Source organism: Malus domestica, chromosome 05 (assembly GCF_042453785.1).
Source record: "Malus domestica chromosome 05, GDT2T_hap1".
NCBI classification, from domain to species: domain Eukaryota; kingdom Viridiplantae; phylum Streptophyta; class Magnoliopsida; order Rosales; family Rosaceae; genus Malus; species Malus domestica.
The window spans coordinates 46,131,463-46,263,513 of NC_091665.1; the positions used below are offsets into that span (position 1 = coordinate 46,131,463).

Here is a 132,051-nt window from a genome sequence, read left to right on the forward strand (position 1 = left end):
GCCAAAGAAGAAGATTTTGCAATAGAAAGAAGGATTAAATCATGCATGGCAAAAGGAAATAAATATTCACTTGCGAACTGTGACACCTTTCTTTTTTCCCTGAGTCTTCTCTCATATCTTTCTTACTGTCTCGATCTCCGGAGTCACATTTTCTCTCTCGTCTCTCTCTCTGAATCTCTGAATCCCTCTGGAGTGTTTTAGTTAATGATATATTTACGAAATTATTTCCCCAGCTATTATATACAGCAGAGTCCAAGTCGGTTATTTCGGTTGTATTTTTCAAAACCGGTTTAGCGCGGGATGGGTTATGGGGGACCTAAATAACATTGTAAATAAGGATTAGGATTCTCCCATCTATTTTCCATCCCCTTCCAATAGGCAAGACGAATTTTGCAAATTTAATAATGAAGGGGCATCGAACCTAAATGACCTTCCTCATAAACCAAAAAAAGTAGGGAGTTTTAATGAAAAACTCACGGTACTGTTCACTTTAACGAAAAACCACATTTTTACACTAAAAAGTCAAACCTGCTACTATTCACCGTACCCTTTATTTTGTCCTTATCGTTAAAACTCAAAGTTTTCAAGCTATTTTCATTAGTTTTCCTAAAAAAGTATGAGTTTGGATGTGGTCCCTATTTATCAACTTTCTTTGACTTAAATCTTGTTGATTAAATCATGCATGGCAAAAGGAAATAAATATTCACCTGCAAACTGTGACACCTTTCCTTCTTTCTTTTATGAGTCTTCACTCCTCTTTTTCTTTCTTTCTCGATCTCCGGGAGTCACCTTTCTCTCTCCTCTCTTTCTCTTTCTCTGAATTTCTGAATCTATGTGATATGAGTGTTTTAGTTAATGATATGTTTACGAACTGGAAAAATTAGTTTTCAGTCCATAGTTTGAGCAGTACTATTTATTTCATCTGGAAGTCGCACTTTTTTCATGTCAATAATTTTTTCAAACTTCCATTCTTTTTCAACAAATGTGTACGCACGGATCATGAGGGGCTTGCAGCCGTGGGGCACTAAGCAAAAATGTGCAAAAGCTATAGCAACTGCAAGTCCATCCAGCAATTTCAATCTCACATCGGGAAAAGGAGGATCGTTCGTCTCAACGACCATTTTTCGGCCTCTTAGAGGTTCATCTCCATCATCACCAAATCTATTTGGAACTGAGTATTCATCCAGCTTTCGCTTGTCACGTTTTTGCTTCTGTTTGTTGAACTGATCAGTAATCACGGCTTTTGGAACATGATCATGATGAGATGCGCGTTGATGCGCTTGTGGCTTAGCTTCCCGCACTTTCAACCTTGAACATTTTTAAGTGCAAACTACACAATCGGGCGCTGTTGAGGACCAAAGGTTTCTACAAGTATTTCTCTCCTCTAGTGAGAGGCTTTCTCACCAACGGTGTGAGTGACTTCGTTTTTGATTTTCTGCGTAACCGCCAGCTCTTGCCATGGCAAGGCTGGTGGCAAACTTCCCTTTGTCTTCTTCTTTTTCTTTCTTCAACTATTTTTTGTATTAACCTCAGCCTTGTTTCTTTCTAGATCTTCCCACAATCTCATATTCCTGGTAACTGTTTTGCCTCTGTTTTCATCATCTCGAGCTTCAAATCTCGTTCACTTGTTTCATCCATCTCATTTGGTCATTTTCTCAAGAGAGATTATATTCACACACCTCAAATTACTTCTCTCATACCCTTTTAAATTTTTAATATTTTCTATCTCCTTTTCCCCAATACCTTCATCATCACTCGCCTCCATTTTCTTTCCACCAATCCTAATTTCGATTCCGCCAGTTTTCACCGTGATTCGTGGCTGTTCCATGGGAAGGTGTGTAGAGCTTTGGCTCGGGTGCTCGCACCACCACCTTTGTTGGCCCTTGTAGGTTCTTCCAATTGTTCGCCCTTGTTGGCGCTGTCGTTCATGGATCTCTCTTCCCGTAAGCTTCCTTTGTTCTAGCGATTGTTTGGATGGTTCGTGGAGGATGGAGCAGCTTTCTTCTTCCTCAACTCTGGGACTCGAGATGGTGTGATGGCAGGTCCTTGTGGCGGAGACGGCTTTGACTCGTTGGGGAGTTTCGGCGGCAGGAGTAAGTGCTACAATAGCTGGTGTGATTTAGGGTTTCTTCGTTTGTGTGGTGTGTTTGTGTTGGGTCCCAAAGCTTTCTTTGAGCTTTGTTTTGCGTGTTTTAAGTGTTCATGTTTTCTTTTGTTCATAGTGTGTATTTGGGCCCTTCTTGTGTAATGTTTCTTTATTAGTAATATATTTTCCTTTCTCATTAAAAGTAGAGGAAGGGAACATTGACCAAAAAAAAAAAAATCTAAAAGTTTTGTATCACATTAAATGAAATATACAGTAGTCCATGCATATATATATATATGTATATGTATGTGTGTGTATGCGCTCGTGATATATATATCACACACCCTTTATTAATTTATGTGATTTGATCTTCTTTAACTTATTTGATCTGACGATCGAAAATTAAGAAAATATGTTAGAAGTAAAAAGGAATGTGCGGATCCACACGCTTAAAAATTTCATTCGAGAACTATACCTGTAAACGGGTCTGGTTTATTGGGTTTGGATTGGGTTCAATCCGACCCGTTAAGCTAACGGGTCACCCTGTTAACATATTTTTTTATTTTTTATTTTTGCATTCCAATACAATTACACATAGTAACTACAAGAATGTATAAAAGGGTGCTGACTTGTATATCTAGTTTAGTTTTTGTTGCACATGAGCCTTCCGCAAGCGTTGCAAAGATGGCAAGAGAAACATGGGCTCGACCTCATATTTGACGATATGTCCTCTCAAACTCTATCAAGCATCCCTTCAAAACCTTCCGGATTTGCTAACTCATTTGATTCAATGGATTGTCGATGATAAAAAAGGAAATAGACTATAACATTTTGGAATCAAGAAAAAGAAACTCGAATGAGTTGGGATGAGGAAGATATGATCAAGTAAAGCAGCAGGTATCACAAGAAAAAGAAACTCAAACATCATCAACTAACGGGTCTAACGGATTGATCCAAAGTGATCCGTTATTTAACGGGTTCACCCATTAACGACACACCTCGTTAAGCATCCACCTAAATATTAATATTAACGGGTCGGGTCTAAAATGTTAGGTCTACCGAGAACGCTTTTACTATTTGCTATTGGGAAATGTAGATAGAAGAATTAAAGTACCAAAATGCCCTTCCAATTCATACTGTCTACTAAAAACACCCATTGTCTTTGTCATCCTCTACCCATCACAGCAAAAACCAGAGGTTGGAGGAGCCTCAGGCAACATAACAATTTGTTTTTGGAAGACAATTATATCATTCATTCAAGGCAACCACTAAGCAGTAAGCTTTCCCTCTTTCATTCCCTCTTGCATTTCTCTTTGTTGAAGATCGAATTCGATTTTAAGTACACGTTAAAATCGAATTGGGTTCTGATCTGTAACAAGTTTTATAGAGAAAAAGATTGCTTTTTGCAGATCAACTGTTTACGGATGTGATTTCCGGAAGAATAAGTGTTGGAATCGGATAAAATCGAAATGGGTTTTGTGGTTACAACTCTAATCTTTGCAATGGTGGGCGTAATTGCTTCCCTCATGGTCAGAATTTGCTGCGGCAGAGGCGCATCAGCAAATTTGTATGTCACGCAACTCTTCTAGTTTTTTTTTTTACTTTGTGAATCCAAAGATTTTAGCTATTAAACTTATTTTCGAATTGTTGATTCGATAATTTGAAGTAATTTCGAATGTTAATTTGGAAACTATTGATGTTTTGAATTTGGGGATTATCAGATTGGAACTGTTAGAGTCTGTATGCTGATTAATCTATTAAAACTGATTTTCTGTGATCAAATTTGGATCTTTCAAGGGCTAGAAACTTGGGATAGTAATTAACTAATGGATAAACTACATTTTAGTTGCGTTTTAGTGAATGGTGGATTTTGGGAAAATCTACCAAAGTACCACATAGATTGTTGGGAAATTACTAAGAAGAGAAGAAGATTTTGGCCAGATGCTTTAGCATGGGAAACATGAAACATGGTGCTAATCATGTTGTTTTAAATGTTTCTTGGTGTTTATGTAATGAATGTTGTCGATGAATTACTGTGAAACTTCTGTCTATCGTCGCCTGAAGGAGGTAATCGGTGGAATGTGTGTGAAAGGAAGACTGTGATAATAGTGTTCTTCATCTCATTCTATACGTCCAAGGAGATTAGTGAGAGTTTTAGTTATACATATCAAGGAGATCCCGTTGAATTTACATGTTAAATTCGTGAAATATGTATAGATTTTTTATCCTTGACATTTGCGTCTGCATCAAATGAGATAGGGCATTGTTGCTTTGATGTTTACTCAACATCGACATCTAGACTTACTGCTCAGTGTTGCATACACGATTGAGATTCAAACACTTCTGGACCTTCCTGCTGTTGGGGGCATCTTTCAAATCCTCTCACAGCTAAACGTATTGTTTTGTTCTTGTGCAGGCTCCACCTTACACTTGTTATCACTGCGGTAGTGTGCTGTTGGATGATGTATGTCTTTGACCCTTCCCCTTGATTTTTTCGGTGATTTTTTTGGAAAATTTAATCAATTTGGATTTGCTTCAGTTGGTGGACTTTTAATGTTACTCCTTTTCAAACTTTTGCTCCCGGATATTAACTTAGCATGCTCCTTTCATACTTGGTAGGTGGGCGATCGTATACCTTGCACAGATGAAACCACTCATTTTTCCAATCCTAACCGAAGGTGAGTGATATAGAAGAATTTGTTCTTGCTGAATTGAGCCACGCATAATTGTCAGACTTTCCATTCGGGATTTGGATGTATAATTTTCGAAGAGAGTGGGTTGGGTACATAGGTTTACTGGCTGATGTACTACCTTGAACCGGTATATTTGTTTGCTTCATCCTCCGAAAACCGGAGTACTCCGGTCTGTTTTCTTTATAAGTTGGCCGTAGATAATGCGGTTCGTATGTACCTTGTTTTATTGATGTGAAATAAAAAAGTTAATTCCTGGGCATATTCTATGTGCATGAAACTCGAATTGCCTTCGAGTTGGGTTGTTTTTGTTTTTCCGGTTTTGTCTTGTTGGTACCATATTATATTGGGCCTCGTTACTTGGGTTTCCAGACATTGAGCCCATGATTTATGTAAAAGAGGAGGTGTCCTTAGTCTATAAAAGGGACTCCTCACCCTCACAATCCAGAGGCCTCACATCCCCAAACAGAGGCCTCACATCCAGCAACCCTCTCACAAACAGAGAAACTCTCTCAAACTCTCTCTTTCTCTAAGGGACTCCCCCTCACACTTGTAATCCATACATACAATTACCGAGAAATACGATCAACATCAGTGTGGACGTAGTCCAAACATTGGGATGAACCACGATACATCTTGTGTTTTTTACTTTCTTGCAGATTCACGGTCGGATCTATGTTGTTCCAAGATCCTTCTGGTTTTGTGCATCAACATTTGGCGCCGTTTGTGGGAAACGACACAAAAAATCATGTCGGTTCTCTTTCATTTTTTTTATCTTACCACCGTGAATATGCAGAAACCCAAGAACCAAACACCAACAGAATCAACATAAACGATGGCTCTTACTTCTGAGTTGCAAACTCTCACCAAGGTTTTCTCAAGACTTGGAGTTGATGAGAAGGCACTAGTAGCAACACAGGGAAAATCGCATCCTGATGAAATGCAATCCTTCAGGAAAGCAACTCCCCACTCTTTCAAGGTAGATGAACGTTCCTTTAAGCGCTGGGAAGATCACCATGTCAAGCTTCTCAAGCATGAGTTCCTGCGTTTTAAGAAACCCAAAAATCCAAAACTTTGGAGAACCCCAAGAAAACCAAAAGCAGGCACAGGCAAAACGTCGAACAGCTAAGCTACACCACTATCTTTTTCTACATTCAACAGCGAGTGAGATCAGCTGCAGCGGCGACAATGTTCAGAGCTTAATCTTCGTCGTCCCTTTTTGGGACGCCGTCGTCAACCCCAGCGTTCGGCACGCTGTCGTCGACCCCAACCTTTGGGATGCCGTCGTCAACCCCGACATTCAGGATGCCATCTTCGACCCCATCGTTCTTTACTCATTCGACCCTGGCCTTTGGAACTCCGTTGACGTCTGCATTTCCTCCGATGGCTTCGGCGGCTCCTTATTCAACACTCCGTTCTATTCTTAAACTCAGCAGCAGCAACAACAACAGCAAACGTCGTCGTTTCAGCAGCCTCAGTCTGCTGGCGGCTTTGGGTTTCAGGCTTCGTTCTCTATGATGCAACAGCCGACGCCCTTTCCTAATTCTCAATTGACGACTTAGATAGCTCATGTCGCTCATCTCACTTTCTCTCTCGCCGATCGCAATATTCAAGCAATTGTTTATGCTTACAAGGACGAGCCTGGAAACCCTAAATATGCTTTTAAACATTTGTTGTTTAGTGTAACTGATCCGCAGTTCAGGGTGAAACCTGCTGGTGTATCCGGAGTTGGCTGATGTCATCCCCGTCGTGAAAACCTCCATTGGCGGCACTCGCATCATAGGTCGCCTCTGTGCTGGAAACAAAAATGAGCTTATTTTGCCTCACACTACCACCGACCAAGAACTTCAGCACTTGAGGAACAGCTTACCTGATAACGTTGTTGTTCAGCGTATTGAAGAGAGACTATCGGCTCTTGGTAATTGTATCGCGTGAAGTGATCATGTTGTTCTTACACACACTGATCTTGACAGACAGATGTGAAATTGGGCGGTGATGCCATCGGAAATGGTGAGTCTGAAGGGTTTAATCAACCACCCACATGGATGGCTTTTGTCGACCACCCACATGGAAAAGCTAGGGATGTGTTTGCTGTAAAGCAGGCATGCAAATCTGCAAAAGAGCATGCTCTAAAAAATGGACCCATTATTCTTGAAATAGACATTTACAGACGTGCAGGAAGCTTTATCAAAAGCTTACAGACGTGAAATGGACCCATTTTCCTTTGTGATAATGGCATGCAACGTGCAAGAAGCTTTATCAAAAGCTACAGACCACCAAATCCAAAAGAAAGATAGGTTTTTATTTCATCTGCCATCTGCCATCATTATATAATTACTGTCGGCCATGCTTGAAAGAAACACATCATTATGTTTTCTCAATATCATTGTTTATTTAATATCTTATTATTTTATTTGTGTCATGATGACTAATTATAAAATAATAATTTTATTATTTTTATGTCATGATGACTTATGATTAAATAATATAATTATTATTTCTTATATCACATGATTACCACCACGTTATTGATTTATACAATATGTCATTTATCAAACAACTGAATAAATCATTTATTCATGATTATATATATACACACACATTTAGGCAATACCTAATATATTGTTGATTTATGCAACATGTCATTTATCACATAACAAAATAAATCATTTATTCAAAAAAGGCACATAATACAATATTTTGCCTTGACAAACTTTGTCAATTTGATTTATTCATTATACGGTCGTACTGATACTGTCATTTATTGTCAGGAATTATTGAGCAACTAGATCCACTGATCAACATTGTTGCTGATTAAATAAGTCTACCAATTTATAGACTGATGAGCCACGTGCTCATGGTGATCTCTTGTCTGACCGGACACCCACTTGCTTATTACCAACCAGGTGATCAAAAGTACATCCAGTACTCCAAAATTATTCAGCAGCCTGCCACTATTATCACCCACTAGGTGATTAAAAGTACATCCAGTACTATAAAATTATTCAGCAGCCTACCGCTATTATCACACACTAGGTGATCAAAAGTACGTCAAGTACTCCAAAATTATTCGGCAGCCTGCCGCTATTATCACCAACAAGGTGATCAAAATTACGTCTAATATTCCAAAATTATTCGGCAGCCTGCCGCTATTATCACCAATCAGGTGATCAAAAGTACGTCCAGTACTCCAAAATTATTCGGCAGCCTGCCTCTATTATCACCAACCAGGTGATCAAAAATACGTCAAGTACTCTAAAATTATTCGGCAGCCTGCCTCTATTATCACCAACCAGGTGATCAAAAGTACGTCCAGTATTCCAAAATCATACATAAACATTCATGAACATCACTCATGTCAATCATACATAAACATTCATGAACATCACTCATGTCAATCAACATAAACATTCATGAGCATCACTCATGTCAATCAGCTTCGAAAGCTTCATTTACAAAGCTCCGACTTCAAAGCTTCACTTTCAAAGCCTCACCTATAAAACTTCACCTTCAAAGCTTGACCTACAAAGTTTCAGTGCATGGTATACAAAGACCGTCTCCGAACAACTGCCACTTCGGCCCATACATGGATTAAATCTAAAGTCTCCAGCCAATAGACTCTATTGACTGAAGACTTGGGGGATTACACTATGTACCATATATTGGGCTTCCGCAACTGGGCCTCATGAAAAATACTTGGGGGACTTAGCCCATTATTTATGTACTGAGGAGCGAACCCTTATTCTATAAAAGGGACCCCCTCACTTTCATTAGAGAGCGCCCATTATTCATGTATTGATGAGCGAACCCTTATTTTATAAAAGGGACTCCCTCACCTTCATTAGAGAGAGACTCTTAGCCCATCACTTATGTATTGAGGAGCGAACCCTTATTCTATAAAAGGGACTCCCTCACCTTCATTAGAGAGAGACTCTTAGGCCATCACTTATGTATTGAGGAGCGAACCCTTATTATATAAAAGGGACTCCCTCACCTTCATTAGAGAGCATCGCCGCCAACTGAGCAACTGCCTCGCCGCGAGCATCACTCATAACCCATCACTTATGTATTGAGGAGCGAGCCCTTATTCTATAAAAGGGACTCCCTCACCATCATTAGAGAGTATTGCCGCCTGTTGAGCAACCGCTTCGCCGCAAATATCAACTCTAGCCCATCATTCATGTGTTGAGGAGCGAACCCTTATTCTATAAAAAGGACTCCCTCACCTTCAATGCCACAAGCCGAGCCAACCAAGGCAGCATAAGCCACAAGCCGAGCAGCCTCGCAACATGTGCTACTTCTAGTTAAGCATCACTTCACATTGAGCATCGTCTCATATCGAGTATCAGTTCTAGATGACATCTAGTTACTTCGGCCCACACATGGACTGAATTTCAAGTTTCCAGCCAAAAAACTCTCTTGACTGAAGACTTAGAGGACTAATGTTGGTACCATATTATATTGGGCCTCGTTACTTGGGCTTCCAAACATTGAGCCCATGATTTATGTAAAAGGGGAGGAGCCCTTAGTCTATAAAAGGGACTCCTCACCCTCACAATCCTGAGGCCTCACATCCCCAAACAGAGGCCTCACATCCAGCAACTCTCTCACAAACAGAGAAACTCTCTCAAACTCCCTCTTTCTTTGGGGGACTCCCCCTCACACTTGTAATCCATACATACAGTTACAGAGAAATACGATCAATATCAGTATAGATGTAGCCTAAACATTGGGGTGAACCACGATACATCTTGTGTTATTTACTTTCTTACAGATTCACGGTTGGATCTATGTTGTTCCAAGACCCCTCCGGTTTTGTGCATCAACACGTCTCATTGTCTTTCATATTTCAAACTAAGTACAGTTGTGCCATTGGTCTTAATTTGCCATGCATTTTCGGTTGGGCCTTTCTTCATAGTAAATTAATGTATTTGGGCTGCATTTTTTGGGCCGAGTGTGGGTAGTGAAATGACCCTAACATTATTTGAGTTGAGATCCTTTATGTGTATATGTGTCCGTAGTTCAAGTACTGTTTGGTACGCAGACGGGACGGGACAGAACGAAGGTTCTGTGTATGTTTGGTAGGCGCAGGACGGAACATGATGATTGTTCAATTTTGCGTTTGGTACGCGTTAGACAGAACATAACCAAAATATTGAATGACTGCGAAGCCACAGCTAGAGGTGCAGAGACTGTGACGCTTCCAGAAGCTGAGCTACTGCTGCAGCATACAGAATTGTATCCCTCAAACTCATCCTCATGGCCCCAAGAGCCCATGGCCCCGAGACCAAGCACGACCAGTCTGACTCGCTACGGCTTCACCCCGAGCTCCCTCCTAAACTCAGTCGTCGATTACGTTATCGGAATCGCCGCCGACTTCGACTTCTCATCCCTCCGATCACAGCCCTTGATCGACCACTACTTCTCTGGAGACGGTCACAACGACTCTTCCTCCCTTACTAGCTCTGAGTCAACTTATCCAACGACAGCTATAGGGACGCAGCACTACCAAGCTATTGCTTCGATCATATGGACTGAATGAGATTGGATCTTCTAATTCTTCTTCTTGTTCGTCGTCGTCGACAACTCTGGTTCGCCATCGAAGCTCTCTAGCTGGCCTTCCTAGCCATCTCACAAATTCTCAGATTTCTTGCCTTTGGATAGCTTCCCCATTTTCTAGATGCCATGAAAAACTAAGGCTCAGATGGAAACGAGGAAGAAGAAGAAGGAGACAGAGAGGTAGAGATTTGAGGAAAAAGACAATGGGAGAAGGGCATTTTTGTTATAAAATATTATAATTTTGTGTTCCACGGATGTGGAACGAGTTGTTCCAGGAGGTGAGGTGGAACGAAAATTCACCCAAAACTCGTCCCATGAAACAACGCATTCCACCCGTTTTAGGCGCACCAAACGTGGGACGGAACGCCTCGTCCCACTCCGTTCCGTCCTGTCCCCCGTACCAAACGGTACCTCAAGGATCAGAGGATTCTAGGCTTCTAGCTGTTGAAGAGAGAGAAAGAGAGATTGTGGCCGTTAAAGAGAGAGAGAGATCCGGTCCCTTAGGTTGAGTGAGATGGGTCAGTTAATCTTTAGACTCCGGAAGAACAAGAAAGCCGGATGTTTCTCTTTGACATTAAATTAAGTATGTTTCTCTTTGACGTATGAAGTTTCTCATGTTCATTTCAATATCAGTATCTCAGATAAGTTGATATTGTAAATTATTCCAATCTAATGTTCCGAGATGTATTAGCGTACTGCCCTAACGAACTACAGGCTTGATATACGTCTGCCTAAGCCACAACTTTTAGTTTTTCTAATTTAAAAGATAATTTTCTATATTTTCCTCATCTAATAAATTGCTTTATTTCCCAATACATCAAGATGAGGAAGGCAAAAAATTAGAGTTATTTGGCCGAGTGAAACTCGGCTTCACTCGGCTAAATTAGAATCCTACAGGGAATTGGTCGAGGATTTATTTATTTTGTAGGCATCAGCGAATAAGGATTTATTCAAACGAATGTTACCAAATTAGAATCCTACAGGGAAACTGAAAGATTTAATGGATAACCCAAAAGTAATCCAAAACCTACGAGAAAACTATGATTCATACTTAATATGGGACTTGGATTATATAGGTAATCAAGCATATGTCTCTCTATAAATGTAGATGTTTAGACACAGAGCTATCTTGTATTACCATCCTCACCCCTCTCGTCCTCGTAGGGCAAACTTTTTACCGACTTAACTGATGGCTCTCGTTTGTCCAATAAAACGTATGCCTCCCTGGTCGGTGCTTCCTCACGATCTTATAGCTTCTATCGCCAAGCGCTTGTTTGCCTTCGAAGATTTTATTGCTTTTGGTGCCGTTTGTACATCATGGAAATCAGCTGCGACCAAAGAAAACTTTACTACAAGACGTCAAATTCCATTACTCATGCTTCCGGAGAAGGAGAAGGAGAAGGAGAGCACCACCACCACCACCACCGCTACCTCTACAGTGCGTGAGTTCTACAACTTGAAAAACGGTAAGGTATTCCAACTTAATATGCCAGACTTAGTTAGGGGAAAGTTGTGTTATTCTTCTCTAGGATGGCTAATGACTCAATCTGATAAAGACTCGAAACTCGATCTCTTGCATCCTTTAAACCATTCTCGTATCGAGCTTCCAGACGCTGAAACATTTAAGAAACATCACTCGGACTTGGACCTGTCTAATTTGAAAACGCTGTTTGGTGATTTCCTCGTAAGGAAATTTGTCTTGTCGTCGAGCCCTTCTTGTTCGTCCGACTACACAGTCATGATACATAGTTGGGAAAGACTGGCATTTTGTAGACCGGGAATTGGCGACCAACAATGGAACGTCCTTATGAAGTCAGAAAAAGAAGATCACTTGTATTTTGATATAACGTACTATAAGGGAAAGTTTTATGCCGTGGACGCTTATGGTACAATCTTGGTATGTGAAATTGAAGATCCCATGCAAGCAAGGACGAGGATTATTGTTCCAAAGTTGCCGGAAGAACTTGGATTCCCTTTCCTCTGCGAGAAAGAGTACCTTGTGGAATCAGCAGGGGCCTTATTGCTCGTCACGCGTTCTTTTATACCTACCTTTGAGTTTAGGGTTTTCGAGGTGCCATTGAGCAACGGAGATTGGTCCGACGACGCTAGGGTTAAAAGCCTGGGAAATAGAACTCTATTCCTAGGTTATAATTCTTCATTTTCTGTCGAGTCCTCAAACTACGGATGTAAAGCTAATTGCATATATTACACGAATCATCCGCCAGCACTTGTTCGTCAAGAGGAAGAGATAGACATGGGTATTTTTTATATGGAGGACGGAAAGGCCGAGGCTGACCTAAGAGAACCCATCAATTCCCTAACTCCACATTTGTGGGTTGAGCCGAGCTTTTAAATGGAATGTCTTGGCATTTTTCCACCTGCAAACTTGATTATATATGCTTCAGTTATGTCCCTTGGACGCGTAGTACAGTTGCTCATAGATTAGCTCTATTTGGTAATAATGTCCATTGATTTTTATAACATAAATTGTCATGAGTATATCATGTAATTAGTTATATTTAGTTATATTTTAGTCGTCTATAAATTTTAAAATACGTGAAATCAAACTTAATTAATAATGTGGAATCTAATCGGTAGATTTTATTAAGACAAAAAACTATGTTGAGTTTTAAGTAAAGAAAATTCATTTTTAAGAGACAATCATCAAATGACAAAAAACTATGTTGGGTTTTAAGTAAAGAAAATGAGTTGGGTTTTAAGTAAAGAAAATTCATTTTTCTGGAATGTGGGAGACCAAATAGAAAAGAGTGTAAAGTGGAATATGACCTCACGGTCCGTTGGCAAACGGTAGAACCTCTCCTCGCGCTCGCATAGTCACATCCACCTTTTGGCTTGGTGCCCACGGCTGCAGGTCCCTCGTGATCCGTGCGTACACATTTGTTGAAAAAATTCTTGACATGAAAAAAAGTGTGAATTCCAGAGAAAATAAATATTACTGCTTAATTTAAACAAGACTGGTATTGTGCTGGTCTCCAGTTAGAAATTGAAGCAATTAGGCTGGGCTGGACTGGGTCCACAAAACAATATAGACCATTAGTCTTTGATCGGACCAGCAGAGTCAAGCTCCGGATTACACAAACAGAGACAAAGCGAAGCTTCGACGTTAACGTTCTGGTCGCCGGCCACAAAAAGTATCTACGCGAAACACATTGCTATGCAAGCATGCATAGAAGTTGAAGAAACAACCATGTTAATGTTCTGGTTCGAGCTATAGTTCTATACTAAATTAATCTAAATAACGTAAAAGATAATTTAAATTTAAGTACAAAATGTATTTATAGAAACGCACATGCCACAAATAAGAGACGTAATCATCTTGCATCATCTTTAATTAAAATATTCACGAACTATATTGTTATTTCTAACATGTCTAAGTTAAAATCGACTGACTCCAGCCACAAACTTCAACTAACCAGGCAAAATTGGCACTTATTTTTATCAAAATGGAAGTGCTATTCGAGCAGTTAATAAAATAAATAAAAGCAGTAAATAACTTTTTCTATACATGTCAACAAAATTACAAAGTTTCCAACTTCGATAATTTATTAAATTCTGGGATTCCTCAGTTGCACTAACTAATTAATCATACAATATGAAAGTGCTTCTTCTATTTTCCAGCTACGATCAAGAAAGAAGAATTAACTTTAACAAAGTTACTAACACCTTTCATAAACTCAGTGAATGCAGTATATTCTCTGTACGCCATGACGTCCGCTTCACACCGCACCATAAGAGACGGCAAAAACAGCCATACCCCTGTCGCCACCACAAATGCCATCGCCAATGGCCCCGAAACAGCGGCAGGCAACCGCCACTTACCGTCAAAAGCCTTCTTGATCACAATCTCAACGGCCACACATATTCCGTGGAGGAGGAAGAAGCACGTCAGCTCCCACGTGGGCCACGTCCGTCCAATGTAATAGAAGATGAGCTCATGCATCACCGCCGATACGAAAAACGACGCGATTACTGCCGGTAGTGGGGCCAGCTTTTTCCCTAGGGCACGGGTGGAGATTTTCCGGACGGGTTCGTATACCGTCGGGTGGAGGATCTTGCTCACCATGATGTTCCATCTGCGTCCCCAGAAGTCCTGGAGTGAGGTGGCGAGGTAGGGCTCGTCGAACTGCGGCTCGAAATCAACGCCAAGGAAGACTCGGGCCAGGGATGCGACCAAGGCGAGGATAAGTTCAAGGCCGGTGTACATGTAAATGGAGTAGAGGAAGAGTAAGATTTTAGGGTGAATAAACTGTTTTTTGTGGTACACTTGTACTGACGTTGCAAAAATCAAAGCCTTGATCACGTAGTTGAGAGTCGACTTCTTGCCTTTTGGGAGAGGTTTTGAATTAGAAATTCTTTGCGCTGGACGTTCCGTCTTCTTTTCAGGGTTTTTGGGGTCGTTTCGGAATTTGATTGGAAGGCAAGCTAAGGGGATGAAATGATAGATGGAAGTGGGAGGGGTGGTGGCGAGGGGGCCTTTGTTAAAGGCAAAGAGGAGGAGCTTGAAGTTGGCAAGCCAAGCGAGGAAGAAAGACGATGGGCCGCCGAGAAAAATGGTGGTGAGATTGAGAGGGAGGTAGAAGAAGAAGAATACGACGGGGAGGATGGCGAGGAGTCTGGTGGTGCCGGGAGAAGTGAGGTTGCCGACGGTGTGACAGTAGGATAGTGATGCCACAACCAAAATCCAAACCATGATAAAGTTTGGGATTTCTCCTTCCAATTTCATCATTTCTGTGAACATTTCTTGTGAGACTCTGAGAGAGTATTAATTTTTGAGATGGAGGAAGATTGTGATATTGTATTATATATTCTGTGGATCGTTGATTTGATGGTTTTTCATTAGACAGTCGCCTACCATGACTCTTGGTCAGAAAAAGTTGGAATTCCAAGTCCAAAAACATGTAGGCATGTGCTATAAAGCCTATATTTTAGTTTCATATTAATTATATTAAAGAGAGAAAAATGATTTAAACAGGATGAAAAGGGCACCAGATCTCCTCCGGACCTAAATAAATTGAGCCTAAGGATCAAAAATCTGAATCGTTGAAATTTAATTTAATGGTTACAATTATTATAACTTTTAGAAGACCTCATGTTTGTAACTATTGGATCAAATTTTAACAGCCTGAATCCCTTACTCAGGAGACTCAATTTATTTGGATCCGAAGAGGATCCAGTTCTGATGATGAGAAAGCTTTAACTATTACTTATACATAAATAGATGGAAAAAGATTGCATGCCCTCCCTTTTTCCATGCCCTCTTGTTTTGTGTGATCATGGTTAAGCCACTTTAATATTTTATATTATTTTTTTATAAAAATAATAAGATAAAAATAAATAGTAATATAAAATGTTGACATGATTTAACCATGATCACACAAATAGAAGAGCATTGAAAAAAAAAAAGGCAAATAATCCTTGTCCTAAATAGATACCTTTAAGAATCAGAATAATAATTCAAGACATCAAATAACTTGCTTCTTCTTTTTAAGTCAGCTGTGGGGAACTATGTCTTCAGAAAAACAAACTTTACGACAAATATCATCACAATTTTAGGAGGTGAAATGCTCCCTCGCCAAGTTAGAAATATTATTTAACTCTATGAATCTCGAGTGTTTCTGACACGTCTCTTTGAATTAAGGTTACTTGTTTCTCGAAAAAATAAAAATAAAAGACTTCACCAAACCAAAGTGTGGGTGGGGGAACGTAGAATGAGTGGTGTTGTTTGATATTGGGTATTACCTTTAATTTCGGAACACTTGTTTATTGGCGTTGGAAGGTAACAAGAAAAAACAGATATTAATATTGAGCAGCCCGCCTTTGGTACACATGCAAATTTGCTTTTACTTGACTCAAGGATGGAACCGGATCTCTTTCGGATCCAAATATTCTGAGCTTAAGGATCAAAAGATTCGGATCGTTGAAATTTAATCTAACTACTACATTTATTATCTTTTATAGAGACTTCTTGTTTGTAACCGTTGAATCAAAATTTAACGGTCCGAATCCTTTGCTCAGAAGGTTCAGTTTATTTGAATCCGGAAGGAATCCGATTCCCTCAAGAATGACCTCTTCTAACTCTTTAGGTCGAATTTTCAGAGTGAATTTTGAGCGGCCCATGTTATTCTCCCTTAAAAGTCTCCGGCCATTTTCAAATGACGTAATCTGAGTTGCCAAACAAGTCATTTGCGTGATAAAGAAGTTGTATTGCAATCATTTTTCAAAAAAAGTATGGTCTGATTTGTGGCATGTGCAGAAGCTTCCCGACTTGACCTGGTGCGGTTAATTAGCCCCAGTCTATCAGGGTGCCGGTCCGACTCTTTGAAGGCGCTTCTCCTACGTCACTGATTTAAGTGTCAAAACTAATTAAGTATGTCCAAATCAGTTTTAATCAGGTCGCCATACCAAGTCGTGACTTTCTACATATTTATGATTCTATTACCGTGTGCTGATTTTTGTATGGTTGTGTCTTTTCTATATTATCTTTTTCATTTTTTTCGAATCGTTGGTTGAAAGTATATACAAATGACATTTGTATAAAGTAGATTCATCATTGCTCGGTACCTTAATTCATTGATGCAATATTAGAAAGTGAAAATTTTATATGATATTGTATTATTAAATTGAATAATTACAGTGACGGTAAACTCTTTCTATGTAAATCGTTCTTCATTCAACAATTATTTGCACAATATATCACGTTTACAATGTGGAGCAGCTACCGTTTAAACACTTATATTTGTGATTCAATTACCGTGTGCTCATTTTTGTATGTCGTGTCTTTTTTATGTTATCTTTTTCATCTTTCTCAAGCAGCTGGTTGAAAGCATGTACAAATGACATTCAAATTTATATAAAATGAATTCTTCATCCCTGGGTGCCTATTAACGCAATATTATAAAGTGAAAAATTTATATGATATTGTATTCTTAAATTGAATAGTTACAGTGACGGTGAACTCATTCTATGTAAATCGTTCTTCATTCAACAGTTATTTGCACACTATATCATGTTTACAATGTGGAGCAACGCTAATTTAGACAAAACAGACAACACAATTAAAACTTCCGCTCAAGCAAATAAGAGAGAAGTTCTAATAGAAATACTCATATTATTACTTAGTACTCCCAAAATTTTAACCTACGAACCAAAACCCATATTGAAAGTTCAAAAACACGAAGCACCTAATTTATTAATTTATTTTTTTGAAACAAAAGGCTGGGAATATTCCGAAACTTTCACCCGTGAACGCCTTCCGACTTTGAATCACTGGCAGATACTGCGGCCATTTCCAGTGGCGTTTCAAGCAAGGGTCAACCCTGGCGTTTCCAATTTAAAACTTGTGACAACATCAACACCCACCAGCAATTTTCAAAACCTACTCCCCACTACTAGCAGCAAATATTCTCAAATGTCCACAAAATTCTGGTAAAATTCTGGAAAGTATAGAACGAACGAATGTCAGCCCTCCGCCTGACGGCAAATATTCTCAAGACAATTTCAGACGCAAAGCTGTATAAAATCGGTTGCTTTAATGTCAAAATTAGATCAAAACTACAAAATGTCAAATCCACAGAACCATACCATACCGAATGTTTCTGAATTTCATGCAAATTCGATCTGCCACCTCAGTCCTCAAATCGTCTCGTGTTACTGGTGCTGCTCGTATATCTGCATGTATGTCTCAGACAGTGCAACCATTTGGGGAAGGGTTTCGGAGACGTGAAGGTCCTGCATCTCATACCTGAAAACAATGCCACAAGTTAGCCCTTACATTTTTCATTTTCTTTTGGTTTATATTAGGCCAACAAAATACGGAATAGATTTTACCATTGTTCTTCGGACTTCCTTTGTACAAACACCCTGTAGGAACCTTCACCAGGTTTACCATCATGTACAATGTTGGCAATGAGATCATACTTTGAGCGCAACCTCTCATTCTCATTGGTGGTTGACAATGGGATGTAGTCTTTCAATTCGAGATTCTTCACAGGGAAGTTCACTGAAAATTAATTCAGATACAAAATATGAGCATTATTGATTAGTCCAATGCAAAATATTTCGATAAACATATAATCTCACCTAAAGTCGGATTCTTCTCCACAAAGAAATTGTTCTTTGTAAAACGTTGGATGTGGAGAATAAGATACTGAGGTAATCGGGCGACTCGATACCTCATCCTTGATATGCGAGGTCGGACCACTTCAGTGATAGTCTCTCCATCAAATTTCTTCAGAATGTTGAAAAGTGGGACCTAAACCAAACCAGACGGAACTGAGAAATGCAAAATACATTTTGAAAAGAAAACTCAAAATAACAGTGCTATAAAACATTTAAACAGAGAATGACCTAAAACTGATGAGGCATGCCTGAAGGGCATGCTTTGGCTTCTTCCGAGGCTGGGTTTAATATTCAAGGAAAACAGAAAACCATTGCGATCAAATCAAGTAACGATATGGAATTAAATTAACCCCTTAGTTCAAAGAAACAACTATCCTCCATTCTGACCAACAAAAATGAGGAATTGCCCAACTACCCACCTTAGGCCTACACATTTATAACTACCCAAGATATATTATTACAGACTCCGACTGAAATGGCACCATTTAAAGTCAATGTATGTATTATGTAACTCAAGCAAATTCCAACTTATTTTATTTAGCCCTGAGAATCCCCTCCACACGCTAGGAAAAAGTTACTCAAGTTGTCATACGCATGAAATAGTGTTCAAGTACCTGGGGTATTATATTTTTCTCCATCACATCTTTGAAAAGCGGTGGTGGGGGCAAATCCAATCCAAGCATCAAGAAAGGCATTTTGTAAGTTTCCTTCACGATACCGTTATTTGCAGTAGCAGCACCTGTATTCTGGTCATCAACATTTTCTATTTTCTCAATACCTTTATTAGGAATCTCCTTCACAACCTCCAGTTCCCCCTATTCACAGAATATTACATATTATAATCTCAAAAACAAGTGCAGGTTAAGTTGAAGCAACAACAATACAGCAAACAAAGGAAAATAAGTAATAGAAAGAAACCTGAAAGCACTCAAATATGATGCTGCTATTTTTCTTCGAAGTTCTAAGATCTGCATGCAGCGTATTAAGCAGCCATGACATGAATTCAACTGGGTCAGACTGTGCTCCAATTCGAAACCTTTTCTTACTGGCTTTCATAACTGCCTGTAGGAACTCGTGCGGGCTGACCTGTAGACATTACCAATTTAGAACATATGAGCTTTTGTGTTTAATAACAATACCTAGTGACATAAATATGGAATCTACAAGAATCAAGATCAAACCTGTCCTTTGAAGTTTCGTGCATGCCATATCTTTCTTGTTAGCTCCCCAAATCGATGAACAAGCGGAGACTTGCAGTGTTGATAATTCTTAGGGATAAGGAAAAAATTTCTTAGAGGAGTGACTCTCATTAAAGATTGTATAGTGACATTCACGAAATCAGTCTCCTTAATGTTATTGAGCCCCACCTGTTTTTGGCAAAATCATGAAAACATAGGTACCAACAATTAGGAGCCAGAACTAAAACCTCACTTGCTGTATCTTGCTAAAATACAAGTTGTACTAAAGTGCACCCATCATACAAATCAATTCCTAATAGATGCTGCAAGCATGAAAATACAATACTTATGTGGTTCAGCACAATCTAGTCTAACCTTATGGATGAGAGAGAAAATCTATATAATCTAACCACTGGAATCATGCTGACTGGTGCTTCCTTTGCTCATATAAAAGTCTATCAAGACTGTCAAGCAACTCTATGATAGCTCTATTTGTTGGCTAGCCACGTAATAGATTTATCATAGCTAAATACTTATTTGGCAAGGAATAAAGGTCCTTCCCCGAGTAAGTAAATACAAAGGAAACGAAACTCTATAGTATTCACCACATATGGAATTGAGAAAAGCAGCAAGAGAACGCATATGGAATCTTGTGCAAGTAAGAACAAAAAGCAATACCATTCCAGGAAGGTAATCGGAACCATCAAGTGTCCTGGACCATTGCTTGTTTTTGTCAATCTGCTCCACTTGTTCCTCAGTAAACCTATAAAGAACCAAATGAATTAAAAATTATTTTAATTTAACCATGCAATCATGCATACATAAAAAGATACTCAAGGAAGACCAGAAAAATAAGAAAATATAATCAGACCTTGGGTTTAGGACATGCCGAATATCATCCAATGATGGATCACTTATTTCATATCCATCGGGAAGGCAATAAACTTTCTCCGTTTGAAGATTGATATAAACATGGTGTCCGGCTTCAAGGCTATGAGTATATGCATGGGACTTCCTCCCTCTGCCTTGATAATATTTCCCACAAACCAAACATGCATACACATTCAAATTTGACAGGGACAGAGAACAGAACTTCTCAAAATCAAAATCTAAAACCTGGACAAAGATAAGCAAGCAATCAGTATCAATACACCAGATACTTTTGTCTGAATAATACACATACAAGCTGGAATACCATATTGTAACAGATTAGAATAGTAATATACCTGACGATTGACGGCATCAAGATATGGGCAATCCCTCCTGACCTCGATTTCACGCCCCCGCCTTTGGTAAAGTCCTTGTTCAAGGTCATCATCATCATCATCCTCTACTTCTTCAACTTGACCCCCAATTTGTACACCCTTTTGATTAGCGCCACCTACCCCATTAGAGCCATTCACAGGTGGCCTTCTGTGGTTGTCCTCGTCTTCCACATCGCCGTAATTAAAACCCGGAAGTAAAGTGCCTTCAGTGGCAGGTGGCTGCAACGAATGCTCATTTAGTTTTTGCCTCTTTCGGTCCGATTCAAACCCTTCCATGTTCACACTAGCATTACCTTCATGTTCCCTCTTAGAGCTCATTCTCCTAACCCAATTTAAATCCCACAATTTCAACAATAATAGAAACAAATTAGGGAAAAAATCAAAATTTGAATTTCTGAAACCCTAGGTGCATATCACGACGCGGCCAGCAACAGAAAGATAGAAAACAGTTCTAATGTAAACCTATAAAAAGTTAATAAACGATAAAAAAAAAGTCGACTGGAAACTTAATTGCAACATTCCGAGTTTTAACAGCAAAAAATAAAGCATAATGCTCTGTTTGGTAGCCAAGAAAACGCGGGAAAGTGAGAGAATCACAGTGTTACCGTTACGTGCGTTAGGATCTTTCATTGCTTGATCGACCGAATTAAATTGAAAATTTCTTGAAAATTACATGTGCTTGAGAGAATCCAGACGAAATTAGCTTGGCGAAGATTGCAGAATTAGTACCTGGACCAGTTTGGTGTTCGCAGTCGGAGGAGAGAGAGCTTTCGATTTTGTTTCGAAGGAAAACTGGAAGGGAAGGCTCGGTCGAGACTCGAGAGGGAGTTAGAGGAGTAACGGATTGGGCTTTCCGGAACCCTTCAGGGTAAATATGGGCCTAATACTTAATAGGTCCAAATAGACCTCCCGGGCCATTATTTTAATGTTATAGTAAGTCCGCTATGTGATGTTAAGAATAAACGTATTATCTCATGACAATTGTTATTAACGTTTTAAAAATCTTATTTTGCACTCTAAATTTTCTATAATTAGAAAGAAAAATACACTTGTAAAGAGTGTAGAATGAGATTTTTGGTATAACCATTTCCTATATCATTAATCAATAAATATGTGTTAAGTTAAAGTTGGAATTATTTCATGTATTATAGGAATGTAGTTTCTAAATGTAATTAGTGTTCGTATAACCCTAATGTAATATTTTACAGAAATCAATACACGAGCCATATTTCTACCTAGTACTCCGTAATTATTTGGCTTTAATTTAGAGAAGTGTTATCAGCACTCTAAAAATATCATTCTACACTCTTCACAAGTGTATTTTTCTTTCCTAATATATGAAGTTTGGAGTGTAGAATGAGATTTTTGGAATGCTAATAATAATTTCCTTAATTTAACAAGTCATATTACTACAATATGTGTTATAATAAGTGACCTGGTAACACCAACATGTATCGACATAACATTTACATCAAAGAAATACTCAAATAATATCTTTGATCATAACACATGACGGTCTGATTTTCACGTTTCAAAAATCAGCCACTCAAAACCTAATACTATCATGAGATCAATCGAATCCGGAATTGGAAGAGGGCTAGTGCTCACGCATTGTTGTGGCACTCCTTTTTCCCCACTCGCTCATAACCCTACCTAAATGGAAAAAGGAAAGAAAACAAAAACAGGAAAGAAGAAGTGCAACAACCTACAAGGAATCTAATAGAGCGTATATAAATATAGTTCTAGATTGTAGACATAGGGCAGAGCCACAATTTACAAACCTCTTGTATTAGTCTCAACCATCTCGATCGTTATTTCTTCTTAAACTGTTTCTTTGAGTTACAGACTTGATGGCTCAGTGGTCCGATCTTCCTCATGATCTCGTCGTCTCCATCGCCAAGAGATTGCTTCTCTTGGAGGATTTTATTGTTTTTGGTGCGGTTTGTAGATCATGGAAATCCGCAGCGACCAAGGAGAACTTTACTAGAACACATCAAGTTCCATTACTTTTGCTTCCGGAGAAGAAGGGCACTACCCTCCGTGAGTTTTACAGCTTGAAACATGGCAAGGTTTTCAAACAAAATATGCCAGAATTAGTTACGGGAAAGTTGTTTTATTCTTCCCTAGGATGGTTGATGACTCAGTCTGATAAAGATTCGGAAGTTAATTTGTTGCATCCTTTAAATCATATGTGCATTGAGCTTCCAGACGTTGAAACATTTAAGAATCTTCACTCGAAAGATGAACATCGAAAACTGTTTGGTGATTTCATCGTGGGGAAATTTGTCTTGTCATCAAGCCCTTCATGGACATCGGATTATACTGTCATGATTCACAGTTGTAAAAGACTGGCAATTTGCAGACCGGGCTTGGGAGACCAACAATGGAACATCATAGATTCGTCGAAAACAAATGATCGATTGTATTTCGATATAACTTATTATGAGGGAAAATTTTATGCAGTGGACTACTTCGGCGAAATCTATGTATGTGAAACTGAAGATCCTAAGGCGCCAGCAAAAACAAGGATTATTGTCCCAAGGTTGCCGTACGAACTTAAAAGCCCTTACATCATTGAGAAACTATACCTTGTGGAATCGGCGGGGGCCTTGTTGCTCGTCATGTGTCCTTTAGAAACCATTGAGTGCTTCAGGGTTTTTGAGGTGCCAATGAGTGATGGAAATTGGTCGAACTCAGAGGTAAAAAACTTGGGAAACAGAAGTCTATTCCTAGGTTGTAATTCTTCATTTTCTGTTGAGGCGTCAAACTACGGATGTAAAGCAAATTGCATATATTACACGAATCGTCCACTTCAACGTCAACAAGGAGAGGACATGGGTATTTTTAACATGGAAGATGGAAAGGTCGAGTCGTACATAAAAGAATCACTCAATTTCCTAACTCCGCATTTGTGGGTTGAGCCTTGCTTATAAATGGTACAGATGTGCAAAACCCTAAACCGACGTTCAGGCATGCACGCCATGCAGATCACCAGCTCCAGAAAGCCAACCGATAGATGAGTCTATGAAATCCCATCGTCCGTTACACCCCTTGTATATATGCATGTAGGTAGCAGTTAATGAAATCATTCCGTTTTTTAATTTTAGTTTTTATTATTTTGGCGCTATAGATAAATGAAAACTATGTGGGTAAAAGGACTATGAAAAGTGTGAAGAAATTAGTGTATATTGAATGTCAAATCGGACGTCCCCGAAGGGACTTTCTTCCATGTCTTTTCACTCTATCTTTAATACAAAATATCAAAACTAAACGAAATGGTTATGTTGTCTCTAACACAAAAACATGTACACTAGGAAACGAACTAGGAAGAAGAAAGAAGAAGAGAAAGATTTGGAACAATAGAGAAATGTACACTCTTTGCTTATATATATATAATGTCAGGTCGCTGAACAGAGAGTTCGTTATTTTGGTTAGTCCCTTTAAACGCGTGAAAGAGAAATACAAGGGTTTGATTGTTTGAAAATGCTTTTAGAGGAGTACTTTTCAGGACCCACTTGTCTTTTAACTAAAAATTAGTTTCAAAAATATTTTCACTAAATGTGCTTTCAGCTATTTTAAAAGCACTTCTAAATGAACTCGTAGTTTATGAGGTTATTACTTAGTGGAAGAATGAGCGGGAGAAACTTCACTACTAATTCACAACTAATCTGGGAATGTCGGGTAAGAAAGGCCCACTTTCCCTGCTGAAATTTTTTTCACTGCATTTCTTTCAACTTTTAATTCAGCACGGAAGCAGTCAATTAACACGAGAAAATTAAGTTAATCATACAAACAATTGTAATCCCAGAGAATAAGGAGAGTTGTGCCAAAGCAAGCAAAGCTCAATTTGTTAACCAACATACACCTAGTAAGCAGTGGAATAATTCTCACATGATTACAATGAAATGCAGATCATCTCAGCATGGGAAAACAATGGACAACAAATCGATAAAACAGATAGACTTTTACGCCGATTGCCAGTCTTTTCGGATATCAAAGGTGTAATTGATTTCCAAGTAGCACTTGTTGTCATCGTCAACAAACTGCACCACAAAAGCAAAAGGGAAAAATGTGAGATAGTGAGTGGAGTTCATGTCCAAGAGGGCTTTTTGCATAATCCTAATGTATTTCATTCTTGTTCATTCTTTCCGCATAAGGGTACGGTTTTCTGAATCTGCTTTGAAAGATCTGAGGTTATGGAAACATCAAGCGCCGGTTTAACTTACCTTGCTTCGAGCTGAATAAGATCCCCTAGCAAATATGCCAGATGGGGTTGTGTCCTCAGGCAACACATGTGTGTAAGGTTCTGACTGTGGACTAAATGTTCCAAGCATCTCTCTTGTGCTATCAACTGCGAAGAAAATAATCCATGAGAACAAAAACATCGAAACTCCTTAAGGCTTATCTATGCTGTTACATAATATGAATGTGTGTGTGTGTGTGTGAGAGAGAGAGAGAGTACCTTTCACAGCAGTTTTCCAGACTGTGTTTGTGTATTTGAGACCTGAAACAATGTTATTGCTGACCTGAATAGTGAATTCGAGGCTGTAACGGCTACCTTCTTTTAAAGTAAACCACAACCCTTTGGGATTTCCGTTCTCAGGAATCGGAAGAATTATATCAGATCTGCCAGGGGATTTAATTGCAAGGCTCATGATCTTAACATCTGGTTCTAGAGTTTCTGCACAAACACACAGAAACACAAAGTAATTCAATCAGAAAACATAAAGACCGCTACTGCTAGCCAAAATCAGTGTCATATTCATACAACGAAAACATTCGGAGAGAAATTAATCAAACATTACAAACATCTCTTTTACTGAACGTTGAAGATGCATCGATAAACAGATGAAGATAAAAAGAAAAAGCTTGCAAACAACTTATATACCTTCTAAAACATGAAGCGGATTTTAACTAACCTAATCAAAAGATTAGTTTAGACCAAAATTTACTCGCATTGCACTAATCAAGCGCACAATGTACGAATCAAGCCAGAAATATAAAAAAAAATTACTGTTTTTCGCAGCATAGAACATGTTTGACCTCTGATGTATACAAGAAAGATAGGATTCTAGTTGACGAAAAGTTCGTTTTCAGTTCCAAAATCTAAAAACTGAAATGGTTATCAAGCGGAGTCATAAAGTTATGAACTTTAGCTGTAAATTAAAAGGGAAAATTCAAAATTTAGTAATTTACACACTTTGATGCTCCATTATCCATTTGACAAAAAAAGGAACTCGAAAGTAAAAGAATTTGGCTAGTTATGAAGATTACCTCCAACAGAATTAACATCTACACTCCCAAGAAGCTGTTCCTTCCACCTCCTCAAGCTCTCATCGTCCTAAAACCCCAAAATTATCACCACAAACAAACAAACAACAACATTAGACAGAAACAAAACCACAACACCATATTCTTCAAACACAGACAAGAAAATTAATTAAAACACAAACCGCGTCCTTCTCAATTTGTTCTTTGAGAGTGCACTGAGGCCCCAACTCAATCTTCTTTACTTCGTCATCGTCGTCCTCGTCCTCGGTCTGATAGAGGGAACCCTCGCTGGGTTCTCTAACCAACCCTGTGGACGGTTGATCCACATTTGCCCCACCAGTTTTCGCCGTCTTGTTGGAGACCTCGGCGGTGTTTTCATCATCCAGCCCCATGTTTTTGGAACTCGAAACAACTCCAACGGCCAGAGACATCAACAGGCCATCAACCCCCAACAAAAAGATAATGGGTTACAGAGAATGTAGACCCAATGACCAAAGTATTATAAGTAGAAAGTGAAAAAAACAGAACAAAACAAACAAAAAAAACAAGACAAAACACCCACTTGGAAGAATCTCTGTGGGAAAACAACAATCAATGTGGGAGATAAAAACCCAATAAAATATGAAGGAATTTTAGTAAAACCCAGAAAAGTGACAGAAAATTAAGAAAAACCCAACAAGGATAAACCTTGCAGCAGGAAAAAAAAAGAAGGCGGAGGTGGGAGAGAAGGGGTTGTTGAGGAGGAGTGTTCAAGGAGAGAGGAATGGTCGTATGGTGATCCGAAATTTAGAGAGAGAGAAGGGTGGAGAAAGAGAGGAGAGAGAGGAGGGTGGAGAGATCGTGAGGGTCGCTTATTTCTTGCAGCACTAGCTTCCACGAAGACCAGGATTCGAGGAGGGCTTTTCAATTTTTGAAACACAGAAACAAAGACATCGGATGAGACAGGCTAAAGCCGAAGATAGGTGGACCAAAGATAGCAACTTTGACCCCTTCTTCTTATGCGATTTTTATCTTTCGTAGTTTCACACTTTCACCATGCGTTTTCGGACGTAACATGTACATAATCATATTAGTTAGAACAGATAACGTAATTACATTCGCTTAAGCACTTGACCTCGAGTCTTTTTTGCATTTAAATGGTCGCGGTGCAATGTTCACTCGCTCGCTATTACTTTTCAAAATTGTAACTTTCAGTTAAACGTGAAAATAAAAGAGATTGATCAAATAAATATCCTGATCAAATAACATATTCATAATGATTGATATGTGAGTCGAGACTAATAATGTGGCACTATATAGCCCCACAATGCTTTATAAAATTCATGGCCAGATCATTTTCCGTGCATGAGCAGCATGACAGTATTTTCAAATAATTTGGGAGGTTAGCCTCTGATGATGGATTTAAATTTCTTGGCAGGGGATTATTTGATTTTTTATAAAATTCATGGCCAGATCATTTTCCGTGCATGAGCAGCATGACAGTATTTTCAAATAATTTGGGACGTTAGCCTCTGATGATGGATTTAAATTTCTTGGCAGGGGATTATTTTTTATTTTTTATTTTTAAAAGGGGACACTGATATTATCCACCCCTTAGCATCTCCTTAACCACAAATTTGGCTTCCACACCAGCAGTGGGAGTGCCTCTCCTTAAACACAAATTTGGCTTTTAAACCAGCAACAGGTTTCGAACTACTAAAAAAAAATTTGAGGATCCAACGCGGAGGAATCTAAGCAATGATTGGATTATGATTGCACCTAATTATTGGAATCTGGTCAACCTTTATATTAGGCCATTTCTCAGAAAAACTTGAGGTAGGAAAATGCATTTCCGGTGATAAAAAGCTAATCACACGGTGGGACTCACGTAACACAGTACATAATTGATTGAGACTGCTGCTACAGTTGTATCCCCCCAATGGACGGTCCGTCGTGCTCAAGACTGGCTATAAATTGCCATAACAAAGGTGGCCGTCTGCTGACAAACAATAAAGCGTATGGTAGGTGTTCATAGAAGGAAATACAGCTCGGATGATTGTGAAATAAGCCAATGAACTCAAAGACTTTATGGGAAGACCGCGACGCGTTTGGAATATTTCGTGATTTCAAATTTGAATTCACAAAGCTGGTCATTCAAATTACCCGAGAGCAGAAGTTTCGTGAATTCCTTGATTATCCAAACTTTTGTGCCTAAATCTGGACAGTCCTTCAAAATTTGATGGCAGAAAATGCAACCATGCTCATTTTCTTTTTTCCTTTTTGGATGAACTGCACTTTATACAACGACTACAAAACTTTATCCCACTAAATGGTGTCAGCGGTAATTTACTCATAGTCCCCATAATTTACTCAGAAATTTACTTTCATCCTTGTGTAGTTCTTTCTTTTCATTTTTGTCCTCGTAGTTTTATTCTGTTAGCATAGTTTGTCGAATTCCTCAAATAAAGCAAAATTCTTCCAACTTGGGTTTGGGTAAATATATATAAGGAGTTTTAACGAAACACTCCCGGTACTGTTCACTTTTAATGAAAAATCACATTTTTACCTTTCGGTACTATTCACTACACCTTTATTTGTCATTTTTCATTAAAACTAAAGTTTTTTTGGACTTTTCATTAATTTTCCTATATATATATATGCACTACATAGTCTATATTGGATGGGAAAAAATCAACTCTAGTTAACAAATTGGACTAAAGTGAAAACAAAACAAAACTACACGAAATGGAGCAGAAATGCTATAGGAATAAAAGTGAAAATTCGAGTAAACTACAAGGACTACCAGTGCAATATCACAGTGGGTTGGAAATTCTGTTAAGTGCCCATAACGAATACCAACCTATCCATCCAAATATCATAGAAAAGAACATGGACTGATTCATTCTGCATACAAGGTCGAACAAAATAACATTTTATGTTGTGTTCAGTCATGTGTTCTATTTCAGAATGCCAGGGCCTGTAAAGCTAGCATACAAAAATCCTAGGTTGATCACAGGTTCGGCATTGCGGTGAATTAAACACATTTTGGACTTGAGATACAAAATATAGCGGTCACATTCTCAATGCATGTTGGGAGTGATCTCAAACCTGAAACAAAATCATCACTTACTAGTCACTTCCCCACTTTCTCAGAACACTCTCTTTAGCGGAGACAGTGCCGTAGGCTTCCTTCATCGAGATATTATGGCCATCTGGTGCTGTCTTCCTAAAGATTCTAGACGTTATTAAAGCAAACCCATTTCTAGTCCCTCGCAAGGCATATAGCAACGGATTGAAGATGACAGCAAGCATCAGTTCTCCCTTTGCTATTATGAGATACTGAAAATCAAGAATAGTCATATGAGAGAGAAATAGAGAGGCCTATATATTTATTCACCACACAATGGCATTGAGTTGAACCTAAAAATGGGACAAGAAAATTTCTTACCATCACAATGATACCCATCACAGCAAGACTTGCTTGTTGTGCTTCTTGCCAGAAATTGCCATCATTCGACCATCCAAACCATCTACCCCACCCAAACCATCCCCCACCACCAGCGCTACCTCCTCCACCCACCTCCTCTCTTCTCTTAATTTCTTTGTCCCATTTCTTGAATTCATCTTTCTTTCCACCAAGTGCACCTTCTAATGCTTTCCTAGCTTGGTCCTGGAACCGTACAATGGTTAAGTTAAATTCATACACAAAAGAGAAACCTGCATTTAAATTGGTGATAGGGACAACTATACTGATCATGACCATAACCCTTGATTAATCCTAAGAACATTATAGGCAAAATAAGCTTTTCTGCAAGCTGAGTAGAACAACCTTTTGTGTGCATCATTAACTCAAAGAAAAGAAGGACTCGGCGAATGATAAAAAGGAGAAAGAGAATATAACAATAAATCATATAATATTATGTATTCTACATGAAGGATCAAATGCCTAATTTTCATCTGTATTGGTTTTTGTAAAGCAAATCATCCACATATTTATAATTGTACGAAATAATGTTCTTGCTCACAACACTTGATTCTATATTACAATTCTCCAACAAATTGAATGCTCAAACTACCAAAGACTCGGTTTTTATTCAGAACTCAAATCAATGCATAAATTGCTCCTAAACTCACTAATCTCACTTCCCTCGGGCACTAAAAGAACGCGGCACATTCCGGATATAATTGACCGTTCAAATGGAACACTAACTGAGTATGCAGTTCCTCAAACCGCACAGGGCAAATGGCAAAGCAGAGACAGACACCACGAGAAGGAAAAAAACATAATCACTGAGTAACTAACATTAAGGAACGCATAATTGCCAAACAAAATACAAACCCAACTGAATCTGATTTCTCAATTTGTCCAAAGTTGTTCACAATTCACATTGTCAGCTATCAAAATTTTGAAAATTGGGTAATTTTATCGTCTCTTCTGACAAATTAGAAACATAGGTTCTTCATTTCCCAGTAAAAAAGATTCAAAACCATCCAATGAATGCAGTATAACATATCATAGAGGGATATTAGAAAACAAAAGGGGGAAATTGAATTGAAATTTGGTAACTTTGGGACCTGTTTGCGATTGTCTGAGAAAAGGCAAGAGAACCTGCCGCGGCACTTGAGCTTGAACAGCAGAGAATTCCAGTCCTGGGTTGCTTCATTTGGGCGGGAAATGACAGTCGGCAGTGGGCGAGTGGAGGAGGAGGACGACGACAACGACTGAAGGAGTAGGGTTTGCGCTTGGGATGGCGGGATTAGGTTAAGAACCAGCACCATCTTAGCATTTCGCACCAAGTTTTTCTCCTGTATTAAACGTTAGGAGAACCTGACATTGAAACGCTGCGTTTCATATTTTTTTTCTTTTTTTCTTTTTGTGTTGATTCTTTTTCCTCTTTGGGTACAAGGACTCATCATTTCTATCTTAATTGGTAGTATAATGTCGAAATTAATAGGCATACGTAGGTTAAGTCGGTTGGTTCGAGAATGTGTTTATTATATCGCACGCAAGTTAGAATCTATTTATGATACATTACATTAGGTAAAAATAAATATAAGGATATCGAAAATAATAGTGGAGTCTTTTCCTTGCTCATACAAAGTTACAAACTAAACAATAGAATAGTAAGCGTACATTATCAATTGATTTAACGGTTTTCAATCTTCATTTGAGTAAAGAGAGTATGTTCAACTCGTACGAGTACAAGAGAGAGATGTTTCTATGATATTGAATTGTGATTAACTGTTACTTATTGCGAGTGAATTGTACTCGTTGCAACAAAATATATTTGCAAATATCAAATCATTTGTTTAAAAACAAAAACAATAGAAGATTAAGTTATTTTGATTACTAAAGGGAGAATAAACAATTGTTTTTTCAATAAAAATTGAGTTCAAAATATAATGAATTAAAGTAGGGCTGGGCAAACGGGTCCAAGATCCGCGGGTAGGGGCGGGTAATGCGGGTACAGGGCGGGTACATAAATTGTAAATTCAAAATGGGGCGGGGCGGGTACAATTTTCAAATAAAGCGGGCCCCCGGTCCGAACCTTTTCCACCGTTCAATTATAGGGATTGAATCCCCACCGTTTATTTTTAACACAGCCACATTTCGAGTCCCCGACTCCTCTCGACCTCAATCTCCAGATCCAGATCCAGACCATAGTCCTCTCGAGTCCTCCACTCATTTCGAGTCCCCGACTCCTCTCGACCTCAATCTCGACCTTGACCTCGATCTCAACCTCGACCTCGACCTCGACCTTGACCTTGAATTCTTCGTTTTAGCAACCATTTACAACCTCCAGAATCCAGATCTCAACGCCTCTAGTCGTCGGGGGTCTGTCGGTCGCCACATTCCTTTCCTATTTCAGCCATGCCCGAGAAGGACGACGCTCATTCGAGAAGGAAAAGAACCTCAAGCTCTTCCTCGAAGTCAAATTGGACGAGCGCGCGGCCAAAAACACCATTGCCAACATCGCCAGCCTCATCGTCGTCATTCACGAGGTACTCAATCGTTGATTTTCTTCTTCTTTTGCTGCTTAATTTTTGGGGTTTTCAGATTTAAATGCATGCAATTCACAATCCCGCGGATGTATACTTTTAATTTACTTATTTTGTTGTTCTTGAATAATTCCAAGCCGTGCTTACTAATGGATCCAGTTTTCTGATTTGTCTCTGGCAGCTCTTCAACTGGGAGTCTGGTGGGATACTGAAAATTAAAGAGAGAGAGAGAAAGAAAAAAAAAAAAAAAAAGAGTACCCGTAGGAACCGGCCCATTTTATACGGGCCGGGTTAAGTCCGATTCTCATTTTCAAAATAGTAAAACCTGTCCCGCCCCGGCCCGTTGTATTTTCAAGCGGGTCCGGTCTGGTCCCTCCAATTTTGGGCCCGGCCCGGCCCGGCCCGTGCCCAGCCCTAAATTAAAGAGAAAATATCTGACCACTATAATAATTCACCCCTTATAAATGAATGTTAGTACAAATACTCATGAAAGCCATAAAACGTTCATAGGTCCACAACATTACAAACCTTTTTAGTCAACATAACACTTTGGGTTGGGCCGTAAATGAAAGCGCATTGCTATTTTACGTTCAAGTTGGATCGGTATCCATGTTGGGTCAACATTTTCTCGAATTCCCTTATTCAATTTCATGGGTTAGGACTTAGGAATTGTGTGGCACTGGCAAAGCACTACTACAAAATTAACTTAATCGTGTGGCATTGAAAAGTCCTTTATTCGATATGATTGCTCTTATTTTAATTTAACGCGTTTTCCATTTTATTGGGTAATTAAGGGCTGGTTTGGTATTGCTGTATTTTGAAAAAAAGTTGCTGTGAGAATAAGCGGATGTGCTGTGAGAATAAGTGGCTGTGAAATAAATCAGCAGAGTGTTTAGTAAACTTTTTTGTAAAAGTGCTTTTGAAAAAAAAAACAGTCTGATAGTGGGTCTTTTCATTAAAGAAGCACTGTAGCTCCGTGTGCTTTGAAAAAAAAACCAGTTTTCCAAAGCTGCAAATAGCAGTTTCAGCTTTTTCCTTTGATTTCAGCTTATTCTCACAGCAGCTTCCAAAATAAGCCATTTTTTTTTCAGTATACCAAACACCTAAAACCCTCACAGCTTTTTTTCATGGGTACTTTTTTTTTTAAGCATCTCACTCCCAAACCATCCCTAAGACTACTCTCTGACATAAAAAGCCTTTTTGTGACAACGCATTGTTGTCGCTTTTCTTATCTGACATAGCAACGAGTTCCTATCGTTTTTTACATAATATCCAACATGAATTTGTTTTTATTGTCATTTTTTGAACGCCAAGTAGGGGGCCTAAAAATCGGAAAACCGAATTGAACCGTGACAAAAAAAAAACCCGTAAAAAACCGTATTAATCATAAAAGTTAAAACCGGATAAAAAACCGAACCGAACCGTTTCAAACGGTTTCGATTCCGGTTTGGAAATATAAAAAATCGAAGGAACCGGATTGAACCGTTTTTAATATAAATTATTGTTTTATTATTATTTTTATATAAATAAGACATTTTCCAATAAGACCATGTGCATCAGCCCAATATTTTTCTTCACTTCTCTCCCCCTCCTTTGTTGTTTTATCACTTTTCTTCTCCCTACATTATTTTTCTCCATCTTGTTCCAATATATTATGCATTATGTACATTTTAGTTTTAGTTTGAGATCTACACTTTGGTTTTGATATGAGTTTTTCTATCTTTTGATTTATATTTATATGCACACTTTATATTTTCCGGTCACAAATCTTGTAGATCTAGTAGTGGAAACTCAAATTTACTTGAATTTGTGGTTGAAATATGTGTATGATATTAGAAGTAGAAAATTAGAAAAGATATATATATAATTTTGATTAGAACCGTAAAACGGCATGAACCGAATCGGAACCGTCATAAACCAAACCATATAATTTTAGTAATAAATTTAAACGAAACCGTACCAAACCGAACTATTAAAATTTTTCGATTTCAATTCTATTTTGAGAGTAAAATCGAATCGAACTGGACCATGCCCACTCCTAACATCAAGAATGAGTTGTTACGTAGTAGTGAAGCATATATCTCTCAGGCTCTCAAGCATGATTAAGACTTGAGACTTGCTGCTGTAGTACATTCCAAGTGATCCCACACGGAAAGAGAGGTATGTGGTGGGTAAAGATCTGAACATGGTCTGTCTGCTGATAGATAACTCCAACTACTTTCTCCACCTTCGGATCAAGCGACAACTTCCAACAGTGGTTGACCAAACCACACCAATCCCTATCAAACGGTCCATAGTCAAAACCATAAATCTTGTTTTCCTGACTAAATCTGTCCTTTTAGAGAGGATCTCTATGTGAAAATCTTCTTCGGATTTTTTTTATGAGGATTTCGGAAATCTTTTAATTTCATTCGTTTATCGTGTATCGTACGATTAGTTTTTGTCAGATACTGTTTATATTCAATTTAAATAAAAAAAATTACAATAATTTCTGACAGTATGATGGACAATGAATTGATATACGATCTTCGAGATCCTCAATCTTGTCCTTCTTCTTATCCACGATGCGAATGAGAGGTTTTTCAATGTGTCCGAAATGCGAAATACTATGTGCATGTCATTATATAAATAGAAAGATATTTGAAAAATAATTTTTTTCTCGATTTATTTTATAATGTATGGTATACCACGTTGGGTTTCAAACACATAAAAGTTTTTCCGATGAAGGAAAACATCCGCCGATTCTGGTTAGGGTATTGCACTAAGGGCTGGTTTGGTATTACTGTGCTTTGAAAAAAAGCTGCTGTGAGAATAAGTGGTTGTGCTGTGAGAATAAGCGGCTGTGAAATAAATCAACAGAGTGTTTGGTAAACTTTTTTGTAAAAGTGCTTTTGGAAAAAAAAGCAGTCTAATAGTGGGTATTTTCAGTAAAGAAGCACTGTAGCTCCGTGTGCTTTGAAAAAAAGCCAGTTTTCCAAAGCTGCAAATAGCAGCTTCAGCTTTTTCCTTTGATTTCAGCTTATTCTCACAGCAGCTTCCAAAATAAGCCTTTTTTTTTCAGTTTACCAAACACCTAAAACCATCACAACTTTTTTTCATGAGTGCTTTTTTTTTAAGTACCTCTCTCCCAAAGTAGGTCTAATTCAATCATCAACTTTGGTTTCTGTATCCATAGACAAGACAAGTTTTATTCTCTACGTCGTTATCTCTTTATCTTGAATTTGAAAAGTGAAAACAAAAGAGATGGAAAAAGAAAGAAAGTCAGCTTTTAACTTTATCAGATGACATATTTGCCCCAAATCTTTTACCCACAACAAGGGTACTTTATTATTTTCAAAAATTAAATTAGGAGAGAAAGAAGGAGATGAATTTTCATGTACAAGAAGAGAGATGCAATAGTGACAATGTCAAGACAATTTATGCATTGTCGTGGAAGAAAGTTTAAATATGTAATAAGATATGATTAATTTTGAATATCGTTATAATAATATATTGATATAAATAAGTAGTTTTTGTAAAAGTCTATAGGTGAAAAAGAATATTTTTTTTCTATTTATTTTACAGTAAGTTATTCTTGTAAGTTTATTTTTTACATTCATACGATGCATGATTAATTTTGAATACCGTTACAGTAGTTTTATAGTATAAGTTTTGTAAAGATGTAAAGGTGATAAAGATTTTTTTCTATTTATTCTAAAAAATTTGATTCTCGCACACTTATTTCTTGAATATACACACTCTTAATTATTTCTGACCTTTTGAGTTTATAAAGTAATAAAAAGAAAAATTAAACAAAATGTGCACAAAGAAAAAAATGCGCCTAAATATCATTTCCCCTTTCCAATAATTTCTATCTCAAAGAATGGGCAGTACCGACTTTTTGCCGACAAAACAAACACAAAGGGATATTTTCGTGATTGCAGAATTATAAGAGGGAGGTTGAGAGTAGAGAGAGACAGAGAGAGGAGGAGAGAGACAGGGAGAGGGAGGGCAGACATTGAAGAGCGTTTGATTTTCCGTTTATTCAGTTTACTATATGTAGCGCCATGGCGTCGGACCAAGAAATTGCGGAAGGTGTGGAGACTGTGCTCCGTCAATCAGGCCCTAACGACGTCGCCTCCGTAAACGGCGTCGTTCAGCAGCTCGAGGCCAAGCTAGGGTTGGACCTCTCCCACAAGGCCGGCTTCATTCGCGACCAGATCAACTTCCTCCTCCGCCCCTACGCCCAACCCCCAAAAGCCCATTTTGCCTTCCATTACAACCCCAACCCCCACAGCCACCACCCCCACAACCAGCACCCTCAATTCCTCCCCCAACAATTCCCTCCCCATTTTGCCCTCCAACCGCACCACCTCGCCACCGAACCCCACAGCTTCCACCCACCGCCACCGCCGCATCAGCAACTACGCCCTCAGCCTCAGCCTCAGTCGCAGCCGCAGCCTCTGCCTGTGAAGACCGAGGCTTTCCCCCAAAATGCTCCCACATCCGCCCCGGAAACCCCCAAAGAGAGGTTCGGATTTCATTTTAAAAAATTTTGAAATCAGAAAGTGTGGATTTTAGGGTTTTGCTTTCCTTTACATTTCAACGGTTGCATGTTTAAGAAAATCATTGGTGCCCATGTTCCTAGATGTTTAAGTTCGTATTTTTCGAAATTTCTACTTTTTTTCTTTTCCTGTTTGCTTCCACCAAATTTTGCTAATTTGCATATCTTAATTGCTATTTCTCACTAAACGTTTTCTCTTTCGGGTAAATTGAGACTAATGTGAAAATCGATTGCAACAAATGAGGGAACAAAAATATTGAAATTGGCCTTTAAACCCTTCTTAGTACCAGTTTGGTACTGCTGAAATTTTTTGAAAAAAAAAGCTCCCAGATTTTTTGTGTTTAGTAAACATTCAAAATCAGCTTTTTTTTTCCACAGTTTTGGACGAAAAAAACCAATAATTTAAAGCAGTTAGGGATGGTTTGGGAGTGAGGTGCTTAAAAAAAAAAAAAAAAGTACCCATGAAAAAAAAAAAGCTGTGACGGTTTTAGGTGTTTGGTAAACGGAAAAAAAATGACTTATTTTAGAAGATGCTCTGAGAATAAGTTGAAATCAAAGGAAAAAGCTGAAGCTGCTATTTGCAGTTTTGGAAAACTGGTTTTTTTTCAAAGCACACAGAGCTATACAATGCTCCTTTAATGAAATGAAAAAACCTACTATCAAACTGTTTTTTTTTTTCCGAAAGCACATTTACAAAAAAGTTGAAAGCATATTTACAAAAAAGTTTACCAAACACTGTGTTGATTTATTTCATTCTCACAGCACAACCGTTTATTCTCAGCAGCTTTTTTTTAAAGCACAACAATACCAAACCAGCTCGTATAATTGTGATCGGAAACATTTAACCTTTTTCGCTGACGAATTGTCTTTCGGATAAAGGTCAAAGACTCAAAATGCTGTTATTTGTCCCTTTGCCAAAAACGTGAAATACGAACTAGTAGGACCGTAGGGGGTCAATTAGTAAGAGTTTCACTCTAATTATATATAAATGTGAGCTTACATAACATAATCTTTGCTTTAAGACTCTCAATTATTGAAGAGCTAGCTTAACCGTGTGACTAATTAAACTAGTTCGGTTGGGCGTTAATATTGCATAAGTTTGGTGGTTTAGTGGGTTAAAGTTTCATCCTGTTAATAGGCTTTGGGAATTAACTATTTGGAAAAGCAGCATCATCCTTTTATTCACCTATAGCTCAAATATTATCTTGTTGTTTTGTAGTTGCAAGTAATCTATTGTTCTTCGTTTTATTTCATGCTGCAATGGATGAACTGACATGCTTTAGTTCCGAAATGTTACTGCAGTGCTCCGTCTTCTGGAACCAAGAGAAGAGGGGGGCCAGGGGGTCTTAACAAAGTCTGTGGTGTCTCACCTGAGCTTGAGGCTGTTGTTGGTGAACCGGCCTTGCCGAGGACTGAGGTTACTACTCCCAAATAAACCTGTATTGTCTTTTTATGCTAACTTATTATGTTCAATGACGTGCCTCAGATTTTGGTCGGTAAATCTTAAAGTAGGTTTGTGGGTGTGTATTAAGATTTGATTTTTGCTTATTTCAGATTGTGAAGCAGCTCTGGGCATACATAAGGAAAAACAACCTCCAAGATCCAACTAATAAGAGAAAGATAATTTGTGATGATGCCTTGCGTGTGGTATTCGAGACAGACTGTACTGACATGTTCAAAATGAATAAGCTGCTATCTAAACATATTATACCCCTTGAACCTAACAGTACGTAAACACTAAGTATTGGTACAGATACTGTTTTATGATGGCTAGATTAATTTTATATCCTTCTCCTCTGTATATGCAGAAGAGCCAAGTCAAGCTAAACGATTGAAGGTAGAGGCCAAGTCTACAACTGAGAGTACTCAACCTCAACCTCAACCTCAACCACAAGCGCAAGCGCAACCGGGGTCCCCCACTGTAGGAATATCTGAAGCACTAGCTAACTTTTTGGGCTTTGGAGGAAGGGAGATGCTCCTATCTGAGGCAAGAAGACTTCTTTGGGAGTATGTAAAGGTTAACCGTTTGGAGGTAAGTATCCAGGTGCTGAATTTTGTACATCCTCTCCCTCGTAGATCTAAGATGATTATTTTATTGGGTACATTGTATTTATCTCCATTATTCCATAAATGGGAGTAAGGCTAGCCGACATTCACCTCTTCCAGACCCTGCGTAAAGCGGGAGCCTTGTGCACTGGGTACGACTTTTTTTTTTATTCCATTATCAACCACCAGCTGTAATTGTCCTTACCTTTCTACTTGCTTAACTGCCGCCTTGCTCAGTTTGAACCTTTCTTCCCCATCACAGTGCATTTGGAAATAAGACTTACAATGGTGCTTTGCTTGTATTTCCATAGGATCCTTCAAATTCTACAGTGATATTATGTGACGCAAAGCTCCACAAACTTCTTGGCTGCGAAAGCATTTCTGCTTTGGGGATACACGAGATGTTAGATCGCTATCATTTATTCAAGCAATCATGATTTCTGGTAGTGTTGACTGGTTAGTATAAGCTCCATTTGTTTAATTCGTCTCATTTATTTCTTAATGAAATTGTGTGAATATAAACTGTCTAGCTTAGTTTACTGCCTATCAATGTCGATGTGTTTTCGACAATCAATGAAATGGTCTGTGTTTATTCTTTTGCAGGTGCATAGGACCTTTGCGACCTGTTCTCTTCTGATTCATAGAAAAGATAGGAAAGAACACTTCTTTATATCCGTTTTTTCTTCTTTTTCGTCTTCTCTTTTCGTGCATTGATGTGGTTAGGTGCTACGCCGTCTTACATGTCGTGGTTATGTGTATCTAGGAATGCTATATGCTGTTGGTTAATGGCAACAAGATTCTTAGATCATGCCATTGCCTAGGTTACTTCTTTTTAGTCGTCTTCTCCTAACCATAACCGTGACAGAATGATAAGAAGAAGCTCTGTACAGCGTGGAAGGACCCTTGTAGTTCCATAGATGGCAGTAAATGTTAGTTTTAACGGCAACTTGTGTATCTTCTTACCTCGCAGTAAATTCCTATTTTAACTTTGATTTATTTGCTTTCTGGCTTTCTTGATGGTAAATGAATTTTAGACGATTCAAATTGAATAATCTTTAAACATTTAAAGAATCAAGTTGAAAAAAGTTGGTTAAAACTCACAAATTTTGTGAAGAAAAATTGAACTTTGTAGTTTTAGAAAATATTTTGTGTGGGCGCTAAGAAAATATTGCAAGACTTTTGGATGTGATCCTATGAAATTATTTTTTATTGATTTTTGAAGCTGAAACATAGAAAAAAAATAATATAAACTAAGAGTGGGCCCCAAATATTTTTCCATGTGTCGAAAATTCTCTGAACGTCCTAAATAAATTTTTGGAAACATGTAGTGACAAGAATAACTCGAATTTTCTATTATAGTAAATCTAAAAATTTATCAAAATTGATTTGAAAACGTGAGTTATACAGTTTTTGTAAAAAAATTGAAATTTTTGGTTTCAAAATATATTTTGCGTGGGAGCTAAGGAAAATGTTGCGAGACGTTTAGATATGATCCTCATCCTACCATTTATTAGGTCCATAAACTATTTTTTAATGATTTTTAAAGTTGAAAACTAGAAAAAATAATATAACATAATGGTGGGGCCCTTGATATTTTTATGTGTCGAAAATCATCGTAATGTCCTAAATTAATATTAGGAAACATGTGGTGCGACGAGAATAATAAATCTTGTAAAAATTCTCAAAATTGATTTTGAAAACGTGGGTTATAACTCACAGTTTTTGTGAAAAAAATGAAATTTTTAGTTTTAAAAAATAATTTGCATGAGAGCTAAGAAAAATGTTGCAAGATCTTTGAATATTATTATGCAATTTATTAGATTCCAAAACTATCTTTTATTGATTTTTAAAGTTTAAAAATAGATAAAATAATATAAAGTAATAGTGAGCCCCAAATATATTTTTTTAGATATGTGTTGCATTGGTGCCCATCTTATCCATTATGCCAATCATGATTCCCATTATTTTCTGCAATGAATCATGAAATTAAGAAGTCATTATAACCTAACTTACCAATGCTTAAATACCAAAATACCCTTGGGTTTTGGGTTTGAGTATGATTGGGCTGGGCCTGTTACTCTCTCTTCATTGGGTCATTCAATCAATGGATCCAACCAATGCTTAAATACCAAAATACCCTTGACTTTCCAAGAAGGACACCAATTTCCCGCTCCGCCTTTGGTCTTTTCACTTTGGCATTCCTGGACTGAGTGAAAGACAAACACCGTGGAGCGAAATACAATCGATCGAGAGGCAGAGAGAGAGAGAGAGAGAGAGACCGCACCCAAAGACTCTCGTTTTGCTCTGATTGCTCTGACTGCCGGCGAAGGTCCAATGGCGGCAGATCTGGTGCTCGACACAGCCATCAGAGACTGGGTTCTGATCCCTCTCTCGGTGGTCATGGTTCTCATCGGCGTCCTCCGATACTTCGTCTCCAAGCTCATGCGCTCCAACCAAGTCCCCGATGCCAAAATCGTCAAGGAAGGGTATTACACTTGCTTACTATACTACATCTATACTACATGGATCTGTATGTGTGTAAGTGTATATATATGTGTATGTATTTGGGATATATCAATATGTCTGACTTTACGAAATTGCTTTTGGTTGCGAATTCAGGCAATTGATTATTAGGGCTCGGAATTTACGTGCTGCTGCTAATTTCATACCTCCAAAGTCGTTTCGTGCTCGCCGATTGTATTACAACAACGAGGTTTGCTAATAATTCTTCTTGTTTGCTAATTAGGCATTTTTAAAAAAAAAAAATTAAGAGCACTCAAATTGACATGCTTTTGTTCATCAAGAAGTCGTAAGCTGAAAAGGAATTTTATTTGTTGATGAGTTAGAGTTTAGCATTGGGCTTATGTAATCTGGATTGGAAATTGGAAGTTGACGGACAACGAGAATTCTTCGTCTCATTTTGTTGTCGAAAACTTACAGCATAGTTTATTGTAATGAGCAGATGAATATGAGAATTTTCATGGGATTTTCACATGGAAAGAAACCCATGAGTATGTCAATTAGAGCATTACACTTTAGAGGAAAACACTTCAAACCCAATACTTCAAAACTAAGCTAGCTGAATTTGTAATGGGAGAAGGGTAGCTTTCCGAAATCTCACAACTACGAATCAATTAGAGCTGGACATGTGGATAGATGAGTTTTTTTTTCCTTTCTCCAATTGAGCTCTTGAAGTGTTTTTGTATTAAATTTCAATGCTACCTAATTTACTAAAATTCCATTGCCTTCTGTGTGATTTGGTGTCAAAACTTCAATTTATATTAACTTTTCAAGGGTTCATTTACAGAAGATTCGCTGAAACTAGCTTGTAGTATGCTATTTCTTGTTGTCATTCTGTTGATACTTGTGTCAAACATGTTTCACCTGGCAGGAAAATGGGCTGTTAATTGTTCCTAAGGGTCAGGCACAGAATCCACAAGCGCAAATGTTCTCTGATCCCAACATGGCCATGGATATGATGAAGAAAAATCTGTCCATGATAATACCCCAGGTATTTCAAATTGCTTGAGATTGTACTGTAATTTGACTTCTTTTTGTCAGATATGGGAAGTATTTTTTTATGACTACCTTTCTGTGGGCCAGACTCTTACTTTTGCATGGGTCAATTTTTTCTTCTCTGGATTTGTTGCAGGTATGTTACAATTCCTCTGAAACCGATTTTTCGGTTATATGCTTGCATAAATTTATCATCGATCTTTTTCCTTTCCTTTATGCTCAGCCTGTATAATAGCTTGTCATTGAATATATAATAATCACTTTCAGCAATATATAACTTCATATCATAGGCTCAAGATATCATGTTATGATCAATGTTTCCTTGTCTTCTCCGCAGCCAAAATTCCCTTTCCTCTTACTCAAAGGTTCAGGTCTATGCTGCAGAATGGGATTGACTTGAGCACTGTTGATGTTAGCTACGTCAGTAGCCGCTCATGGTACTTGTTTATATTTTGATATATCTAGTTATGTAAAGTTCATTTTCCTCCCCTTGGTTTTTTTTTTTTTTTAACTGATTGTCTCTGATTATTCAAAATCATTCTCTCAGGTACTTTCTTAATCTGTTTGGATTAAGAGGTTTGTTCAGTCTCATTCTGGGAGAAGAAAATGGTCAGTTCCTCCTTGTATGATTATTACATCATGATATTTTTCATCCTCCGAGATGGATGTTTTTTCTCTTTTCACACATGCGGCACCGCAGCTATGAGATAGAGTTTGTATGGTCTAGGAGGTTGATAAACTATTAACTTTTGCTATGCAGCCATGGATGATACTCAAAAAATGATGCAAATGAGTGGCTTTGGCTTTGATCCATCAAAGGTATCAACTTAAGTAGTTTTTTGTACTCCTTAAGGTTTCAGAGTCGTTAATATTTGAAGATTTCAGATTCTATTATTTTTTTTCTTTAATATTTGTTTGACAAATCTATTTATGCACTGTTGGCCTGCTCATTTGATGATTGAAAAACGCTAGTATCCAACTAAGTTTCTTGAAAGTATCCGTCTTAGACCTTAGAGTCCATGCATTGCCATTGCTCTTTAAGTATCCGTCTTAGACCTTAGAGTCCATGCATTGCCATTTTTCCTTGTGGGACAAATATGTTGGGGCTTATATGCTCGTCCAGTCGACTTACTCACTTGACAATGGATGCCCTCTCCTTATTAAACTTTTCATAGAATGTGAAGCACCCATCAATTTGAATGGTCAAATTTGTAACAGAATGACTTATCTTTTATCTGTAGCTTTAATAGACTTGTGCTTTTGTAGTTTGATATACCTGTTTGTGAAGTTCTAACAATTGCTATTCTGGATATTCGTGTGCATCGTGTTCACATTTAAATATTTTGGATGAAAACATTTGGAAAGATGATTAATTAAATGCAAATCTGAATTAAAAGTATTGGAGCATTACCATATTATTTGTTAAATATATGGCTTTAACGTTTCTAGAAAGAAATTTGAAGGCTTTTGCTGTTCTTTTTGAATTGATCAGAGTTTGGGAGCTGAGAAGGACAGCCTCGATATAGTCCAGCATGACTGGGCCTTACCAAAATTTGAGCATCGCGCTGAAGCCGTATTGAGAAAACTTGCCAGATGAAGGCTGAGATTATGCAGTTGGCTGCTCGACTGAAGCATCGTTTCTGCTCAGTGCTCCACTCCTGGGTTTCGTCCACCCAGCAGTAAAGTCAGTTAGACCTATGAAAAAATCTAGGTAGTTTATAGCAGCTTAAGCTTAAATTTGTTCTGATCATTAAACAAGACACTCTTTTTCGCTGAACAAACACATTGCTGCTTGTAACTTGTAATTCGTTTTCTTTTTGTTCGAAAAGTAACTCTTGAAATGATTTTTTTTTTCTTTCAAATTTGCCGGAAAAAGAGAGTGCAAATAAGTGGGTGAAGGACAGAAGTGTTGGCCGTAATTTAATTAACATGATTAGCTTTGAATATGGTCTGCAACTTTATAGATGCAGTAGAAGAAATAACTAAGAATCTGTTGAAGCTGCAGCCTTCCCCCTCCTTCATTAGTGCCCGAAACTTCGGAAGATTTTGATTGACAAATAAATCTTGGTCGTTCGAAGAAGGCCCGCCATTTTCTGTGGTACACCAGCTGAGTCGACAAAGAGAAAATATGCAAGAAAAAGAGAGGGGCAGAGTGCCTACCGAAAGAGTGGAAAGAATTAAAGGGGAGAAAGAGATGTTTGCGTTGCCCAACTGTTGCAATTCCAATGCAAGGGATAGAAGTGAACACATGTATATGGGGCAACGATTACCAAAAGCTAATATATAGTTTCTGATTAAGCTTTGGATAGTTTGACAAATTAAAACTTTGTAGTTACGTTAAAACTCACCTTCCTTTCGTAGAGGACAATCTTATATGTAATCAACTAGTATCTCTACATCGTTCTTCACAAGTTTTATAGTGATGGTTCTTTTTTTTTTCTTTATAAACCAACCAGAATGATCCGGAATAATTTGGTGGATGTTTCCTTCCAATTTTACAATTTAAGCAAAATACATCGGATTTCAATTTTTACAATGATCAGAATATATCAAGTTCACACTTAAAGTTTGCATTTTCACGTAAAAAAATTATCTTTCAAGAGATATAAATAGAGTAAGGATGAAACGCAAGCATGCGAGAAACCTCGAGTGCATATTGCCATTTTCACCCCACAATTGATTGGGGTTAGCTTATAGAAACGAAAGATTAGTCTTTCTCGTAAAATCTTGCGTTATGATCTACTAGCTAATAAAGAAAGAAATTTGGACAGGCGTATGGGCAATGGGGGATGATCATTTCCTTACCACTTTTCCACTTCCAGAGTGGCAAAACTCAAGCTTACGTGTACACACCTACACTCAAAACGGAGTCACGGAATTGGTGACTGGACGTTGACTCGTGGGTCCCACTTATTATGGAAGCTTTTGACATCTTGAATGATTCAATCAATTCAGAACATGATGTGTAACAGTGCAACCACACATAACTTGTTAAACCCGCTTAATTTGTCACAGGATAAAACTTTAGTAGCGTTGTTTGATCAGTCGTTCCATTAAAACGGAACAACTAGAAAATAAGTGAAGTTAGAAAAGCGTTAACTATCTTGTACGGTTTGGGAGTAATTGGCATACCCCGATTAGTGAGGGAGAATTTTTAGCTCTATCGAACATACAGGAAATTAAAGTGGCATTATACCGATGTTAAGTCACGAACTAGTTCCTTCCCCTTTTTTTCTATATGTTGACGTTGATGTGACCATAAATAAAACAGGACTCCTTCTCTTGTGAGAGAGTTTGATCATTTAGCTGATCAGGCTCTTGTACAATGTTTTTTTAATGCTTTAGAGGAGAAGAACTTCTTAGCATAGACATATCTACAAGTCATATATTTATGAGTAATGCTACATTCATCATATTTTTCATATTATATTTATACCACATCTCTAATAGAGGTAAGGTTCTCCAATGCAAATAGGTATCACTTTTAATAAAAATATAATACAAATGTGATACGAAAAATATGGTACGAGTAATTTATTTATTTATATTTATTGGTTGGATCATTTGTAATACTAATTCGCACGGGGTCCACTTGGTGGGACACCACCCACCGCCCCGACTTTTAGCTTTTCCTCAACTAATTCACTTTGCAGTACAGATTTGTAATAGATAAATTTGGAAAAGATGATGTTCCCTTTCGAAATCCGAACAAATATTGGACAATTTTACCTTACATACTTAATAGAAATTAATAAAGAGACAACAAAGTTAAAGACTGAATGTTGCTAAATTAATTCAACCCACATCAGACTATCAACGTTGCAATACACATATTAAAAATTAATAACAAAATAAAAAGATCAAATATTAAATGCCGCTAAATCAAATCACATCAACGAAGTATCAATTTGACGAGTGAGATTGCACACAAGTCGAGTGCAATGCATCGTTGGTTTTTGTTACTTTGCGTCCAAAATCAAGAGTTAATCTGGAGAATCAAGCGTGTACGTATTACTATTATTTGTTGTTATAGAGATCCACAATAACATAGTAAATTTAATTTTTGGATCAAAATTCAATGACGAATGTGTCCTTTTCTTTGCGTATACTATGCATGGCACATGCATGATGAATCCAAGAGCGCAGAATAGTACGTGTGCAGTGGAGGGTATAATCAGAGCGACCACTGTATCCAGCAGGGCACATAGAGATTTTTCAGTGTGATCGATCCACGGGATAATATATCATGTGTTATTATATGAATGATGGGATATGTGTGCTAAAACACATGATGTAACACTTGTATTCCCGTCATAACTAAAATTTTTTCCTATAAGACGAGAAATTTTTAGTTGTGACATGAACCCTAATGGTACACCACACGTTTTTATGTAAATGGTGGAAATTTCTAATTTGTAAGTTATAAACCTTTTAACACACATATCACATCATTTATATAAGAACACGTGATGTACCATCTCGTGTAACGATCATATTGAAAAATCTCTCCCGTCGGACGGCTGCAAGTGGGGTCCCCAGTCACGAGCATTCGACCTGGAAAGCATCAAGACCATGGCCCGCGGGGGCCCACGCAGTCCCTCATCTTTAGAAAGGGCGGTTGCATTGCCTAAGCCAAGAGGAATGGGCTAAAAAGTAAAGGAAAAGCAAGCCACGGCAGCGCTTGATTTGTTTACGTGCTGGTCCCACAATGGCATGATCGTAAAAGGGGGTGATGTCGGGTCCCCACCCCCTCAGGCACCGGCCTTTTGATAGGTTGTTTTCTTTTGTTTGGCTCACGTCCATTGATGGACATGACCGTAGGACGAGAATTCTCTCCCAATTCTCTTAGCGCAGACTCGAGTATTAATTAATTATATTCATTTATTGTACATTATGCTGTCAAATTTTATTAAGAATCATTTAATATTTATATTTAATTTTAAATAAATAATTTTTAATCGCACGATATACGATGAATGATATAATTGATTAATCGTTCGAAATCCTACAAAAAAAAAAGATCTGAAACAGATCCTATTCCATGACGACATCAATCGAGTTGTTTTCTTTTGGTTTCAATTCAATCGACGGAGTGTTTAAGATGATGAGTTGAAACCTTAAAAATGGTAAACAATTTGACTAAAAATAGTAAAAGTTGCCTCCACCTTTTTAACTATTAAACAACAATGCCATCAAGTTTGTACCCTCTCTTTTTAATTGTCTACGAATCTTTTGATTTTGATTTTGATTTTTAAATAAATGGAATTATAGCTAGTGACATGCTTATTTTATTTCATGTTCAATGGCCCCATGTCATACTTATTCTGAATTTTGTTTTTGCTACACAAAATGCGATTGAACCGAGTAAGGGACGAATTCATTAACTTGATCAAAATAATTCATGTAGTAGACAATTATGACATATTCATTAGAAAATCGAAATTAAACCTCTCTTTAAAAACGTAGACACTATTTAAGTAACTTGTGGAGGTTTTTCATTTAGTATTTTGGGAACCAATCTAAAAATTCTTTTTTATAGATGTTGAAGAGCTTAAATAATGACTGATCTAACTCACGTAAGGATGGACAACGGTTATGGCGGACGGATAACCGCGGTTATTTACCCATAACCGTTTATGCTCATATCCCCATAACCGTTTACCCGTTGGGTAATTGCCTAAACGGTTATACACATACCCATAACCGTTTATAAATGGTTAACCATACCCATAATCGCATACCCATTTAACCGTAACCGTTTAATACCCGTTTACCCATTTACCCTTTTTAACCCATTTATCTTTTTTTTTACTATTACCTTTTTTTCATCCGTCTACATGTTTTTTAACAACTTGAAAATTAAAAAAAATTGTCATAATTTTCTTTTTTTTTGACAATTAAACACCGTTATAGTACTTCATCATACATTTCCGTATTTTAATTTTTTAAGTTCATATATCATTCCAATAATTGAAATAATAGTTTACGGATAATATTTTTAACTGTTACCAATGAAGGTAAATATAATATTTGCTAAGTATTATTGGGCTACAAAAATTGTTTAGAAGACATTTCTATCAAAGCATTTTTGTCAATTTCACGGTTACCGCAAGGAATTTAAATTAATTTGGCGAATTCCTTGATGATGAGAATCATCATTCCTGTAGCAGTGTTATTGAGAGAATGACCGATGAATTCCTTGCTAATTTATTGGGTGCTAAGTATTATTGGATCGAGAACATAGTTTGTGTTAGTTTTTCATATATAAAATAAATGGGTAAACGGTTACCCGTTTATAACTGCGGTTAATACCCATAACCGACCATTTAAATTTCGCGGGTAAACGGTTATACCCATAACCGTTTATTTATCTAAACGGTTACCCATAACTGTAACCGTTTAATTTAAATGGGCGGGTAACCGCGGTTACCCATAATCAATAGGTATTTGCCCATCCCTAAACTCACGTTTGTCATGTTTATCTTGTATTGTATTGACTAAACGGAGTTATCAAACATTTTACTATTTTGCATCCAAAAAAGGAAATAATTTTTTTTATCTAAACTTGGCTAAATTTAGTGATAGGTTAGGCCTACTAACACAAAAAATTAATGGGAAAAGAAACGAAGGCACAACACAAGAACATGAGTGCATGATGGTCAGCCACATACACACCCTACTGCACAAAACACAGAAAAAACCACTCAAAAGAAAGATATGATGCTGATATGAGACATGGCCTCCACCATTTCCCATTCCAATTCATTGTCTACAAAGCTAATATTTTATTTTCATTGCAATTTTCTTCCGGTGGGATTCTTCATGAATTATCTATTATTTCATATTTTAACGTTAATTTTGGTGTCAACATTATAAAATATTGTGCAAAAAACATGAACTTGCGTATAGTCCATGAATAGTCTTACTTTTAAAAAAGTCTCCTTAATATTTATTGGAAAAGTATTATATAAATATATAAAAATCAAACAAAAAGCATTTACAACTAGACAAGTTAATGTCCTTTTAATTTGGGTCAGTGACATGAGGTGTCAAATTGGAAAAAAGATTCTTCAAGTGCTTAAACTCGCTCTTTCTCCTATTCAGTTTTTTATTAGGTTGAGGCACTCTCGCATCTATATAAAGCTCTCACATTTGATCATTTCTTTCACTCACTAGCAATTAAGCACCCTTCATTCCTCCCATCTTTCCAAGGTTTTTTTGTTCAGTTTTCATTTGCTATAGCAATGGCCACTGTTGAGGTAATGCCACGATAGGCATTCTCACCCGACTACTCTCGTGTTGGCTTGGGATCACTCTTTTATATATATCTACCAGTTCATGCAATTAGTTTTCTTATATTTATCATTTGCTCTAAGAAATACCTTCACTTATTTGCATACAAGTACAATCTTGAAAGTTAATCGATCCGTTTGAGAACTTAAGATTATATGATTAGCGGTATAATGTATTTCAGAAGTTCTTTTTGCAGAACCTCCGTTCTTTGGACGAACTATTACGTATATTAGATCGTCTTAAAACTTTGTTAGCTTATTAGTTTTGCAACTGAAATATGACTGATTTTCAACAACATTTTGTGCTAAAGGTTGCACCAGCAGCAGCGTTGGAAGAGAATGAGCCAAAGACAATCGAGGTGACCAAGACTGAAGAGGCAACCGTGGAAGAGCCTGTAGCTGCAGCACCAGCTGCCACTGAGCCTGAGGCTCCGACCACCGAAGAGCCAAAGGAAACAACACCACCAGTAGAAGTAGAAGTAGAGAAACCAGCTGCTCCTGAAGCCGATGCTCCAGTTCCGGCTGAAGTTGAGACCAAGGAGGAGGTGGCAGAGGAAGCGAAGGTGGCCGAGGCGGAGAAGCCAACAGTAGAAACGGAGAAAACAGAAGTAGAGGAGCCTAAGGAGGTGATAACAGCAGAGCGTGTTGCCGTGGCAGAGGAGGCCAAAGAACAGACCATTGAAACTGAGGCACCAGCAGCTACTCCAGTCGAGGAAGAGAAAGCAGTTGAAGCAGCAGCAGAGGAAGCAACCACAGAAGTTCCAGTCGAGCAGATTGAAGAGTAGAAGATGAACTTATGACAAGATGAGAGAAGTTTAAATTAATGGGGTATTCAGCTACATTTATGTTTGTTATTTCAGTTTACATTATAATTGAGGTAAGGCTTTAAAATTAAATTAATGCGATTTGGCATTTGGATTATTATGATCTCCACTTAATGTGAGCATCTTGCCATATGATTATGAAAAAAATGAAGTATGTAATGCATTTGGTGATTAATATGGTGTGAAAATATATGATCTGTCTAAGTTTTGAATAATATTTTTGCTTTTGATGATATTCATCCAATGTTGTAACAATTTGACGGATCTGTGGACTTGAACTGATGTTGAGATCGATGACATATCATCACATTAAAATGCATGATGTTACTTTTTACTTTTGCTAGTTCCTTTTACGTCGTTCTGATGTGCCAGTCGGCCATAGGAAGCAGGTTTGAGATATAAGAGTTGAACAAACGTACAGTTTGATTGAGTTTTATGTGCACCTAATTTCGCTGTTTAAGAAGAACATAATGCACTTTTTCAGTGCTAATTTGCTTCCAAAAGCTTTGGCCGTCGAACCATTGTTTTGGATGACTCGTGGCGTTTCGATGTACCCTTCCTTGGACATGATCTTTAAACTAACCTCGCTGGTTTAAGTGATTTTCATCTGGAGAATATTGCTCTCGGATATATTTATGCCTTGGCAATTACTTATAAACACATGTAAGTTCCATCGTCTTATTAATGTGGGATTCAATATCAATACGCCCCATTCATTTTTTTTAGAATTCTTTCTCCCACACACCCTTGCCCTCTTTCTAAGAGAATAGAGCACGCTCGACATCACAAAACCACCCAACCACTCTGATTTTGGAGTACACAGTTCATGATCTTGCCGATGGGGTTAAGGTCTCTGAAACCTAGCCACAACTCCAACAAGAGTAAGCTTTGAAGAATGAAAAGACGTGTGTGTGTATAAAGTATAATTACTTATTTATTATGGACGGTTAGAATCCGGTAATAATAGCTTCTTTCGGGTAGAAGTGCTAATTCAGTCATTGGGCCCTGTAGGATCTCTTGACTCTATTGAGTCCGTGTTACCCCCTTCTCCAAAAAAGTTGGTCAACAAGCCTCGCGAGTTGTCCCAGAATGAAGGCAATGACATGTTTTGACAAGTGATGACTTGTCTTGACACGTTGAACCTTCCATCGTGGCACGCCATAACAAACCTCGCGAATTGTTGATAGAATGCATGCGTGTCGTGATATGCATTCTACCGACAATTCGCGATGCTTGTCATTTTAGGGCCAACAACGATGGCGTGCTACGATGCGAGGGTTAGCATGTTATGCTATGTTCTGATACTATGAAGAAGGTTGAGGTTTCACCACATTTTTCATATCAGATTTGTACCACCTCTCTAGTAAAGGTAATATTCACCAACATATGTAGTTCTCATGTCTATTAAAAAGATGATACAAATGCATATAAAAAATGTTATAAGAGTAGCATTTTCATAAGGAAAATGATACAATCCCTTTCAAAACACTACAATTAGTAGTCTCTGAAGTATCTCGGACATGATCCTCAGAAAACATAGCATGATACCATCTGCCTGCCACATGGACGGGCGAGATGGGAAAACATTTTGTATAGACTTTTGCATAATATGTCATTGCATGATCCGTTTGTACTCAACAAATTAACATGTCATGAAAAGCAACGTCCGTTAAATCTCTTGCCTCCAAATTTATTTATCCTATTAACGACGCTATACAAACAGTTGCCAAAATAGCAATGACACTGCAAAGTGCAAACCTTTAACAAAGAAAAACACTAACATCGGTACCTTCTTCTATCATTAGTCAAGCGACCAGAGACGACGACGACGACGACGACGACAACAACAACAGTATCCTATAAACTGTACAATCTTAGTTCCGAATCTCTTTTATGTGCAGTCAAGCCCCCCCTTTTGACCCCCAAAATGTAGATGCACCTATTATATTTTACTACCATGTCCCGAAGCTACTGCCGACATGTTCCTGGGTGATGATATTAAGGCGGCCTTTCATCACTGCCTTCGATGGATATGGAGGGAAACACAATCTGTAAAAGCATGTATGAGACGAAGGCAGGCGACTGTAAGCCTCTGAGGACTTGTAAATGTAAAGCCGAGAAGCCAAACCTCGGAACCCCTCGACTGGAAGATACTTCACCGAGGTCCAAAAGAAGAGAAGAACCTTTTTCTGCTCTGCAGACATCTCCCCAACAATCTGCACAAATTTTCAAGAAGGAAACAAATTTAGCCTCATTGTACTACTACGCTCATAGCCTACCAATACAAAGCAACTTTTAGCTGCTTTCCCTATCTCGCAATCATGTTTATATCAAGAGCATAATGAAAAAATATGATCAGAACTTGCAAAAGGATGCTGAACCCCGATTAGGTTGTCCTCTCTCATAAACTCTGAAGCTTCCCACAAAGTTCTATAGAGTCTGACCATATACCACTTGATTGCTTGCTACTTGGCAAATCTAATCAAAGCCATACAGCTTTATGTGAGCATATAACACTGCCCGTTCTATATAACGCTTTACTCTGTTCAACCTTATCAAATTTGAAACAAGCGAAGTTTCAGTTTCTGATGCTATTAACTTCCAAAGAAAAACAGTGCTAAATAACTAATGGGGCTTTTAGATCCTGGTCCAAAGGATAGGTTGATATAAAAAGTAAAAATATGTAATACAATTAATCTGTGTAGGTAGACTATGAACAAAAACCTATGGTATAGGTAGATAAACAATTAAACATATAAGCAAGATATGAAACCTAACTAAAAGATACAAAAACATAATATATCTGCAAGCAAGACACATTAATCAGTGGTACAGGTTGATTATAAAAAAGTCTTTCATATTGATAGATAAATACAATTAACCTGTGATATAGGTTTATTATAAAAATTAAAAATAAACTCTATAAATGGGGTTTAGAGCAGAAAGAAGAAGAACCAGAAACAACAAAAAAGAAATTAATTTTTATAGTAAATCCTATCAATAAATAAATAATCCTAAACTTAAGGGACTGGATTTATTTTAATAAACTGGATTATTCCTAATATTGGTTCAGAAAAATTGGACTTATATAAACTTCCCAATAGTGAGCCCAATTGAAACACTGATTTTTTTGTCACTTCATTGTTTCAAAACAATCACAATGTATGCTTTCATTAATTTGAAAATCATTGCAAAAGCTTCCATGGTCGATCTCAATCATTAACGATTAAAGCCAAACTAGTTCGCCAAGACTTTTCTATGAATAAAGCTGATTGTCAATTGATATGCTATATGGAAAAATACCAGACACAGCTAAGAAGAGTAGACATGTAACAAAATAGTAATTAGATATTTAACCAAAAGAAACAAGATGCAAGTCCAATTTCTACTTTCAATAATTATTGGTTGATTTAACTAAACAGTTTTAATACGAAGGGGATTAACTGGGTAAGTCCTAGTTGGATTGGGATATCTTAATGAACAAGGATTAGGGGTTGCTATTCTAGGCTATCACTAGTTTTATACCAATTATAATTCCAGAATTCCGATTTAAGAGTTTCTCTTGGGTTTCATGCCCTACAACTCAGTTATCTTTGTTCCATCTTTGATTTTATTGCTTTTATCTCTCTATTTTTTCTGTTGTTTATCAGTTGAAATCTGCTTCTACTGCGATTTGGCTCTATTTTACCCACTGGACAGCAGCTTATCGCTGCTGCCCTGCATCACAAGAAAGAAGCAAAATATAAAGCAAGAATAGCAAAGTAAGAGCTAATAAAACCAGAATCGAGCAAGTTTACCTTCCAGAACCAAAGTATATGAGGATCAGTCTCTTTATAGCCATTGTAATCAGTATGTGCCTTCCAATCTTCAACGCTAATAGCACTTTCACTTCCGTGAAGCATCCAATCAAGATCTTCTAGCTCTAAACTTCGGAAAAACACACTCTGGAGCCTTGATCCACAGAGTATATCAGAAAATCCATGCGCAAATTGGGACACCTGTTCAGATATTGATGTGACAAAACGATGCTGAATTAGCAGATTAACATATTCCCCCCTGTTCTTGCTGTTCACAACAATGCTTTTCCCACCAGGGCAAAGCTCCACAGTTTTCCTGAATCCTAACTCCTCCACTTCCCTAACAAATGTCAACCCTAAAGCATCTGAATCAATAAAATGGGCATCCATTTCTAATATCTGCTTGCAACTATTATACAAGAATGGATCTGCATCTCTTATATCTTCCAAAGATAAATATATATCTCCAGCCAGTTGCTGGAAAAACACACGATCAAAGACTATGCCCACGTGCACTTTATGCATCAAAGCCAATGCAATCACTCGGCCAGCAAAGGTGAAATACTCCAGGTGCAGAGGATCAACCTTAGATGCTGTAAAAATAAAAGGCGTGTGACTTATTAATAATTTGTAGGAACTTTCAAGCATAACTCAAAAAGTTGACGCACGAAAAATGCCACAAGATAGGATACAAATCTTTCAGAACTGAGTAATGCTAGTGGCAACATTCATGCAATTGGATTAGCGTTTAACAATTTTACCAGTATTATGGCCACCTTCTTTCTGCCTACTAACACTAATACGCTGACAATCTGTATTTTTTGTTTGTCATTCCGTAATATAAACATTTTTAAAACCTAGGCACAATATGCTAAAGAATTTGACCTTACCCTGGTGTCCAATGTTTCTACACATGCCCGCATCACTTACGAGAGATCTAACAAAGTGAAGCATGCACATGTGATCACACACTAGACAATAAAAGAGTAAAGCATCATAATTATGTACTAAACTATTCTATAATACTTTTGGTGCTTGAGCATATATACCGAGTTTCAAACACTATCATGTTTGTCTGCAACTTAAAGTTCAAATCTTGGATCAATACCCAATCATATTTCAATACCTATCTTTATATGAATGCTATATATGATTTAGTCAATCAATTATCATCACAGGCTGGAGTTAATGTATCAAGACAAGCAAAATGAGAAACAGAATGTAAAGTTGTTCAAGAACACCATGCACTAAAGGCTGAAGGAAGCACACCTGGATTAGGATAGAACCTTCTACGGTCGTTAGGGCATGCCACAAAAAGTGCATTTTGGGGATTAAATATGGCCTGGCATACCAAAAAGAACCACTCCCGCAGTACACCTGGACCTGTAGCTTCCTCATTTTTGAATTCCATAAATAAACCGCCATGAAGTGACTCAGGTTCCGCATGCCCTATGTACTCAAAGGATTCTGCCAATATTTGAGACCTATCAATGAGCATCTCATGCAGCTCCTCATAGTCTTCTTTAACATCAGGGAACATCATCATAGCCAAGTGCCTCCGAGACTCAAAATCTAGCACATCTTTGTGCTTAATAAGCCACTGATGATCGTCACTTCGCATTGCATACTTGACAATTAGAGCACATAATGGAGCCCTTCTAAGCCTCAAAATAGTCTTAAATTGTTCTTCCCAGCTCTGGTAAAGCATAGAAATTCCACTCAATTCCTTTAAAACAGCAAGATACTGAGACCATCCAGAATGAGCAAAATCACCCTCCACCTTTCCCATTTTTCCAAGGCATTCATCCATTTTATTTAGCAAATCAGCATATATATCGTGAAGAAGCTTAATCTCCTCTCCATACAGGGGATGCCTAAAAGTCCTCCCTTTCAAGGTTGCAGAAATAGAACCCTTGAAACACACTTGATCGGCAACTGCAGTGCGCAAAGGGAGCAAGAACGCTCTAAAATCACGTACATCATCCGACAACGGCCTGCCACTCGCAGGAAGGTCCATACTGACTACCAAATCCCTAGACAAAATACTTGACAGCTCCCTAACAAATGGAGAAATATCTTTCAACCCACCAATCAGTCCCTCCACAGGTTCTGAGTCCTGAGAATTTCCATCACTTTCCAACAAGGAACCGAGTGAACCTCGGCATAGGACGTACAGAGGGTCCTCCTCCCCTAATCTCCTAAGAAACTTACAAAACTCTAACACTATCGGCGCGCAGTAATTATGCAAGTGTTTCGGCAACAATGTAGGGTACGAATTCAGGAAATACTTGATTGAATTTTCAGCAACTGTTCTGTTAGCTGGCAGGGGAGAAACATAGAGCATCAGCAGCGCCAAGGGGGCCGAGGACGGAACAAACACCCGGATATGGCTAACCCCATATCCGGCTGTTGTCTCCTTCTGAGCCATGGTCAAGTACTGGCTCATCCTGCTCTTGATGTATTTCGAAGGCTCGTGAATCTCTTCGCCTTGGCACATTCGAAATGCGGCGGAGACTATGTCCTCCAGGAGTTGCCAGGCCTGAGGGTGATCGGTGCTCCGCAAGCGGCCGACCAGTTGCAAACTGGCGTCGTTTTGTATGGCGCACTCGGCCAGCGACTGCTCTGGCTGCAGCTGTTTGCCCCCGTATATAAGCCTCAGTTCGAAAACCGGAATGCCGGTGATCGTTTGTATGCGATCGAGTAGCGATTTCACCTTGTCCTGAGCATAGGCCTGGATTACCAAATTATTGCCCCCTGACATGGTTCTGATGAAGAATTGGAGCATTGTCCGGGACCGAGTCGACTCGGAGTGAGCAGACTCGCCGTGAGAGGTCGGTCGGGCGTTGGAAACCCGGGAATTGAGGGCGTCACTATTGGCGGAGGAGTGAGGGTGGGTGGGGGCGCCGTTGGACGACGAATCGGCAGCGTTGGGCTCGTCCTTCCTCATCCTGACGTGGACTAGGTCAGAGATAACGGCGTCGTCCTCGTCGTCGGAGAAGGTGGGCCCGCCATAGTCGTCGAGTTTGCGCTTGGAGGACAATCGGTGCTGGAACTGATCCACCGCGGCGGCGACGGCAGCAAGGGCAGTGCTGTCGCTGCGCTGGTAGGCAGCGCAATCGACGGTGCTGCTGGTGGTGGGGCTCCCGGTGATGGACATTTACAGGGTGGGGCCCACCCGCCAGCCGGTTCCTTCCTTTTACCTCTCGAGAGAAGAAAATTCACGCGTACGGTGGGCGTGGGTGCATGGAAATCGCAGCCGGTCCTCCGCGAAAAACAAAAATCTGGAAATTAAAATAAATAAAATTAAAAGGGAGAATAAAAATACCAGGGAGGGTGGGAACTGGGGGAAGACGATGATCGGGGGAAGGGGTCGTTTGTCTCTCTCTTTGTCTCACGCCTGGGCTTCACAGCCGTCATCTACAATCACTGTAATCGGTAATCCTACGCTATTATATATTTTCCATTTATTTATTTATTTATTTATTTATTTGATGTTGTGTTTGGATTGCAGTATATTACAAAAAAGCCCTCTGTCCCTCCACTCTCTGCACTGGCGTTTCTGATACTTAACGGCTCTGATCGGATCCCACTATTTTTTCTTTCTTTTTTTTCTTTTTTGTTTTGTCAAATATCCCACTAATTTTATATTTGGTTAGTTTTGTTGTAAACATGGCTAGTTTAAGTGTGATTGTGTAAATTCTAAATTATATTTGATTCTAGTTATCATTTCCTATTGTATCTTGTATTCCTTGGGATGAAGGAATATGTTCTCTTCTTATATTACTATAATAAAGGCACAATGTATGAGGGATCACAACACACATTCCCTTACAATTCTACAAACACATATCTCTCTCTTCTTCTCCTTGCCGCTGGCCACACTAAACTTGTCAGATAAAATAGACCACAATACGTTATTAGCACGCTCCTACCGCTGCGCTTAGGAATCTGACGTTAGAGATTTTTCTGCATCAAACCAGTTCATCCATATTATCACGCAATCATGTTCTTTCAAAACAATGGTTTTTAACTCGATATTTTTGCAACCCTGATAGCATGAACATTCACCATGATGCATGACCCAACTTTACATTTTACGAATTTTAGATTCTACATAAATTGTGTATGTCTCATAATCATAATTGTTGAATAATGTGCATTTGATATTGGTTATGAATTGTGTTGGTACCACACATAATGGGCATCAGACTTTGATACATTGGGCCTCATTACCCAGCCTATATGATTATGTAAAAGGAGGAGCCCCTTATGAAGGATTTATTTTGAAAAACATGTTCATTTGAGCAACATCATATGGCATGCAATTAACAATTAAAGGCGGAATCATGCTTGCATGTACTCAAAAACAAAACATTACCATGAAATTCAAAGCCTAGTAGATTGGTGAACCAATAATCAACTCAAAACAAAGTGAGTTGAAATTATTACCTTTGTAGATTCCTCTTTGCATAAGCAAAGGCTAATCACCCAAAGAGATAGGGCCTTCATTCCTTGCTTCTTAGATCCATGGATTTGGATGGAAAAATAGGTTTCTCCAAGTTCCCAAAATAGGGAACCTCTAAGTCTCTTCACCAAGGTTTGATTGTAGAAGAAATGAGTGACCTTGGAGTAGTAGGATTGCTAGATGTACCCTCCAAGGTGTTGGCCTCTTTAGAGAGAAAATGGAGAGACAATTCTCACCAATTTTCCCCCAAAATAAACCCTTAATCACTTAATGAATATTTGGCTATAAAATCATTTATATAGTCACTTCTTTAAGTGACCTAAACAACCAAAACCCTAATTCATTCACATATGGCCGGCCATTTAGGGGATTTTGGGCTTTTGGGCTTTAATGAATCTTCATTCATTAAATTGTCATACAACTTAAGTTAATGGGCTTGACGTTCGAAGCCCATTGGGCCTTAAGGTCCAAAACTATCCCGAAGTCTTTAACGAACTTATTCGTTTGATTAATTAACATATTAATTAATCCTTGCCATAAATAAATGATTAAACCATTTAATCATTCTTACTCATTTCCGTTTAATCTCCAATCTCTACCTTTTACGGTGTGCGATCCATTAGGTTCCTTTTAGCGAGGTAGTGGGCGATTAAAACCATTTTACATCGATTGTGAATTGAAACTATTTTCAATTCTCCCTTTAGTGATTACACACGTTTAGGGCTTCCACAAACCATGAGTGACACCTAGCAGCATATCATGGTTACCCAAGCTAATCAGAAGAGGTGGAGAACCTATTCAGTTCGGGATTACAAATGCAATACGGTCCTTCTCTAATCTAATACTCTTGACCACATTGTTTGGTATGATAGTTTATTTACTCATGTCTACTATCCAATGTAAATCGTTTGCTTATATGATTTCCTTGAATGTGATTTGGAACGCATTCCCTAATCTCATTCATACTCTGGCCAGAGATTCCAAATCATATCATAGAGTATTCTCCCTCAACTGTTTGAAGGTTAGAGATCCCTTGTTGCGCATTCACTTGTCTCCATAGCTAAGTGGCTTAACCCCAACGATGCCGTGGACACCCCGATGGGGTGACTTTGACATAATCAAAGATCAAGGACTTAACCACAAGACAACTGTGATGCCTCAGGTCAAATGACTACTTTGCATTATCCCAACCATGAGTTCTTATGTGACATGGAATATGAGAACTCTTCGTTGATCACGTTCAGTGTACTCATTCTCTATTGAGCACCTACGTACTTGTCTTGATGTCACACACACCAATGACTCGAGACTAATCACTCTCCCTGAGAGAAGACATAGTACGTACCGATCTTTACGGACTGTCAATGCCCAATTGACAATCCTATGATCAGGAACATTTAGGATGTGTCTACGAAAGAATGGTCTCATGAATCTAACTTCATTAGATTACATTCTCCCAATCACATATTCCTTGGACTTTATCGTTTAAGCATATAACATTTATATGAGACGGCTCAAACAATAATGTATGCCCTTTATATGTAAAACTAGATTAGTTTAACATGTGAAATGTCCGTAAAGTATCATCACATGATTGGCTTTAGGGCACATTTCCAACACCTTATTCTATAAAAGGGGACTCATTCCCCCTCACAAAAGGGAATCAGTGAACCCAACAGAGGGCAATACCCTCACAAATACAACAACACTCTCTTTCTCTGGGGGACTCCCTCTCACCCTTCTAATCCATACATACAGTCAGAGAAATACAATCAGTGTGGACGTAGCCCAAACCTTGGGGTGAACCACGATACATCTTGTGTTATTTACATTTCTTGCAGATTCACGATCAGATTTACGTTGTTCCAAGACCTCTGGTTTTGTGCATCAACATTTGGCGCTGTCTGATTGTTTACCTTGTCTATTACCTCTTTCGGCAAATCTCCTAGCTCGGCGACTTGGGGGACCCCTACTATAGGGTTTTGTATCGCACTTAACAAAGCCCGAAACTACAAGTAAGCTTCAAGTGAAATTGATACATTACCTTGTGCATCTTCATCGGTTAAAGATACCACCCCTGATGGAGGAAAAGTACTTCGAGATAAGATGCCACATCTACGTATGAGACAGATAAGGCAAGTGAAAATGATATCACACTTCGGTACTTAGAAGTTTCGTAATTACTCAATGGGTTGGATCTTGCAAGTCCCTAACCGAGGAGCGTCTCTCACTCGGGAACTTAGGGGAGCACTATTTGTACCATACTTGACCAATCTTGAAACTATTGAGCACCGGTGAATTCACATCTAAAACTTTTGATGGATACGAACCCGACATATCACATATGCGCGTTTTTGGTTGTGCAGTATATGTGCCAATCTCGCTGCCCTTACGTACAAAAATGGGGCCTCAACGAAGGATGTGAATCTATGTCGGATATGATTCTCATTCGATTATTCTTTACTTAGAACCTTTGACAGACGATCTGTTTACCACTCGTTTCGTGGATTGTCACTTATATGAGATAGTCTTCTCGTTGTTAAGGGGAGATAAGAACGTCAACGTTCTTGAAGAACGACACGAATTATCGTGGACGACTCTCACTTTGTCTCATTTAGATCCATGCACCACTCAGTCTAAAACTGAAGTGCAGCGCATATTAGATCTTCAGAGCATAGCTCAGAGCATGCCAGATGCTTTCACCAATTTAACGCACGTGACAAGATCACATATTCCAGTTGTGAATACGCCTGCAAACATGAATGTACCAAATGTAAGACGGACTACCCTTTTGGAAGCCCGGGACGCCAATTTTGGTGATCCACATACATTAGCGGCTAGCCAATCATCTGCCTTTACACAAAAGCATGGTAGACCCTTTTGTTCAATGGATTCACACCCCTGGAAGAGGAAAACCACGGCACAATGACCTGAATAGCCTACAGTGAATCCGACTATAGCTTACTCATTCTACTTAACTCATGAGGAAATTTTAGATTATGGAAGCGTCATTGAAGAGACGAATCATTCTCCCAAGAATCGTGAGATTTCGGTCTATTATGTTAGCTTAGATGATATGTGGCATAGTAATAAGATGATTGTCGACGATGCATTAGTATTTGCAGTAGCTACTAAGATCATGTTGAGCGATGATATTGAACCGCGTTCCGTTGATGAATGTCGACATATAACTGATTGGTCAAATTGGAAACAAGCAATCCAAGTCAAACTCAATTCAATTGTGAAACATAAGGTGTTTGGACATGTAGCTCATACTCCTCCACATGTGAAGCCTATTGGCTACAAGTGGGTTTTCGGTCAGAAGCGTAATGAAAAGAACGAAATTGTGTGTTACAAAACTTGTCTTGTTGCACAAGGCTTCTCACAATGCCCCGGGATTGACTATGACAAAACTTATTCACCTGTTATGGATATGATTACTTTTCGCTACCTTATCAGTTTGGTAGTTTATGAAAAACTGGATATGCAGCTAATGGACGTAGTAATCGCGTATCTATATGGGGATCTTAATACGGAAATATATATGAAAGTTCTCAAATGACTTACATTGATTGGTATAAATATGTCCAAACCCCGGAACACGCCCTCAATTCAGCTGAGGCGTTCACTCTACGATTTGAAACAATCCGGGAGAATGTGGTATAACCGTTTGAGTGAGTATTTGACTAGTCAGGGATATGTGAACAACGAACTATGCCCTTGTGTGTTCATTAAGAAGTCACATTCCGGATTTGCGATTGTTACAGTATATGTCGATGACATGAATCTTATCGGAACTCCTGAAGAGCTCGTGAGAATTGTCGCGCACCTGAAGTCAGAATTTGAGATGAAAGATCTAGGTAAAACTCGATATTGCCGTGCACCCAGAAGGTGTTGCACTGCTTTAATGAGGATAAGGCGAAGTCTTCGAGTACTACTATGGTCGTTCGTTCGTTAGATGCAAAACGAGATCTTTTCCGTCTGAATGAGGATTATGAAGAGATTTTGGATCCTGAAGTTCCTTATCTAAGTGCGATATGCGCTTTATTGTACTTAGCTCAATGCACTAAACCCAACATCTCCTTCGCTGTTAATCTTTTGGCAAGATATAGTAATGCACCAACACGCAGACACTGGATTGGCGTGAAAGACATTTTTCATTACCTTAAGGGTACTACGAATTTGGGCTTGTTTTATCCCTACGAATCCTCGAATGGTGCCACACCCTATGCTCCTTGAGTTGATTCTTGCCTTGTTGGTTATGCCGACGCAGGATACTTATCTGATCTGCACAAAGCGTGCTTTTAAACGTGTTATGTCTTTACCGTTGGAGGCACCACAATAACTTGGAGGTCAATTAAACAAACCTTAGTTGCCACTTCGTCTAACCATGGTGAAATTCTTGCCTTATATGAAGCAACTCATGAATGTTTTTGGTTGAGAGCAGTAGTGGGCCATATTCAAAGCTCCTGCGATCTTCATCCCGCCGTTGATGTCCCGACGACAATCTTTGAAGACAACGTAGCTTGCATCAAACAGCTCAAGAATGGTTACATCAAATGAGACAACACCAAGCACATTACGCCGAAGTTTTTCTTTTCACATCAACAACATGAGCATCAGAAGATTAAAGTAACGCAAATCTGTTCACAAGACAATCTGGCCGACCTCTTCACCAAATCACTACCGAAGACGATGTTTCAGAAGCTTGTTCATGAAATTGGTATGCGTAAACTTTCTGAGTTGTAACTTTGCTATTTCTCTTTGGAATTATGTCAAACTCAGGAAGAGTATCTTATAGATACTTGTTTGATCTTAATGTACTCTTTTTCCCTACAATTATGAGCATTTTTGCCATTGGGTTTTTGCTACCTAACTAGGTTTTAACGAGGCACCCACCTTGAGCTGGTCATATCCTTGATGACGTCCCATATACGTTTCTTTGACTTTTGCATTTCTCATGCACTTTTCCTTAGACTATGGATTTTGTCTCTCATCTGGTTTTTGCCATAGCCTTAGGGTTTTTTTTTTTAGCGAGACTTACTACTTATGCAAGTTCCTACCTTATTGAAAATAAACGTTATTCCTTAGAATCAATGCCGATGAGTTGACTTCCTCAACTTCTGCATAATGCTGAATCTACCTTTGAGTATTTACACACTCAAGAGGAGTGTTGTAAACATTCCTAGTTTTAGATTTGATTATAGTTATCCTTTCCTATTGTATCTTGTATTCCTTAGAGATGAAGGAATATCTTCTCTCCTTATATTACTATAAATAAAGGCAAAATATATGGGGATAACAACACACATTCCCCTACAATTTTACAAACACATCTCTCTCTCTCTTCTTCTCCTTGCCGCCGGCCATTTACAAACACATCTCTCTCTCTTCTTCTCCTTGCCGCCGGCCACCCTAAACTTGTCAGATAAAATAGACCACAATAAGTTTCAACTTTTAACTCAATTAATTTGATGAATAGTATATTATTATTGGGTAATTTGTCATTTTGTCAGTCACTGGTTTTAACTTATGATAGTGTCATGAAAGCGTTTTCAATACAGTTTTAACATCAGATACTTCGGATCGTTAAATTCCATTACAGTTGTAACATCAGACACTTCACATCGTTAAATTTGATGTGCAATCAACCTCACAACTGATTTTCTTTTGAATGAAAAATGAGAATCTCTTTGAATAAAGACTCTAGTCCTGACCGCACCAAAAAGTATTTGATGAACAAATTGCTTTATCCTGCAACTAGACTTGATGATACAAATGAAGTTGGATGGTATGTGCGTCTAAAACTGTGACGGGAAGGTGCTGGAGCTGCTTCCAGCACTTGCTGCTCAGTCGTCGTAGCGTCACTGCACTTCTGCCCTCCAACTTACATGCGTTCTTTGCCCAAGTAATTTTCTATACCAACTCTTCCTAATAAGGAAGAAAACTTTGGATTTTCTTACATAGATTTTCTCGTACGCTCCGGGTAACTTATACTCCGCGGTTTTTGGCCGTTAGATCATTGGTCAAAGATACAATGACCAATCTCCAACAGCCAAAAACCCCGGAATATAGGATACCCATGAACATAATAGAACTTTCGTTTCTTACAACACCGTCTCAAGAATGCCAATCAAAGTCACTTAATAACACACTGCAAAAACATAGACTGCATGTTGCCGCAAGAAATACATTTCATGAGCTCTCAAGGGTTGGAATGAACGACGCCCTGGTGACGGCAGCATTTCAATCAAATACTCCAACGTGATCAAACGCGAAGGTCATAGCCCTAAAAACAAAACTCAGATTGGCCGCTCAAAGCATGAGGTTGTGAAGGAAATCTTCTTCACCTGCAGATAAGCTCCAAAATGAAACATTGGAGATGCACTTCAACGAATTGTGAGTCCTTGATCAGTTGAATCCGTATCAGTAACGAGTATTTTTCAACACTACAGTTGAAGCAAGTAACAAACGAGACAAAAGCTATTTAAATCAGCTCATCACAAAAAACAGAGCTGGTCAAGCTAATATACAAAGAAAGTATGAAGAAACAATATCATGTTTATCATCTATTATTGTAAAACATCTTGTTGAGTATGCCTTATGGCCCTGATTACATCATCCATAGGGTGCGTCTAACAATCAACCAGATTGTGAGAGCACCCCCTATGGATGACTGCCCAGAAATTTCTCTCATTATTCTATAGAGAACAGCAAAGCTCACCCCAAATGATAGTCCCACCCTAAATCAAGACTGTTGCCTTTTCCACCACCAAACCGTTTCGAAGATGGGACAAATGTCAACTCGAGACTGTGAATGAGAGTAAACACTAAACTAGAAGAAATGATTTCAAGGTGTATGAAAAGTGCTTTTCAACCTAATCTAGTGATTAGCATTGCTGTCACTCCACCCACTATTCTCACAATACGGTATAGTGACTGTATGGGCCATCCACTAAAGAACACTCACGATCCTTCATTGATGAACCCAGTAAGATCAACGAGAGATGAGAACACTTGTGGTGTATATGTTTTAGCAGTGAACCACAAACGTCAAATCCTAATGTGATATAAGTAAGAAATTGGAATGAACCACAAGAAAGCTATAATTGTAGATTTCAAAGGTTAGAAGTTCTTACATGCTCATTTCTTATATATACAGAACTAGAAAAAACATATAATACTACTATAAAAAAACGTAGTGACTATTACATTCAACTGCACAGTAACTGCATCAGATAGTAGAGTGATTATGGCGTTCACGATATCTTACAGAAGTTCAAGTTCTTAACTGAAAAAAAAAAAAAAAAAAAAAAAAAAAAGACATAATACAGAAGTTCAAGTTCTTTAATGAAAAAAAGGTATCATCATACAGAAAGCACGTCCTTATTCTTGGTTAGCAGCTGTTGAAGAAGAAATGTGCACCTGATCCGACCAAACCTGACCCGAGTATGTTCATAATTTAATATAAAGGAAGTTTAAGTATTCTAAGTTAACCATGCATTCTGTGTTGATCCTACTTTTCGGTGTCTCAAGTAACATGGGTTCCTACCTTATATAAAAGCAAACAACTGAAGAAGAAAAAGGAAAAAAAAGGAGTTCTCTAAACTAGAGTACCAAGCATAATTCAGATAAATTACCCCTCTCTTCGTTCTTGTCTTTGTTCTGATTGCCTATAGCACCAATTTGAAGCCTTGAGACAGGAAATCATCCCTGACAAATACAAGAACCAACTCAAGTCATCAATCATCGACCACTGACTCATATAATAGTATAAATAACAATATTGCAGCAAGTTACCAATTAATCGAAATTTCAAATTCTAATGAAAATAATGCCCAAAATAATCTCCATAATCACAACATGGATGGTTTTGCAAATGAAACAAATGGGCAATGAAATGTGAAAAAGCATGTTATTTACCTCTTCTTATTCTTCAAGTCCCCTGCTGCTTCCTGCTTTTTCTTATCCTCTCGTCTACAAGGATGAACCGAAACAAGGCTTTCCATACAAACTACAGCCTCAAATAGATCTGGCAAGCCACGAACCTTAACACTCTTGACCCTCTGGCTTTTCAGGTCAAACCAAGCGAGATTTTCGTGGTCTTGTTCGAACAAAACTTCGCTGCCATTCTTCGAATACACCAAAGGTCTAACACTCTTGATTCTTCGAGTTTGCGATACGGTAAACAATTTACTCCAAGACTCTTTAACCCCATACTCCTTCAATGTCCACACATCAACACCCTTATCTTCATATTTAGCTACAATGCAAAGACACCCTCCCAAGTATCCCACATCAATCTGACACTTCCTGTCCATGTTCTGCGGCATAGGCACCTCACCACAAGTCTCATTCGTAACGTCAAATGCAATGACCAACTCCATTGCATGTTGATCTAATTCGAGGTTCCGAGTCACCACCCAATGCACACAACCGCTCACAAGAATTCCCATTTTTCGTGTGTAACAGAGCACATAAGGCATGTCTTCGAGTCGCTTCCACGCGTTGTTTCTTAGGCTAAAAACCCTCACCTCAGACACAAACGACAGGTAATCCAATCCAATAAACTGAGAAATCCTCACCAGTTTATAATCATCGTGAACGGCGTCATATCCGAGACCATAAACCCTAGCTCCACATAAACACATATTCGAATCGCGCTTTCGATCCGATGGCAGCGATGGCAAGATTCTGTATTTCTTCGTCGACGGGTTCCAGAAAGCGATATCTTCAGCCACGTTACAGATGCACAGGAGGCCGTTGCAGGATCCCAGCACGCGAATCCGATTGCTGTAACACATCAGTGGATGATTGAGCTCGACGGCGTCGTTTAAAGAATCGAAATCGATGCAGTAGAGGTCGGAGTCCTTTCTGAGAATCAAACTGAGATGCGATTTGGACTCTGCCGATTGCGTGAGGTGGAGATCGACGAAGTATGAGCTGTCGATGAGCGACCGCCATGGTTTTGCAATCGACCGGAAACGGAGGAGGAGGCAGACGGGTAAACGAGAGAGTATGTCGACGATTACTTCCGGCGGGAGATCCGCCATAGCCTTGGATGCTTGGATTTGAAGCTGCGTGGTATCTACGGTGGATTTTGGAGTCTTCATCTCTGGAATTTGGTGGCAGGCTCTAGGGTTTCTCACCTTCAGTTTCCTTCACATTGGTCCTTGCAGTTGTTGTGGAAAGTCTGGGTGGAGTTGGTGCTATAGGAAATCTCGCGAGAGCACGCATCATTACAGATTTATCCTTTCGGATTACGGTTTGTTTGAATGGACGAACGAGGGTGATTCTGACTTTATCGTGAATGGCTAGTGGGGGCCACGCGATGTTATTATAAAGATGAAATTCCCATTAAAGTTCATTTTTTTGTCAATATTCCAATTAAACGTTAGCGTGGTCGTGGAGCAATTTTACCCTTTTTTATTGCCTTGAGAATAGACAGTCAAATTCATTCAGTATAAATCATTAAAATAATTGAACAAATCGCCGATATAAATAACAAATTACATATTCAGGATAAATTATTTATTTATTTAATGTCTATAAATAATTGAACGATTTTGAATTCGAATAATTTTTTGTTGTTGAAATGATCTTCAAATGAAACCTAATAAATTCAACGATTAAGTTTCTGTTATTCAAAATTGGAGAATGAACTCATCACAAGAGAAAAAGCAAGTATTATCCTAAATAAAATAATTTCTTTGACTCCACATGTTCACCATCAGCTTCAGCTCCTCGTTTTCTCATGGGAACCAATGTCCTCAAAATATCTATGGGCTATGGTTCACAATTTTTGCTATGAACAGAATATTGGGCCTACAAATATGCAGTGAAACGGGTCTGAGTAAATTCGTAAAGTAAAGACCATCCCTTTTTTAACCTAACCAAAATCAGTCTTCCCCGCCAACGCGTGCAACTTGCTTCCGTATTCTTACACCTCTACCCTTCTCCTGGCTCGACCGCTTCTTCCCCATCCGATTTCGACGAATTACATAATATTTTGTGATTGCCCACCAGCATAAGAACCGCCGGATATTTACGATTTCTGAGTCGAGCCTTCCGATCGGCATCCCATGAGAAACCGCCCCTGGCGAGTTACTCGGATTATTTGTTCTACTTTTAAGAGAAGGTAGGAGCTAGCTCAGCTAGGGTTTTCTATTTACACATTGTGTTTAGAGTTTAGGTTTACCGCTAAACAATAGAAAATTTTGCACAAGTATCATCTGAACTATTGCGCCTGTGGCGTTTAAATGTTTCTCAAACTTTCTGTCTCTGTCTGTCTCTCTCTCAAAGTCTGAAACAACAGACAACAACAGTCTTTGTACGACTGATGATAATATGATCATCTGAACCTACAACGGAATGCATACTAGAAAACAGAGAAGGAAGCTTCCCTAGTCACTCTTAGTTTCGAGCTTTTCGATTTACTCGACCTTTCCCTCACGGTGAACGAACAGATGAATCCAAAGTTCAACTCACGAGTGGAGATCGTGGCTAGAGGAAATGAAAGTGAGACGGAAACTTGAACAAGAGAAATGAAACAAATTGTTATTCCAAACAATGTTGTAGCTAAGAATTGTTCGGTGGGTGGGCTAAGTTAAAATTATTATTTTGAAATCAAAATTTTAATCATTTGTTGCGTATATGAAGCTATATAACTTAGAAAGTAATAATTTGAAGTAAGAAATTTATACTGCCACTTCGCTTGTAAGTAACAGGTCTTAAGGTTCAATTTTCGCTAAAGGCGAATTTGAACCACATTATTGCTAGCCCATTATGGATGAAAGTTTTAATTTATTACTATTAAATTATAATATTGGTTAAAGTGATGAGTTTATTTAACATTTATTAGCTCTTATTTTCCTTAAAAGTAGCCTTAAGATTCAAAATTTTCATTTGTTAGATGGAATATGACAATTAAATTCATAAAATAACTCAAAAGATTAATATTTTGAAACTTAAAGATTCAAAACACTCCCTATGCTTAGCCTGGGAGCCTTGCACTTGGCTCCACTAGTGATTCCAAAATAAAACCAAATGCATATGGCCTCACATCAAGGATTGGTTGGTGCCCTACCTGGAGAAGAATCATTAAGGCCTTGCCATTATCTGGTTTACGTCACCTTAATTAACCATACCATAGTGATTGTCTTTGATTGAATTATTGCTCTAAGAATGGCAATTTTGTCGTCTCGATAGAAACCACAAAGTTGGATAGCTATAATGTGTGCTCCACAAGGCAATTATGGGATTTTCTTCTTTGTTTGTGTTTTCATTTTCTTCTTATCCGTATCTTGACACACATACATTTTTGTAGTTCAAAACCCACCCTTGTACCATAAAAGATTATTTAAATCCCTAAATTTAGGATTACTCCACTCATTGTTCTACAAATCTCCATCTAGCGTCATCTAGGGGTTTGAAAATTAAGAAATGATGTCTAAATTGGCCTAGGTGCCTGCCTAGACCTGCCTAAGTCGCAACTCTCACTTAGACAAAAAATAGATAACTTTCATTTTGCATTTTATTTATTGAACAAATTGTAGGAAACTTGTTTAATACTTTGATGAACACTCATTATATATCGTATATACTTGGATGAACATGTTCCCCATATTTTCAGATGTTCAAATACTTTATATAATTTAGATGTCAGTCAACTTTACAATTTATGTATCGTAATACAATTATGTATTTTTTTAGTATAATAGACATTTATTTATATGTTAGATAATAAATTAATTAAAAATAACTGCCTAAACTCCTAAGCATTAGAAGGTTTATATCCATCATCCGACTAACGTTCAGCGTATTTTAAAATCTTAACTCCAGAATCGACCTCTAAATTATGATTATTATTTCAGGAGTAGATTACTTCCAAGGTTCAAGGTCCACCTTCTAGAGGTTGATATGAATTATTTTGCCATATGTCCCCATCAAATTATACTAATAATTCGATGTCCCGTGGTGTCTGTAAGCTTAATCTTCGGCGAGAAAATGAATTTGTGCCTGCCACATGTACAGACACATCATTCTGAGGTGGAGAAAAAATTATAATAATCAAATTAATTGTGATTAAGCTTCTCTATCCCTCCACCATTGAAATTCCGCAGTGTCTTCTTTGTTATTTGACATCGACATATCATGCCACATGTCACATGGTTTATAATACAATCATGGAGCTCCTACAATCATACATATGACGGTCTGGCTGGACCTTGCATTATTATCAAGTCCATGGTTGTGGCAATTTGCAGTCCTTTTCTGCACACGTGGCTTTGCTTCGTGGCCTCTTTGGCCCCCACTGGATTTGAACGACAGGTCATCTATTAGAAATTGTCATACTTTTCCATGTCTTGGATATAAATTTGCTAACTCTTAGTAAATAATTGGCATTTATTAGTAGCAAAATCCATTTTAATTACCAATATCAAAATGAAAAGCCATCTTAGAATGAAAGGCAAACTTGTCTACTACTACCGTGTTGTAGAGTGATGAGTCATCAATAAGTTTAAATACGATACATTGCGTGACTTCAAAATCGCACAAATATAATATTGATATAAACATAATTAGTAATTTTGATATAATTTTGATATATTGATGAGAAACTAAAGTGATATGTTATGTCAATCTCGAAAATCAATTTAGATTATAAAAAAAAAAACCAATTTATTAGTTATGACAACGGTTGCAAAATCAAATTAGTTAGCACACCAAAATGGAACATCACAAACGGAAAGGCAAAGTTGTATACTATTTTACATGTTAAATAATCAAACATTAGTATTAAAGAGTGTCTGTTAGTAATATAATTAATTGGTCTAATTAGATTATTAGTCTTTGTGGTGATTGGTAGTCATAAGATAGTCTAAGTAGTTAAAAAAATTAGAATTTAAGCTCCAGTGTTAAAGTATGTTAGGATTTAGCCTCAAAAATTGAAAATTTCGTCAACTCTCTGTTAATTATTAGCACGTGAGTCGCACATAGGAGGACAAAACACAACTCTCTGTTAATTGTTAGCACGTGAGGCTTACATGTGAGACTAACTTTATATTTTTAGCTTCACGTGTGAGTCTTATATGTTAACAATTATGGAGAGTTGATGAAAATTTCAGTTTTAGGCTTAAATCCTAACAAGCTTCACTATAGGGGACTTAAATCCTAACTATTTTAGCCCATGACCATCTTCCAACTACTCTAACACCAAAGGGACTATTAATCCAATTAAGCGTAATTAATTTTATACTTTTAAATATATACATAAAAAAAATAAGACAAACTCAAAATTTAAAAGGGAACTTTAATGAAAAGCTCCCGGTACTGTTCACTTTAACGAAAAAACCACATTTTTACACTAAAAAGTCAATCCTGGTACTATTCACTTTACCCTTTATTTTGTCCTTATCATTAAAACTCAAAGTTTTCAAGCCTTTTTCCATTAGTTTCCTTATATTTAAAAGCATCCGGCACACTGTACTGGCGAATCAACCTTGCTTGTATACAAAAGCATGTATAAAAGCACCATTTCCTAACCAAGTCATTTCCTAAATCGATTCCAACATCAATAACATGGATCATCATCCAGTCTCCGACGACCCCAAAACTCCACTTCTCCCTCTCCACGATAAAATCCAACGGTCGCAGAGCTTCCATTCATCCTTGAAATCCCTTCTAACACTCAAGAACTTCTTCGTCCTCCTGGGACCTCTTCTGTGCACCATCATATGCCTCTGTGTGAAGCTAGATGGCCCGGTGGCCAGCCGGAACATGTTGGCGGTGCTGGTGTGGGTGTTTGCTTGGTGGGTCACGGAGGCCGTGCCCATGCCAATTACCTCCATGTCCCCACTCTTTCTCTTCCCTCTCTTTGGAATATCCTCTGCTGATGATGTTGCTCAATCTTACATGGATGATGTTATTGCCCTTGTTCTTGGAAGCTTTATATTGGCTCTTGCTGTTGAGCATTATAACATCCACAGAAGATTGGCCTTGAATGTGAGTTTCTCTAGCTACTATGTTTTTTTATTTCATAATTCATAATTAACCCAGATTAAGAATAATGTTGCATTTATCACATTTTTCATATTATATTTGTATCATCTCTTTGATAAAGGTAGGGTCATCCAATACATGTGGGTTATGCCTCTGTTAGAAAATGTGGTATAAATATTGTATGAAGAATGTGGTATGAGTAACATTTTTATTAGTGAATGGAATAACACTCTCAATGTGAGGTTTATGTTCTCAATACGCTCTCTTTGCGTGTACTATACCATAAAAGAAAATGATATTCACACATTCATTTTTATTTCGCACACACTTTTGTTAATTTTTATCAATGATCTTCTTCAATTTATTCAATTCGATGACCAAATTTTTAAATAGTTATATGAAAAGTAAAAAAATAAGTACGTAAATAGCATTACCCTAACATAAACTGCAAATATTTCGCAAAAATGAGGAGACTTAAAAGCTTTTTGTACATATTGTATAATGCTGTGTGAGCTGTATTATATATATATTGAGTATTCATCTGAGGAAAAAACTCTTAGTACTACCTTTGTGCTTAAATTGTTATTTTAGTCCAAAGTCTAAACCGGACTCAGGCTTAATCAACTTAGTTAAAACGGTGTTTTTTTCTCTATATTACTATTTAAAATTTTATTTTTGTAATTAAAATTAATTTAGTGTTACTTTAAATTATGTTTGAAAATTTATTAGCACTATCATCTTTTTGCTTGTAAGTGAGAAATTGAAGTTTGACTTCCACAACTTTTTATCACCTAAGAAAACTAATAAAAATTGTTTGAAAATTTTGAGTTTTAATCAAAAAGACAAAAATGTATTGTAAGTGAATAGTATCATGAGTGACTTTTTAGAGTAAAAATGTCATTTTTATTAAAGTAAACAATACTAGAAATGTTTCGTTAAAATTTCGTTAAATTATCCGTATAGATTTGTTTGTTTTTGGATGAAAATAATTCATAACACATGCTTTAAATTCCGTAGCTTCTCTTGAATAAGTATTAGTCATTATCATGGCATAAGATAATTATTAAGAATCTCAATTATTGTACTAAAATATTCCTCAATTATTTGAGTGAGTGTGGATCACTCACGTTTGCGGACCACCACAGATAACCATGCTCTTCTGCGGAGACCCGCTGAGTCCTCCCCTGCTCCTACTGGGAATATGCGCCACGACAGCATTCGTCTCCATGTGGATGCACAACGTGGCGGCAGCTGTGATAATGATGCCGGTGGCCACTGGGATCCTCCAGCGCTTTCCGGTGTGTCCGGACCAGTCCGTTGCCGAGAGCAAGTTCTGCAGGGCGGTGGTGCTGGGGGTGATATACTCCGCGGCCATAGGAGGGATGAGCACTCTCACTGGGACAGGTGTGAACTTGATATTGGTTGGGATGTGGAAGAGCTATTTTCCAGAGGCGAAGCCCATCAGCTTCAGCACCTGGTTCTTTCTAGGGTTCCCTCTGGCCTTGTTGATATTCTTGGCTTTGTGGGTTATACTTTGTTGCTTGTATTGCCCAAGGAATTCAGGCCAGGCTCTCTCTGCTTATCTGGACAAAGCTCACTTGAAGAGGGAGCTTGAAATGCTAGGTACAAGTCCATAATTAGTCTTTCTTCTTCTAATTGAACTTTTTCGGTTTGTTTTCTTGCATTTGCGAACACATAAGAAATTAAAATGTATGTGCGTCCCACATTACAGTCCAAGAACCATGACCTGTGATAAAACAAGAAATTAGATTAATTCGAGATTAGTTGAATTTTGATTCATTTTCTGTCTAATTATTTCAAATAAGTAAATATATCGTGATTTTATTTACAAGTCAGCTCATAAGTGTTGATGATATGACAGGTCCAATGGCTTTTGCTGAGAAGATGGTACTGGCTGTGTTTTCGGTACGTTGTCAATCCAATACTTAACTTTGCGGTGCAATTTTGGCGCTTCTCCTTTAGCTGCTTGCACTTTAAGCTAAATATTTTACCATTTTTCAATAAACCAAAAATTGTGTGTGTTAATCACTATCCAAGTATGACTAGAATATTTTTGTGCAGATGCTGATAGTTTTGTGGATGACAAGGAGCATAACAGATGATATTCCTGGGTGGGGATCCCTCTTCAATGGGCGTGCTGGTGATGGAACTGTCAGTGTGAGTATTTACCCTTCAAAATTCAAGAACAAACGACCTAATTAAATTGGATTAATTAGGGTTTGGAGTTTAGGGAAGTGTAATTTAATTGAATTAAAGTTGGAATTGACAATATGTATATGTAGGTTATGATGGCAACTTTGCTGTTCATAATTCCAAACAAAAAGCAAGAGGGAGAGAAGTTGATGGACTGGAACAAATGCAAGAAGCTACCATGGAACATCATATTGTTACTAGGTGCTGGTTTTGCCATCGCCGACGGAGTCCGAACTAGCGGCCTTGCAGACATTTTATCTAAAGCCCTAGATTTCTTGGAGGCTGTCCCATATATGGCCATTGCGCCGGCTGTGTGTCTCATAAGTAGTACCATCACTGAGTTCACATCAAACAATGCCACCACCACTCTTGTTGTCCCTCTTTTGATTCAAATAGCCAAAAGCATGCATGTACATCCACTCCTCCTTATGATTCCAGGAGCCATTGGGGCACAGTTTTCTTTCTTGCTTCCGACCGGTACCCCTTCGAATATTGTAGGGTTTACCACTGGACACATTGAAATTCAAGACATGATTAAGACTGGATTGCCACTGAAGATTGCTGGAACTGTTGTGCTGTCCCTTCTGATGCCCACACTAGGTAACTTTATTTTTTGACCAATTTGCGTAAATTACTACTACATGATGTCGACAACATGTCAAAATCATTGTTGCTAAACAGTATGGACATTTTATTGATATATTTTCAGGACATCGATAATAGCATCCGTTCTTTATTAACAAAAAACTTATGTTATTCGTATTCATTATAATTTTTGGCACTGCAGGAGCTTATGTATTTGGGACAAATGAACCTGCAGTTCAATGACTTTAGACAACAAGATGATACAAATATTCGCTCTTGGTAATTGGCAAAGAGGAGGTTTACGTGTATATACAGTCACATTGCAAGCGTACAGATACATGAGAAAAAGAAAGGAAAGAAAGCGACCAAAGGGCAACATATTACTTCTCTCTTCATTCCTTGTTTGGTAGAAAGCTTTGTGTGTATCTTGATTGCAGCCATATTATATTACATATGATAACTATGCTAGTTTGCCCGGAAATTCATTCGATTTGAGAAACCTGTCATTTCCTAGTTTGCATTTCTTGTCACGGGAGAAAAAAATAGTTAAAACTTGGCCACATCCAAAAAATAAATAAAACTCTCTATAGACATTGTCTTCCATTCACTAACCCCATTGACATATAAGGCCTCGTTTGGCAGCTCAGATTGTACTACATATTTATGCCGGATAGGATAAATAGTCACCGGATAGTACTGACTAAATTAGTCGGGCGTTTGGTATAGTATCGGACTAATGACTGTATTATTTATACTGTAAAAAAACTAAAAACATCTCTTTTGTTCCCATATCTCTCTGCCGCACCCCCCTAAACTCCCTCCCTCTTTATCCCTTCTTCTTCTTCCCCGTCTGCTCCCCTGAACTAAACCTCACCACAAAGGCAGCAACAAGAAATCCAGCAAAACCCAACTTTCAAATTCTCATCGTTTTTTTTCCCAATCCTTCTCTTTTTTTTTTTAGCTACAAATCAGCCCAGTAAAAGTAGAATGGTTATGAAGGATATGACCCAAAGGAGGCAGATGGGTTCTTTAGCAATTGAAAATTTATAAAATCAATTGCAAAAATTTGAGAGAAAAACAACAATCAGATTCAATCTGATTGAAGAAACAAAAGTTGGAAGAGAAATAGGAGGGTAGAACAGAGAGAGAAGAAGAAAAATTGCAAGAAAAATAGGAGGAGGGCGGAACAGGGAGGAGGAAGAAGAATCTTAGATTCAGAAGTGGAGGAAGAACCTTGGATTCAAAGGAGAGGGCAAGTGATGTGAGAGGAGTAGAGCAAGCGGCGAGAGGAACTCTCTCTAATTTGAAGCACTTTGCTTCTCCCATTCGATTTCGTTAGTCCATCGCGATTGTCCTCTTACGTTGTTCGCGGTGATCAAAGAAGGAGGAGGAGGAGGAGGAGGAGTTGCAGGAGGGCGGAACAGAGGAGGAGGAGTTGCAGGAGGGCGAAACAGAGGAGGACAAGAACTTGGGATTCAAATTAGAGGGCAAGCCATGCAGGATGGAGAGATAGAGAGAGGCGTGTTTCTACCCGACTAAATAATACCGAGGTTTTGAGCGGTATAACTAAGTGGGTATCAGTCGGATAAAGGAGGTGGGATCGGATTATTTAATCCGGTGGTTATTTAATCCAAACGGACACCAAACACCGTACTCCGTATTATTAGTACTATCCGGTGTTTTATACGGCGTGCAAAACAGTGCCTAAGTATCTTATTGAAATACTAAATAAAGCAAATATATGGCTATTTTTTCTTCCTAAAATTACCGCACTTCTACCCAATATATAGATCGACGAGCAATGACAGAACTAGAAAATTTTCACTAGGTGGGCTAACTTAAAGTTTAAATCTTTATAAACAAAGAAACTTAACATTGTATTTTTCACAATATCCTTTAACTTAAGAAAATTTCACAAGGTGAGCCAAGAGTTTTCGTTATTAAACAAATACATGTTAAATTCAAACAAATCCAAATTTGTACATGTACAAGAAGTAATGAGAAAAATGATGTAAAAAAAAAAAAAAAGAGATGGTTTGCAAACTGTATTATATAATTTTATATGATTAAATCAAGAGAATTATGATTAGTGACTAAATATATGATGGGCTATATTCGAAATCAATAAAAATTACATGTAAAGTTTTCATTTTTTACTGAAAGCTACCTGGGCTATAGCCCAAGGTAACCCTTAACATGGCTACACCATTGCCGACGAGGATTATATTATTGTTGACATAATTTTGGATAACATAATCGTCGTCGATGTGTTGTTTATATTACGAGTAATGCTACATTTATCATATTTGTATCCTATTTATAATATAAATAGGACTCACCAACACATATGAGTCTTATCTTTATTAAAAAAATTATACAAAATGTGATAAGAGTAATATTTTTTGTTATATTATTGATGTAATTTAATTCGATTATTTATATATTTATAGTACGTTGATATATTGTGATAAAAGATGTTTTTTTTTTTGTCAAAGTGATAAAAGATGTTTGGTGTTTACAGTTTTTGTTGTTGTATAAAAATTGTTAGGAAAATAAGTGACAAAATAATAACACAAAACTAATATCGATGACTTTGTGTCACACCGAACACTACAGAATCGTGACTTTTGGCTTAATTTTTTAAGCAATAGACACGTAGGCTATGAAAGCGATTGACTCTCAGTTAATTTAGAGTCACGGGAATAAAATGTCTCATATACTCACGGACTGCATATTAAAAAGGAAAAATTAATGAAAAATGTTTGAAAATTTTGGATTTTAATAATACATACAAAATAAAAGATAAAGTGAATAGTACCATAATTGACTTTTTAATGTAAAAATATGTTTTTTCGTTAAAGTGAACAGTATTAAGAATTTTTTATTAAAGTTCCCTATTAAAAATACGGAAAGAAAAATTTGTTTCTATCTTTTTTTTTTTAAGGGATTAGTCGGTGGATTTGCCACCCAAGTCTACTTTTTTTAGAGTTTGGAAGATTTACAAATGCATTTAATTTTCTCTAGCCTCTATTTTACGATTGGTAACTCCTGAAATTGAACACAAAATACACTATGTAAAATACAGGTCTGGAATTCATTCATGATCACTGAACTTTTTTTCTGTTTCCGCTAGCATACAGACAAAATACTCCACCTAACAAATGTTTATATTCCAAACTGCCCTCCTCCATTGCATGCATGCCATCACTTGTCACTTGTGGAGTGCAACTGTGTCAGTCAGTCGAAGAGAAGTTAAATCAACGGTCACCATGCGCCCTCAGTGCCTCCTCCTTCTTGTTGCCCTCATCCTTCCTCTGGCCGCCGCCACCAGCACAGTCCAGATCGGCGGTTGGAAACCCATTGAGGACGTCAGCGACCCCGAGGTGCTAGAGGCCGCAGAGTTCGCTGTGTCGGAGTACAACACGAAGCAAGCAAAGGCTCAGAACAAGTTGGTGTTTGAGACAGTGCTCCGGGGTGAGACGCAACTCGTTGCGGGCACGAACTATAAGCTTTTCATTTCGGCAAAAAATGAGTCGTCGGTGGCAAATCCCACCAGGGTTATCGGCACCGCCGCCGCAAATAATTATGAGGTCTTCGTCTATGACAGGGCTTGGGAGCATCACAAGGAATTGGTCTACTTTCATCGTTCGAAAAAAAACTAACTAGGTTTAAAGATTGCTTGAAGTTTATATCAATAATTAGAGCAATTTGAATGGTTGATCTTCAATCCTTATTTTCGTGAATTTTTTTGTGTTCTTGATTCAGTCTTCATTTGTTGTAAAACAGAGAGATAAAAGAGAACAGAAATAAGAAAAACAAGAAAACGGCGCAAAAAAAAAAAGACTGAACCAATTAAAGAGGCACATGAAAAAAAAACCATCCTTGAAAAAGAAAATATTAGTTGTATATGAATGAAAATTGTAATTTCTTATTTTTGGCTTTCTTGCGTTTACTGCAACAAATGTAAATTCCACACTAAAATTGGTAATCTAACATTAAAATAATTATAAATTAGATCAACTAGCTAAGAGCAGGAGTAAGATCGATAGGGAACGAAATTATTCAAGTTACTAACTCCCCGATTCATGATTTTTCTGATTTCAAGTAAACATGTCACAATTATGTCGACTAATCCTCTAAATTATTCTTTTTTAAGTAAAGTATATTACATTCATTGATGAGAAATATGAATACGTACAAAATAGAGAACATAGTGCATTTATTTGGGCCTTAATAAAATCTCAACCTGATCCAAAGAAAGAGTGTGTCGTCGTGCCAAGATTACATAAGATGGATATCCTCGAATAATGTGGCTACCTTCGCTCAAACCAAACCTAATCCAAACAATTAATTATATCCTAATTTTATGTAAATGAAAAACAAGGAAAAGCAAGTTTGCTTTTCCCATACATGTAATGCATACACAGCCAAAAATGATTCCTTTTTAGTTTTTTAATTTTATTTCTCCTATTTCTATAAGCATACAGACAAATCCTTTACCCAACAACGTCGATACATCCAACCCTGCCATCCTCCATCGGAGCATGCCCATCACTTGTCACTTGTGGACTGTATGTTGTCAGTCAAGAAAAATTTTAATCGACGGCCACGATGCGCCCAAAGTGCCTTCTCGTTCTCGTCGTCGTCATCCTTCCTCTGGCTGCCGCCCGTATCACAATCCTTGTCGGCGGTTGGAAGTTCATCGTGGCCATAGATGAGCAAAGTATGCATTATGTATTGCTAATGATTCAAGTCTCCTAACATCATTCTGATTATTGGTCTCATCCAGGATGCTTTGTAATTGTGATTGCAATCAATCTGTCGGTTATTCCTAAAAAAAGTAAAGAGTCACAAATGAAGAAAAATATCAAAACAAATTAGTAATTAGACCATGCCGTAAATATATCAAGAAAGCAATGGCGAAAGAAATCCCTGCACGACCCAATATGGACAGTAATATCCAGGATAACACAAGTCAATACCTAACCTTCCATATATGCCAAACCCTTTACCTTACTGCCCGTTATGCACATCCAAAACCTCTATTATCTTGCCATCCCCCATTGCACTTGTCATTCGTGGAGTGGAGCCAGTCAAAGAAACTTCAACAAATTAAAGAAAGCAACGGTCACGATGCGCCCTCACTGCCTCCTCATCCTCGCCCTCGTCCTCCTTCCTCTGGTGGCCGCTGCCGCGGACCGACGGGGCCTTATAACCGGCGGTTGGGCGCCCATAAAGAACATCAGCGACCCCCATGTGAAAGAGATTGCAGAGTTTGCGGTGTCGGAGTACAGCAAGCAAGCCCAAGGCCAGAACAAGTTGGCGTTTGAGAGAGTCGTCCGGGGCGACAGCCAGGTGGTGGCGGGCATCAACTACCGGCTTGTCATTTCCGCTAAGAACAAGTCCGTGGCTGATCCCGATGTTGCCACTCCCGCGGATTACGAGGGTGTTGTGTGGGAGAAGGCTTGGGAGCATTTTAAGCAGTTGATATCATTTCATCGATTGTCAAAGCCTAACTAGGTTTCGGATAATATGATCGTTTTATATTTTAATGCTTGTGTTTATGCAATCATGTACTCTGGACTCTAGTTTGCTTGAAGTTTATCATCCTTCATTATAATAAATAAATCGAGGGAATAATTGATCTTCAATTCTTAATTTTCTTGATTCTTTTTGGCTTTGTTATATATGTATTCTTGTTGAATTGGGTTCTAAAATTATTATGGAGACCACACACACACAAAATGAGTGTTGAAGGTTTAACCCAACCCAAGAAAATTCTTTAATTAAATTTGCTTTCACACATTTTGTAATTTTTTGGATGTCTTAATGCCCCTAATTACTTGTTTGTTAACTACAAATTCAATCCATAGTAAGAAAAAAAATATGAGAATTGATGTCTTGATATATATTGTCAAATTACTATTGTCAATTATTTACTCATATACAACAACAATAATAAAAAGTTTAGTAATACATAAAAAACAATTTACCTACCACGTATAAGAATATTATTTGTATAAATTTAAATTGAGAATCTACAAAATATAGGAACTTTGTTTACCCACATATTTCAAATATGTGGTCTTAGCAAGTCAACTTTCAAAATGTAATTTTAAAATATATGTGATTTTCCTAGCATTACTTTTAAACTTATATAACATTCGTAGGTAGAACCCAAACATAGGAAATAGATTCATGTTTAGCAATTAATTAAATAGGAAAAACAATTTTGGAACTATTATAATCGCCTCAATCCGGATAAAAGCGGAAATGGATCATTAGAAAGGAAAGTGTTTTAAAGCCATAATAACATCACCATAAAATTAAATAACGAAATCCACTATAAATTCTATTGCACTCTCAATGCGTCTATTCATTCCAAAAAATGACCTGATTATATAGTATCCTGGCAATTTCAACACTGATCTTTTGCCTCCTCTTTCCTCCCTTGGTCACAGCCCAAGGCGGTGATTGGCAGCCGATCAAGAACATCAGTGACGCATATGTGAAAGAGATCGCATAGTTTGCTGTCAACGAGTACAACAAAATAGAGAAAAAGAAGTTGGCATTTCAGAACGTCTTTCAGGGTCGGATGAAGTTTATCGATGCACTTAACATTCACTATTGGCTTCCCATTGCGGTCAGAGATGAGGAGTCGCCTACCCTCACATCAAATTATGTGACTATTGTGTGGGATAATGTGGAACATTCGATAAAGGAGTTATTGGTCTTTCATGAAGTTAGTAGGTAAAAGAAATTGGATGATTTCATAATATGTGTCTAGTCTTGTAAACCATCCTCTATAAATCTCACTGTAGACATCGAAATTTCGTAAATAAATGTTGACCGATAAATCAAAGTGTCAACGCTCATGTATTACATAAATTTTACACGTAGCGTGTGACTCAACGAAAATTGAAATGAGTTGGAAAAGTCATCAAATAGGACACGTGTCAACACCTGGCAGAAACGACTTATTTCATCTGGGATATTATATTCAAAATTAGGCATTGGAAAATTCTATAAATACAAGCCCATTTCATTCATTTAAGGGGGACCAATTCATATTACACCTTGAAGCTCTGAAGCTCTGAAACTCTGAAGCTCTCAAGCATCCAGGTTCCCTAAGAATCAAGAAAGCTCTCTTCGTTCTTCGTTCTTCGTCCATCGCTCTTTCAAGATCAAGCCCCGACGGCCCTTGAAGAAAGCACCATCGTTCATCATCCGTTCATCCAAGATCAAGCCCCAACGGCCCTTTGGATCAACAACGTCGACAAATCCACACACATCCAACCGTTCTTCAAGATCAAGCCCAAAAGCCCCTTGAAGATCTGTTCATCACTGTTTCTTCAAGATCAAGCCCAAAAGCTCCTTGAAGATCCGCTGAAATCCACTTTCAAAGATCAAGCCCACGGCCATTGAAGAAACATTCATCCTCAAGATCAAGCCCCAACGGCTCCTTGAAGATCCGCTCAAATCCACCTTCAAAGATCAAGCCCACGACCCTTTGAAGAAACTTCCAACAATTCATCCAAGATCAAGCCTTAACGGCCCTTAGATCAACGAAACATCCACAAATCAACACCTTACGGAGATCGAATCAGAGGATCAAATTAGAGAGAGATTGTAACCCAAAATCATCAAATACAAATATTTGTTCGTGCACGTCGTTTCTTGTCTCTTTCGTTTCAGGAATTTTCCTTGTTCACAAATTGGCACGCCCGGTGGGACAATCTCTGCCTCTCATCTCTTTCTCCGTTCAAGAAATTCAAGCGAACTTCCAAAATTAATGGCATCAAGGAAGGCTCAAACTGTTCCCGCAACCGGCGCAAAGAACAAAAGCGTCCTCGTCGCAACTGGTGTCACTTTGGGCATCACGACTCGAAGCATGGCAAGAGCTACTTCTGCCGCCTCTTTCACCTCTGCATCAACTCTGCCAAGGGAACAAAAGCACCCAAGGCACGAGCCTTTGATCACCTTAGCCTTACTAAGGGCACCAAGGGGGGAAAGCCCAAGGAAATACTCCGAATCCATGCTCACCGATGCCGATTCAAGCGACAGTTCAGCCATGCAAGTCATGACCATTGGAGCAACCTCAATCGATGAGCAGCTGGCTCAAATGAATGAAGCAATCGCAAGGCTAACCCGAACTGTAGAAGAAAAAGACTTGCAAATTGCAGCACTAGTCAACCGACTAGAGGCGCATGACGGCGATAAACCCGACCCAGAGGATGATCCACTAAAGGGAGGAGCTGGCGGAGACGAAGAACCCTCGGTGAAGAAAATCGATGGGAAGCCGGAGCCAGACCAAGCAGCGGCACTCATGGGATCTCTTTCTATCCAGCAGCTGCAGGAGATGATCACCAACACCATCAAGGCACAGTACGAAGGGAGCTCACATACCTCTTTGTTCTACTCGAAGCCCTATTCCAAGAAGATTGATGCCCTAAGGATGCCAAGGGGTTATCAACCACCAAAGTTCATGCAGTTTGATGGAAAAGGAAACCCAAAGCAGCACGTTGCACATTTCGTCGAAACTTGCAACAACGCAGGGACGGAGGGAGACTACCTCGCCAAGCAGTTTGTGCGCTCGCTGAAAGGAAATGCCTTTGAGTGGTACACGGACCTAGAGCCTAAGTCCATCAACAGCTGGGAGCAATTGGAGCGGGAATTCCTCAACCGCTTCTACAGCACCCGCCGCACTGTGAGCATGCTAGAGCTAATGAGCACAAAACAGTGGAAGGACGAGCCAGTCATTGACTACATCAACAGATGGCGCACTCTAAGCCTCGACTGTAAAGACAGGCTCTCGGAAACCTCTTCAATCGAGATGTGCATCTAAGGCATGCAATGAGGTTTGCAATACATCCTTCAAGGCATTAAACCACGGACTTTCGAGGAAATGGCCACTCGCGCCCATGACATGGAGTTGAGCATCGCCCATCATGGGAAGAAAGAACCGATCGCCGACTACAAGAACGAAAAAGTTCTTGGGACAAAGGTGGAAAAGGCTGCATGGAAACCCACCAAGGAAGCGATGACGGTCAACACATCTCCCGTCAAAATATCCACACGAGGCAAGGCGATTCAAACCGAAGCTTTTCGTGATCAAGAGATGCGTAGACGCACTTTGAAGGAGCTTGAGGAGAAGACTTATCCATTCCCCGACTCTGATGTGGTTGCCATGTTAGAAGACTTGCTGGAAAAGAAGGTGATTGGTTTGCCTGAGTGCAAACGGCCAGAAAAGATGAATCGCACCGACAGTCCAAGGTACTGTAAATTCCACCGCTTCATCAGTCATCCGACAGAAAAATGTTTCGTGCTGAAAGATCTCATCATGAAGCTGGCTCAGAAAGGAATCATCGAGCTAGATCTTGACGATGTGGCGAAGTCAAACTATACCACCTTCACTTCTGGCTCTTTCGACTCAAAGTTTTCACCTCAACCGCTGGGGGCATCCTCCAAGACAAGCAAAGTTGAAGGATGGACTCAAGTCACTCCTAAGAAATTGCACAAGAAGCATACGTCTCCTCCACAAGTCCGCCAATCGGAAAGGGGGCAAAGCAACTCTTGTCAACCTTCAAAGCAACATGAACGTGTTGAAGATGATGAAACTTCGACACGAAGATCGTCCATCCCCATCACGATGAGCGACTTCTTGCCCGAAGACTTCTTCAATCATGCGGTCAAAGCTCATTGCTATGAAAATTGTGAGGAACACCTCTCCCGGATTGCTTGACAAAATTCACAAATTCTCCTCGCCCGCATGAGCCTAAACTGCATGGCACAATGCTCCTTGTTCGCACGAGCCTAAACTGCACGAACCAACGCTCCTGGTCTGCACGAGCATAAAAGGCAACACCAACGCTCCTTGCCTGCATGAGCTGAAACTGCAAATGGCACCAAAAAAAAAAAAAATACCAAGAAAAAAATGTATTTGAACTACGTTTTGACTTGATCTCTTTCTTTGGAAAGGTACGTAGGCAGCTTGAATATTCAATTTCAAGTTCAGTCACATCAAAATAAAAAATAAATGTTTTATTAAAGAGAATCAATTTTATTAAAATATATATATATATATATATATATATATATATATATATTCTTGGTATTAAAATAAAAAAAAATGTATACATATTAATGTGGGTCTTCCTACACTTAAGACCCGTGCCAAATCAAATAAACACAAGTTGAAGTCCACAGAAAGGAGCAGCCCAAATGCCAGGCCCATCCTCACTTGTGTCTCGGCCCAGCAGCAGAAAGCTCAATTCACAGGCCCAGTCCCACCACCTGCAGAAGACGAATCAGGTTGAGTCCAGAGACACAGAGACAGCGCAGAGCAACAGCAGCTGCGGATAAACCAATCAGAAAACCCGAGTCAGAGTTCCAGAGCCGACTCAGTTGAGTGAGAGAATGAGAGATGCTTCTAGATCTAGTGCAGAAGCAGCATCAGCAGCAAGATAACGATGCAAGGACTTCATCACCAACAGCAGCAACTCACGGCGTTTCTCTCCGTCGCCATCCCCAAGGACGATTCCGCCCTCGCCTGGGTCGACTCCGCCCACAAGATCCGCTCCCGGGTCGACAAGATCGACGGCGAGAACCCCACGTGGAACGATCGGTTCCTCTTCAAGGTCCCGTCCGCATTTCTCTCAAGAGAGACCTCCCATGTCTCCATCCAGATCTACGCCGTCGGCTGCTTCAGCGATCACCTCGTCGGCATCGTCCGACTTCTGATCAACAACTTTCTCGACGTCGCGTCCAAGGTTCCGTTAGCTGCTTCAGCGAGACCTTCTGGAAGATTCCAAGGCGTGTTGAATGTGGCCGCGATGGTGATCGACGGCTCGTACCTGGCTCCGGCGGTGAGCGAGTTGTCTGCGGTCGGGTACCGCGACCTGATGGGAAATGGAGAAAGCTTCCGGTGCCGGCGACGCGACAGCATGAAGAGCAAATCGAGTGATTACCCCGGCAATTCGAAGGAAAACTCTTTCACTGAGTCGGCGGAGAACTCAGACGTCTGCGAGTCGGCGGCATCATCTCTGGCGACGCCATTACCGCCTCTGAAGGAAGTGAACATGATCACCGAATTGGCGGGAACAACAAGGCAGGTGTTGAAGGCTCGTCCAATGGACGGCTCGCGTTTCCTGTGTTGCTTGCTGACGCAGAGGAAGATGCAATACTGTCCGTCGGATGAGAACGCGGATGGAGCCCACAGCAGAGAAAGGAGGTGTCAGAGATCTGGCTGCCACAAGGGTGCTGAAGAACTTGACGGTGTTTGACGTCAGCTTCAACCAGTTTCTGGGGTCGCTACCGGAGACGATTGGAGGGATGGTGAGCTTTGAGTAGCTCAATGTGGCCCACAACTTGCTGTCGGGGAAGATTCCGGCGAGTATTTGTTCGCTGCCGAGTATGTAGAACTTCACTTACTCGTATAACTTCTTCGCGGGTGAGCCGCTGGCGTGTCTGGGACTGGCGGGCTTTGACAACAAGAGGAATTGCTTGCCTGTGGATTGTAGTTCTTTTAGATGTAAGCCTTTTGTTCCGTCTTTGCCTACTCCTCACTCCACTCAAACCCGACCTGCTGCACATGGTGCGCACACCCGGAGCAAGTTGGGCTGCGCTCTCGGCATCGACTCCTTCCACCGCAGTGCCTGGCCTCCCTCGAGCTCGTCGCTATGACCACCATGATAGCAAAGAACTTCAAACGACCGCCGTCAAACGACTAGCAGGTCGTGAAGCTCGAAGCACCATCTTCTCCGTCCGCCTTCGTCCTTCCCTGCAAATTCCCCATCCCGTCATCAGAATTTATACAAAAAAAATATAATAAAAAAAAAGGGTGGTGGAGCAAAACAAAGTGGTGCTGTCACCACGTGAAAAAAAAAGGGAGTGCATCAGGCACCATGTGCAAAGAAAAAAAAAATAATAATAATAAATAATAAAAGAATAAAAAATTTACATATAATAATTATAAAGTGTTTTGGGTGCTGGATCAACACCATTCTGAAAAAAGAAATATGTATATAAAAATATTTAAACTTTGGTGCGGCTGGCACCATAATTAAAGGCAAAATATATAATAATAATAATAATAAAAATAATATATATATATATAATAAATTAAAATAAAAAAAAATTGATCTTTGGTGCGTCTGGCACCATGTGACAAAAGAAAAAAGAGAAAAAAAAAAGGGATGGTTGTACAGCGCCAAAAGAAAAAGAAATAATATATATAGATATATATATATGTGTACATAATATATATATAGCAAAAAAAAAAAATTGCATTGAGAGAAATAAAGTCCATTTTATTTATTTTTTTGGAAATTTTGCATAAATTTGCATTATACATACCTTAAAAAAAAAAAAAACAAATCAAATCAAATCAAATTTACAAGAGGGGATCTTCAAGGACGATCAGGTGCCGCCTCACCACTCGGCAGAGCTCCAGAAATGAGAGGCGCTGGAGGTTGACTGTTTGAAGCCTCACCACTCGGCGGAACTCCAGGAAGAAGAAGAGCCAAAGGTTGATCATTCGGAGCTTCATTACGCGGTACAGCCCCAGAAGCAAAGGTAAATGTTGTTGGAACAAACCCACAAACCTCCGATGATCAAGTAAAATCTGACCATCAGATTCCTGCATCTGGTCAATTTTCCTCTTCATGTTTGTGGCATAGTTGTGTGCAAGCTTGTGCAACTGTTTATTCTCATGATTAAGCCCTCTAATCTCCTGTTTGAGACTCATCACTTCAGCCGCCAACGATTCAACTTGACGGGTTCGAGCAAATAGGCGTTGGGCCATGTTGGACACAGAACCCGCACACTGCACACTAAGAGCCAGAGACTCCTTAACAGCCAACTCATCAGACCGCCTGGAAAGTAGTCTGTTATCTTTGGGAGTGACAAGGTTCCGGGCCACCACCGCGGCGGTCATATCATTCTTCATCACCGAATCCCCAACGGTAAGAGGACCAGTAGGGGATATGAATGAGGGGCGCCATATGTTGTCGGGAGAATGCGGGACTGCCTCTTCACCAAGGTTCAAATCAAAACGACGGTCGGAGGGTCCAGACATTTTCAAAGGTGTTGAAGAAAGAAGAGGTCAGATAGATCAAGATCTTAGAAGTGCAAGAAGGGAGTTTCTGCAAGCGAAAATTCAAATGTGCTTTGAAACGAACTGCGTGCCTCTATAAAAAATCAGCACTCGACGGGATTTCAGAGATCGAAGAGGCAAGCTCAGAATTCGAAGAGGCCATTCAAAAATCGAAGAGGCAAGCTCAGAAATCGGAGAAGCATCTTGCTTTTCCAGACGCGTCAACACCCATTACACGCAAACTCAACTTTACGGAAATCACGGGTAATTTGTCGAAGCGCCAATCCCAGATATCGAAGAGGCACCAGTCTTTTTCAGCCGCGTCATCACCTGTCATATGCACACTCAACTTTGCGCAAATCACGGGCAATTTGTCGAAGATTTTCGGTGAAGGAGAAAGCACGTGAAGTTTACTGTTCAATCACGCGTTAGTTGCCGACACGAGTGAAAGAATAGTACCTCTACAGGTATTAAAGGACCTCCTATAACTGTCCACCTTCACCTTCCACAGCAAGGCAGACATACAAAGCCTTTCTTGATCTCCAAAAAAATGCTTTCCCAACGAAACCTCTCGAGTCATTCAGTGTTCCTTATTCCTTGGGGTACCTCTGTAAGCCAATGACTCCAAAGCAAAAGTATCTCATATCACCAGGGTAGAAAGCAAGAGTATCTCATATCATGCACTCTCCCTGTCCTTTCCTTTGTCCTTGTTCCTACCTACAAAGACAAGGATAAAGAAAACAATATGCCGGAACTTCCACTCAAACTCGGGTAAGGAACCTACTGCTTGGAACCCTTCCCTGATTGCCTACCTAGTACTGCTCTCGAGTACTCGTCTTCCACTGCTGCTGTACTTTCAAAGAAGCTGCCACATCTGCCTGGAGAACAGATAAGGCAAGTGAAAATGATACCTTGCAGCATGTGGAGACAAGGTGCAGAAGGAACAAGCAGAGAAGAATGCGGTCTGCACGGTCAACTCAGCAGAAGGAGTCCGAACTGAGGAACTCGATAAGCTGCCACATCTGCCTGAAGAAACAAGCAGAGAAGAATGCAGCATGCACAGTCAACTCAGCAGAAAGAGTTTGAGATGAAGAACTCGAGAAGATGTCGAATCTGCCTGAGGACGGTGAACTCGTTTTGACCCTCAAATTCTTGGGTCGACTTACTAGGCGTTGTGGGCTGCACGTGCCGATTCACCACCCTTGAATCAAATCCTTAAAGACCAAGTCACCAACTGGAAGAAGAGCCCATCAATCTTGAAGATCATACCGCTGACCAAACTGCTCAGGTGTGAATTAGAAAGATTGAACAAAGCAACAAGTCGTCACCTTCACCTCGTGCCTGCTTGCCGTGTGTTCGAGTCAGCCTTCAAGAATCAAGCCTCAACGGCCCTTGAAGAAGCTTCCAGCCAAATTCAAAATCAAGCTTCGACGGCCCTGGAAGAAATCACAAGTCCGATTCAAGATTAAGTGTCTACCACCCTTGAATCAAAACCTAGTTCAAGAATAAGCTGTGGAAAATCAACAATTGGAGGAATCTAGAAAATCCTTCAACCCAGTTCAAGATCAAAACTGTGGAAAGTCAACAAAGTGCAACAAAATACGTGTCGATTCACCCACTACCAAAGCCAAAGATCATCTACCACATGAAGCTCCTTGTGGTCCAATTTCAACCTTCAAGATCAAGCCTCGACGGCCCTTGAAGAAATTTCAAACAACAATTCAAGATCAAGCCTCAACGGCCCTTGAAGAAATCTCCAGCCTAATTCAAGATCAAGCCTCGACGGCCCTTAGATCGACATCTACAGTAAGGGACTTCAAAACGCATCTCCTACACGTGACAAGCACATGTATACGACGTGCCTTGAAGTGGGGGCATTTGTAGACATCGAAATTTCGTAAATAAATGTTGACCGATAAATCAAAGTGTCAACGCTCATGTATTACATAAATTTTACACGTAGCGTGTGACTCAACGAAAATTGAAATGAGTTGGAAAAGTCATCAAATAGGACACGTGTCAACACCTGGCAGAAACGACTTATTTCATCTGGGATATTATATTCAAAATTAGGCATTGGAAAATTCTATAAATACAAGCCCATTTCATTCATTTAAGGGGGACCAATTCATATTACACCTTGAAGCTCTGAAGCTCTGAAACTCTGAAGCTCTCAAGCATCCAGGTTCCCTAAGAATCAAGAAAGCTCTCTTCGTTCTTCGTTCTTCGTCCATCGCTCTTTCAAGATCAAGCCCCGACGGTCCTTGAAGAAAGCACAATCGTTCATCATCCGTTCATCCAAGATCAAGCCCCAACGGCCATTTGGATCAACAACGTCGACAAATCCACACACATCCAACCGTTCTTCAAGATCAAGCCCAAAAGCCCATTGAAGATCTGTTCATCACTGTTTCTTCAAGATCAAGCCCAAAAGCTCCTTGAAGATCCGCTGAAATCCACTTTCAAAGATCAAGCCCACGGCCCTTGAAGAAACATTCATCCTCAAGATCAAGCCCCAACGGCTCCTTGAAGATCCGCTCAAATCCACCTTCAAAGATCAAGCCCACGGCCCTTTGAAGAAACTTCCAACAGTTCATCCAATATCAAGCCTTAACGGCCCTTAGATCAACGAAACATCCACAAATCAACACCTTACGGAGATCGAATCAGATGATCAAATTAGAGAGAGATTGTAACCCAAAATCATCAAATACAAATATTTGTTCGTGCACGTCGTTTCTTGTCTCTTTCGTTTCAGGAATTTTCCGTGTTTACACTCACGTCGAGCCTTCTGCCTCTTCTTCGGTGTTCAGTATTTCAGCGATGATAATAAGGACGTTCGTGGCAGATGTTAGGGTTTTTTTGTTTCTCTGATTATTATTTTTTGTTTTGAGCTCTATTTTAGTTTGATTTGGGGGTCCATCCCTATATTTTGAGCTTAATGTTGTAATTTGGCCTCTGTAATTTGCTGGTTTGATAATGAATTTACCTTTGTCTGAAGAAAAAAAGACGTGAAATTGATGATTTCATAAATGGTTATTTTATATGTCCTTACATTTTTGTTTTGGGAACATTTACCTTATCGCTCTAACACCAACCTCACATTCCTTAGCATCTCATATTGTATACCTTCAACAAATTGACAATATATATATATATATATATATATATATATATATATATATATATATATATATCCCTCCAACAAATCAATGATAGAAATGAAAGGAGGATATCTAAGGGTTCGTTTGTAAGTGGTTTTTAAAATTTCTAAAGATTTTTTTGGTGAAAATATTTTTCAAACCAATTTTTTAGTAAAAATTTTAGGGGATCATAGAAAAACACTTGAAATGCTTTTTACAAGAAACACATATCTAATGCTTCTTTCAAAAAGCACTTATGGAATTCAAAATCAATTTCACAAAAAAAAGTTTTCTGTCATTTTAAAAGTACTTTCAAACCAACTTTAATATGGAAAGTGATCATCTCCGGATCTCTTTCTCATAATCCACCAAATCAGGGAATCCGTGCCGTTGAAATTTGATCAAACGGCTGAAGTTATTATAACTTTTAAAGTGGACCCTTATTTGTAACCGTTGGATCAAATTTTAACGGCACAAATTTCTTGATTTGATGGATTAGAAAGAAGAAATTCGGAGATGATCCTTGTTCCCTTTAATAATAAGGAACTTTAATATAACTAGATATGGACCTAAGATTTTCCATCTTGTTTCATGCACCCTATAAAAATTAGAGAAATTATGCTTTGGTCCTTTTCCGTGAAGATGCCCGCACCAAAGCGCCTCTCTGCCAATCTGTTTATCCAGATTCCATAGAGTAACGACCAACCGTCGGTGGATAAGGATTTACCCAATCCCCAGGATAAATTTTGACATTATTATTTTCAATCTTCTTAAAAACAAACTAAATGATTTTAACAGAAATTAATTATAAATTTAAAAATTTTAATTATGTATTCCCCACTAATAAAAGAGAATTAGTGGATTGATCGGGTGTGACGGTGAGGCTAAATTGGGTTGGGAGTAATTTGGGGAAAAGGAAAAACACAATTAAGGAACCGTCAGAACTAACCTAAACTCCTCGACGGACACAAACAAAAATTGGAATCTGTATATCTAACCAAGGTGGGGAGCAGCGGAGAGCCTCCTCCAGCCTTCTTCTGACGGACCCGAGGCTCTCTGCTCAGCCACCACCGCAGCCGCCGCAGCGGCATCGACAGCAAAACCACCATCAGCAGGATAAACTGCCCCGTCGCAGCCAAAGCGCCAACAGCAACAAGATGAAGGGGCTGTTCAAGTCCAAGCCCAGAACCCCCGCCGACATAGTTCGGCAGACCCGAGATCTCCTCGTCTATGCTCAGCGCGCTCCCGATTCTCGTGAAAGCAAACGCGAGGAAAAAGTACCTATTTTCCTTCCGTTATTGTTTCTGTCAATCAAAATCGATTCAATTCGATGCGATTGAAATTTTGATCAGATTCTTCCTTGCTTCTATATTCTGTTATCTGAAAACATTGAGAAAATTGGGATCGGTGGTGTTTTCGATGGGCAAAGTTGATTGGGATCGGTTCAAGATCAAAGTTTATATTTTTGAAGTTTTTTGTTCATACGGATTTCATTGAAATTGGCGATTTTGAATTCTGAAATCGTTAAATTAGTTTTTTCAAATGCAAATTGTGATCGTTCATTCTAGTTACTTCTTCTTGGATAGTGTTTTGTGTTTGTATGTCTTGCGCATCGAGGTTTATTTGTGTTGGGATTTTGTGAATGAGCAGATGTCAGAGCTCTGTAAAAACATCAGGGAGCTGAAGTCGATTCTCTATGGAAATAGCGAGTCTGAACCCGTCGCAGAAGCATGTGCGCAGTTGACTCAGGAGTTTTTTAAGGAGAACACACTTCGACTTCTTATTACATGTCTTCCGAAATTGAACTTGGAGGTAAGCTTTCAATGCCTTTGTGCTTTCACTTTATATTGTTTTGTCTGCCTTTTGTTGAATCCTTATGTTGATTCTCATGTTCTCCATTCTCGGTTTACATTGTGCAGGCTCGAAAAGATGCCACTCAAGTGGTTGCAAACTTGCAGAGGCAACAAGTTCAGTCTAAGCTGATTGCATGTGATTACTTGGAAGCCAACATTGATTTGATGGATATTTTGATCCAAGGGTAAGCCAACATTGATTATATGAAAAAGGGTGGGAGGTGGGGTGTTTCGAAAAGTATATCTTCTTATATTTGATTATATTATTAGGCATCTCATTGTTAAAGTCCACATTTTGTAGGTATGGAAACACTGACATGGCTCTACATTATGGTGCAATGTTGAGGGAGTGCATACGTCACCAAAGTGTTGCAAGGTGAGCAAATTGAACCTGGCTCATTTGGTAAATTTCAATTTGACCATGTGAAAGATGTTATTAAGAAGTGGGATATGAGGTTGTTTATCATTTGTATCATTTATTGGCTAAAACTCATAGCTTTTGTTCACCCCAGTTGTATATCAGCTATCTTTTCTCTTACGTAACTAATCTGTTTTTTTTTTTTTTTTTGTGCAGATATGTTTTGGAATCACAACACATGAAGAAGTTTTTTGATTATATACAGCTCCCCAATTTTGATATTGCTGCAGATGCTGCTGCAACTTTTAAGGTTGAGTTAGTCTCACAGTATAGTCATGTGTTTGTTTTCATAAAAATTAACACTTTGAGTTTAATGAACATTGTTGCATGCCTTTGGATAAACTAAACACTCAAAATGATTCATGATTCATTTGTTGTTTAGCCAATAATGCGTTGACCTTCATGCATGTGGGAATATTGAATACACTATCTGCTTCCCTGTATAATAGTAGATTTTTCCAATAGTGCAATTATGGTCAACAATGTTCTTATCTGAAACCTCAAAGCCTGATACAGATTTAATGTGGTTTGCTGATCTATATAGAGCAATTTTTTTAATTTCTTTTTCATTATCAATATTTCTTGTTCTTAAAGCCATTTATTCAACTCACGTACTTGTCTAGCTGCAGTTGTACTATAATCATTCTGATTTTTGGAACATCTCTCTGTAGGAACTCTTGACGAGGCACAAATCTACTGTAGCGGATTTTCTTTCCAAGAACTATGATTGGGTAAGGGTTACTTTCTATGTACAGATGTTTTTTTTCATGTATCTCCTTTCATCCGCATGGAACACATGCATGTGGGCAATAAGAAACATGATATTTCTATTTTTATGACAGTTTTTTGCGGAGTATAACTCAAAGCTACTGGAATCCTCCAATTATATTACCAGACGACAAGCTGTCAAGGTATGATGAATATTTGACCACAAATAGCTCTCTTAAATAGTATATTGCATGACCTTGATGTGCTTGTTGAAGTACCTTGTATTCTCTTGTTTCATCACATTTTTGAAATAGGCTGCATGATTTGGACGTTTTTGAAATAGGCTACATGCTTCTTGTGACGTTTGCTGAGATGCTCTTATGATGTTTGCTGAAGATGCTTGTTTATTAATTACAGTTGTTAGGAGATATTTTGTTGGATCGGTCAAACTCAGCTGTGATGACTCGATACGTGAGCTCAAGGGACAACTTGAGGATCCTTATGAATCTTCTCAGAGTATGATATACCTCCTGTATTGATTATTGCTAATTTCCATGAACCTTCCCCCTCCCCTCTTGTTCCAGGCATTGAATAGTATGATATGCTCTTACATGCATAATATGTTTTAGTGCAAGCCTTTGAAATTACCATTTGCTTTGCATTTGGTATACCTATTTCTTACATGCACAATATGTATTAGTGCAAGCCTTTGAAATTACAATTTGCGTTGCATTTGGTATACCTATTTCTTACATGCATAATTTTGGGGTTTCTATCTGTAGGAATCAAGCAAGAGCATTCAGATTGAAGCATTTCATGTTTTCAAGGTTTGATTACCATTTTGATTTGTTATTGTTCAGGGTTACTCTTTAGTTCTCGTTAATATGTTTTAGTTTTTGCAGTTGTTTGCTGCTAATCAAAATAAACCCGCCGACATTGTGAGCATACTTGTTGCCAATAGAAGCAAGCTTTTACGGCTGTTTGCTGATTTTAAGATAGATAAAGGTAGGTGCAAGTTTTTATTCAGAGTTTGTTGTTAGTAGTTTGGCACTTTGGTTACATTTTTTCAAATGTTTTGTTGCAGAGGATGAACAATTTGAGGCAGACAAGGCTCAAGTAGTGAGAGAAATAGCTGCCATGGAACCCAAAGACTCATGAAGGAACTTGTCTTGTATGCGGAATATTGAGTTTCTTGTTCTATTTGTGAGTTTTAGAGTTTTCATAGTTCTTTGTGTTTGTTTGACGCTATTTAATTTTCGAAGGAGCCTTATCCCCCTTGTTCCTTTTTTCATATGTAGTTTCTAAATTATACTTTTGCAAAAGGTAGATAAATAAATTGGTAAAATGTTTGATGTTGTTGTACTTGGGTGATGCAATTGTTTAAAATGGTTGAGCACGCATGCTTGTAAATTGTAATGTATTCAAATTCGCCCCAAGTGTCGCGCTAGTGCCGTATTATTTGATGGACGCATAACCTTGCGCATAGTTGGCTTGTAGACCGACCGAAGAAGAGACTCGTGCTTGAAGTTTTCGTGAACATTGCGTGTTGAATTCCGCAGTTAGATCTAAAACAGTTTAGAGGTTCCTCATGATCAAAGCGTCATATCTTTTTCTCACGATGAGAATAGAATGGTCATTTTCTGGTTTCTGGTTTGGGAATAGGGGTTCCTCTGGCACTGGCACGCACTTGTTCCACATTCCAATCATATGCTGTCCTTAACCACGAGTTGGTGGTGCAATGGTAAATGATGGATTACGAGGCTTTCTTAAAACTAAATACTGGAGGTCTCGGATTCGAAACTTGCTGATGGTGTGGAAGCTAGATTTGTGGCCAGGAAAAGGTTGAAATGACTTTGTGAGTTTTCCCGACCCTCGAAAGGATGGATAACCGTGACTTGCCACCAACAGGGACGAAGCCAAAGATTTGTGTGAATGGGGGCATCCTCAAACAACAAAGTTGTAGATTTTCTGGTTTAAAGTTTCAATGTATATTTGTATAAGAGTGAGTCCGGGTATATATGAGAAGAGAGAGGGAAAATAGATGGGAAGGATGGATGCAGCAAGCAGCCGACAAGAAAGAAGAAGGCGTGTTGCCTACCTAATCTAAACATTACACAAAGACATTACTCCAATCAGTCTTCTCCCTTAAATCAAGGAAAAGGTGATTTACATACCTTACCCTAAAGATTACAATGAGTCTTACCCTAGAGATTTACCCTAGGGGTCACCTTGGTAGTAGACTCCATATGCAGCAACAGTAGATACAACATTAGTCATATGCAGCATCTTTTTCTACATTATATTCCAACCAAGTAGGAAAATCATCAAACCATGTAGGGTTGAATCGTCTTTGCTTGTCTTCATATTTCTTGTAAGGAAAATTATGGGTTTTAGGTTGTCGAGGACTAGCTAGCACATACGCTATTCGTACTTGATCTCGAATATTAGGATTGTAATCCAAAATTCGAATTCGCTTACCAGGATATAATGGAAGATTTGATAAAATAAATTTGGTACTATCTTGTCCCCGAGTATCATTATTTTTCTCAATAATTGGGGATGGCGGCACTGATATTTTTTTGAAAAATCTCTCCATGATGTTTTAGTCTGCAAAGTCAGTCATATTGATACGAATAACATATAAAGTTCATACGTAATTTGTAGAATTTATAGAATAAAAATCTCAATAAAATTCTTAGACTCTTAATCCTAGAGTATGTTATACTAATATGCCTAATAACTAATCAAACCAACAATTCAATTAACCAATACCAATAAGCATACAAATTATTCAACAAATAAACATTTAATTCAACTAATCATATGAATAAATGTATACCCATATTCATAGAATTTGTAATTTCATAATTTCATTCATCAATAATCATAGAATTCATATTAATAATCAATAACCAATAACCATATTAGTGCATACCATAGGATTCTATATTTCTATACCAATTAAACAAAAATTCGTCTTAAATCATTAATTAGGGTTAGGGATTATAGATTTAGGAATTAAAAAATTTACCTAAATAAATATATATATATATATACATATATATGTCGGCTAAAGAGTGGCTGGCTGTTGATGTGGTTGCACTACACTGGCTGGGAAAAGCACGTTTGCTCCTGTTCCGTTCCGTTCCGTTCCGTTTCAAGCTGCTGGGAATTTGGGGACACTGCTCTCTGATTGATAAAGGCAAATAAAAATGAAACGGAGATGGAATGGGGGTGGACCGTGGGGACAAGCGGTCCCCCACTATACATACTCTTTTTTTTTTAACATATACGAAACGACCCGTTTCGTTTACTTTTCTTTAATTTTTTTTTGTACTAAATAACGCCCAGCTCTGCTGCTGCTGCAGAACCAGAAAAATCTCGGGGACCAGATCAATATGAGCAGACTCATAAAAATATCAGTGGGGGCATCCCCCCCCCCCCCCCCAAAAAGACCATGGCAGCTCTGACCTTGGCCACCAATTATTTTCTTTTTTAAAAAGAAAAAGAAATCATATGCTGTCCTTACGAGAAATACGAACAATGAATATCGAACACAGCATATTGGCATATTCTATGAATCTCCCCCATCAAATGACCATACTTACCTTATCATCAGGAATACCGCATAAATTACTCCATCACCTTTTTCTAAATCTCCATCGCCTTTTTCTAAATTTCACTTATAAATAATTATCAATATACTTTGGACCTGGCCCTGTGACATACTCACACGTCACACGACACGAGCTGGGTCAACGTGAGTTTTGAAAAACGACAAGATTCGATGGATCTTTGAGTGTAATAGAGTAATTAAACCTAGTATCGTCGTGTAAATCAGGAGAATTTTTTATTGTGATCGGAACATAAGTGGTACATCACGTGTTTGAGTAGAAATGGTAGAAAATTTTATTTTCTAAGTTATTAATTTTTTAGCACATACATCCCATTATTTATATAATGACATATAATGTACCATTCTATATTTCGATTGAAAAAATCATCGTAAATCAGACATAGGGAACCGTATTTTTAGTGTCGGCATCATACTTTATGCGATAAATGAATGGCATTGGCATTATACTTTATGCGATGAACGAATCGCTTATATATTTAGTTTAATTATTTAATCAGTCTCAGTCACCTGTAGCTCCATCGTCGACAATACTCGTTAGCATCTCCAACTATTACTCAATCTGCATTTCCTTCCAAGGAGCAATTTGCTGACATTCTTACTAAAGGATTGTCTATTTCTTTGTTTCAAGATCATTGTTCCAATCTCATGCTTAGTTCTAATAAGCATGAGACTGAGGGGGGATGTAAAGGTATAAAAACACAGGATCAATCCAATGGCTGATGTGCTGCCATGTGTCAATAGATCAAGCTGATATGTTTGTTAAGTTTGTTATGAGCTAGCTTAGTTCGTAAGAAAAGTGCAGTGTATGTATAGCAATAGCTTGTAATGATTCAGTGTGAAAAATATAACTCAAAAGAATTGTTTTCTCTTACTCTCTCTAATTTTCTGCAATCTCTCTCTCTCTCTAAGTGTGAAACCTCCATTGTTAAAGCTTCAAGCTTCTCTTCTTACATCTCCAACTATTATTCAATCTGCATTTCCTTCTCTCATCAGACGTTAATAATGGCGGCAAATGGTAGATTCTCACCATTTCGTTTAAATTCTAATAAAATCTCCAATTTCTTGTTAGTGTTTGATAGAGTGAATTCTAATGGGGAAAAGAATTAACAGAGAGAGAAGAAGGTGGTTGTTTCTTTCTTCTGCAGCAATTCAGAAGAAGGACATTGTTTTCATTGAATGCCTCACACTCTTTTACACAACGTGCGAAAGGAGATATATATTGCTTTTACAAAACTGAGCTGGATTAAAACATTGAAAACAGATCTCAGCCACACCTTTAACTAATAGCTAAGATCATCACACATGGCACTCATGGCCTTTACATCTATATATCTTCTCACTTAGTATTTAACATAAGTGCATACACATATTAACATCACAACTTATTTCTAAAACAGCTATAGACTTATAATTCAACACTCCCCTTTAAGTCTAAAGCTGATTTCACTCCAAGTTTGCTTCTGAGAAGATTAAATCGATCTTTGGTGAGAGGCTTTGTGAAGATATCTGCCAATTGTTCTTCTGTGGGACAGTAGATCAGATCAATGATGCCTTCTTGTAGAGCATCTTTGATAAAATGAAACCTCCTGTCAATGTGTTTAGTTTTCTGATGAAACACAGGATTCTTGGTGATTGCAATTGCAGCAGTGTTGTCACAATGCATTGGAGTTGCTTCAGTTTGTAACTCACCAAAATCTTCAAGAACAAACCGAAGCCAAATAGCTTGAGCAGTTGCCTCAGAGGCACTAATATACTCTGCTTCTGCAGTGGAGAGGGCTACACAATTTTGTTTCACCGAAGCCCATGAAAACACCCCACTGCCAAAAGAAAAGGCATATCCAGAAGTACTCTTGCTGTTATCAACAGATCCTCCCCAATCACTATCACAAAAACCAATCAACATTGCCTTCTTTCCCTTCACATACTCCAAGCCATAATCCAGGGTGCCTTTAATGTATCTTAGCACTCTTTTAGCAGTACCAAAATGCTTGTTTGTGGGGCTGTGCATGAATCTAGCAAGAAGACTGGAAGCATACATTATATCTGGTCGAGTGGCTGTAAGATATAGCAGGCTTCCCACAATTCTTCTATATTGTTCCTCATTTGCTGATCCACTACCATCATCTTTACACAGTTTGTCTGAAGGAACAAGAGGAGTAGATACAGATTTGCATTCACTTAGGCCAAATTTGTTCAACAGAGAGACAACATATTTTCTTTGGTGAATGAAAATGCTAGACTGAGTTTGAATAATTCCTATGCCAAGAAAATGATGGAGAAGACCCAAATCAGTCATTTCATATTTGATCATCATATCTTCCTTAAATTCTTTCAACAGATCATTGATGTTCCCAGTATACACAATGTCATCCACGTAGATTGAAACAATCAGAATTTCATCTCCCCTTGTTTTGGTGTAAAGAGTAGCCTCACTTAGGCTTTTCATAAAACCACACTGTGTAAAATAGGTATCAATCTCCCCATACCAAGCTCTGGGAGCCTGTTTGAGACCATAGAGAGCTTTATGGAGTTTATACACTTTGTCTTCCTTTCCTGTGATTACAAATCCATCAGGTTGCTCTACAAACACCTCCTCTTCCAGAACACCATTAAGAAAGGCCGATTTTACATCAAGCTGATAGAGTTTCCAACTCTTTTGTGCAGCCAAGGCAATAAGAGTTCTGATTGTATCCAACCTAGCAACAAGGGCAAAAGTCTCATTATAGTCTATTCCTGGTTTCTGGGCATATCCCTTTGCAACAAGCCTAGCCTTGTTCTTTTGCACAGTTCCATCAAGGTTGAGTTTGGTTTTAAATACCCATTTAACTCCAATTATAGGCTTATTAGTTGGTCTGTCTACCAACTTCCAGGTTGCATTCTTCTCTATCATGGAAAGCTCATCCTTCATGGCTTTCATCCAAGACTCATCCTTTTCAGCATCTTCATACTTTTCTGGTTCTATGATGCACAAGTTGCACTAAGCAAGAACATCTTCCAGATTTCTCCATTTCAATGGAGTATGATCAAAAGCTTGTGAATCTCTCACATTTTCACATACTCTGCTAGAGAACTCACTTGACTGTGCTTGTGGAGTAATCTGAGCATCATCAGTATCACTTAGAGTTTCTCTCAAATAACCTGGTGATGAATTATTTGAGACTTGAGTCTCATCATCTGTGAACTCACTCCTTGGTATCTCAATTGACTGCCATTCATAATTAGGCATAGTCACCTGTTTATTTGAGCTTCCCTGCCAGTCCCAACTTGAATCTTCATCAATCACAACATCTCTTGACAATATCAACCTTTTGGAGAGTGGATCAAAAATTCTGTACCCTTTCTCACACTTGGCATAACCAACAAAAACTCCCTTTATACTTTTAGCTTCTAGTTTATGCCTTAGCTCAGATGGAGTGTGAACATAACAGATTGAACCAAAGACCTTCAAATGAGCAATACCAGGTTTCCTTCCACTGTAGGCTTCAAAGGGGGTTATGTTGGCAAGAGATTTGGTAGGACATCGATTTAAAATGTAAACTGCAGTATGTACAACTTCTGCCCACATATAGTACGGCATTCCTTTATCATGTAGCATAGACTTAGCCATTTCAATCACTGTTCTATTTTTCCTCTCAACCACACCATTTTGTTGTGGTGTGTATGCAAGAGAGAGTTGCCTTTGAATGCCTTCTGTGTCACAGAAATGATTGAACTCAGAAGACAAGAACTCCCCTCCTCTGTCACTCCTCAGGCATTTCACCTTTAAACCAGTTTGCAGCTCAGTCATTGCTTTAAATTTCTTGAAGCAAGAAAAAGCATCAGATTTATATCTAAGAAAGTATACCCAAATCATTCTTGTTGCATCATCCACAATCAACGTAAAGTACTTGTTTCCTCCAGTGGATTCATTTCTCATTGGTCCACATAGATCAACATGAACCAATTCAAGTGGAGCACCTGCTCTTTGTGCTTGACCACTAGGAAAGCTTTCTCTGTGTTGCTTACCATATTGACAGCCTTCACAGACTCTATCATACTCATCTAGATATGGTAGACCATGAACCATGTCTTTATCCTTCAATTGTTTGATTCCACCAAAGTTTAGGTGACCTAATCTTCTGTGCCAAGTCAAAGAACAATGAGCAAGACTAGTCTTCAACACAAGTTGTTTCTCAGGCCTTAGAGATAGAGGATAGCACCTGTTTTCTTTCATTTTCACACGGATAATTTGACATTCCAGAGAAGGACCATAAAAAACAGTACACATATGTCCACCAAACACAAGATAATATCCGTGCTCATCCATTTGTCCTACACGTAATAGATTCTCTTTCAAACCAGGTAAGTACATGACTTCTCTGATGTATTTCTTCCCTCTGTTAGTTTCAATTTCCAGTGATCCCATTCCTGCCACATTAACTAACACTCCTGTTGGCATTTGAACTTTCCCTGCAACATTTGTCTTCATATCAACAAGAAGATCAACATTCCCTGTCATATGATTACTGCAGCCACTATCTATATACCATTCCCCATTAACTTTTGTTTCAGCAATAGCACTATTTGCATAAAATAAATTTCCAGTCACCTCCATTTGATTTGTACAGTTTGCTTTCTGAATAGCTTTTCCAGCAGTACATTCTTTGGCCCAATGACCAAATTTATCACAGTTATAGCACTTGGATTTCCCTTTATGCCTACATTCACCATAATGAAATTTGGAGCACACTTTGCACTGAGGTTTTGTACCCTCTTGACCCATGGTTAGAGAATGAGTACTATTATGTGCAGAATTAGAAAATGACTTTTGCTGAAACTTGGGTTTTGAGTCCCACTTTTTACCATTTTGATTCCAATTTCTCTGTGGCTTAAAAGTATTAGACTGAGCATAACTTCGATTCTGCCCTTTTGAATTAACAGTAAGTGAAGAAAATGCTCTCTCAGTTGCATCAGAGGAATGCAAATCAAACCTCTGCTCTTGACTCTTCAATATAGCTAGTACTTCTTGCAGTTCAACAGACTCTAAACATTTGGTATTTTCTATCACTAAACAAATAGGATCATACATCTTAGTGAGACTAATTAACACCTTCTGAACTAATCTCTCATTTGATAGAGCTTCACCAAACGTCTTCATTTGATTAATCAGATCATTTAAACGAGTAAGATACCCAGTCAAAGATTCATCATCACGCATTCTAGCATATTCAAACTCACGTCTAAGATTCTGAAGTTTTACAGACCTAACCTGATCACCACCATGGTATTCTCCATACAAGAGATCCCATGCCATCTTAGCTGAATCAGCGTTAGCAATCCGAGGGAAGATCTGATCAGATACTGCATTTTGAATGATTCCTAGGGCCTTTGCATCCTTCATAGACATAGCAGTCATTTCTTCATCGACTGCATCGTCCGATGACCCTTCAGCTTCCTTCTTCTTCTTCGATTCAGGGGTTGTAATCCCTTTCTCCACCAGGTTCCATAACCCAAGCGATTTGAAGATTGTTGCCATCTTAATCCTCCAGAACTCGTAGTTCTCACCGGAGAAAATTGGAGTTCTCACCTCCGAGCTTCCAGATCCAGACATCTTGGTCCGACTGTTGATTTTCTCCTCAAATAGAACTCCGGCAACCTTCACCAAGCTTCGACTTAGCTCAGTGACTTCACAGCTTCACGCCCAGACTCAGTTGATCGGAACCGGCTCTGAGGCCATGTTAGTGTTTGATAGAGTGAATTCTAATGGGGAAAAGAATTAACAGAGAGAGAAGAAGGTGGTTGTTTCTTTCTTCTGCAGCAATTCAGAAGAAGGACATTGTTTTCATTGAATGCCTCACACTCTTTTACACAACGTGCGAAAGGAGATATATATTGCTTTTACAAAACTGAGCTGGATCAAAACATTGAAAACAGATCTCAGCCACACCTTTAACTAATAGCTAAGATCATCACACATGGCACTCATGGCCTTTACATCTATATATCTTCTCACTTAGTATTTAACATAAGTGCATACACATATTAACATCACAACTTATTTCTAAAACAGCTATAGACTTATAATTCAACATTTCTGTCTTCTTTTTTTCATGTAAAATTAATTTGCAATTTGTTTTGCATAATTTCTGTGTTGGATGCTAAACACTTCCAGTTTGATCGAAGAAATGAAGCAGCTACATGCTAACGGCTAGTTTTGTAACGGCTAGTTGTTTTTTAAGTAATGTTTTTTTATACAAGTGTAAAGCTTAGATTAAAAGCTCAGATTAGCTTAGTACTATCTGGTGGTTGTGGTTTTTGTCAACTAACTCCAATGGAGATAAGTTTTGACCTTGTATACCAAAACCCTACTGACAGCATATATATATATGTTTGCTATGAGCTGCTAAGAGTGCTGACTCCAATAGCCGAAATCCCTCCTTACATTTCTGTGTTTTCCATAACCAAAAACCCTGTCAAGAACATTTCTACAAAATATAAACCTTCCAAAACACTAACATTCTGGTGGTGGGTTGTAGATTCGCTTGCTCAGTTCCCCTCCTCCGCCGTTGATGCAGCCAAAAAAGCCGGCGAGGTTAGTCCCCTCCGCCCCTTTAACTAATTTTTGTTTTTATTTAGTTTTTACTCAGCAGTAATTGAAACAAAATGTGCAATCTGTGTGCTATATGATTTTAATTCCACAAGGGTTCTAAGAGACCAAGCATGTGGAGTACAAAGGCCAGGTCTTTTGACTTGTTTTTCTTGTTTTTTATTAATTGTTAAATCAAATGGGTGTTTGGCAATTGGATCTTAGAAGTATAATTGCTGATTCAATGTTAGTATAATTTTTTTAAAGTGAAAGATTTAAAATTTGATTACTTGACAAGCATCGAAGGCATGTTAGTGAAAGAATTTCGAATAACTTTTCGCCTGTGGCAGCTGCAGTTAGAATTTGAATGGAGAAAGTTATATTATGTGGTTTTGAGATAGCTCAGTGTTGAGTGCAAGATGTAGCAAAACGAAATTTCGTGATCAAAACATTATTTTTCTGTTAATCTTCCAATTCTGTTGGGGAGTGCAGGTGCATTTGGTCACGGAGACTGATAACCGACGGGGCCGTATATGTGGCGGTTGGTGGCCCATAGAGAACATCAGCGACCCCCATGTGAAGGAGATTGCAGAGTTTGCGGTGTCGGAGTACAACGAGCAAGCCAAAGGCCAGAACAAGCTGGCGTTTGAGAGGGTCGTCCGGGGCGACAGACAGCTGGTGGCGGGCATGAACTACCGGCTTGTCATTTCCGCTAAGAACAAGTCCGTGGCTGATCCCAATGATGCCACTCCCGCGGAATACGAGGGTATTGTGTGGGAGAGGACTAGGCTGCATTTTAAGCAGTTGACATCATTTCATCGATTGTCAAACCCTAACTAGGTTTCGTTTTATATTTTAGTTGTTGTGTTTATGCAATCATGTACTCTGGACTCTAGTTTGCTTGAAGCTTATCATCTTTCATTATAATAAATAAATCGAGGGAATAATTGATCTTCAATCTAATTTTCTTCATGTGAACTGAGTTCTAAAATTATCATGGCGACCACACACACAACATGAGTTTTGAAGATTTGACCCAACCCAAGCAAATTCTTTAATTAAATTTGCTTTCGCACATTTTGTAATTTTTTGGATGTCTTAATGCCCCTAATTACTTGTTTGTTAACTGCAAATTCAATGCATATTAAAAAAAAATTATGAGAATTGATGTCTTGATATATATTGTCAATTATTTACTCATTTACAACAATAACACTTCCGGTACTGTTCACTTTTAACGAAAAACCACATTTTTATCTTTAACTTGCATTATTCATTATACCTTTAAAAATGATTTTTCGTTAAAAGATAAGTTTTTTTGGACTTTTCTTTAGTTTTTCTTAAAAAGTTTAGTAATACATAAAAAAACAATTTACCTACCACGTATAAGAATATTATTTGTATAAATTTAAATTGAGAATCTACAAAATATAGGAAAATTGTTTACCCACATATTTCAAATATGTGGTCTTAGCAAGTCAACTTTCAAAATGTAATTTTAAAATAGAGTGCATTTTTGCTCACCACCATAAACTATGGTGTATGCTCACCATACACCTAATCAATTGACACGTGTTATTTCACTTAACTCTAGTTAACTTTCACATTAAATGTTAGTTTTTCAATTTTGAAAAAAATTAACTAAGATTAAGTGAAATGACACGTGTCAATTGATTAGGTGTATGGTGAGCATACACCATAGTTTATGATGATGAGCAAAAATGCTCCCTTTTAAAATATATGTGATTTTCCTTTATAAACTTATATGACATTCGTATACAACCCAAACATAGGAAATAGATTCATGTTTAGCAACTAAGTAAATAGGAAAAACAATTTTGGAACTATTATAATCGCCTCAATCTGGATAAAAGCGGAAATGGATCATTAGAAAAGAAAGTGTTTTAACGTCATAATAACATCACCATAAAATTAAGGAACGAAATCCACTATAAATTCTATTGCGCTCTCAATGCGTCTCTTCATTACAAAAATGACCAGATTATATGGTATCCTGGCAATTGCAACACTGATCTTTTGCCTCCTCTTTCCTCCCTTGGTCACAGCCCAAGGCGATGATTGGCAGCCGATCAAGAACATTAGCGACGCATATGTGAAAGAGATCGCAGAGTTTGCAGTTAACGAGTACAACAAAATAAAGAAGAAGAAGTTGGCATTTCAGAATGTCTTTCAGGGTCGGATGAAGTTTATCGATCCACTTAACATTCACTATTGGCTTCCCATTGCGGTCAGAGATGAGGACTTGCCTACCCTCACATCAAATTATGTGACTATTGTGTGGGATAATGTGGAACATTCGATAAAGGAGTTATTGGTCTTTCATGAAGTTAGTAGGTAAAAGAAATTGGATGATTTCATAATATGTTTCTAGTCTTGTTAACCATCCTCTACAAATCTCACGTCGAGCCTTCTGCCTCTTCTTTTGGTGTTCAATAGTTCCACGGTGATAATAAGGATGTTGGTGGCGGATGTTAGAATTTTTTGTTTCTCTGGTTATTTTTTTGTTTTGAGCTCTGTTTTAGTTTGATTTGGGGGTCCATCTCTATATTTTGAGCTTAATGTTGTAATTTGGCCTCTGTAATTTGCTGGTTTGATAATGAATTTACCCTTGTCTGAAGAAAAAAAGACGTGAAATTGATGATTTCATAAATGGTTATTTTATATGTTCTTAAATTTTATTTTCTAAGTAATTAATTTTTTAACGCACACATCCTATTATTTATATAATAACATATAATATACCATTTCATGTACGATTAGATTGAAAAATTCATCGTAAATCAGACACAGGAACCGTATCATTGGTGTCGGCATCATATTTTATGCGATAAACGAATAGCATTGGCATTATACTTTATGCGATGAACGAATCGCCTATATATTTAGTTTAATTATTTAATCAGTCTGAGTCACCTGTTAGCTCCATCGTCGACAATACTCGTTAGCATCTCCAACTATTACTCAATCTGCATTTCCTTCTCTCATCAGACCGTTAATAATGGCGGCAAATGGTAGATTCTCTCCATTTCGTTAAAATTCATCTCCATTTTCTGTCTTTTTTTTTCATATAAAATTAATTTGCGATTTGTTTTGCATAATTTCTGGTGGTGGGTTGTAGATTCGCTTGCTCAGTTCCTCTCCTCCGCCGTTGATGCAGCCAAGAAAGCCGGCGAGGTCAGTCCCCTCCGCCCCTTTAACTAATTTTTGTTTTTATCTAATTTTTACTCAGCAGTAATTGAAACAAAGTGTGCAATCTGTGTGCTATATGATTTCATTGCAGATAATTCGAAAAGGGTTCTACGAGACCAAGCATGTGGAGTACAAAGGCCAGGTCTTTTGATTTGTTTTTCTTGTTTTTTATTAATTGTTAAATCAAATAGGTGTTTGGCAATTGGATCTTAGAAGTATAATTGCTGATTCAATGTTAGTATAATTTTTTGAAGTGAAAGATTTAAAATTTGATTACTTGACAAGCATCGAAGACATGTTAGTGAACAAATTTCGAATAACTTTTCGCCTGTGGCAGCTGCAGTTAGAATTTGAATGGAGAAAGTTATATCATGTGGTTTTGAGATAGCTCAGTGTTGAATGCAAGATGTAGCAAAACGAAATTTCGTGATCAAAACATTATTTTTCTGTTAATCTTCCAATTCTGTTGGGAGTGCAGGTGGATTTGGTCACGGAAACTGATAAGGCATGCGAAGATCTCATATTTAATCATCTCAAGCAACTTTACCCCACACATAAGGTTAAGAGTTAACTCTTCATCCCCATGTATCAGCAAAGTTCCTCATTGTTGCTTAGAATATCATTGTATCTCCTAGGACTAGGTTTTTCTCTACATGCTCTGAATTATTTTAGTCGGTGTTACCTTTAGTTCATTGGGGAAGAGACTACTGCTGCTAATGGTGTAACGGAGCTGACTGATGACCCCACATGGCTAGTTGATCCCGTAGATGGAACCATTAACTTTGTACATGGGTAAAAGTCGCTTCTTGTGTTGTAGATGATTGTTTATTTTCTCTGTGCTGATTGCTTCTCGTTGCTGTTATAGGTTCCCCTTTGTCTGTGTCTCAATCGGCCTTACAATTGGAAAGATTCCTACAATTGGTGTTGTTTACAACCCAATAATTGATGAGGTTAGGATTCTTATCTCCGCTAATGTTTAAACTCCAGTGGTTAACCACGACTCTTGTTCTAATAGATGTTAGAATTATAAGTTTTACAGCGAATAGCTTCTGAGTTGAAATATGAAAACTTGCTCTCTAAGTAGTACTAGCCGAATAAAGTGTGTTAACTTCGGGTTTCATTATACGTAGCTCTTTACTGGCATACGCGGAGGAGGTGCATTTCTCAATGGAAATCCTATAAAAGGTGATTATTCTGTTTTTAACCATGCACTTTATTGTTTCCAAGTGGTTACAGAATTTCCTATTTAATGCTTAAAAATGTTTTGAATTAGTGCAGTATCATCTCAGACTGAACTTGTGAAGTCTCTCCTTGTAACTGAGGTATAGAGCTCTCTGATTGATGGATGGTAGTTTATTATTGTTATACATAAATGGGCTGATTTGTTGTTTTTCTACCCTATCCCCGTGTAAAATAAAGCACACCGCGGCGTTTTACTTAAACGATGAGACTAGAAATTGGTAAGGATAAATGTGTAAACTTCTTAATCTTAAAAACCCTCATATGTTTTTGTACTGGAAGAGCAGGTTGGAGTAGAACGTGATAACGTAACAGTGGATGCAACCACAGGGACAATTAATCGCCTACTTTTTGAGGTAGAAACAGAACTTTCAAATGCTGGTCTTCAGTTGTGTTGGCAGCCCAATTTTAATGAATCCCTCTTTTGAGCAGGTGAGATCTATTCGCATGGGCGGCTCCTGTGCACTGGCCCTCTGTGGAATAGCATGTGGGAGGCTTGATCTATTTTACATGGACGGCTATGGGGGTCCTTGGTATGATCTTCTTTCTACCATGCTTGTTAATGTTAGTGGTAGCCGGTAAGTGATTGACATTGGTTTTTCGTGTGCCTCAGGGATGTTGCAGGTGGTGCTGTAATTGTTACAGAAGCTGGAGGGTGTGTTTATGATCCGTAAGTAACTTTATCTTCAGCTTAAGATCATTCAAGAATTAATTTGAGTTGGAAATATAAATAGTTCTCTTTGAAGCGTGCACTACTGACAGATCGATAACATCTATCTTTTTGTTAACAAAACTTGAAACTTGCATGTAACATCGTATCTGTACATTTTTACTTATGTCAAGAATTGGATGTAATTTTCTTCATCAGATCTGGTGAGGAGCTTGACATCACATCTCGAAGAGTAGCAGCATCAAACCCTCTGCTTAAGGCAGCATTTGTTGATGTTTTGCGAGAATCGGAATGAGTCAGCTTCTTCACTCTATGAAATATTTCAAGTTAAACATCCTCTCAATGAAGCATAAAATTGGATTACTGATTTGATTACATGGGTGTAAGTTAGTATATCCTTTACACCATTGAAATCGTCTTTAGGGCATGTGAAATGCCAAATTAATTGTCGAACCTATTTTGATGATGATATATCGTTGGCAATGTTTGTATTTGCTGTATGTTCTTTAGCTTCAGAAATAGATTTGATGTTTCGAGTAAATGAAAGTGAAGTCATGATTGAGAATGCTTTAGCGCAAAACAGAAAGTTGAATGTAGAAACAGAAATCAAAGGATATAATTTCCGTTTGTTTTTCTACTTCCGCGCTCTTACCTTTGGTTTTTGTCCCTTGATTCTCCGATTGATTTAATCCTAGGGCTAGAAAATAGAGACAAGTGCAGATGGTGAAAAAGAGAGTGCGAAAATTATTTTCCAAAAATTAAATCAATGTCGAAGGAGAAAACACAGGTATAAGTAAGTAACAAATATATTTAATCTCTCTCTCTGGTAGCATGTCTAACACAAAGTCCAGGCAGGGACTGCCCAAGAACTAATTTACCAAAGAATAACCTCTAATCCTGAACTCCCTCAGTACATATGTGTACACAAACACTCACGTCATATATATACAAAAGGGTGCAACAACAAATGTATACAGAAGGGCCGCAAAAGAGGAGGAAGAAACTCGAAAGAGCCACCTCCTACCTCTTACAAACCATTCTGTGCGCTCTGCTTTTCGTCCCTCCGACCTCTAAGCCCCATGGCCGTTGACACCGTTCGAAACGTGCGTTTCCTTTTCAGACTTCTTCCTCTTCAATACAATATACCACGTGTAAGCTTCCAACAATGCAGCTTGGACACCTAAAGCAATGATCACGCCGATGTATGCCTTCTTCCACTTATCGTCAGGGTTCAAGATGTCGAATCCTTTGAAGATGTTGACGATGCTGAGGATGATAACAGTGTACCCGGTTGCGTGGTGGTATATGTTCCAGTAAAATCTGATCTTGTGATCCTTGTTGGGTCTCAGAAGCAAAGCAAACACCTGCATCGAGATTCAAAGCTATCACTTAGTACATGGTAGGGCAAAGATCGAAGTTACATTACAACATTGTTAGGGTTGAGATGAATGTTGAATTTACCTGAAGTGTTCCAAGGGCGAAGAGGGCGATCCCAATGTTTCTGTGTGTGTCATATTTGATGCCGGCAGAATCGTCGCCGAGTTTAATACCGGTAGCCCATCCTGCGACGCCAACGGCGTATGCCGAGGTCTGGCAAGCGGCATGAAGGTAAAACCATGCAGGGTCTGCGGACTTGAAAACTCTCAAGTACCTTGCTACCATGGCACCAAAAGGCATCAAGATTCCCCAACTCACTGCATTCAGCACTCCGTGACGCTGTAATTTGTTTCAAAAATGACCATAAAAACTTAGGGGATTTGACTAATTATGATGAAGTTAATTCCGGATCTCTTCCACTAAGCCTAGAGATCAAGTAATTCGAACCTTTGAAATTTGATATATCGACTACAATTATTATAACTTTTAGAAAAGCTTCTTGTTTGTAACCGTTAGATTAAATTTCAAGAGTCCAGATCACTTGATCCTAGACTTAGGTGGAAGAGATTAATAAAAACACCTTAAAGTCAAGACCTTAATTAAAACTCTAATAAATGACCAATACCAAACATGTGGCTACCAATTCGAAGAAATCTTAACACAGATCCTCCTCAACTAATGCTATTAAAGATTAATCTATATTTTCGCGGACTCGTACATAACCACATGCTCTAGAGCAGATTTCGCCACTTGAGTTCTAATATCTACCCATATTTTAAATTAATTTACAATATTTTTCAATAACTTAAAGTTGGCTATGCGTCTATACACTTAAATTCCACACATAATTAAATTTATATCTATTTAAACTATTTATGCGGAACGCTCTTTTTCTCTTGCCTGGATTCAAATCTCCGGCAAGTTTTTATTGAGGTCCTTATATGCACATTATTCTTCTATTTTATACTTATTCTCTTCTAATAAATCAATATCGTACTCTTTAAAAAAAATATAAACGGAATTAAAAACTATATAGTTTTGTATAAAAACGATTAATTTATATTTCTGAGTATAGTAAAATTTACAAAAATGGAAACTGTAAAATTGTCGCTATTATTTTTGGTGACAGCCTTTAAATGTTTCTTTTTTTTTCTGTTGAAGAGGATATTCATATCTTTATCGAATGCTTTAATATAACTATTTTGTTATTAAAAATTTATCTCTAGAAAAAAAAATGTGAAAGAGAAATTGAATAAGGGCACTGGCTATGAGGATTAAATTATTTTATATTTAATTACTGTATTGCTTATGACTTGTTTTGATTAAAATATCAAAAGTTTTATCAAGAAAACCAAACTAAGAATAGAAAAAGGGTTTAGTAAGAAAAGATTTGTGAATTTGCAGTTGGCCATCTGCCACAGTGATGGTAAGGAGGGTAGCTCTTGCACAATCACAATGTTTTCAAACTTTATCGGCTCTCTAATCTAATACTTAATATAATAAATCTATGGTTTGACAAAAAAAATTGTGAATTAATTGAAAACAACAAAAGATTTGTTCAAATTTGGTAATAAAAACCCAAAAATTACTTTAAGAAACAAACGTCAGGACATGCAGTTTAAGGATCAGAATTAAAGACAGAAAAATTGAGTCAAATCACTTACGTTTCTCTTTCTAGTGGTTGAGCTGCTACCACCGGTGGATGCTGTCTGGCCGGAAAGCAAATCCAAAGTCCCCTTGGCGTTAAGATTGGCGGCGACGGTGTCGTGAATGCTGGGAGCGCCGTTCGAAACGGGACCCTCTTGCCAGACCTGAAGTATGGTGGTAAAATTGGTAGGAAGAGTCCAGGTTGCAAATATGATCATCTCATCGTTGTTCAGATACTCCGCCGTCAAATCCGTAACCTCGTACGTCAGGTTGCCCTCCGCCAAGGTGGTCGAGTAGCTCTGGATCGGCGACTTGTACACCTTCGGCGTCCCACTGGACTGCGGCCAAGCGACAAGAGCTTGGGCGCCGGGCATGGCGGCCGACGCTTTGCTGAGGTCCGGATTGATGGCCCACGCGACCCATCTGGAGGCAGAGACGCCAGTGTGCCTGTAGGCCATCTGGAGCTTCCCCGTTGACTGTTCGAAGCTCCAATGGAGGAAGGAGCTGAGATGCGGCAGGCTGCTGCAGTAGGTGAAGACCTTGTTGTTGTTGAATTTGTAGTTCCCGCAGGCTGTTGTTTGGGCGTAGGAAGATTGTGAGAACAGAGAGAGCAGAATGGAGAAGGCCACCGCAAGCCTCAGCGTGGAAGCCATGGTTGTGAGAACTGAAAAGTGCTTTTGAGGGAAAATCTCAGCTGGGTTTTATATATTTTGAGAAGGGGAATTCAGATATTGGAAAAAGTTGAGAGCTTGATAAGAATATCGTACTTCTTGTTGGGGGTGTTGAGAGGGAAATGGGGTGTAATTATAAGAGTTGGTGGTGGTGTGTGGAGACTTTTAGGGTTGTTGGGTAGTCTGTTGCGGAAGGTTCCATTTTTCAGAGAGTGGTTTGAATTTGGAACTTATTATTTTTGTATTTTTGTATTTTTTTTTTTTGAAAAATATACTTTCTGTTTGTTTCTCTTTTCGCACCCTGCCTTGTCAACGTTTCAACAATAAGAGCGGACATGTGGATGTTTTTGGTCAAGTCGGTCGGCAGTGAGAACAAAGTCTCTCCCCAACTCCTCCTGCCACACGCCTTATACAATAACACTATCTTCGCCGCTTCCAAATCGTGTAACGTTTTCGATCTCAAAGTTTCTCTTCGAAACAATGTTTTGGAAACTTTTAATCTCACTCACAAAGTTTCTCTCCTTCTTAATTTGGTCCATCTTAAAAAAAACCTTGAACTAATCAAAAATGAAAATTAGTATTAAGAACCTGTTTGGGCCCAAAATAATAGTTTGGGCCGAGGGTAGAATCACTCTCGACCCGAGAAGCCGTGCGGCGAAAGGGTCATGGAGCGTTCAGCTCATGGGCTTCCAAGCCTAAGTCGGTTAAATCAGAACGCAAGTCGAGTCTTAGTACAATAGGGACTCTCGACGAGATCAATAATCTAGAAAGCGAATCCGGCTCAGTTAAGGACTAGATTCGTAGTCCTAGCAGAGATAGGACTGATCGAGGGGATGTTAATCCGGAGAAGGAAACCTAGTCCGAATAGGATTGGAACTCGGGCTCGATGTTCTGCTACTATAAATACAAGACATTCAGCAACAGAGAGACCCCTGCAAATCAATACAAAATTGCCCTGCGCAAACTCTCACAACTTGTGATTTTTCTTTTTCCTTTTCGCTGACACATCTTCCGTTGGCATCAACAGCACTGTGGAAGCAACCGGTGATATCTTAAGTCGGCATAGATAGCTCTGTCACCGTAGAGTCAGTCGGTCTCGCAGTATCTTCCGTTGGCATCAACAGCACTGCGGCGAGAACGGTTGATTGCCTATCCAAGTCTCGGTCGAGAAGGGTTCTAAATCCTTATTGGTCGAGGTCATCTCATCAGCTTTCTCGGCGAAGTGAGGTGTTACAGTTATTACATTCGGCACATTGAAAGCCGAATTTGATATTGAACTTCGTAAGAATAGTAACCTTGTCTTCAGGTTCGAGAGCCCAAGAGGCCGAGACGTGTTCCTTTCTCGGCCGCAATCGCAAGACGCAGAAGTCAGTAGCGCGACCCAACGCAACATCAACAAATTTACTCATCGGCCGAGCTCGGCGGACGAGTTGGCACGCCCCGCATTCACCGAATGACGTAGTTAGCTCAGTAATTACTCGGCCTGCGCGCCACGTAGGCTTTGTAGTTTCTAGGGTCAACATTTTGGCACGCCTAGTGGGACCCAGTGCTAAACTACGAAGTTCATGCCAATTGAAACACGATCGGTAAAAAAGAAAACAGCTATGGGAAAGTCGACAGCCGATTTGCCGAGTCAGAGCATAGGACAGAGTGTGCCACAGGCGCAGAATCCCCTTAGCACTATGACACCTGAGTCCACGAGCGCGACTCGCCGAGAGAGAGAAATTAATCTCGGTGGTCAACTCCGTAGTTTAGAAATCCCTAACAGAAACACAGGCGTTCTCAATGAAGGGATAGTAGAGGAGTGTGACGAGGATGGTGGTGAAGGATCTGACCCACCAACGAGGTCGTTTCTCCGAAAGCGACTAGACGAGCAGTCTCGGTCAGTCGAGCAGACGTTCAGTCGAGGCATTGACAAGCTACATGACGCGATACTCAGTTCTAACGATCGACAAACCAGGCTACTCGAAATGCTAGTTGGTAAAGTTGGTGGCAGCAGGCCTTTCGATCTTCTCCAGCATTGTCCACCAGGAAACAACCCGGTACCGATTGTACCGGCCGAGCCTATTCCTGTTCCGCTCAAACCAATTAACTTGGAAAAAGGAGGAGGATCGAATAGTAGGTCAGACGGGACCGATCAGAGGATCGAAGCAACACCTGTTGATATGACCGAAGTTCAGCGGATGATCGACTCGGCCATGAAGAAAGGGCCGAAGTTTCCCAAGTTTATTCACCCGTACCCAGCTTACGTGGAAACGTTTGGATACCCGAAGGGTTTCAAGATCCCAGATTTTAGTCTTTTTTTCCGGTGAATCGTCCCTGTCTTCGTTGGAGCACGTGGCTCGTTTCACCACGCAATGCGGAGATGTTAATAGTGATTTCCATAAGTTACGGCTGTTCAACTTTTCGTTGACCGGCTCGGCATTTGCCTGGTACATCAATCTCCCTCCTAATTCCGTCCAAAACTGGGAGGAGTTGGTCGAAAAATTCCACGAGCAGTTTTATCGGCCGGGGATGGAGATGTCAGTCTCTTCATTAGCACGGATGGCTCAAGCATCTGATAAATCACCAATGGATTATCTGACCAGGTTCAAATCAGCTAGGAACTGGTGCCGAGTGCCTTTACCTGAAGTCGAATTTGTTAGGCTTGCTTTGAACGACCTTGACGTCGAATACAAAAAGAAATTCTTGGGGGCAAATTTTCGGGATATGTACGAATTAGCCCAACATGTCGAGCAATATGATTATTTGCTCCGCGAGGAAAAGACTTCGAAGACTCCAACTCGGGGAACGATTTACAAGAACCCTACTGTCAATTATGCATCAACCGAGGATGAATGCGTTAGTGTGGATGCTGTTGAGATAATGATAGATAAACCATACGTTTGCAAGGCATTGACTCAGGTTGATTCTAGAGAAGCCAAAAGTCGCTCGGCCACTAAAGGAACATTGAAACCGTCAAAGGTTTATACTTTTGATATTACCAAGGCTGACGCCATTTTTGACCAACTGTTATCAGCAAGAATCATCAAGCTTCGGCCTGATCATAACATTCCTAAGGCCGAAGAGCTTAAAGGAAAGGTGTATTGCAAATACCACAATTCGAGCAAACATACGACAAACAATTGCGTTGTGTTTCGCGATAACGTCCAAAGCTGGATTGATAATGGCAAGTTGAAGTTTCCCGAGAAGAGGATGAGTGTTGATACTGATCCGTTCCCCACGGCAACAGTAAATATGGTCGACGCGTACCTACCCAAGGATAAAGGGAAAGGCAAGGCCGAAGTGGTTGAGACGCAGCGCCCGCGGAATCAGAATTTTCGGCCACGGTTCCTGGCCGATTTTCGGTCAAACAAACCACCTATGGCTTTAACGGGGCCTGCTATTGTCAAACCTATGATGGATTATAGCACCGATGAAGACATTGGGACGGCGGTTTTGTGCAGGAAATGTAGAACGAAGGTCGACAGTGAACCAGAGGAGAAGCCCGCTTCGCAGCCTGTGGCCGCAACTCGGCAAAAGGTGGCCAATGAAGGCCAACATCACGGGGTTTTTGGGAGGCTCGGTCCTAAAATACGGATGGAAGAGACACCCCCGGTCAGGCGGCGCCTCGATTTTGATGCTTCATTCTATGATGATGATTACTATAAGCGTAATTCTAGCAGTTCAGAATCATCGCGGAGCCAGAAGACCTTCAAGCCTCCCGAGCCTAGAGATCAGCGTTGGTATACATATCATTCTTCGAAGGGCGTCTACACCGCGTTGTCCAAATCTCAGAAACGCCGGCATCAACGAATAGATTGCATGGCTCGCCGACGAGCATCCCAAGAAACTTCGGCCCCTAAGTGGCGGCCGAAGGACACAGTTGCCACTGATGATGAGCGACCACCTCCAGCAATTATGACAGAGTTGGCTCAGGGGAAACGGCAAGTCGATCAAGATGTCGAGACCATGTTTGAAGAAGCTGATAAACGGATCAAACTTCTCATTCGACCAGGGGAGATGAAGGCACGCCTTGAACATTTCAGGCAAGAGGCCGAAAGCAAATTATCCCCGCCGGCTATACAAGAACCTTTGGTCAAAATTCGACGGAATTTGCATCCCCCGTTCCTTGGGGAGTCTTTGGAGTATATGCGAGAATTTCATAAGAAACATTCGGCCAACGATTTGTATGGTTTGCCGAAGGCATGCCAGGACACCATTGATCTGGTCCTGACTTGTCCGGATGCTGAGCGGGTCATTCAGAAAACCTCAGATCCAGGATTGAAAGCAAGGTTCCAGCACATACGAGAAGCTCGTGTCCTTGGATTCGAAGTCGATCCGTACACTGATATCAATGCAGCCGACCTTCCTTTCTCGTTGGACGACCTTCAGTATTTACGATATCACTTTGAAGTATTTTCGGCGGTTTCTCTCTTCGGCCTTACGACTGATGAAATCGCACGTATTGCCCGTCTGGATGCTTATCTCGACACTAGGGATGCTCGGCTACACTACCAGGAGCAGGTTCAAGTCTTGACCCCAAGTTCATTGTCAATCTCAACTTTACCTGAGGCGGTCACGCAGAACCAACAAGTGGCCGAAGCAGCTCTGCCGAGTGACGACATTGAAGAAGGGACAGAAGAATCTCGTTGTCCGACTTTGACGACAACTGAGTCCGTAGTGGCCGACCAACCGAACGAGGAGGGTCTTGACCAGATGGGCCCATCAGTCCTGGATAATATGGAAATCAGTATGGTCCATGTGTTACCTGCCGATTTTCAATCAAGCACGGCTCAACCAAATTTCCTTGATGGAGATGTGGTTGCCGATGAACCCGGCCATGTTGATTTCGTATCGATTGCTGAAGGCGAGTCAACAACAAAAGATGATAGTCTAAAGGCCGCTTTGGCCGAATTGTTCCCTCGTTCATCGTCGGCCAACCTTCACCATTTAAAGCCACTGTATGTGACGGCCCACATCGAGGGATATCCAGTGTCTAAAGTTTTTGTCGATTGTGGAGCTACCGTCAACATCATGCCTCTGAACATCATGAAGGCCTTACGCCGTTCGACTGACGAGCTTATTCCGTCAGGGATCACGATGAGTAGTTTCGTCGGCGACAAATCCCAAACCAAAGGTGTACTTCCGTTAACTGTGAATATTACCGGCCGCACCCACATGACCGCCTTTTTCGTGGTTGATTCCAAAATCGAGTATAATGCACTGCTCGGCCGAGATTGGATTCATCAAACCAGCTGTATTCCTTCCTCGTTGTACCAAATGCTTGTCTTTTGGGACGGTAAATCGGTCACTGTTCATCCGGCCGATAGCCAGCCCTTCGAAGCTAACATGATTCAAGCACGGTATTATGATGATCACGTCGGCTACATCACTTTGCAAGGCTTTAATGAAGAGGGACGGCCGACTCGGATTTCGGTTCAGAAAGTTATCGAGGTTGGCGTCGAGACTGTCCAGCAGGATTCGGCGAGACTCGGATTAGCCAACTTCCTCCCCGAAGCTGATGTTTGACACCGATCGGGAAGCACGCAGGGCCGCGGTTTCATCTACTATGGAACGACTGCTGGCCCATTGGTACACGATATCTAAACAACCAAATTCGGGTGTCAACCTTGTCGAGCTTCTTGCTGAGGGAGATAATGGGCCTGTATTATCTTTTGATAAAATTCGAGCCGCCCCGGCCGAGCTCGAACATCATCAGCCCCTAGTTAAGGACCCTTTAGAAGAGATTAATGTTGGGACGGCCGATGACCCACGGATTTTGTTTATTAGCGCCTTACTTCCCCAACAACTGAAAGGCGAGTTTCGTACTTTGCTTACAGAATTCAAAGATTGTTTTGCTTGGAGTTATCATGAAATGCCCGGCTTAGATCGTACTCTGGTCGAGCATGAATTACGCATTAAGCCCGGATTTAAACCTTTCCGTCAGCCACCTCGTCGATTCTCAACCGAAGTACAACTCAGTATCAAGGACGAACTAGTTCGGCTTTTGAAAGCCGGATTCATTCGGACAGCTCGATATGTCGAATGGTTGGCGAATATCGTTCCTGTATTAAAGAAAAATGGTGCACTGCGCATTTGCACCGATTTTCGAAATCTGAATCTGGCAACTCCCAAAGATGAGTACACAATGCCGATTTCAGATCTGTTAATTGATGTCGCGGCGAATCATGCGATCTTATCCTTTATGGATGGACATGCCGGGTACAACCAAATATTTATTGCAGAAGCCGATGTGCACAAAACTGCTTTCCGTTGCCCGGGGGCACTCGGCACTTACGAATGGGTTGTCATGCCATTCGGCCTCAAGAATGCCGGCGCCACGTACCAACGGGCGATGAACACCATCTTCCATGATTTAATTGGTACCATCGTCGAAGTTTACATCGACGATGTTGTCGTCAAATCTAAACGTCGACAGACACATCTGGACGATCTTCGGCAGGCTTTCATCCGCATGCGTCGGCATAACCTCAAGATGAATCCTGCCAAGTGTGCCTTCGGTGTATCGGCCGGGAATTTTCTTGGTTTCCTCGTACATTACCGTGGGATTGAAGTCGATGAGAATAAGGCACACGCAATCATTACTGCCCCACCCCCAACGACGAAGAAGCAGCTCCAGTCTTTACTCGGACAGATCAATTTTCTCCGCCGATTTATTGCCAACTCGGCAGGAAAAATGAAAGCGTTTTCCACACTCTTAAAACTCAAGGACTCAGATAAATTTGTGTGGAACGACGAGCATCAGGCGGCGTTTGCGCAAATTAAAGTTTCCCTCACGAACCCACCTGTCTTGGTTCCTCCCCGGCGCGGTAATCCTCTTAAGCTCTATATATCGGCGGCCGAAGAGTCCATCGGCTGCCTCCTCGCGCAAGATAACGACGCCGGACGGGAACAGGCTATTTTTTATCTCAGCCGCAATCTCAGTCAACCAGAGATCAATTATCCAGCCGTCGAGAAGCTGTGCCTAGCCGTTTTTTCGCCGCTTCCAAGCTTCGGCATTATATGCTCCCATCGGTTACCCAGGTTATTGCACAGACCGACGTCATCCGCTACATGCTCACCCGACCGATCGTAAAGGGCCGCATTGGGAAATGGACCATGGCACTGTCCGAGTTTAGCTTGCAATATGTAGCTCAGAAAGCCGTCAAGGGCCAAGCATTGGCCGATTTCCTTGCTCAACATCCCTCCCCATACGGTTTTGGGGGCAACGACGTTGACATCGGCATGGTGCAGACGCGTGACAATCACTGGACGATGTACTTTGACGGCTCCAGTACGTCATCTTCGGCAGGTGTGGGAATTGTCATTCAATCCCCGAATCACGATCGCTGGTTCTTTTCACTTAAGTTGGACTTTGACTGCACCAACAATCAGGCCGAATATGAAGCCTTAATCGTCGGCCTTGGAATTCTCCATGACCTGCGGGCAACCCGCGCCCTCGTTCTCGGTGACTCCGAGCTTGTGATTAACCAACTTAATGGCTCCTTTCGTTGCATGAGTTGTACCCTGGCACCTTACCATATGGTCGCCAGCTATTTGGCCGAATCCTTCGACAGTATTACATTTCAACATATTTCCCGGTGTCATAATACCGACGCGGATGAATTGGCTCAAATTACCTCCGGCGCACAACTACTGGGGGGCAAACTAGGCCAAGAGATATCAATGATACGACAGTTATACCCGGCCTTGGTTAACCAGCAAATCCTCCGACGGGACGACGTGATACGTACCAGGGTTATGTCCTTACCTTCGTTGTTAGATCGGCAGGACTCTGTCGAGGTTTGCACGACCGAGGTGATACCGGATGATTGGAGAGCACCTATTATGCAATACCTTGGCAATCCTAACGGGAAACATAATCGCAGGACACGGGTTCACGCTACGAACTATGTCATGTACCAGAACGAGTTATACCGAAAGGGTGAGGATGGTTTGTTATTGCTATGCCTCGGCCCCCAAGAGAGTGCTCGGGCGATCACAAAGGTTCATGAAGGGGTATGTGGAGCTCATCAATCCGGACGGAAAATGCGGTGGCTACTCCGACAACACGGCTATTTTTGGCCGAGAATACTGAAGGATTGTATCGAGTTTGCACGAGGATGCGTCCAGTGCCAAATCCATGGGCCTATACAAAGGGCCACGGCCGAATCACTACATTCAGTCATTAAGCCATGGCCGTTTAGAGGATGGGCCATGGACGTAATCGGCAAAATCACGCCGACTTCTGGGGCTGCTAAGCATGCATGGATAATAGTCGCAACTGATTACTTTACTAAGTGGGTTGAAGCAAAATCATATGCCGAGTTAACATCTAAAGAAGTTTACGCTTTCGTGGAGGAGCACATTGTGACCCGGTTCGGTGTACCGGAGATGATCATAACCGACAATGGAACAATTTTCACAGCCGAAAGGTTTAAATAATACACGGCAAATTTGAAAATTCGGCTGGAACAGTCCACACCATATTATCCACAGGCGAATGGGCAGGCCGAGGCAAGCAATAAAGTGTTGATTGGCATCCTCGAAAAAATAATAAAAGAAAGGCCTGGCATGTGGCATTTGAAGTTGAACGAGGCATTATGGGCATACCGAACGTCGCCCCGGTCGGCGACTGCGACAACCCCGTACGCATTAACCTACGGGCACGATGCAGTGCTACCAGTCGAGTTGAGCATAAATTCGTTGCGGTTAATTGAACAAAGTAGTTTGTTTAGTGCCGAATATAATCAGTCCATGAGACAGGAACTAGAAGATTTGGAAGAAGCGCGACTTGACGCTTATAACTTATTGGTGGCACAAAAACAGATTGCCGAGCGAGCTTATAATCAAAAGGTACGACAGAAAACATTCGGCGAAGGTGAATTAGTGTGGCAAACGGTGTTGCCCGTAGGACTAAAAGATCCTAGGTTCGGCAAGTGGTCGCCAAATTGGGAAGGGCCGTTCATTGTGCATAAAGTATACGGAAAAGGGGTGTATCATCTTAAAGACCGAACCGGTGTAGTACACAGATTGCCGATCAATGGGAAGTTTTTAAAGAAATACTATCCGGTCACATGGGAAATGCGAGAATAAACAAGATTACTTCATTAAGATTGATAGAGCGTTTACAAAATGAGTAGGTCGATTGGTTTATATATCATTCAAGGCGAAGAGGGGAGAAGAGTGCTGAGCAGGGCCTTCAACTCCAGCCATCGCACGTCGGCCATGATAACTTCGGCCTGCCGATTCTTTTTGTCCAGCTTCAGTCGCTCGACCCGTTTTGTAGTTGCCGCATACTCAGTTAGGCGATCCTTGCCGCCTGACTCGAAGTCTTTAGCAAGATCGGAAGCAATGGCCGACCGACGCTTTGCTAGTTCGGCCATCTGACGGTCAAGCTCGGCTAGCGCCTCTCCTTTTGCCCGTAGATCGTCGATTTTCGGACGGAGGGTGTCTTGAACGGCCGTGGCGGCTTGCAGGTCCTGTTCGGCCTTTAGAGCGGTCTGGAAGATACTAAATGTCTCCCAAACACGCTCCAAGGCAGACGATGCCCGAACTATGGCATCGCCGCTCAGGCGACCGTCGGCTCCAAGGTCGTTCAGACAGGCGCCAAGCAGATCAAGACCTTTGCGCTCAAGTACTTGCGATGTTGAAAGCGACAAGATTTCTCGCAACTGGGTTAGGGCGCTTGGGTCGGCAGTTTCGGTCGTAGCGGCCGAAGGACCGGACTCTGCGGTTGTACTGGAGATGAGGGCTTTGAATTCAACCTCCCATGAAGCATGCACATACAAACTAGGTTAAGTTTAAAAGAAGTCACGACAAGAATAGCAAGAAGGTTTCGTTTTTAACCTGCCGAGAGGAGACCTCGGCCATGTCTCCAGGATCGTTGCTCGAACCTAAAGAACTCAATGGCCGAGCCCAGTGTCTCAGATTGCTTCTCAGTTCACGCAGTCGATGGAGATTATCTACGTTTGATGGCCACGGAGGCGGCCAAGAAATATAGATAATACCTTTCGGCGCGTAGAATTGTCGGTGAAAAGAAGGTACAGGCACCTGACATTTAGTATTTTCCTTGTTTAGAATTCTAAAGCAGAAAAGCAATCAGGGAGAGAGTAGAAGGGACTTACGAAGGTCGAGGTAACCTCCTGTGGAGGGATATGGAAGCCCTGGTCTTGAGGATGAACGGGCGATTCCGCCGTCGCCTCGGGTTCCTCGAGCGGGCGTTTGCCACGGTCGGCTGTAGATGGGCCGACTGGAACAACCGTTTCGGAGGAGGCAGGGACATCCTAATCCTGGGAAGAAGCGAGGGGTTCGGCCACCGCCGTCGGCTCCTCGACTGGGCGCTTTCCACGATCAGTCGTTGAGGGGCCGGCTTGAACCACCATCTCTGACCTTGGGGGAGGTTGCCGACGAGAGTGAGGGCGATCTGCCAGCAGGACCTCGTCGCTCCCCTCACTCTCTTCTAGGATGAAGACCGAGGGTTTGGATTTTCAGGGGCTGCTCCCTTGGTCGCAGAGACCACCTTTTTTGGAATGGGTGCCTCCTCGACGGAGGGAGGCACAACTGGTGTACCAGCCCCAGAGACAGGTCGCGGTCGAACTGTCTCTGCGGCCGGGGCGGATTGTTTCTCGACCGAGGGTTGAACAACGGCAGGAGAAGGGGAAACACTGGGAGTTGTCGCCCCTGTAGTTTGACTGGGGATGACATGGATCTCCCGTGCGCCCTTCTTTGCCAGTTGTTTTACCCGTTTGGCAGGCGGCGGAGGTTCGACGGCCGGCTCGGCCTCTTGGCGAGGTCGTTTGGTTGGCACGGCCCGCACAGCAGCTTTATCCCTTTTAACCAGGGCCAATTTTTTCTCGACCGTGGCCGCGGCAACAGCTTCCGTTTTTCTCGAATGCCGATTACCTGAGAAGATAAAAACAATTCAGTAAGGCAAATCAATATGCAAGGTTGGAAGGAACCGGTGATAAATGAAAATTACCTTGAGTTTGGGGAGCCGAGGCCTTCTTCGGACGGTCACCGAAGAGTTTGTTTAGCACCTCCTCGACCGGAGCACCAAAGAACTCCTGGATGTAATTTTCCCACCATTCACCGAAGGTGTCAGTGCAATGGGTTTCGGGGGTGGCTGGTCGAAGGCGGAATTTTTGACAACGCTCTTGGAACTCCCTCACGGCAGTATTACATTCCTTCTCCGAGGAACGAGGTTCACGTCCACGGCTTAGGATCGTTCGGGAGGAGAGAAGGGGGACGGGGCAGCCCTGAAGATAGCCGAGTTGTCGGGCAAGGAAGTTCGGATGATATACTTCCCAACCCGACCGTTTCCCGTCACAGCCGAGAGGGAGGTCGCGAACAAGCACAAACGACCCCCAGGTCTGACGAAGATCAGCGTCCTCCTCTGCGCCCCATGTAGAGGTAGGCAGCCTGATGAAGGAAGGATAGTCTCGACGACGACATATCAGGAACTCGTCGTTGGAGAAGTCGTCGAGAGCGAAGAGGTACCGAAATACCTATTCGGCTTGATGGGGAGGTATCGGTCGAGAGGCCAGCTGAGGTCCAAGCGCCTCCGTTGGTGTGAAGTCAGCTATGGCCGGCCGAAGGGAGGCAAAGTACACTTGTAACCAGAGCTGGAAGACCCAGAGGGGACCATTCTGGTGTGGGTCGACCTTGTGGAGGGTTGCTTCGGCCAGGCAACGGAAGAGTTGGGCGAGAATGTTGGAACTCAGTGCCAGGACGTGACCACTGGCCAGGGCTTCAGCTACCGGCATGTTCTCGACCAAACATTTGTTTGACTTGGTACAACAAATGTATTTGTTGTACCAATAGAAGAGGAAGACTTCATGCTCTCCTTCTCGCAGGTCCTCCTTCGACGGGATGTGACCATCACGGCTCAGGGTCTCGAAGGCTCGACGGTCGAAAAGTGTTTTCAGATCGATATTCGACGGGTGCCGAGAGAGAGTCGCGTCGACAGGGATCCCGGTTGCCGAAGTCCCCAGAATGGCGGTGATATCCAGGATGGTGGGACCAATGGGACCAAGAGGAAGAACCATTGTGTTGGTGGCCGAGCACCAGAAGCACAGAGCGGCTAGGAGAAGCTCCTTGTCGAGGACGATATCCATGGACGAGAGTAGGATGGCGTCGTAGATGCCGAGGGCCTTCCATTGATCGCCGAAGAGCCATTCCATTCGAACGACCCAGGTTGCCCAGCCAGGAGCCCTGGGGTTTCGCCGCGTCCCATCGCGACCATTCAAACCCTTGAAGCAAGGGTGTTAGGCAGTGCTCCTGAAGAAGGCCGGTGATGGTCGGCGGTATTGCAGCCTTGAAGAGAGGACCCAGGATCTGGTGCTGAGTGCTCATGTCATTTTCAAACCGTATAGTCTTGATCGAGCTCCGATCAAGAATCTTCTGATGCTGGTCATATTCCTTGGAAAGCTTGGAGATGAAGGACGCCATTATAAGAAAGAATCACGGCGTAAAAAGATTTTCTGGGTTGGGGGTTTGAAGACGAAGACTTGGAATAGAGGAATGCACTAGAGAGCAATGGCAAGGGATTTCAGAAAATTTTGGGAGCGTAAAGTACAAATAAGAGAATTTCGGTATTTATAGGGTTGTGGAGGGAAGAGCAATCGTTCGAAATTCAAAACAAAGGGCAAAATCGACCGGAGGAATCGTTGATCATGATGAACATTTGGGAAATGTGATTGAGAAGACTGACGGTTTTAGGTTTTGGGGGGCGCACGATCGCGTGTGACGGCGAAATTAATGACGAAAGACGTTTCGACACCTGCATGATGACAGGTGGACTCGCGGATTGAGGTAGTGGTTAAGTTCAGCCATAAGGTCATGATGGCACGACGGTTCAGGCTGCCGCACGCCTTAGACGTCATTATTGGGGATTGGCCATGTTAGAAGACGCCACGTGGCGAGTGGTTTAGCAGGATCAAGATCGTGCGATCGTGTTCAATAAATGCGCCTTGAAACTCGGGTATTAGGATTCTGAGTGGTAGATTCGCTTCTTCAAGGCCGAAACTCGCCCGAAGGTTTCAGGCCGAGGACCTCAGAAGCGAGGGGGCAATGTTTGGGCCCAAAATAATAGTTTGGGCCCAAAATAATAGTTTGGGCCGAGGGTAGAATCACTCTCGGCCCGAGAAGCCGTGCGGCGAAAGGGTCATGGAGCGTTCAGCTCATGGGCTTCCAAGCCTAAGTCGGTTAAATCAGAACGCAAGTCGAGTCTTAGTACAATAGGGACTCTCGACGAGATCAATAATCTAGAAAGCGAATCCGGCTCAGTTAAGGACTAGATTCGTAGTCCTAGCAGAGATAGGACTGATCGAGGGGATGTTAATCCGGAGAAGGAAACCTAGTCCGAATAGGATTGGAACTCGGGCTCGATGTTCTGCTACTATAAATACAAGACATTCAGCAACAGAGAGACCCCTGCAAATCAATACAAAATTGCCCTGCGCAAACTCTCACAACTTGTGATTTTTCTTTTTCCTTTTCGCTGACACATCTTCCGTTGGCATCAACAGCACTGTGGAAGCAACCGGTGATATCTTAAGTCGGCATAGATAGCTCTGTCACCGTAGAGTCAGTCGGTCTCGCAGTATCTTCCGTTGGCATCAACAGCACTGCGGCGAGAACGGTTGATTGCCTATCCCAGTCTCGGTCGAGAAGGGTTCTAAATCCTTATTGGTCGAGGTCATCTCATCAGCTTTCTCGGCGAAGTGAGGTGTTACAGTTATTACATTCGGCACATTGAAAGCCGAATTTGATATTGAACTTCGTAAGAATAGTAACCTTGTCTTCAGGTTCGAGAGCCCAAGAGGCCGAGACATGTTCCTTTCTCGGCCGCAATCGCAAGACGCAGAAGTCAGTAGCGCGACCCAACGCAACATCAACAAATTTACTCCTCGGCCGAGCTCGGCGGACGAGTTGGCACGCCCCGCATTCACCGAATGACGTAGTTAGCTCAGTAATTACTCGGCCTGCGCGCCACGTAGGCTTTGTAGTTTCTAGGGTCAACAGAACCATATATGAAAAGGAAATCAATATCCAACCAGAATCGTTGATAGTTTACTATATCAAGAAAGAAAATTAATATAAAAACCATATATGAAAAGAAAATCAATATCGAAAATCAAAATCATTGATAATTTACTGTATCAAAAAAGAAAATCAATATTAAGAATCATACATGAAAATAAATCAATATCGAAAACCAAAATCGTCGATAATTTACTATATCAAGAAAGAAAATTGATATATATCAAGAAAGAGAATCATATATGGAAAAAATCAATATTGAAAACCAAAAACGTTGATAATTTTCCTTTAACTTTCTTTTAATTGAGCCACAAGTAACTCAACAAAAAGTTCTGCTGATCTCTAATTAATCCCTTTATGTCATAAACTGATTAATTAATCAAGATATCGCTATCAAAACAAAAGTTCATAATTCCTTTCCAAAGATTTTCATTTCACCAGTTTATGATAGAAACTTAATAGTTAGAAGAGCCGGCTAATTAGAACCAGTGAGTATGTATTCAGTTTTAATAATCCAAATGACAATTAAAGTAAACACGAAAACGATAATAAATTTTATGTTGTACTGAAACATTGACGCGTTATATCCCTAATATCAGGTGTTATAATAAATTTTACATCCATTAACTCATATTACAACACATAAATTGGTTCTACAGAACCTAATTACTCTAATTAGGGCAAATTCTTAGAGTGGTGCACTAAAGACTGACTGACAAAGTCAAAGCGACGGGCAGGGTCGAAGTACCAGTCAAGCTGCGGTATGTACGTGTTGAACGGGTGTAAAAACACCAGGTCCGTTGAGCCACTCAGGCATCGTACATTTGTGATTGCTTGATGCTTCCTCCGACTCGGCCTCGCACGAAACGATTCGTTGGCACTACCTCCACGGAGGCGTATTGGAAGAAACAAAGGGATCGGTTGGGGTTAGGTACGGTTGGGACCCACAACAGTTGCGTAGCGAGAGATTTTTAAGTGTAATCCGCATACATGATGGTATACCACGTGTCGTTATATAAATGGTATGATATTAGTGTTAAAAAGTTAATAATTTAAAAAAATATTTTACATTAAGAGAAGGGAGGATTCGGCTAAGCTACACAATGGACAACCTAATGTGGTATCGAATTTACCATCTACGAAATTCGAACCTAAAACCTCACTTACAAGTGAAAAGAAATAGTACCAGACCATAATACTAAGTAGCATTAAATTATTAGGTTAACTTCGATAATTATATGATTAACGGAAAATGATAACATGTTTAAGACGATCTTTGTAGAATTATTTGTAGTTATATGCGTATACATGTCTAGTATGTGTTCTTTATACAGCCAAGCTTAACTGGTAGTTTGTAAATACATAACATTTGCGTAGCCCTAAGATTTTGGGGCTCGGTGCGAGACTCAAACAGAAAACCTTCTAAGGTCCAAACTTTTAGTTGTTATATTTTTTTTTATTGTGTGTAGATTAATACAATGGCAAAGAAATAAATAAAAGGCCAAAAAAATTTCGTGATCCTTATGGTGATACCCTACTTTTAAATAGACCCCTGTGGTGAAAACACTATTAATTGTAGGGATGTGATATTCACATACGCCTTTTTACTTCTCTCACACTCTTTTAATTTTCGGTCGTTGGATTGGATGAATTGAAGGAGATCAAATGATAGAAATTAACAAGGGATGTGGGGGAAGTAAAAAGGGGAGTGTGGATAGCACACCCCTTAATTGTAATCTTGTGGTGAAATTTGTTATCAATCATAGTCCAAATTGGATTTTTCCTCATTCTTCTGTCATTTGTAGGGGCAAAATTGTTATATTCGTTTTTATTGATTCCATCAATCAATCATAAAGCGCCATATGGACATAAAAATTTTTATTTTTAAAAATGTGGGAGCTACAATAAAAGAATAAATAAACAATAAAATTACAAGATTCATATTATCAGACTTTCTCATTTCAAGAGAGCCAAGAGTCCAAATTCAAGATTTAAAAAATCACAAAGTACCTCGCTGCGTTTAGGTTAGAATATAAGTTCTTATGCAAACATTGAATTTAGTTTCATTTTAAGAAGAATAGTGGTGGATGGGATGGCTAGGGTTATGTGAGAGAGAGAAGGGGGAAAGTGATGGGTGATCGTTGTGGCTGTGGCTGACAAGGGTAGGGATTGGGGAGGGATTTTTTTTTCTTCTATTTTTGTTGATTATAAAAAAATGGAATTACCAAAAAGAAAATAAAAAAGAATGGAATGACCTTTTTACCCCTGCATGTGGATGAGATTTTGACAAAAAAATCAATTTGGACTACGATTGATAATGAACTTCACCACAGGGTTAAGATTAACACTTTTTTTCAGCATAGGGGTCGATTTAAAAGCACTGTTCTAAAAATCCCCGCCTAGCTCCGCCTAGGCCCTGCCTAGGCACTAGGCCTCAGCCCACCGCCCCGATTAATGCCTAGGCCCCAGCCCACCGCCCTGATTAATGCCTAGGCCCCAGCCCACCGCCTAGACCACCTAGGCACCCGCCTAGCCCGCCTAGGCACCCGCCTAGGTTGCAACTCACTTAGACAGAAAATACATAACTTTCATTTTGCATTTTGTTTTTTTCCAATAAATTGTAAGAGACTTGTTGCATACTTGAATGAACAAACATTATATCCTTATTTCACATGTTTTCATTATGTTCCAATACTTCATGATATATATGCATTGTATTTTGTAGTTTATGATGAAATTATATATATTTCAAGTAGAAGCAGACACTTATTTACATAAAATATGATAGATTTACTTAAATCCGCCTAGTCCGCCTAGGCGTCCGCCTAGCCGCCTAGGCCCTAGGCCCCAACCCACTGCCCGACTAGTGCCTAGCGATTTTTAGAACCTTGTTTAAAAGTAATGTCTTACCACAGGGATCATGAAAAAAATTTAGCCTAAATAAAAATAGCATGGCGTGGTCTAGGTACCTACATGCATTTCCTATGTTTTTGGGTTCAATACGCCTTGCTTTTTTTTTTTTTTTGAACAAACGATATTATTAACATTAAGGAAGAAAGGATGGGTTTAGCCTCACAATGGGCTTGCAATAATGTGGTTCAAATTTGTTTTTGACGAAAATCGAACTTAAATCCTCTCACTTACAAGTAAAAAAGAATACTATTAAACTGTAGTACTAAGTGGCCGAAACGTCTTGCTTTTAAATACAATTTTTTTTAAAGTAAATATAAAAGGATGTGCCCTAGGAGGTACTTGAACCCAATTGAAGTTACAAAGATTAAAAGAAAAACTAATGAAAATAGTTTAAAAACTTTGAGTTTTAACTATAAGGACAAAATAAAGGATAAAGTGAATAGTACCATGATTAACTTTTTAGTGTAAAAATATGATTTTTCCGTTAAAGTGAACAGTACCATAAGTTTTTCGTTAAATTCCCAATATAAAAAGCATGAAAACACTTACACTAAGAACTTAATTTGATTAATTGATGCTCCTTTAGGCATATACTTTATAAAGACGTAAAATAATATAATAAATTGGGAGCCTTCCGAATAAGGAGCTTTTCGCGGTGGCACAACCTCAGAGCCGACTCACTTGCGTATAGCATATAGCATATTCATATGCGTGTTGCATGTTGATGTCAAGTACTATTATTTTGCGTTATCATAATATTGATGCCAATCATTTGAAATTACATGTAACAGTGGTTAATTATCTCAAAATAATAGTGATGAACACCAATTAAGATTTATAGTAAGGGAATAGGAAACTGCGTGTGAACATTGAAGTCCTGGTTCAAAGTAGTTTAGAGTCTTTAGACCACTGTTGTTAATCAGTATATATTGTTTGTTATTATTTAGCTGACGTATATACATACATATGCCTGAAGTGATGGTTTATAATAATATATATATACACACAGAGGATCATGAGTAGGCATAGTCAACGCACGCATTCACAATTAACGGTGAGTTTCAGCTGAAGGAATCGGCAAGACTTGACAATGCGTCGGTCTATATATTCTGAAGACAATCATATTTGTACAGATGGAGTGAGATTTAAAAAAGAAAGGGGGAAGTGGAGTTTCTTTCTTCCAAATAAAAGTAAATAATAAATAAATGTTCAATGCCAAACGTTGTATATATAGGTCTAATATGTACGGAAATATTGAATTGAATATATGACGATATGAGACTGGTATTCTCTGCAAAAGTCAAAAATGAACATATTCTGTTGATGGACTTTGTATATAGCGATAGCGTGTCTGTCTTGCCTTCTTTTTGTTTTGAATCTGTAATTTTCTAGTATCTTCTCTTCTGTAGTGATGTCTATGCTACACGATGCG

General features: G+C 39.5%; 22 protein-coding genes across 36 annotated transcripts; 15 read left to right on the plus strand and 7 right to left on the minus strand.

The window, feature by feature from the left end:
- Nucleotides 1-3,224: 3,224 nt before the first annotated feature.
- Nucleotides 3,225-5,038, plus strand: LOC103419595 (V-type proton ATPase subunit e1-like). Its single transcript, XM_008357696.4, has 4 exons — nt 3,225-3,361; nt 3,496-3,653; nt 4,503-4,550; nt 4,706-5,038. The coding sequence occupies exons 2-4, from the start codon at nt 3,556-3,558 to the stop codon at nt 4,770-4,772; spliced, it is 213 nt and encodes a 70-aa protein (XP_008355918.2). The 5' UTR covers nt 3,225-3,361; nt 3,496-3,555; the 3' UTR covers nt 4,773-5,038.
- A 6,486-nt stretch (nt 5,039-11,524) lies between these two features.
- Nucleotides 11,525-12,688, plus strand: LOC103427802 (F-box protein At2g26160-like). Its single transcript, XM_008365883.2, has one exon. It carries the CDS (start codon nt 11,525-11,527, stop codon nt 12,686-12,688), a length of 1,164 nt encoding a protein of 387 aa, XP_008364105.2.
- Nucleotides 12,689-13,963: 1,275 nt separating this feature from the next.
- Nucleotides 13,964-15,082, minus strand: LOC103427782 (long-chain-alcohol O-fatty-acyltransferase-like). Its single transcript, XM_008365852.4, has one exon. The coding sequence runs from the start codon at nt 15,080-15,082 to the stop codon at nt 13,964-13,966; it is 1,119 nt and encodes a 372-aa protein (XP_008364074.4).
- Nucleotides 15,083-17,315: 2,233 nt separating this feature from the next.
- On the minus strand, nt 17,316-21,756 carry LOC103427783 (uncharacterized). 8 transcript variants are annotated; one of them, XM_008365857.4, is made up of 11 exons: nt 21,647-21,756; nt 20,879-21,239; nt 20,524-20,768; nt 20,331-20,415; nt 19,656-19,841; nt 19,393-19,560; nt 19,089-19,289; nt 18,436-18,607; nt 18,184-18,355; nt 17,943-18,097; nt 17,316-17,789 (listed from the first exon to the last, which is right to left on the minus strand). In XM_008365857.4, the coding sequence occupies exons 2-10, from the start codon at nt 21,233-21,235 to the stop codon at nt 18,004-18,006; spliced, it is 1,680 nt and encodes a 559-aa protein (XP_008364079.1). In that variant the 5' UTR covers nt 21,236-21,239; nt 21,647-21,756; the 3' UTR covers nt 17,316-17,789; nt 17,943-18,003. The 8 variants fall into 8 exon arrangements, with proteins under 8 accessions (XP_008364079.1, XP_017185725.1, XP_017185727.1 ...); XM_017330236.3 differs by having other exon boundaries at nt 21,591-21,718; XM_017330238.3 differs by having other exon boundaries at nt 17,316-17,865; nt 21,591-21,718.
- A 1,011-nt stretch (nt 21,757-22,767) lies between these two features.
- Nucleotides 22,768-23,850, plus strand: LOC103434568 (F-box protein SKIP23-like). The gene has a single exon (XM_008372928.1). The coding sequence runs from the start codon at nt 22,768-22,770 to the stop codon at nt 23,848-23,850; it is 1,083 nt and encodes a 360-aa protein (XP_008371150.1).
- An 828-nt stretch (nt 23,851-24,678) lies between these two features.
- LOC103434437 (rho GDP-dissociation inhibitor 1) lies at nt 24,679-27,157 on the minus strand. The gene is made up of 5 exons (XM_008372788.4): nt 26,371-27,157; nt 26,192-26,258; nt 25,380-25,598; nt 25,144-25,268; nt 24,679-24,960 (listed from the first exon to the last, which is right to left on the minus strand). Exons 1-5 carry the CDS (start codon nt 26,617-26,619, stop codon nt 24,883-24,885), a joined length of 738 nt encoding a protein of 245 aa, XP_008371010.2. The 5' UTR covers nt 26,620-27,157; the 3' UTR covers nt 24,679-24,882.
- A 1,885-nt stretch (nt 27,158-29,042) lies between these two features.
- On the minus strand, nt 29,043-31,086 carry LOC103419594 (uncharacterized). The gene is made up of 3 exons (XM_008357695.4): nt 30,743-31,086; nt 29,616-29,837; nt 29,043-29,506 (listed from the first exon to the last, which is right to left on the minus strand). The coding sequence occupies exons 1-3, from the start codon at nt 30,944-30,946 to the stop codon at nt 29,297-29,299; spliced, it is 636 nt and encodes a 211-aa protein (XP_008355917.1). The 5' UTR covers nt 30,947-31,086; the 3' UTR covers nt 29,043-29,296.
- Nucleotides 31,087-36,086: 5,000 nt separating this feature from the next.
- Nucleotides 36,087-39,748, plus strand: LOC103434436 (uncharacterized). The gene is made up of 6 exons (XM_008372787.4): nt 36,087-36,677; nt 38,013-38,127; nt 38,265-38,436; nt 38,519-38,742; nt 39,068-39,212; nt 39,360-39,748. The coding sequence occupies exons 1-5, from the start codon at nt 36,214-36,216 to the stop codon at nt 39,191-39,193; spliced, it is 1,101 nt and encodes a 366-aa protein (XP_008371009.2). The 5' UTR covers nt 36,087-36,213; the 3' UTR covers nt 39,194-39,212; nt 39,360-39,748.
- Nucleotides 39,749-40,907: 1,159 nt separating this feature from the next.
- LOC103408755 (uncharacterized) lies at nt 40,908-44,116 on the plus strand. The gene is made up of 8 exons (XM_008347580.4): nt 40,908-41,242; nt 41,376-41,469; nt 42,148-42,267; nt 42,360-42,408; nt 42,610-42,709; nt 42,820-42,881; nt 43,033-43,091; nt 43,765-44,116. Exons 1-8 carry the CDS (start codon nt 41,091-41,093, stop codon nt 43,867-43,869), a joined length of 741 nt encoding a protein of 246 aa, XP_008345802.2. The 5' UTR covers nt 40,908-41,090; the 3' UTR covers nt 43,870-44,116.
- Nucleotides 44,117-49,307: 5,191 nt separating this feature from the next.
- LOC103434434 (major latex allergen Hev b 5) lies at nt 49,308-50,623 on the plus strand. The gene is made up of 2 exons (XM_008372784.4): nt 49,308-49,531; nt 49,876-50,623. The coding sequence occupies exons 1-2, from the start codon at nt 49,517-49,519 to the stop codon at nt 50,347-50,349; spliced, it is 489 nt and encodes a 162-aa protein (XP_008371006.1). The 5' UTR covers nt 49,308-49,516; the 3' UTR covers nt 50,350-50,623.
- A 1,430-nt stretch (nt 50,624-52,053) lies between these two features.
- LOC103434433 (E3 ubiquitin-protein ligase UPL5-like) lies at nt 52,054-57,640 on the minus strand. Its single transcript, XM_008372783.4, has 3 exons — nt 55,455-57,640; nt 54,186-54,778; nt 52,054-52,604 (listed from the first exon to the last, which is right to left on the minus strand). The coding sequence occupies exons 1-3, from the start codon at nt 57,340-57,342 to the stop codon at nt 52,341-52,343; spliced, it is 2,745 nt and encodes a 914-aa protein (XP_008371005.2). The 5' UTR covers nt 57,343-57,640; the 3' UTR covers nt 52,054-52,340.
- Nucleotides 57,641-64,230: 6,590 nt separating this feature from the next.
- Nucleotides 64,231-67,923, minus strand: LOC103434429 (F-box protein CPR1-like). 7 transcript variants are annotated; one of them, XM_008372779.4, is made up of 3 exons: nt 66,574-67,923; nt 66,291-66,363; nt 64,231-65,000 (listed from the first exon to the last, which is right to left on the minus strand). In XM_008372779.4, exons 1-2 carry the CDS (start codon nt 67,761-67,763, stop codon nt 66,324-66,326), a joined length of 1,230 nt encoding a protein of 409 aa, XP_008371001.1. In that variant the 5' UTR covers nt 67,764-67,923; the 3' UTR covers nt 64,231-65,000; nt 66,291-66,323. The 7 variants fall into 7 exon arrangements, with proteins under 7 accessions (XP_008371001.1, XP_070677696.1, XP_070677697.1 ...); XM_070821595.1 differs by having other exon boundaries at nt 64,231-65,099; XM_070821596.1 differs by having other exon boundaries at nt 64,231-65,056; nt 66,574-67,917.
- A 4,184-nt stretch (nt 67,924-72,107) lies between these two features.
- On the plus strand, nt 72,108-75,949 carry LOC103434430 (tonoplast dicarboxylate transporter). The gene is made up of 6 exons (XM_008372780.4): nt 72,108-72,654; nt 73,797-74,274; nt 74,534-74,577; nt 74,734-74,829; nt 74,955-75,465; nt 75,653-75,949. Exons 1-6 carry the CDS (start codon nt 72,232-72,234, stop codon nt 75,691-75,693), a joined length of 1,593 nt encoding a protein of 530 aa, XP_008371002.1. The 5' UTR covers nt 72,108-72,231; the 3' UTR covers nt 75,694-75,949.
- A 2,770-nt stretch (nt 75,950-78,719) lies between these two features.
- Nucleotides 78,720-79,260, plus strand: LOC103434431 (cysteine proteinase inhibitor 1-like). The gene is made up of 2 exons (XM_070821994.1): nt 78,720-79,082; nt 79,216-79,260. Exons 1-2 carry the CDS (start codon nt 78,720-78,722, stop codon nt 79,258-79,260), a joined length of 408 nt encoding a protein of 135 aa, XP_070678095.1.
- Nucleotides 79,261-80,439: 1,179 nt separating this feature from the next.
- Nucleotides 80,440-81,101, plus strand: LOC103434432 (cysteine proteinase inhibitor 1-like). The gene has a single exon (XM_008372782.4). The coding sequence runs from the start codon at nt 80,476-80,478 to the stop codon at nt 80,968-80,970; it is 495 nt and encodes a 164-aa protein (XP_008371004.1). The 5' UTR covers nt 80,440-80,475; the 3' UTR covers nt 80,971-81,101.
- A 4,818-nt stretch (nt 81,102-85,919) lies between these two features.
- LOC114821387 (uncharacterized) lies at nt 85,920-86,732 on the plus strand. Its single transcript, XM_029093468.2, has one exon. The coding sequence runs from the start codon at nt 85,920-85,922 to the stop codon at nt 86,730-86,732; it is 813 nt and encodes a 270-aa protein (XP_028949301.2).
- A 5,549-nt stretch (nt 86,733-92,281) lies between these two features.
- On the plus strand, nt 92,282-96,027 carry LOC103419592 (putative MO25-like protein At5g47540). Its single transcript, XM_029103365.2, has 11 exons — nt 92,282-92,963; nt 93,337-93,498; nt 93,606-93,724; nt 93,841-93,915; nt 94,114-94,207; nt 94,629-94,688; nt 94,800-94,868; nt 95,083-95,181; nt 95,448-95,492; nt 95,568-95,670; nt 95,750-96,027. The coding sequence occupies exons 1-11, from the start codon at nt 92,844-92,846 to the stop codon at nt 95,821-95,823; spliced, it is 1,020 nt and encodes a 339-aa protein (XP_028959198.1). The 5' UTR covers nt 92,282-92,843; the 3' UTR covers nt 95,824-96,027.
- Nucleotides 96,028-98,733: 2,706 nt separating this feature from the next.
- On the plus strand, nt 98,734-105,825 carry LOC103408753 (cysteine proteinase inhibitor 1-like). Of its 2 annotated transcripts, XM_029103366.2 has the most exons (3): nt 98,734-99,317; nt 104,818-104,873; nt 105,360-105,825. In XM_029103366.2, exons 1-3 carry the CDS (start codon nt 99,128-99,130, stop codon nt 105,705-105,707), a joined length of 594 nt encoding a protein of 197 aa, XP_028959199.1. In that variant the 5' UTR covers nt 98,734-99,127; the 3' UTR covers nt 105,708-105,825. The 2 variants fall into 2 exon arrangements, with proteins under 2 accessions (XP_028959199.1, XP_070677700.1); XM_070821599.1 differs by lacking the exon at nt 98,734-99,317 and having other exon boundaries at nt 104,569-104,873.
- A 1,035-nt stretch (nt 105,826-106,860) lies between these two features.
- Nucleotides 106,861-107,226, plus strand: LOC114825192 (cysteine proteinase inhibitor 5-like). Its single transcript, XM_029103617.1, has one exon. It carries the CDS (start codon nt 106,861-106,863, stop codon nt 107,224-107,226), a length of 366 nt encoding a protein of 121 aa, XP_028959450.1.
- A 2-nt stretch (nt 107,227-107,228) lies between these two features.
- LOC103434428 (inositol monophosphatase 1) lies at nt 107,229-110,527 on the plus strand. Its single transcript, XM_008372773.4, has 12 exons — nt 107,229-107,899; nt 108,007-108,062; nt 108,169-108,219; nt 108,556-108,636; nt 108,766-108,869; nt 108,943-109,027; nt 109,208-109,262; nt 109,356-109,399; nt 109,604-109,672; nt 109,749-109,849; nt 109,930-109,986; nt 110,185-110,527. The coding sequence occupies exons 1-12, from the start codon at nt 107,887-107,889 to the stop codon at nt 110,279-110,281; spliced, it is 813 nt and encodes a 270-aa protein (XP_008370995.1). The 5' UTR covers nt 107,229-107,886; the 3' UTR covers nt 110,282-110,527.
- A 249-nt stretch (nt 110,528-110,776) lies between these two features.
- Nucleotides 110,777-113,973, minus strand: LOC103434427 (cytochrome b561 and DOMON domain-containing protein At5g47530-like). The gene is made up of 3 exons (XM_008372772.4): nt 113,028-113,973; nt 111,448-111,702; nt 110,777-111,350 (listed from the first exon to the last, which is right to left on the minus strand). Exons 1-3 carry the CDS (start codon nt 113,661-113,663, stop codon nt 111,057-111,059), a joined length of 1,185 nt encoding a protein of 394 aa, XP_008370994.1. The 5' UTR covers nt 113,664-113,973; the 3' UTR covers nt 110,777-111,056.
- A 5,259-nt stretch (nt 113,974-119,232) lies between these two features.
- LOC139196301 (uncharacterized) lies at nt 119,233-122,759 on the plus strand. The gene is made up of 5 exons (XM_070821995.1): nt 119,233-119,634; nt 119,740-119,916; nt 120,103-120,579; nt 120,708-121,682; nt 122,493-122,759. The coding sequence occupies exons 1-5, from the start codon at nt 119,233-119,235 to the stop codon at nt 122,757-122,759; spliced, it is 2,298 nt and encodes a 765-aa protein (XP_070678096.1).
- Nucleotides 122,760-132,051: the final 9,292 nt, after the last annotated feature.

Excerpts from the sequence above, each read along its gene's own strand:
- LOC103419595 (XM_008357696.4), top strand. The coding sequence starts at position 3,556 with ATGGGTTTTGTGGTTACAACTCTAATCTTTGCAATGGTGGGCGTAATT. Across the intron at positions 3,654-4,502 it reads AGAGGCGCATCAGCAAATTT|GCTCCACCTTACACTTGTTA; the intron begins GTATGTCACGCA and ends GTTCTTGTGCAG. Across the intron at positions 4,551-4,705 it reads GTAGTGTGCTGTTGGATGAT|GTGGGCGATCGTATACCTTG; the intron begins GTATGTCTTTGA and ends CATACTTGGTAG.
- LOC103427802 (XM_008365883.2), top strand. The coding sequence starts at position 11,525 with ATGGCTCTCGTTTGTCCAATAAAACGTATGCCTCCCTGGTCGGTGCTT.
- LOC103427782 (XM_008365852.4), bottom strand. The coding sequence starts at position 15,082 with ATGATGAAATTGGAAGGAGAAATCCCAAACTTTATCATGGTTTGGATT.
- LOC103427783 (XM_017330236.3), bottom strand. Across the intron at positions 19,842-20,330 it reads CCGATTACCTTCCTGGAATG|GTGGGGCTCAATAACATTAA; the intron begins GTATTGCTTTTT and ends TGCCAAAAACAG. Across the intron at positions 18,608-19,088 it reads AGAAAAATATAATACCCCAG|GTCCCACTTTTCAACATTCT; the intron begins GTACTTGAACAC and ends GGTTTGGTTTAG.
- LOC103434568 (XM_008372928.1), top strand. The coding sequence starts at position 22,768 with ATGGCTCAGTGGTCCGATCTTCCTCATGATCTCGTCGTCTCCATCGCC.
- LOC103434437 (XM_008372788.4), bottom strand. The coding sequence starts at position 26,619 with ATGTCTCTGGCCGTTGGAGTTGTTTCGAGTTCCAAAAACATGGGGCTG. Across the intron at positions 25,599-26,191 it reads AGATGTTAATTCTGTTGGAG|AAACTCTAGAACCAGATGTT; the intron begins GTAATCTTCATA and ends GTGTTTGTGCAG. Across the intron at positions 25,269-25,379 it reads CTGGAAAACTGCTGTGAAAG|TTGATAGCACAAGAGAGATG; the intron begins GTACTCTCTCTC and ends TTTTCTTCGCAG.
- LOC103419594 (XM_008357695.4), bottom strand. The coding sequence starts at position 30,946 with ATGGTGCTGGTTCTTAACCTAATCCCGCCATCCCAAGCGCAAACCCTA. Across the intron at positions 29,838-30,742 it reads TCTCAGACAATCGCAAACAG|GACCAAGCTAGGAAAGCATT; the intron begins GTCCCAAAGTTA and ends GTACGGTTCCAG. Across the intron at positions 29,507-29,615 it reads TGATGGGTATCATTGTGATG|TATCTCATAATAGCAAAGGG; the intron begins GTAAGAAATTTT and ends CTTGATTTTCAG.
- LOC103434436 (XM_008372787.4), top strand. The coding sequence starts at position 36,214 with ATGGCGTCGGACCAAGAAATTGCGGAAGGTGTGGAGACTGTGCTCCGT. Across the intron at positions 36,678-38,012 it reads CCGGAAACCCCCAAAGAGAG|TGCTCCGTCTTCTGGAACCA; the intron begins GTTCGGATTTCA and ends ATGTTACTGCAG. Across the intron at positions 38,128-38,264 it reads CGGCCTTGCCGAGGACTGAG|ATTGTGAAGCAGCTCTGGGC; the intron begins GTTACTACTCCC and ends TGCTTATTTCAG.
- LOC103408755 (XM_008347580.4), top strand. The coding sequence starts at position 41,091 with ATGGCGGCAGATCTGGTGCTCGACACAGCCATCAGAGACTGGGTTCTG. Across the intron at positions 41,243-41,375 it reads GCCAAAATCGTCAAGGAAGG|GCAATTGATTATTAGGGCTC; the intron begins GTATTACACTTG and ends TTGCGAATTCAG. Across the intron at positions 42,268-42,359 it reads TGTCCATGATAATACCCCAG|ACTCTTACTTTTGCATGGGT; the intron begins GTATTTCAAATT and ends TCTGTGGGCCAG.
- LOC103434433 (XM_008372783.4), bottom strand. The coding sequence starts at position 57,342 with ATGTCCATCACCGGGAGCCCCACCACCAGCAGCACCGTCGATTGCGCT. Across the intron at positions 54,779-55,454 it reads AAGGTTCTATCCTAATCCAG|CATCTAAGGTTGATCCTCTG; the intron begins GTGTGCTTCCTT and ends TTATTTTTACAG. Across the intron at positions 52,605-54,185 it reads ATATACTTTGGTTCTGGAAG|ATTGTTGGGGAGATGTCTGC; the intron begins GTAAACTTGCTC and ends AAATTTGTGCAG.
- LOC103434429 (XM_008372779.4), bottom strand. The coding sequence starts at position 67,763 with ATGAAGACTCCAAAATCCACCGTAGATACCACGCAGCTTCAAATCCAA. Across the intron at positions 66,364-66,573 it reads GACTTGAAGAATAAGAAGAG|GGATGATTTCCTGTCTCAAG; the intron begins GTAAATAACATG and ends TGTATTTGTCAG.
- LOC103434430 (XM_008372780.4), top strand. The coding sequence starts at position 72,232 with ATGGATCATCATCCAGTCTCCGACGACCCCAAAACTCCACTTCTCCCT. Across the intron at positions 74,275-74,533 it reads GAGGGAGCTTGAAATGCTAG|GTCCAATGGCTTTTGCTGAG; the intron begins GTACAAGTCCAT and ends ATGATATGACAG. Across the intron at positions 74,578-74,733 it reads TGGTACTGGCTGTGTTTTCG|ATGCTGATAGTTTTGTGGAT; the intron begins GTACGTTGTCAA and ends ATTTTTGTGCAG.
- LOC103434431 (XM_070821994.1), top strand. The coding sequence starts at position 78,720 with ATGCGCCCTCAGTGCCTCCTCCTTCTTGTTGCCCTCATCCTTCCTCTG. Across the intron at positions 79,083-79,215 it reads GGGAGCATCACAAGGAATTG|TCTTCATTTGTTGTAAAACA; the intron begins GTCTACTTTCAT and ends TTCTTGATTCAG.
- LOC103434432 (XM_008372782.4), top strand. The coding sequence starts at position 80,476 with ATGCACATCCAAAACCTCTATTATCTTGCCATCCCCCATTGCACTTGT.
- LOC114821387 (XM_029093468.2), top strand. The coding sequence starts at position 85,920 with ATGCAAGGACTTCATCACCAACAGCAGCAACTCACGGCGTTTCTCTCC.
- LOC103419592 (XM_029103365.2), top strand. The coding sequence starts at position 92,844 with ATGAAGGGGCTGTTCAAGTCCAAGCCCAGAACCCCCGCCGACATAGTT. Across the intron at positions 93,725-93,840 it reads ATGGATATTTTGATCCAAGG|GTATGGAAACACTGACATGG; the intron begins GTAAGCCAACAT and ends CACATTTTGTAG. Across the intron at positions 95,493-95,567 it reads AAGCATTTCATGTTTTCAAG|TTGTTTGCTGCTAATCAAAA; the intron begins GTTTGATTACCA and ends TAGTTTTTGCAG.
- LOC103408753 (XM_070821599.1), top strand. The coding sequence starts at position 104,613 with ATGGAGATAAGTTTTGACCTTGTATACCAAAACCCTACTGACAGCATA. Across the intron at positions 104,874-105,359 it reads CAGCCAAAAAAGCCGGCGAG|GTGCATTTGGTCACGGAGAC; the intron begins GTTAGTCCCCTC and ends TGGGGAGTGCAG.
- LOC114825192 (XM_029103617.1), top strand. The coding sequence starts at position 106,861 with ATGACCAGATTATATGGTATCCTGGCAATTGCAACACTGATCTTTTGC.
- LOC103434428 (XM_008372773.4), top strand. Across the intron at positions 108,637-108,765 it reads AACTTTACCCCACACATAAG|TTCATTGGGGAAGAGACTAC; the intron begins GTTAAGAGTTAA and ends TGTTACCTTTAG. Across the intron at positions 109,673-109,748 it reads TTAATCGCCTACTTTTTGAG|GTGAGATCTATTCGCATGGG; the intron begins GTAGAAACAGAA and ends TCTTTTGAGCAG.
- LOC103434427 (XM_008372772.4), bottom strand. The coding sequence starts at position 113,663 with ATGGCTTCCACGCTGAGGCTTGCGGTGGCCTTCTCCATTCTGCTCTCT. Across the intron at positions 111,703-113,027 it reads CAACCACTAGAAAGAGAAAC|CGTCACGGAGTGCTGAATGC; the intron begins GTAAGTGATTTG and ends AACAAATTACAG. Across the intron at positions 111,351-111,447 it reads TCGCCCTTGGAACACTTCAG|GTGTTTGCTTTGCTTCTGAG; the intron begins GTAAATTCAACA and ends ATCTCGATGCAG.
- LOC139196301 (XM_070821995.1), top strand. The coding sequence starts at position 119,233 with ATGGAACGACTGCTGGCCCATTGGTACACGATATCTAAACAACCAAAT. Across the intron at positions 119,917-120,102 it reads TATTTATTGCAGAAGCCGAT|ACACATCTGGACGATCTTCG; the intron begins GTGCACAAAACT and ends AAACGTCGACAG. Across the intron at positions 121,683-122,492 it reads TCACAAAGGTTCATGAAGGG|ATTGCCGAGCGAGCTTATAA; the intron begins GTATGTGGAGCT and ends GCACAAAAACAG.